Source organism: Vigna unguiculata, chromosome 8 (genome assembly GCF_037176805.1).
Source record: "Vigna unguiculata cultivar grain cowpea cultivar isolate G323 ecotype 2 chromosome 8, ASM3717680v1, whole genome shotgun sequence".
Taxonomy (NCBI): Eukaryota; Viridiplantae; Streptophyta; class Magnoliopsida; order Fabales; family Fabaceae; genus Vigna; species Vigna unguiculata.
In genome coordinates, this window is record NC_140799.1 from 38,479,432 (window position 1) to 38,619,363 (window position 139,932).

Sequence of the window (139,932 nt, forward strand, 5' to 3'; positions counted from 1 at the left end):
ACGTTGACTGATACTGTTTGGTCTGTGAATTAGATTTGGAACACGTGGAGATTAATTTTTAATGACGTGGAAAGCTGGGGAAGAAAATTAAATATGTCTTGTAATGAAAAATTTAAAAAATAAAAGAACGAAAATTAAAAAAAAAAAAGGGCGACGAAGTTAAAAAAGAAGTCACAGAAGCATGTGATAAAAACGTGAAATTGGGGAAAGGTGACGCAGGGGAGACGAACTGGTGGAGGATTCTTTGCGAAGTGGTGGAAAAATTGAAGGCGACTTTCGAACACTGAAGTGGAGACTTGAGAGCGACTTGGGGCCATTGATAACGAAAAGGTTGGTATTGTGTTTTTCTCTAATTTAGTGATTAGGGTTTTGATGTTAGGGTTGATTTTTGTGAAGTTGGGGATATTGGAGAATAGGTTGTTGTTGAGTGCGAGGATGGAGTGGCTAATGAAGATGTTTGTGTTGGGGATGGTGAAGAGGAGTTGGCTGATAAGGAGAATGGTGTGGGTAATGAAGAAGTTTGTGTTGGGGATGGTGAGGAGGCCTTGGCTGATAAGGTGAATACAAAAGTAATTGCACCCTTTAAATACATCATTGCCACCACTCTGCTGCTTACAAAATAAAAACAAAAACACACAAAACGAGAGGAAGAACAAACTGAATTAGGGCACAACAAACTGTCCGAATATTGATGAAGAAGAAACTGGATTAGGGCAGAACATAGGAGAGGAAGAAGATAATGAAAAATGAGGGTCAATCTTCTTTAAATATAAATACCATGTGGAACACTGTACAATTATAATTTCAACCAGACATCTGTTATTATTTGACATGTATCCCTTCTGCACTGCCACCTCACCACTTCCTAAACGCTGTTTGGGAACATTTAACGGTATGGACTCAATTGGTGCACTTAAACTAATTTGGGTATGCAATTGACAGTTTTTTAAAACCGGGTACCAATTAGAAACTCCAGCACCAAACTGGGTACTATACGACTAATTATACCTACTATTTTTTACTATCACAATTCTAGTTTAAATTTTCAAAAGTGTTTAAAGGAAGAGGAAAATAATCAGAGCTGTAATAAAAGGAGTTTTCTGGTGATCTGATTTTACTTCTCATGGGTTAGTTATTTGACGAGTTAATTTAATTTAATTTTAATTATTGATATTATTTGATATATTTTTATTTTAATAATATATTAATTAAAAAAAACTATTTGAAACGTTACCAAAATTTAATTAAAATAATTAAATATATAAATTTTTAAAAGTAAAAAATTAAATTGATTTAAAATTTCAAGAAAAAACTAATTTTAACAAAAAAAATTATTTGACCCATAATTATTGTTATTGTATATAATCCAAATTCTGATAATTATAATTATAGGTGTATTTTCTATTTCATTAAATTATGTTATAATAATAATAATAATAATAATAATAAATAGTTAAAAAAATAGCTACTAACCAATACTATTATTTTGTTCATATCTGTAAAATCCTAGAAAATTGCGTTTTAAAAGTGATAGTGGTTTAAAAATAGTGAGACTTGATTATTTTAATATTAAAAGGTTTTAGTATAAATAGAATTGTTATAAACGAGTTTCGTTATTTTAAAACACACAATCTCTCTAGAAACTATTTTTCTAGAGTTCTCTGACTTCTCTCTAGAGGTTTTGTTTCTCTGGTCGTCTGATTGAAGAACCAAGACCGTAGGATTGATCCTCTCGGCGAGCTCTTCAAATTGGACCGATCAGTTTCTCCGTTGGCGTAAGTTGAGTTTTCGCTCTCTTTTTTAGTCTTTTTGTTTTCTGTTGCATGCAAGCCCTCTTCCGCTTGCATGCGACGTTTTAATCATCAGTATGAGTCTCTGCTGATTAGTGATCATAACGGTATGTCCTGATCGTTCTTGTAATGTTTCTATGTATAGATAGAGCATCCTGTGAAGTTAGAGGTGTTGACGTTTTTAAGGCGTTGACGCTTATAAAGCTGTCTAAACAAGATAACAAGTAAGGGAAGCTAACTGTTTTGCTTGAATTTCGTATAGAAATCATTCTGATGACTTTGAATTGCATGATTGAGTGTTGTATGAGTGCTTGAATTGTGTAATTGAGTGTATGATTGGATTGTGCTAGATTTATGGACTGTTGCATGTGAGAACAGATTGGGAACCTGGTATTTTCGCCTAAGCGAGCAGCTCTCGCCTGAGCGAAAACACAAGAAACTCATCCCCTGTCTCTGCGCGAGATCTCGCTTAGGCGAGCCAATCTCGCTTGGGCGAGAGTCACTCTCGTCTAAGCGAGACAACTTAGCTTGAGCGAGAGAGCCCCGAGTTTGGGTTGTTCTCTGTTTCGAGCCTCGCTCAGGCAAGAATGACTCGCCTCAGCGAGAGAGCCCTTTTGCTTGGGCGAGACCTTGGGTGAGAACCCCTGCAGCTGAGTGTTATTCCCTTGTTTCTAATGGATGAAGCTATGTTTAAATGTTAAAATGTGAACTTAGTTATGATATGCATGAATTGTTATGACTAATAATATGTGTGGTGAAATTGTATGAAGTTGGAATATGAGAAGATGTGGTTGCAGTGTCAAAGACACTTCTGGAGGATGAAGAGTCATCGTTTTAGTGTTGAGGAGGTTGTTTCCAGTAGGAGCTTTAGTAGTGATTAGTTTAAGTATATAGTTTATTATTAGTTTAGTTTAGTTTAGTTTAAGTCATATCTCTTTTGTAAGACTTTATTAATATATTGTGTACACTGGATTATCTGTTTTGAAACTACGATGAAACTCTCTATTTTCATTAGTTTTAACTGCTGAAATTGAGATGTTACAATATCTCCTTTAATAACTTTCTTTTATTCATTTCTTTTCCTTTTTAATTTCTTTCTCAAAGTGATAAGTGGCTCTTACTAAAAAATTTGAAAGTAATTATGTGTGCATCTTTCCTTTAATATTTTAATAACATTTTCTTAATTCTAAAATTGAACAAATGCTAATTGTCATGATTTTTTTACTGTTACGTATGAAAACATTAATTTATAATTTTTAACAAAATGATTATATTTTAATCTTTCAATTAATATCGTAAAAGAGTTTGTTAGTAACACTCAAAATTTTAGTTCAAAAGGATTATATATTGTACAAGAATTTATAATTTCATTCTTTCAAATACAATTATCGGTATTTCATTAACGATCAATTTTAATCATAAAAAATTGTTAGTCATTGAACAATTTAAATATTAATTTACAAAATAAAAAAATATTAGTTATTAAAATAATTACGAATAAATAATTATAATTATATCTAAATTAGCTTTTAAAATTTAATTATCAAAGTTTTAGTTTCATTAATGTATAATGAGTTTTTTTACAGCGTCCTATATGTCTCGGTTCACCTATAAACGAGACATATAAAGACGCGATAGCACTTTTGTAATTTTTTTAAATTTTTATGCTTCGGTTGTACTTAGAACCGAAACATAAACATTTATATATATATATATATATATATATATATATATATATATATTATAAGTACAGTGAAGGTTGTTTTTCAATCAAATTGAAAATTTTATTTGGATAATATAAGAAGAAATTTTGTATTACACATAAACCTTGATCTAATGGTTGTGGCATCCAAGTTTATAACTGTGGAGCTATCATTATTCAACTGGGTGCCATGAAATCCTTCTCATTCTGCTATCATTCATCAGTGAAGAGTTGCAAAAGTTGCTTGAACAAACGTAAGTAATTCCACGTAAACAAGTTCTGTATAAAGGAAACTCTCATTCTCATTGCGAAAGTGCTCATAACCATTTTCAAAAAAGCCATGCATGTCATGAATCATTATCTAATTCATTATTAACGTGTTATGTTAATTTTAATGAATCACCTGTTATTTTAGCCTCTAAAAGTCTATAACATTGTTGTATTGATTCTTGCAAAAACTCTGTCACTCTTAACCAATATATCCATTTATACAGTAAAAGATGTTTCATCTTAAATAGAACGATCACGAACGAATGATCAAATGATTATTTAAACATACATCGTATTCAAAATTATTATATAAAGATCTAACTATTTCACTGTTTTAATTACAAAATAAATTGACAAAAAAACTCAAATCAACAGAAAAGCAGAGGAAGAAAAAGATGACTCAATTATGAATGCTATTGCTATTAGCTAGAGAGAGGATAGAGATATGCAATTGTGTGTGTGGAAGCTAATTTTTTGGGCAATGTAACTGTTGAAAGTGATAACATTGGATTTGTTTCAATGCACAAGTTCAGATTTCTTGCCTTTGAGGAATGCTTTTGGAGGACACTGGATAAATGGGTTCCATGTTTGGTCAGTGGTCAACTACAGTCAACGCAGACTCCATCGTCATCATCACCAATCAATCAGTGCGACAAATAAAGTTGCTTCACTGTGTTGTGGACAGACAGACATGGTGATGGTACTAAAAGCTTTGTCAAATGTCAATGAAATTCAATATTTAAGTATATTTAAGTACATATAAACCATAATTAAAAATAGTTTACGTTTGATCCTTTCCATCAATAAAAAATAGTCCTGAACATGGGTTTTAATATAATCATTCTAAAATTAATGCATTTATCATACTAACAATATATGATTATACGAAATAATATTACGCATGGAAGATGTGGTTATTACATTAAATCAAAAGTTAAAAATTATGGATATTGATTCTTAATCATTTTTAGATTATAGCATTGGTTTGAGTATATTTAAATTTAAATTTTTAAATGAAGTTTCAAGTTTAAGTTTAACCGATTAAGAAGAGTTTTGAAATGAGGATATTTTACTTTACTTTTTTTTATAAAGATTAGTAATAAATTTTAAAAGATATTTGGTACCAATAAATATAATAAGAATAAACTTAACTATTTCCAATCTAATCATGTTAATTTTATAGAAAAAAAGGTGACTTTGTGACTACCTCTTCCGGAAAAAAAAAATTGTCTTGAAAAGATTATATAAAAAAGTGACTTTGCGAGAATCTCTTGCAGAAAAAAGATGTTTTTGTCTCGGAAAAATAACGTATATTTATTTCCGAATCTGAAAAATGTTTCATTCAATGCTGTGTTTATTTTTATTGGAAAGTTATAAAAAAAAGAGAAAAGAAATTGGTTATATAACAACCGAAAGTTTCATTTTGTGTCTGCCATTGGTCTCAAATTGTGAGAAAGTTCCCTTTTTATGATCTCTGAGAAAGAACTGAATTCGAAGTCGTGGTTTTTGGGCAAATGGGCATCGATCAACGTCCGTGGCGGTGGCGGTGGTGGAACGCCGTCGTTTTGATCGGAATGGTCAGCGTTACAGTAACCGTTACCAGTTCCGACAGTCACGAGAAACAGGAACAAGTGGTCTCCCGAATTGCCTTCGGATCATGCTCCAACCAGAGCGCACCTCAGGTTTCAAAAAATTTCTTATTTTGTCATGCTTTTTTGTTTTTTATTTTTTCAACTTTTTATTCTTGTTTTGTCTTTTCTTTGTTTTAATTTTACCCATGCTGCAGTGTCGTGTAATGGAACTGATATACTAGTTATTCTGTTTCTTTGTTCCAACCACGATATCTCAATTCTTGTACTAACATGCTGTTGCAGTCCCAATATCACGTCAGCTTTAAGCGAACTGCAGTTCTTTTGTACTCAACTTAAAAAAGAAACAGCAATAACAACAACCACAGCAATTATGTAAATTCTGTGAACAAAAGATATTTGATTAATTTTATGTAACAAGTAACAAACCAACTGTTTCTGTTTATAATTTTCCTTGGATTCTGGAACCTGTTCCCTGTTTGTAAGTAAGAATTCTTGGTTATATAATTTTTCACGAAAGAGTGAGATGCATCTGAAACTTCGTATTATCCCAATTTTTAGAAGAATTAAAAATTCATTATGCAGTAGACAAATTCAATTCATGGTGTATTTCACACTTCTACCACTGAAAAACAATCATTCATGTCATGCTGAACCAAAACTAGACAACTTTTTATTTTACGCTGTACTTGGCAGTATGCAACTGTATGGTCTTTTATAGTATTTCTTAATCAAGCCAACCAAATAGTATTTCATCTGCTGCAACTAAATTCAAGAAATCTCAGGGCTAAGCTTTTGTGTTCTTTGGTTGTAGTTTGGGTTTACAAATCGTACTTTGGTTTCTTGTTTGACAGCTTTAGACTAAAATCCTAATATCTGTTATTATTTAGGCTTTCAATTGCTACGATTTCAGGGTGTTGTTAACTTCTTCATGTCAGATCATTAACATATGTGTTTTCTGTGTGTTTGCCAGCCCATTTGGGATGCAGTGGTTGACTTCCGTCCTCAAATTTTTATATGGCTGGGTGATAACATTTACGGGGACTTCAAACGCCCTTTCAAAATATTTGGACGGGAAAGAACTGTTGGGCCATGGAAGAATGTTCCACGATTTGTTCCTTCCTCTGAGCAGGAAATGAAGGCTAGATATGAAAAGGCTAAGTCTAGTCCTGGCTATATTCGACTTCATCAGAACGCTAAGGTGTTTCATTCTAAGATTTTCTATTTGTTATTGTTTTCTAGTTCAGATTCATATTGAAAAAGCACATTGTTGAAATGTCTGTGGTTTGATTTACTAAAATGGTGACTGTGTTTATTGGTATCTTGGCCTGACTTTCACATTTGGTTTGTTGATAGGTTATTGGTACATGGGATGATCACGATTATGGATTAAATGATGCAGGAAAAGAATTTCAAGGAAAAATCACCAACCAGAAGTTGCTTCTTGATTTCTTGGATGAACCTCAAGATAGCCCACGGTGGGTGGATAATCTCCTTTGATGCATTATCATGTTGGACTGATCTTAACCATGCATTTTGTGTTATTTGATTTCTTCTGCCTAACATATTGAATCATTCTCTTGATTATTGGGGTAAAGCAGATTTTGATTTAGATACTTACCCTAGCTTCTCATTTCAGGAGGAAACAGGCTGGTGTATATGCATCATATACGTATGGTCCTGTAGGTAGAGATATCAAGGTATTGACCAAGTTTAATGTAATATTCTTTCTCAATTTTCTTTATAATCGTCCTCTGGTAGAATGGTAGCCATTACTTGATCCTTTTAAATGTCTTACACGATGTTGAAAAGCTCACTTTGTTTTTGTCAATAATAAGACTTGAGAGTTGCTTTTAAATTGTGTTTTGACTTTTAAGCACCCATCTTGTGCTAACACTGTTTTTATTGCGGATTGGGGAAAACTTCTCAGATTGTACTCTTAGATACTAGATATCACAGAGACCCTGTAGGAAGTGATGGTACCATTTTGGGGAATTCACAGTGGTTGTGGTTGGAAAAAGAGCTCAAGGGTCCACCAACGGCTCTTACCATAATTGGATCTTCTATTCAGGTACTACAATTAGTAATACTGCTAGACATATTTCAAAATTATTCATAATAATAAACAAATGATTCTTTATGACATCTGGCTCTTTGAGTTTTGGCTACATTATCAACTATTATGCCTGTGTTTTTGACAGTGTATATTTAAATTTAACTGGAAATGATTATTCTATTGTCTTAGAAAGTTTTTTCTACATTCTACTGCTCTGGGTGCTTTTCTTATGAAAATCTTGCTGATCTCAATATAATTATGTTTTTGTGCTTGAAGTTATGTTGCTAGTAAGGAATCATTTGTACATTCCTTTTTTAGTATTGATTGTGGTGCTTTGTTTTTATGTTACATTATATAGTTAATCTATATGTCAGGTTATATCAAATCTTTCAGCAACCATTCAGCCATTGTTTGCAATGGAGTCATGGGGTCGTTTTCCAAAGGAAAGAGACCGGCTTTTTAAATTAATAGCTGATAGTAAGGTAATAAGTTTCAGCACATTCATATTCTACTTCTATTTTCTATCTTTTACATCTTTTTTGTTAAAAGGAATTTACATTGTTACCATTTATGTTTGTGTAGTGAGTACTCATTTCACTTCTCATTAGTCTTTTCTATGCAGAGAGCTGGAGTATTTTTTCTCAGTGGAGATGTTCACTTTGGGGAAATCACGAGATATGATTGTGCTGTTGGCTATCCACTTTATGATGTAACCTCAAGTGGGGTTACTCAATCAGTAGAGGAAGTTGTCCCACATTTCCTGCGTTCTTTTGTGAGATTTGTTGCATTGTTGACCCCATCGACGATGAGAGTAAAGGGCCAACACTGCAGATACAAATCTTGCATATATGGTAAACTTTTCTTCTTATTTTTGGTAAGGATATTTATATTGCTTTTCATGTTTTTGATGTTTCAAATGTGGGTTTTCATTAGGTCAGCCAAACTTTGGAACTATTGAAATAGATTGGGACTCTCACCCAGTGACTCTGAAGTTAAAAGTGAGGGACAAAGAGAGCATCACGGTTACAGGTGTTGATGTTTCATTGACGGAATTGCAATCATCAAATTCAGAGAGTTTTGGCAGAGAAAAAGCAGGAAATGATAATAAGAAGCATTGCACCCTTGAAGTTAGTCTGCCATGGTTTGTAAGATATCGCCTGGCTATCTTGTTCTGTTGCACCTTAATTGGTAAGTCACTTCTAAGTTCTAAGTTCCACTAACAAAGCAAGTGATCCTTTAGTTTGTATGTGGCATGCTTAGTATTATAGTATGATGATTAAATTGAAGTCTTTCTTTGTTGCAGTGTTTCTTGTTGCATTCCTAGTGCTAGTTTACACTTGCTTCAGACTTTTCAGACTAGAAGGCTGCAAAAGAAAGCACGATTGATGCAAGCACAGTCAGCAAAAGGGAGCTTGTGCTATCTCTTCTCCTTTTTGTAGATTTAACATCTGGTTATAGGTGAATAAGATGTATAGAATTCTTCTACTGTTTCCACTAATCAATCCTTTATCAATATGGGCAATTAGGGTGTGTTTGATTTACATTTTCAGAAATTGTTTAGTTTTCCAAACGTAGCTAAGCAAGATTTTCTGTTAGATTTTTGTGTGTTGTTCCTCTGATGTATTTTTAAATGTATTTTTAAAATACACTGATGTTTTAAATTACATTAAAAATATTTTTTAAATATCAATATTAGTGTATTTTGAAAGCATAGCAGAGGATATTACCAAAAAATCCTGTACAGAATTTGAACTCAGTTCAGATAGCTTGTGAAGGGTGGTGCAAGACACAAAACAGGAAGTGAGGGAGAGGTTAGTTGAACTAGATGGAAACTAAAGTATATAAGAAAAATCTCTCTACTGTTTTTGTTTTGGATGAGAATTTTATTGTTAAATGGTGAGAAAATATTTTAGAAACAGCTTTTTTTGAAACCAATTGGGTTTTAGGTTTGCTTTGTGAGTTTATTGGTGCTTTGACCATTTTATTTGATGCCTTATTTGATTTATTTGTTAGTATTTCATAAATTTTTGTTCTGTTATTTTCTAAAAGCATGTGTTTTCAAGATTACTGTGCACTTTGACACACATTTAGAAAAGAAAAAGAACATTGCAAATGTACATTATGGGACTTTATTTATTTGCTAGTTTATCACACATTTATTTGCTAAGAAAAAGAGGACTTTTTACCATAGCTATGACAACTTTTTTAACAAATTTTACAAAATTAGATAGGTTTTAGAAAATAAAAATCCAAAATGTATTTCAAAACACGATTTTAAATAAAAAAGCCATATTTTAAAACACTGCTTTATAATTTATCTGTTTGGTTTAAAAGAAGAAAGCATTATTTTTAAATATGACTTTTGAAATTTTTATTTTAATATTCGAAAAACTAAAATCATGTTTTATGTTTTACAAACCTTATTTATGTATTTTATTTATTTTAAAATCTAACCCTACTTTTTTTATCATCAATGGAGAGTATAGACGCAACGAAAGAAAAAAGTAATTAATTGTGGTTGAATTGTTTAAATTTTTCAGAAACTATCATTATTTTTTCTTTCTTTGTTTTTATGTTGTGTTAACCCAAAAAAAAAACTTCAAACATACAAAACTCATAAAAAGAGTGAATTTTTATCATTTTACCTTTGGCCTACCCTAATATAATATCCGCCATAAAAGGCAAAAAAAAAAAAAACTCAAGTTTCTTATTCTTATAAATAATCCAAATTTAAAAGGTTAATAAAAAATATAAGATAATTTAAATATACATTTTTTCATTAGTACAATTAAAGAAAGTAAGTCACAAAATAAAAAGACCATTTATGACGTATTTAACGAATCAAATTAAACTCAATCTCCTTTATGACTTAGCAACAGGAAGTCAACCTAACCTAAAAGCCAACAAAGTTTTTATGATGCAACTTCCTCTCTTTTTCCACAGCCTTCATTATCAGTTCCATTTGAAATAGTATTCTTGTGGTCAATGATTATGGCAACACCACTGCTTAAAATATAAAAAATAAAAATTGAAACTTTTCTTAGCGTTTAGCCTGGGTCATGTTGAATACTATCCGTCTTCTACTGCTCAAAACAAATAATTTATTTCTTAGAATAATACACATTTCATGTCTCCATGGAAATGTTTTTCTTCTCTCTTTCTACCTGCTATTTATAATTTTATTTTACACTGTTTTTCATTTCAATTATTTTTCTCTCGTTTATATAATTTCCAAGCTAAAAAAAACAGTTGCGTGTGTGGAGGGTTCGTTATCCAACCACATAAGCCACGGAATCTTGCATTTTGTCTGAAGTCAAACTACATCTATCTTCCAACTTGTACAATTCAACATCGTAGCAGAAAAGAACAAGACATGTTCATACTTACTTCACACTCTACAGAAGAACTACAAAGAAATCCAGCTCATTATTAAAATGGTGTTTTTTTACCCGAAAGAACAATCATTCAAAGTGAACATTAATGTGAATCACAGTAAAAATAAGCACAGCATTTCAAAGGTGGAAAATTCCAAAAACAAAACGAGTTTGACTGGGTCTCCACCCCATTCCATACGCTTTTGGTTTGGAACACAAAAAATTGAAACTTGATAACACACAGTAACGCGTTCTTTGAATTTAAGCTCAACACACCCTCCAAATCAAGAAAGCTCTCATCTTTTTCTTTTTCTTCAACACGCAAAAATGGCCACCGGGGCGTGGCCCGTAGCCGCCGTAACACTGGTGCTTCTCCTCTGTTCCTCCATCCCAAAATCTGAATCCCAACAAGAGTACGTCAACAACAAACAACTAAATTGCTCCAATCACGATACCAACGCCACAAGTGGCAACCTCTGCAACAGTGTTCCATCATGCATCTCCTACCTCACCTTCAAATCTTCCCCAGATTACAACAGCCCTGTCTCCATATCTTACCTCCTCAACTCCAACACCACCGTCACTGCCGCCGCAAACAATATCACCGACGTCCAATCCATCCCCGTCGACACCCTCATCACCATCCCCATCAACTGCTCCTGCTCGGGCCTCTACTATCAGCACAACGCCTCTTACACCATCAAAATACAGGGCGAAACCTACTTCCTCATCGCCAACAACACATACCAGTCCCTCACCACGTGTCAGGCTCTCATGGCCCAAAACACCTACGGCGAACGTGACCTCGTTGCGGGTCTCAACCTCAACGTTCCTCTCAGGTGTGCCTGCCCCACCCAGAAACAGAGCGAAGCAGGGTTCAAGTACTTGCTCACTTACTTGGTCTCTAAAGGAGAAACGGTTTCTTCCATCGCTGAAATTTTTGGTGTTGACCAGCAGAGCATCCTCGAAGCAAACGAGCTTTCTAATCCCTCTATTTACTACTTCACACCGATTTCAGTTCCTTTAAAAACAGAGCCGCCAACGAATTTACTGAGAGCAGCGGCTCCCCCGAACGACTCCCCGTCACCGCCGCCCCCGGCGGCGGAGGGAGACTCGGACTCTTCCAAGAAATGGGTCATTATCGGAATCGTGGTTGGGGTTGTTGTGCTGCTTCTTGTCTGCGCTGCTCTGTTTTTCTTCTGTTTCTATCGGCAGCGACGGGTACAATCGCCATCGCCGACTCCGCCAGCTAAGGCTTTCTCGGGCCCCACCCACAAACAGAGTGAAGAAATGACTCTTCCGACGACGCAGTCGTGGTCTCTTTCTTCGGAAGGGATTCGCTACGCGATCGAGTCGTTGAGCGTGTACAAGTTTGACGAGTTGCAGAAGGCTACGGGGTTCTTCAGTGAAGAGAACAAAATCAAGGGTTCTGTTTATAGGGCTTCTTTCAAGGGTGATTATGCTGCGGTTAAGATTCTCAAAGGGGATGTGTCGGGCGAGATCAACATTCTCAAGAGGATTAACCACTTCAATATTATAAGATTGTCAGGTTTTTGTGTTCACAAAGGTGACACCTATCTTGTGTACGAGTTTGCCGAGAATGATTCTCTCGAAAATTGGCTGCACAGTGTTAATAAGAAATACGAGAATTCGGTGTCTCTGAGTTGGGTGCAGAGGGTTCATATTGCTCATGACGTTGCTGACGCGCTGAATTACCTTCATAACTATACCAATCCTCCTCATGTGCATAAGAATTTGAAGAGTGGGAACGTGCTTTTGGATGGGAATTTCAGGGCAAAGGTTTCGAATTTTGGGTTGGCGAGAACGGTGGAGGGTGAAGGGGATGAAGGGGGATTTCAATTGACAAGGCATGTGGTGGGGACTCAAGGGTACATGTCACCGGAGTACATTGAGAATGGTTTGATTACTCCAAAGATGGATGTTTTCGCGTTTGGGGTTGTGCTTTTGGAGCTTCTTTCAGGGAGAGAGGCTGTTGGTGGGAGTAAGAATGGTGCTGGGGAGCAGATGCTGTCGGTGACTGTGAATCAGGTGCTTGAAGGAGACAACGTTAAAGAGAAACTTCGAGGTTTCATGGATCCAAATCTGAGAGATGAATATCCATTGGAACTGGCTTATTCCATGGCTGAACTTGCCAAACGCTGTGTTGCTCGTGACCTCAATGCAAGACCACAGATTTCCGAGGTTTTCATGACTTTGTCCAAGGTTCAATCCTCTACGATGGATTGGGATCCCTCTGATGAGCTTGAACGGTCTAGATCTGTCAGCCAAATCTCTGATAGCAGATAGATGAGGAACTTGGTGTTATGGTATTGTCAATAGCTTCAATGGAATAAAGAGTTTTTAAAATTTTGAATTCTTTGGCCTGTTCTGTATCACATGGACTGATGGCTGCTACAACGAATTAAAGTCCATACTTACACATTCCGACATATCATTCTTTAACATATTTGGTGTCTCAATAAATGATGTTGTCTCGTTTGTTAATGATGATATTGATATCAAATACGACTACTGAAAATAATTCAGCTAGGACTAAAAAGCAAGGATTTCAACTTGTATGTTTTCTATTTCTTTTCGTGGAATATTGTTTTACTTCAGAGTAACAGAATGTGAAACGTGAACATTGGAATTTTTTTGGTTTATTATTGAGCCTTTGATTCCAGATGCATATAAGTGCATGATGCACGGCTTCTTCATATTTATATGACAACGTAATTTGTTTACGTATGATCTGGAAACTACTGTTTTTGTTTTAATTTATATTTGATCGGGCTTCCTTGACCTGAGTTACCTATTGAATTTTCGTAATAGAAAAATAGAATTGAACAAACAAATCGTGTTTCTGATGTTATATTCCAATCCAACAGGTTATTGGTTATTTCAATTTTTTAATTGTTTGACCTCTGCGGACTTCAAGCGTTTTGGTTTTGATTGTCAATTTAGCCTCCAGAAAGATCTGTTTATTGCTTTCTTTCATTATAAGTTATGTGCTGTTGTCTAATTCTCATCGACTGATTTCTCTTCCTTAAAGAAGGATATTTCAGACATGCTCAACCAACAGAAATTGATAGTTGGAGCGAATAAACTTTTGGTATTCATACCCAAAGTGTTTCTAAATGGTCAGATTTGATTTTTAGCAACATTTTAGTTGCACATGAGTAATGCTTTGAGAACATAGAAAGCAGAGTTCAAGGTAACAATTTGTGAATATACTTGACTATAGAAGATGTCTGCACAAATTGAAAACTAAAATTAGGGAATTCCGTATCATTGATCTAATCCCTAAGTCTTTGTCCTTCCAAACCAAGATGAACACGTTCCGAATGCAGCAAATATTGTCAAAGCCAAGATGGAACAACATCTACAGTCAGATTGAAAAATAATGTCATCATACAACATGAAGACCAAGTTAATGGTCAGCATCTACTTTGAACAAGTAATCAAAAATTATATACTTAGAAGCCTTTTATATAAAATATTAATCTCAAATTGATTCAATTTGCATACTAATTGAATATCCTGTTATTTGTAGGTTTTAAATGTTTAATATTTGTTTAGATACACGAAGAGGAACTAAATTCTTTCCAAGAAATGTTTCTTTTTTCTGTTTTACCGATACAAGAGCAGCTGGATTAGAGGCTGCAATTGGAGAAACAATTTAACATATACCTGAAATAAACTATTAGGAAGGCTAACTCAACCGAGAAGGCAGTTGATGATGGAGAAAAGGAGGTTGGATACTTCGTGTTCATGCGTGTTGACTTGGAATGTGAAAATTCAGGATGCAAAATTCTAAGCTCATAGCCCCATACCCAATTTAACAAAGCAGACTTTCGTCTTTATTTGATCAAACCTGCCCAAAACATCAAAATTGAGAATAATTTCTATCTCCAATATACAAACAAACTCTGTAACTTTGATGCTACTTGAGTTATTTCATTTTAAAAAAAATAATTGCTTCTACTTTTTCAGACTTCTTAGCCTACCCAAAGTTGTATTTACCCTTCTTTTTCTTTAACATAATTTAGTTTACCTCCTCATAGCAAAACCAAGGCAATTAAGCAACAACTTAGGAAAGGATCAAATGTACGTAGTAGAAAAGTAACACTACACAACCTGGGTTGTTACAACATATGGTATCAACTAAAAGTTGCCTCCTGTCAATGAAACAAGTAGAATATGTGTACTACTATATTCATTTTCCTGGTTAGCAATCAAAGATTTCATATAATTAAGGATCTCAAATTAATCTAGACACGTCTACTCAATGAAAGAGAATCCTGATCCACCAAATACAGCAAATGTGGTAAGCCACACAGCCTTATGAGTCTATATTCAACTAGTATGCAACCTTTTTACTGGTCGGTGTGTGTGAGTCTGAAGAGGGAAGGGTGCAAACTGATTCTTATCCAACGCAATCCCATATCATCAAGAACAATAAAAAATAATGTTGATCACAGCATTATGCAAACGAAGGAAGGATGCCAACTCAATTCAATATTATAAAACGATAAACAAAAAGAGCAGGTTAAAAACATCAAACACATCAACAGTCACTTCTCAAATTTTCTCCTCTCAATTATTTTTTCTGAGACTGCAATTTCCTATCAAAATAGTATGCTAATAAAAAAACGAGTTACAACTACCAGGCCACTCACTTAACCTGAAACAGTGAACTATGTTTACGCTACTGCAGTAATGCTCTCACTCTCCACAACCTCCTTCTCCATCTCCTTGACAGCTCGAATCAAACCCCTCGTGATGCCCTTGAGATGCAAACCATTCTCTTTCATTTCTTCAAGTAGCTTTTCCGCCATTTCCCAATCCAAAGCCTTCAAGCAGAGAGACTGTATCAACTTCTCATACTCATCCACACTGGGGCGAACGCCATAATTTTTCATCTCTGAGAACAACTTCAAGGCCTCATCAAACCGTTCCAATTTGCAATATCCACGAATCAAGGTGTGAAACATCATGGGACCCAACTTAACATGCTTCTTTTTCGCTTCTTCCATGATTTTCCGAGCCTCTTCCATCTCCCCACCATTTGAATAAGCACTAGCAAGAGCAGTATAAGTGTACACATCCGGTCTCAAACCCCTACTTTCCATCAGCTTCATCGTCTCCAAAGCTTTCCCAATTTCCCCAGCCCTTGAATAAGCTGTGACAATAAAATTGAAAACATCATTCCCAGGTGGCGGCCCATCCTTAATCATCTTCACCAATAATTCCTTGGCTTTATCAACTTCCTTAATCCTACACAGTGCCCGAACAACCGCCATAAACGGCTTTATCGCACGCCCCCTCTTCTCCTCAGGGATATCCTCCAGCATCTCCAAAGCCAATTTCACAGTTTCATCTTCTCCACAGAGCTTGCCAACCAAAAAGCTAACCGTACTCATCGGTGGCCGTTTCCCTTTCTCCATTGCCACCACATAAACTCCATGGGCCTCCTTAGCCTTCTTGGCCTTACACAACCAGGACAAAATGGCACCAACTTTCTCGCCATCAGGCACTGCCTGTGCATCAACCATCTTCTCGCAAACCCCACAAGCCCAATCATAAGCACGCCGCCGACAAAGCGCCTCGATTGTGATGTAATACGTGTCTGCATCAGGTACACACTGAAAGGCCTCAAATTTATCGAACACCTCCAATGCAGCCTTCCCTTTCACCAACCTCGAGAAGCAAAGTATCAAGTCGTTGAGAATCCTTACATTGATGATTCCACTCTCCTTCTCTCCAATCTCCTTAACCAAATCCCACAGCGAGTACGCCTCTTTCTTCCTCACATCCTTTCCATATATCGCCAAAACAAGAGACTCCACCATTGGAGTGGTCACCTCCAATGATCTCTCACTCCATGCCCATCTGAAAAACCTTATCAGATTCTCACTCAAAACAAGCGGACTTTCGATTACTTTTGTCACCAATTTCTGATGCAGACTCAAATCCATATCATCCAAACACGACTCAAAGGACCCATCAGCACTGGTTTGAAGAAGACGCAGCACACTCTCCAACTTGTCCACGTCAACCTCGTACTTGTCTCCCTCTGCATCGTACGCGTCTCCTTCTGCGTAAGTGTCTCCTTCTTCTACGCGATGTCTGTCACCGCCGTTTTCTGAAGAATCCGGTGAGAGCTCATCATCGAGGGTGAGTGTGGAATCAGTGGCGAAAAATCGAGGGTTGTTGAGAATTTGGGGGAAACTTGATTTGGGGATTTTAGAAAAGCTAGGGTTAGAGATGCGTTGGTGAATTGATGAGCAATTGCGAGCACCAGCTACGGCACGTGTTACTCGTGCAAGTATCCGCGTCCACATTCTTCTTCTTCTGGAGAATGTGTTAATGTGAAGCTTCTTCCTCCTCCTTCTTCTTCCTCTTCCTCGTCTTCACTGAAAATGAAACCTAAAACTATGAACTTTCATGCGTCTTTACATTATTACGACGCCGTTTTCAACCACTTCGCCTATTCCTTCCATAACGCGCTTAAACCCTGCGGCCATTTGTACAATTCTTTTTCAAAAATGGTAAATATCGAGAATTGAGAATCCGATCAAAATATTTTAAATTTTTAAATAAATATTTAATATTGTTAAATACTTATTTAATAAATAATAATTTTAATTGTTTAACATATAACATATATTAAAAATTAATATTATAAAGAATTATTCTAACATGTAATGTAATGGACGAATTATTCCATCACCACTTTATGCATTATTGTTAAATAAATAATTTAAAGGGAAGAAAATGAGCACCTTTATTGCACTCCAAAATTAAGATATAACATATTACAATTTACAAAGAGCAAAAAGATGTTTTACTATTTGATAAAAACAATAACTATATTTTTTTGGTGAATATAAAATTAGTAAATGTATCAACACGTAGTTGTAAATTCCCATCTTACCAAAAATAAATTACCAGATGTTGGTAAAAAGTGGTAAAATTTGATATTTTATTCAAAATTTATTATATTTAAGTATTTATTGAAAAATATGATTGAAGGATTATATCTCATTACAGGTAATGAGTTATGTTCTCTAACCAATATTGTTGACCGGTGAAATGATATTTATTTTACTTTAATAATTAAGATAAAAACAGTTGCATTTAAAATTTCAAATAATTTAATATATGTCCCATAAATTAATATTATTATTTCTTACAAAGAAAATAAAAAAAAAATCACTGATTTGTTGAATTTTATATTTAAAAAAAAAATCAAACATTATACTTGTTATTTATATTTGTTATTGTAGTGATGAATTTGACACAATTTTTTTGTATTTGAACTTTTAACCTAGTGTTGGTAATATACCATCACAATTAAAGTAGAATGTGTTGTATATAAGCATCACTAGCTAGGGTTCTTAATGTGCATTTGGAATGTGGTGCACATAAGTATAAAGTGGTTGTTCTAGTTTTGGGCTTTTGAAGTTAGATTCTTTCAAGCAGACTTCTTTTTCCACCCCATGGTTTCTTCGTGTATCACCATGGTGCGTCTAAAAGATGAATATGCCCTTAATCTCTCATATCTTTCTACTTTAGGGTCGTCGTTCTTCCTTTGTCTCTTTATGTCACTCTTCCTTTGGTTTTATATATTTTATTTTTCACGCCTTTTCCAAGTAGAAAAACTCAATATATCGTATTGCGTTCTGATAAAAGTATTTCTAGTTTTCAAGAATATTTTTTGGATTCTACAAGTTGAAAGTTTCTTTTACGCAAAAAAAAAAAAAAGGACATCTGTATTCTGCAATTCAAAAACTTCTTTTATGAAAACATACTAGTTTTGAATTGTGTATTGGTATTCTATGTGAGTTGTCCAATCTATCTAAAGTGAAATATTTAAACTTGCAACTCTTATAATTGTTTACAATGATCGGAAATTGTTTCTTTAAAACATTTGATGTCTGCTTAATTACATTCTTTAATGAAGCATGATAAAGGTTGGACAACACTTTCAGATTTTGGGGCTTCTTCTAGGAGTACTTGATAGGTTATATTTTTTCATATATGATATGGGTTATGGTTCTGATACCACTTGATATGTTATATTTTTTCATATATGATATGGGTTATGGTTCTGATACCACTGATAGATTATATATATTTCATATAGGTTATGGTTATAGTCATTGAGAGATTGTGGTTCTATATGGTTATATGACATTAGTCTTACACTTTTTTGACTCACACTTGGACTATTCCCAACATCTCCCCTCAAGGGTGAGTCCCTTGTTGTTTTTTTTTCCTTTTTCATATGGTATATTTTCCCTTCAGGTGTATGAGTGACCCCTTTGGTTATGGTTATGCGGTCAGTCACATCGGTGACCCCTTTTGTTTATGGTGGTGGTTATGCGGTCAGTCACTCCGAACCATCGGCTCTGATACCACTGATAGGTTATATTTTTTCATATATGATATGGGTTATGGTTCTGATACCACTTGATATGTTATATTTTTTCATATATGATATGGGTTATGGTTCTGATACCACTGATAGATTATATATATTTCATATAGGTTATGGTTATAGTCATTGAGAGATTGTGGTTCTATATGGTTATATGACATTAGTCTTACACATATAAGACCTTAGACACCACTTTTACACCAAAACCTTAAGGCAATGTTGTTATGGGTCTTTATTCTTATATGGTGTTTAACTTTGTCTTTTCTATCCAATGTGGGACTTTTTTTGACTCACACTTGGACTATTCCCAACAGTACTCTTTCAGATAATATCTGACATTATAATATGATGTTAATATATGTGATTTTAACATAAATCCAACATCCTCGAGGTAGTATGTGTTTATAATTAGGGTTGACCAATATTATCACTAATTAATATCTTTAATAAGATTTTCAGTTACATTTACTATTCAACTAATTTTGTAGAATAACTAAAAGATCTTCTTGAATAAGTGCATCCTTCAATATTCGTGAATCAGATATTATTTCTTCCTACCAAGTCAATACATAAGTAAATTTCATATTAAAATCACAAGCAACGAAAATATTTTGTGTAAGTTAATCTTTTCTTCCGCGAAAAAGAGGTGTATCCCATCTTACAATGTTAACACGTATGTAAGTGTTATCTATAGTTCCTAAGCAATCCTAAAGGGTAAAAATCGGTCAAGTGTAACTAAAAGTAATACATAACACATATATGAGAAGTTACATATTGATTTAATCATTGTTTACTGTAAAATATGGGTAAAATCAATTGTTGTTGACAACATAATTAAGGATGGACTTTGCTCCCAAATGGTTGAATTAGGAATTTTGCTTCCGACATCATAATTGCATTCAACACATTATGATAGTGACAAGAAATAGTTTTCTAAAATGATGAAAAAAAAGAAAGGAACACTTCTATTCTTCATATTATGTCCAATGATGTGAGGAAATTTAGCCACTTGTCCTTCAACGGTGGATTTCAAAGATGTCATACGAATAATGTAATGTATATTCGATGTAAAGAAACATTTCTATTCTTCATATTATTATGGAACAAAAACTCCAAAACTTTTTCAATTACCAGCCTTCACACATTCAAGGCTTGCGCAACTACGAAAAGAATCGTAAGAGCACCTACTAGTAAGAATTGAACTTTAATTCTAACTTAATCTCACAAAATTAGTTTGTTAGGTGAAGTTTGCATCTACTTATATATTATGAATTGATTTTATTTTTAGTCGATGTGAAATTTCCAACATCATACTTAAAGTACTTAATTTTATTTGTTCTTACGAGTATTAAATTAAATTAAAGTTACCACAAACTTCATCGTCTTTCAGATCATCACCAGCAAAATACTTTATGATATCGGGTTCCATTTAAATGAAATGTGTTCTTATAGATTTGAAATATATGTCTACAAAACTAAAACAATCATGGTTAAAAGAGTAAACGTGATTTGAAAACAATCCTAGTAACAAAAAGAAGCATCGAAGAACATTATTGTGATTAACTGAAGGAAAAAAATAATAAATTATGTGAGAAAAATATACACTATATGATATAGATAAATTATAAATGATAACTAAAAGTTTAAAAACAATGGGTATCTAAATATAATTATTCACCATAAACATCAGAAAAAGAAATTTCCTCCATAACATAGACTTTTGAAAAGCAAGAGTAACCACATTTGAAAATTGAATGGTTCCACAGGATTTCCATATCTTCATTGCCTTAATTAGCATTCATATTTCACTTTCATAAAAAAAAAGGAAGATTCAATGTTTTATAAACCTAAGATGCAATAAATAAGCACAACTACTTTAATTAACGAACTAATACATTCCTACATGCATCCATAAATATAAAAAATATTTATAATTTTTTAATAATACATCATAGTTTGATGGAATAATATTAACCTACAAAATATACGAGAAAAGAATATATTATGCTAGTAATAAAGAAATATAAATGACCATTATTACTTTGATCATACTTCACAAGTCAAAATTTATGAATTCTATTTACAGAATCACCCAACTCAAACTCCTATATTTTTCACTGCAGTAACATGGTTTTAAATTTTAACATGTCTCGTGAATAAACTTCACGAAGCCGATTTAAGTTAACCTCGAACCTTGCCAGAGAGAATCTCTGCAACTTAAATTTACTGGCAATGGCGCAGCCAATGCATGTTAAAAATTAACTGCTTGTACAGTGAAAATTTTGAAATCCTCAGGGCTAAAAACATTGACCAGTCTTTGATCTCAAATTTCCTCATCCACATATCCTGCATGGAGTCACCTCCTTTTCCTTCTCTGTGGTGTTGCTGTAAAATTCAATTCAGGTAAAGTATAAATTTCATCTGTTTTTCTTGTAAACATAGAACTTTTACCTGTGATGAATGAACTCTACGAAAAAGAGAGAAACTAGTTTTTTTTAATGAAGTAAAGTGCAGGTGTTGCTTGATTCATATTTCTCAGAATACAGAGTTGATGAAGTGAAAATACAAGTTGTTATCATCTTTGTCAGGTATTGGAGGGAACTTGAAGTTCTGTTGTGTCACGAAATTGATTTATCACTACTTTCTCTTGTGGCCCTTTCGATGACCATCAATGTTGAAAGTGACAAATATCATAAGAAACATTCAAAGGGTCGTCTTTAGTTGCTGCATGTTGCTGCACACAATTCACTTCATCCACATATTGTCTCAGCCAACTTAGTAACAGTAGCAATAGCAGCTTCTTGCACGCACCATGCAATCACATTCAATCATTTTTCAGAAATTCAAACTAAATATTAAACACACATTACTTTATAACATTAACGTGTATATATATATATATGTCAGAATACTTTATTTCAATAATAATTAGACTTTGTTTTTATTAACTCGTGCAAGTTTAAGGTGAGGGATTCTTGCCCGGAACTTGGGTCAAAGGTAGGGTCTCAAATTTAATGATAGCATTTTATGTGAAACTTACAGGTAATATACCAATTTCTTTTTCTTTTTATATGTGTAATAGAATAATGATATAATCTGCTGCAATTCACCCTCATGTGTGTTTAAACATTAGAGATGAAATATGAGATAGTGAAAAGGAAATTAAAAGAAAAGGAACTTGTTTAAATTAAGTGAAAGAAGGATTAAAATCAGTGATTTATTACATTGCCAAACTGAATGTGTCTTCACCCATTTGTTTTTCTCTTTCAAACCAAACACATTAAAATATCTACTTTCACGTTTTTTCCGTTTGTTTCTCTTGTCAGTGTCCTTTCTCTCTATTGAACAAATGTTAATTTTTTTTCCTTTTAACCTTGCACTTACGGGTCTTAAATGGAATTCAACGACCTGAATTGAATCTGACTTAAACCTCTTTAAACTAAAAAACTTAAAGATAATAATGAATTTAAGAGTATTACATTTTGTATACACAGTATACATTTTAATTTTATAAGATGTTTAAACTTCTCATTTCTAGACTTTTCTCTAAATTAACAAATTTTATTATACTTTAACTTTTAAGAAAAATTTGACTCCAACTCCAATTTGTAAAGTATTGTAGAATCAAGCATATTGGATTGTTTATGAAAGTTACCAACAATTTTTTTATGTCAATGGGAGTGCTCTCATTTATTACGAAAATTGATATTCGATTCAAAAACTAAATGGCAGAAAACAAGTCGTAATGGCAGAAAACAAAGTCGTGTGGATCCACAGGAATTGTGTTAGATTCGCACTACTTGTCTTCTGTCTTGTTATTTTTGGATCGAGTTGATTTTCATAATAAATGGAACAAACCGGAAAAAAAAAACCGGTACCACCAGACAACAGTTCAGTCACTCATGTGCACATAATATCATCTGTGCCGTTTTGATTGTTTTGATTGTGTGATTGCAGTTGGTCGGTCCCATTTTGCTTTGTGCAAACCTTGCCTTTGGTCTATACATACTCAAGAGGGTGTAGTGTCGTGATTGCAGATTCATAAGGAGCATTTTTTCCTTTACTAAATGTGTAAATTGCAGTAGGTGATGAAGTATACCAATGCATTTAGTCTCTGGCTTCTAGAACAGATACACCAAAGCTTTTCAACAAGAACTACTGTTAAAGTTTTCTGCTGCAACAAACAAACGTGCCTGAATCCACCTTCTTCCAATTAACTGTTCGCATGACACGGTAAAATACTTTACCAAGCATCATGAGGATCTGTAGAAATGGATTTGCACATGCTTTTCTTTTTCAGTTTGTTCATCATAAAAGTGACTTTGTGATGGCACATTTGGAGTGGCTAGACTGTTCTATCACTTTCCAAGTGTTGTTTTCATTAGGCGAGTACGGTCTTTAGCCACACAACGAAGGATAGCCTATAAAACTCCAAAGCAACCAGACACAAACTTTGCACATTCAGCATTTCAGGCCACACAACTCATCAAGTGGACCTATTGTAAACTAGTCCTTATCATTTTCGTCCTTGCCATGACATACCTAACTCTACATTTCCTCACCACTACTATTTAGAAACTCTTGGAGCTGAAACACTCACACCACATTCAACTCTCTGCAGATATTCCTCCAACAAAACATAAAACATGGTGTTAACTTCTTTTCCTAGAACTTTGTTTATTGTTCAAAGCTTGTTTTATACTTTGTGGATGATTTTTCACTTTTTCCCCTCTGCTGTTTACAGGTTCTAGTTGCAAGTCATGGAGAGGAGGAAAATGGGGCAGAAGGCATTGCTGCTGTGGATTTTCGAGGCCATCCAGTAGACAAGACAAAAACTGGAGGATGGCTAGCAGCAGGGCTCATCTTAGGTTCATGTCCATAGAAATTGGAGTCATTTTCTCAAGGATGAACCTAATTTGGCTAAAAAAATCTCTTTTTTTATGCAGGTACTGAACTGGCAGAAAGAATATGTGTGATGGGCATAGCCATGAATTTAGTGACCTACTTGGTTGGAGATTTGAATCTCCCTTCAGCTGATTCTGCAACCATAGTTACCAATGTTATGGGAACTCTCAACCTTCTTGGCCTTCTTGGTGGCTTCCTTGCTGATGCCAAACTTGGCAGATACCTCACTGTTGCCATATCTGCAACCATAGCTGCTGTGGTATGTTAAAAGATTTGCATATTTTGATACGCTCAATAGTCACTTCACTCATTTCTTTGGCTTTTAAGCACACTAAGGCAACCAATTTTCTCCCTTCCCTTAAGGGAAAGTGGTTTTCAAGTGCAAATAATATAAAATGAATACAAGAATGTTCACTTTTTACTCTAAACATCTTTGTATCTATACTAGAAGTCCAATTAGTTTTGATGTCACTTCTCCTGGAGCAGGGGGTGAGTTTGTTAACTGTGGCTACCACCATTCCTAGCATGAGGCCCCCCACATGCAGTAGTGTCAGAAAACAACACCATGAATGCATTCAGGCCTCTGGCAAACAATTGGCTTTGCTATATGTAGCACTTTACACTGTAGCAGTTGGTGGTGGAGGAATAAAATCCAATGTCTCAGGTTTTGGATCTGATCAGTTTGATACAAGAGACCCGAAGGAAGAAAGGAGGATGATATTTTTCTTCAACAGGTTTTACTTCTTCATCAGTATTGGGTCCTTGTTTTCTGTAGTTGTCCTGGTGTATGTGCAAGACAACATAGGAAGAGGGTGGGGTTATGGGATTTCAGCAGGTACAATGTTGGTTGCAGTTGCTGTTTTGTTTGCTGGCACGCCATTCTATCGATTCAAGAGGCCACAAGGGAGCCCCTTAACAGTTATATGGAGAGTGCTGTTTTTGGCATGGAAGAACAGGGCTTTTCCTTACCCTTCACAGTACTCCTTTCTCAATGGTTATCTTCAAGCCAAGGTGCCACATACTCAGAGATTCAGGTAAATTTTCTTACCTCTTCTTCAAGCACTCATCATGTGGTTACTAGTGATTTGTATGAACCAAAATAATAACAAGGGTAAGTGTAAAAGTTTTAGATTTTTCTTAAAGAAATGGGTCTCGATACTAACAGTAACCGTAGTTTCCTCATGATTTATACACGGTTGTCTTTCTCTTCAATTATTGCATAGCTAGCAATGTCAAAAGAAATTCTTATTTTGTGTGGTTCTGATAATGATTGCTTACTTTCACGGGATTACTATTTCTATTAATATCTGGGACAACAGGAGTGTTTTCTCATTGTCTCTAGAAAAGGACAAGTTTTACGTTTGATTGAACAGTTTGTCAAAAAGGAATTTGAAAAACGAAAAAAAAAGACGCAGCGTCTGTTGGAATAGTGTTTCTGCTCTTCTTTTTATTATCAAAATTAATGTTGTAAAGTGATTTTCGAAAACTTTTTCAGTAAACATGTTTGGTTTGAGATTCTCCTTCTAGTTCTGCTAATGAAGACGTAATTTCCTCTTCACCCATCTTTGTCACCTTGGGGAACTAGAAAATGATATGCAGATATATCTCTCCCAATCACTCAAATAATAATGCAGACTTTGATCTCTTTTTCCATCGACACGCTGCTCCGTACGTGCTCCACTCAGAGACTAACATCCTTTCAAACAATCACTTTATACAATTAATTTTTGATACAGTAAATAATAATGCAGTTTCAACATAAAATTTATATATATGACTAGAATAGTGTAAGCCACAAGATGAGACATTTGCCTCCTTACCTCCCCAATTATTTAGGCTCTCAAATTTTCTATTATATTCCTTTAATAATTTAACTAAATTATTAGATGAGAACTTTTGTTGAGGATATCAACCTTCATTTTTTTAAATGAAGATATTGCTATAAGCGTATACAAATGAAATTCAGAATCTAATATATATATATATATATATATATATATATATATATATATATATACACATTATATCAAAAAAAATTATTATATTTTTAAAAACTGCATTGCTTTCTAAGAGTGATAGCGTAACGGTTCTCATTATCTATACCCAATATTTAGAATTGAAAATTTTAAGGTATGTATAATTTTTATTTCCAATAATATAATTAAATGTAATTGTTATTTCATATATTAAGCGTAATATGTTCGAAATATTTAATACAAACTTTGAAAAATAATATTGTAGTTAAAAATGAATAAATTATATTAACATTCTAGGAAATCCTTGGGAAGTAGTAAAGCGAAAGAAATATTCTAGGAAATAATCCATTGATGTATATCTCCCTTCAAACCCAGTAATCTATAATTGAAATCATATATGAAGGATTTGACATAACTAACGGGCACTTGATCCTACAGGTTCCTTGACAAAGCTGCAATTCTAGATGAGAACAGCTCAAAGGATGAAAACAAAGAAAATCCATGGATAGTTTCCACAGTGACTCAAGTTGAGGAGGTTAAAATGGTAATCAAGCTCCTTCCCATTTGGTCTACATGTATCCTCTTCTGGACAATCTATTCTCAAATGAATACCTTCACCATTGAGCAAGCTACATTCATGAATCGAAAAGTTGGATCCCTAGAAGTTCCAGCAGGATCTCTATCAGCTTTTCTCATAATCACCATTCTCCTCTTTACCTCCCTAAATGAGAAACTCACTGTCCCCTTATCTCGGAAACTCACGCACAATGTTCAGGGTCTCACAAGTCTTCAGAGGGTTGGAATTGGACTATTTTTCTCCATCGTTGCCATGGTGGTAGCTGCAATTGTTGAGAAAGAAAGGAGGGGGAATGCAGTAAAAAACAGTACTACAATAAGCGCCTTTTGGCTGGTACCTCAGTTTTTTCTGGTGGGTGCCGGGGAAGCATTTGCCTATGTTGGACAGCTAGAATTTTTCATTAGGGAGGCTCCAGAGAGAATGAAATCAATGAGCACAGGACTTTTCCTATCTACCCTTTCAATGGGTTATTTTGTCAGTAGCTTACTGGTGTCAATCGTGGACAAGGCAAGTAATAAGAGATGGTTAAGGAGCAATCTGAACAGGGGAAGGCTAGATTACTTCTATTGGTTGCTTGCAGTGCTAGGAGTGCTGAATTTTATATTTTTTCTTGTTCTGTCAACGAGGCATCAGTACAAAGCTCAGCATGGCATACAGCCCAATAACGGTGCAGAAAAAGAGCTTGTGCGTACAAATGATGTGATAGTTGGAGTTGATGGAAAAGAAGAAGCATAGGATACAGTCTTAAAATCTCAATTTGTTTGACCGAATATATGGTGTGGAAGAACTAAACATTATGCCCCGAATTTGTTTATTTTGAGGGATGTGTTACCCTCATTTAACGAGGACAATTGTGATGTACTGTTATGTATTCAAAGATATAAAAAAGACAAACCACATTGTGAGATGTTTCCTGAAGAAAAAAAGCAATTATGAGATGAAATGTAAATTATTCCTTGACTGAAAATATAAATAAATTAACCACTCTAGGCAGGTTTTATGAGCAGAAGCCTGAATATGACTAATGTTATCAGTAGGAAACATTACAAAATTATAGATTCAAACTATGACAATACCTTCAAAACAAAAATTGTTCATTGGAGATGAAAGCCTTAAACAATGGCATCGAATAGTTTTAGTAGCAAGAAAATATTATCCTTAAGAACAGAGTAGACTTCATAAAGCATCAGTAAGCGAGGGAGGTTTATGACTTATGACCAGCGGAGGACGTAGAGTTCGGTGCGCTTCCTCCTTCTGTTTGCGGGCCTTGTACATTTCCTCTGTCTCAATAACAACCAACCTCTTGACCTATATTAATTACAGTGTTTAGCAAAGTTAGTATCCACAGGCACAAATAATTTCAAGAAGAAAATAGATTTGGGCAGATCTTGTGCTAAAACCTGTTGGAGCATCCCCCTAACCGTAGGTGTGTTCCATCGCATGACAGTTCGATTGCATTTGCGCAGGCGAAGTGCTTCCAAAGTGCGCCTATGGAGCCTCCTGGTCCCTGGAATACCCCTCACCAAAGTTATGTAGAGATTTGGGCTCCAAGCAATTGGCACGCAAGCCTTGTATGCCTTGAACGCATTCATGCCTTCAGCTTGAAGCCAGAACAGAATTAAGAAAAAAATCAAGTTAATATGACTTTCATTCATTCTCTAACTAGATACACACATTTAACAATTATAATACAAAAATAAATAAAGACGAGTTAACTAAAAATCAGTAAAATTGAGAAAAAAAAAATCAAAAGCTCTCACAATTCATTCAACTGAACATTCGAAATTACGTTATGTAAGCAGAACAGAAAACCTCACCTTGTAAAAATTAAATTGAAGAGACCACCGAAGAGTAACAAAAGTATATTCAAATGAAGTAGTGAAGGAAAGATAATCAGTCCTTCGGAAAAACGTTTTCCACTGAAAGGGAGAACATACAAACACACACATAAATCCACACACACATATATGAAGATGATAATAAAATATTTAAACAGTGACAGTAGCTCAGACATTTCATCGAATAGGTTGTAGGCAAATAAGCAAATAGGTTAAATTCCAAGAATTACACCATCCCGCCAAATACAAGTTATTAACTAGCATTCAATGTATGTAATACGGGAGACTCGATCATAGATACAGAGAAGAACATGATTGTCATAGAGTGGAAAAAAGAGGGAATGGACTAATCAAATAACTAACAAAATAACTACATGCTAAGCATTGAATAGCTTCAGATTAAGAATCAAAATGTAAGAAAAAGAGAGAGAAGAAAAGAAACCTGACCGCTGCCGCTCCAAGTTTTGAGGCAAACAGAGAATTTGTTGGCGTCGGAGAAATCGGAGTCACCAAACTCGTGTTGGAGACTGAACTTGATCTTGGAATTGAATGCAGACTCTGAAAAGCTCTTCCGAGAGGTAGAAGTGGCGGCGGTGGGGAGGAGGATGAGGTTCGTCGTCGACTCACGGGTCTCGCCGAGTGGAGTGGAGGTGAGGAAAGAAGAATCAAAACCAAGACACCGGCGGTGCTTCCAAAGGGTAAAGAAATGAGTCAGCAACGAATGTAGAGCGCTTATGTTATTTTTTTTTTAATAAATTAAAATTTTAATTTTAATATTAAATAAATTTTTTATTTGTCATTTTATTTGTTATATTTGCAATTATATATAATTTATATCAGTATGTACTAGATATTTCACTAGATATATTGTTTAATATATAATCAAATATTTATTTAATATTAATCATATCCATAAAATATAATACAGTATGTGTAATATGTTTTTTTTTTCATTATTCCCTCTTATAAATGTGTTTATCATGAGTTTTTATGTTGAGTTTAGGAATTAGACTTTTTAAATTACTTGTGAGTTACACAGCTCCTCGATAAGAGAAACGAGAGTAATTGATTTTTTAAACATGTTTCCGTTATTAATTAAAAGATAAAATTTCATTGGATTAATTTCTTAATTTATTATCTAGATTTTATGGTCTTTATTCAATTTTAACCATCACAGAGACAGTTAAGTGTGTAATGCTTGTTGGTGTTGAAAAATCTTTCTATATCAAATTCGTGATTTAATTTAGTTAATTACTTTTGTTCTATAATCATGATTTGCAAATTATGACATAAATCTTGACTTGAATTTTTCATTCGGCCGACCATGTCTGAAACAAATAAGTTTAAAATGAGTAAGATGGAAAAATAAAAACGGTTGAATATGAATAATTCGTTTTTCTTAAGAATTCGATAAACAATTTCCAAATCTATGATGATATAATGGAAGAAGTGGAAATTTTGACGATGGCACGCCATAATTTGACTAATGCTTGATGAACGGTATGAAGGTGAATTTGTTGATGACAAATTAAGATTTCTAAATTTCTCTTATCAGATTTGAAAACTTACAAGCTATGTATAATATTATAATATTTATAAATTATTACGTTTACGTGTATTATTCCTAAGTTCAGCGAGTTCAAACTAGTTAAAATATATTCCTGCACCATAGAAAATGTATTGCTAAGTCTAATAAGGAAGATGAACAGAAATTTATACGACAAAATTTGTCTATATTACATTGCAAAATACATACAAGATGAAATTATGAATTGTATAATTAGTTTTTGAAATTTAAAGCATCACCATCAACGTAACGTTTTGCTTGGAGATACTCGAACGGATCATGGATAACTTGCTAAAAGGGAAATTGAGGTAGACAATGCACTAAGTTCTTTGTGTGAGAATGGGGAGGAGAATGCAAGTCGTTTATTTTTTTATGTGCAAATTATGAAGTAAGATGTGGAATATGTGTTACAACTAAGTAGGCATAGCCTTTGTAATTCATAAAGATACAAAATGAAACTTCTCTCAAATCTTAGAAAATTATATTTTAGAAGTGATAATAATTTCAAAATAGCGAGATTAGATTATTTTAATATTAAAAGGTTTTATTACAAATAGAATTTGTATAAAAGAGTTTCATTATTTTAAAACACATCTTCTCTATAAACCACTTTTTTAGAGTTTTATGCATTCTCTTTAGGACTTTTGTCTTTGTGGTCGTTTGATTGAAGAACCGAGACCGTAGGATGGATCCTCTCGACGAGCTCTTCAAGTTAAACCGATCAGTTTCTTCGTTCACGAAAGTTTAGTTTTCCACCATCTTTTTGGTCTAATTTTGTTTTCTGTCACATGCGAGTCATCTTTCGCTTGCATGCATCGTTTTAATTATCAGTATGAGTCTTTGTTAATCAGTGATCATAATGGTAGGTCCTAATAGTTCTTGTGATGTTTCTATGTGTAGATAGAGCATCATGTGGACTTAGATGCATTTTGATGTTCTTTGAGAGGTTTTGGTATGCAGAGTCACTTTGTTAGGTAAGGGAAGCTAATACCTTTTATAGTGAGTCATATCTTGTATGATTGTGAAGTATCTTATATGCTATGATGATTATTGATGCTTGTGATTGTGGTATGTTGATCTTTTAAATGATTGAATTGAAATTGGTTGTATTGTTTGAATTGGGGGTATTTGACAAAGATGGAGTTGTTGGATCATGGATCTAATTGGTGCTACCTACTATAATTTAAAACTATTTTTGACCACTGCCTATAGTAGAATACCAATTGGAGTAATGAAACAGGTCCAGATTGCTCAAAAACCTTAATTTGAGATTACTGATATCTGATACAGCGCTAAGCCTCACCATGGCAGCGCTAAGCACTGGCTTTTATGAGCCGATCAACGCTGAGCGCTACTCAATTTTCAGCATTGCGTCTTATTGGTAAAATGAAGATTCCTGCTTCACCGTAGGATTAAGCTGAAATTTTGACACCTGAATCTTCATTTTGACTGGTGGGATCTTTGTTTTGAAGTTTGTAGTTAGAGAAATGATTTTCACCGTTTGGATGTATATGTATAATGTCAATTGCTCTGTTTTTCTATTTTTGTTGTTTTGGTTACTTTTGATGTTTTGTGTATACTTGAACTGGATTCTATAATCCTTATTGTTATGAATTGAGATAAAAATGTTATTATGCGAATATAAGATGATAATTGGTATAAAATATTGTTTGGGCATACAAAGTTATATGTTTAAGGAATTTCAAGGAAAAGTTCTATATGGTGGTATTTTAGTGTATGCAATGACATAAGGACTTACTATTGGTTAGTATGTTGATGCTCTAATAATCATTAATGCTCAAATAGAGTAAAATGAGTTATGTCGTAAGGAGTAGCAGGAGGTCCTAGTCACTGGACTTAATCAAATCTTAGTCTTTGCTTAAAATTAGAATTGATTTTTAGTTGATTTGTATAAACGTTATACTTTATACATTAAATATTTTGTTTTGATTACTACAGTAAAACAATCCTACTTTATTATTTTTTTTTAAACTGTAAAAATTGGGATGCGACAACTACCAACAATTTGGTCTAATGAAAGTAAATAACAACGATAACTCAACATGAAAGTGTACGTGGACAGTTGCAATTTGAAATATATGGAGGCATAAGAAGATTTTTAGTATGATACAACCGAATGTTTGGACACGATTAAGAAATAAGTTTCCAAATCGTCATTTACATATTCAGATCGGCGTTTCTACTCTATCAATCAAGTGCATATATTCCCTATATGTATAAAACTGCTTTTGGGAAAACACATTCCTTGTATGCTAAAGAAATGAACAAAGTGTAAACCATGCTATTTGCACAATAGCCTGAAGAAAAATTGTGTTGAGAATAAATGAAGGGGTTTAAGAGAACCACCGAAATATTGTTCTTTTCTAAAACTATGTGTATGCTTATGTTAGCTAAATACTTTTTACATAAATATGTCGTTAGTGTAAAAATATAAAAAATAAAGGGTAAAAATTAAACATTTAGAACTCTTGATTTAAAATAAATAAATAAACACATTTAGTTAATCGATTAAAGATAACTTAATTATTAATTTTCATATAGAGTTTAACCATTCCATTAACTCAATGTTAAATGAAGAAATTGAGCATTATTTCAAAATTAAAAAAAAAAAAACATGTTTTACCTGAATACCTAGCTAAAATAACTTCTTAATCAATAGAATTTGTATACTTTTGTAAAATATACCAAACTTCCGTTCATATTATTTTGCAGAGTTCTCAAGTTTTACTTAAGGCAGTAATATTATGAGCATAAACTCGTACCCCACACACATACACACACTAAACTAAACTGCTCCAAAATTTGAATCTCGATGAGTTATTTTGCTACTTCTTCCAAAATGTGAATGAATCATAAACACAACATGTGAAACTCCTACATAATAACAATGGTAAGAACACAAACATGTGACAGGGTCACATATTGCTTGACTGATGACAGATCATATTAAATGTAAATATATCCATTCTATTTCTCTTTAGGTGTAGACATATGTTGAGTGTCCAAATATCTTTCTCCTTATTGCAAGCAACAACCAAACTCAATCATCAAATCAAGGATGACAAACCTCAGTTGCAAGAGGCATCACCAAGAGATCAGGACCCACATACCAGCTTGTTACAGCCACAACATATCCAACACAAACATAAACACACACACACAAGACAATATGCTGTTAAAAAATAACATACAAGACATGTGCTTCATGATAAAGAGCCTTTTGATTTCTTTAATGTACATGCACACGTATGAAAACAAAATATACTTTTCATTAAATTAGGAAATAACACAGAGAGAGAAATCTCTAGTGATCTGCACAGACAGTGTAGATTAATAGAGCACAAAGTTAGATTCATGCACACTTACAAAGCTTGCAGTTCAGTAATGACTTAGATTTTTCGTTCTGCTTTCTACAATTTAATTAAGGTAAAACACGCATCGATGACATATATGATACCAACTTCGAGAGAGACCTAAAAAACAACTTAAAAATAGATAGGGTTTTTGGCTCAGCTATTGGATATTATATAGTAGAGGATTGATTGTGTTAAAGAAGCATGGGCATGCCATCCATTGGAAATGGCTTGCACATAACATTTTCCATGTAGTAGTTAGTTGCATCCATCACTGCAAACTGCATATCTTCAGAAGGCTTCCAATGACGTTTTCTCTGATTGATGAACCAGTTGTTGATCTGTTTCAAATCTAGGCCTGTGGATTCTGCCAGTGCCTGCTTTTGAGATTCCTACATATAAATCCCATCATATTCACCATTACCATAACATTACTCATGAATATATGTAATGGTAAATAAACCTTATCAACATAACAATTTAAGGTTTCAACATTCAGGTTTATGTTGTTTTCTACTTAACACCACCATCAAAATTTGTGTCTGCGTTATCAACATAAGTTCTAAAACACTGTAAATGCATAGTACAGAAAGGAGTGTTATTCTGTCTAACACACTTGAACTTTGTACTATAGATAAAACATTGTTGAAACATACAAAACCATAAATGATTGATAATTTGTGATTTTCGATCAATAATTAAGAGTTTGATTAAAATAGTGTTTTCTGGTGTATAATTTGTAAAGGATGTAGAGGCTAGTTACCGAAGGGTAGGGCCACTTGTAATGGCGGTTCCACCAATCAAGCAGTTGCTGTCGAGCTTCCTTTGGCAACTTTCCATTCTTTTTCTTCTTCAAAAATTCCTTCTTCAGGCTCCCAAGATATCCACTATACTTGCGCAGAAGCTGAACTTTCAGTTCCCGATCTTCAGCTTGAGTGTCTAGGTTGTTTTCATGCACATCAACCTCGTTCTGTGATGATGATTCACTTTGACCTTAATTTTAACAAAAATGGAAGAAAAGTTAAGAACTATCAGGAAAAATAGTTCATGCAAGAAAATGATCCATCACGAAATACTGATATGTAAAAATAATATATCAAAACATTCTAAATCTTCTTCTAAGAAAAAAAATAGTGAATGATTTCATTTTATATATCTTGGACAATAAATATATTAGTTATTCATTTATGAAAGTATTAAGAGCAATAGTAGAACAACACTATAGGAGGATAAAATAAGTTTAACATATATAAGCTAAACAAACCTATATCTTTTACCTAAGAAGTGATAAAAACATGCTCAAAACTAAGTTTGATTAACAATATTTCCTTTACTGCACATTAATTATATTACTAAATAGAGAAGCTTTCATAGAAAACAAAAGCTTTTGATCAGTGCTTAATGCTCTCACCATGCATACAGTTAACTGCATATCATAGAAGGTCATTCAAAGTACATAACCTTTACTCAAACAAGTTAATAATATATAAGAAATATGGTTCACCAATAACTAAATATGTAACCCTTTCAATCACCACTATATATCATACCAAAGAGGGAAATAACAAAACAATCATGAAAGCTTAATGTTTGCACTGGTTTTTTTAGAATTAATCTACAGAAGGAACAAATTAATTGACAAAAAAACATGGCCACAGAAGATAAGACAAGGAGTTTCCTTTTTCTACTAAGTTCTTAAAGGGACTTTGAAAGAGAGAGCTATGCATCTAAATGAGGAGAGGAATTAATCAGAAGAAAGAAGAGGTGACAACTCACTGCGTATGTGTGAAATAATGAGGAACACTAAGGCCACACGAACCAAAAAGAAAAATCCCTTTAAAAAAAGAAAACCTGAAACCCATCAAGATTATCAATCAATGGGTCACTTAATTAAGCAGCATTGGGGTTTCGAATAAACTTTTCATCATTAGAATAATAAAACAAAGTCTCATAATCGTTTTCAAACTTTTTGACCTAATTCAAACACCTTGGACCCATTGTTCATAACAATCTTAAAAATACTGTAAAAGGTTTTTACTCAAGTTCTTTTTTAATTAATCACTATTTGTGATTAGAAAGGTCATTTGACTAACTCTTTTCATCTAATTCACAAGATAATACATGATAAAAGAATAATTTTTGGTATCACATCACTCTTACTGAAAAAACATTTATCTAGTAGACGCAGGTGTGGTTTTCCTTTCTTTTTTTTGGTAATATACTTGCACCATCATCTGAGTGGTTTTAATTACCCAACCAACTAATATTGATATTTAATACCAACACTAAACATAGAAAGACATGGCTGGGGAAGATCAGAATTATGAGCAGTAACTAGTTCTGGGTTTAAAGATTCTGCGACACACAAAACTAACACTAGTCTAAGGATAGCAAGTTAAACCACGATTCATCACTACTAATATAGACTCTGACTAAAACCTGTCCACAGATTTGATTTCTAGTCATTTCATAGAAAAACAAAGATCCGTGGCTTCTTTAAAATCATTCATTTTCCTCCTTTTTTTCTGCACAGGCCACACAAGCATGGTTTTCTGGGTACAAGGATGAGGTGTTGTGGTCCCGTAGAAGCTAACCATATACTTCTTGAAAGACTATGACAATTCGATAATTTGATAGGAAGGTGAAGCATAAAACTATACCAATAAGGTTGGGTTCCAACTCCAACAATCAAGACCCTCACGCCCTTATAAGTAGTACACGAGTACTAAGAAAAGATGGAAAAGAAAGTAATTATCTTCTCTCACTCTGACACGCTATCTGGGTAGCTCACCAGCACCCACTTCCACAACAAAGAAAACGTCCACAATTGCTCTACAGTACTGACAGATTTGTAGGAACAGATAATGAATTAAGGTAATCACCAAAATCTGATGAAACTGCTAGGGCTTTGAGCTGACACTCAATTCTTGAGAAAAAAAGCATGGCTTCTTTAAAGGGTTTCGTAAGCTCTTGCTCATACTTAATGAGCATCTCACAGTAGGCCTCCATGAACTGGTCCAGGGCTGGATCTTCACCTATGGAACCACTTCCTGTCCTTCCTGATGATGCATTGATGGATTCACATTTGGCACATGACTCCTCCAAGCTAGCCACCATTTCAGGAGGTGCTCCAACCTGTAAGCACTCCACTCATGCCATCAAAACAAGCAACACATGAAAATAAAAAGAAGAATCTCGAAATGAAAAACCACAACAGAAGGTTTGGATCCTCATAAAACCCGTGTTGAAGAGTGCATGATCGTATCCATATATATATGGACAACTTGTGTTGGGAAGAAAGGGAAAGATGTGTGTAGTTGTGTGAATATTGTAGCGAGTAAGAACAATTTAGAATCCATCACCTTTAGGCAATTGAGGTAAGACGACAAGAGACGAGGAAAAAGAGGATGTGCCATGATTTTATCCCTCACACTGCAAGTGTCGGTGGGGTTGTGGTGGGTGTAGTGATGATCCTGAGGGATGCTGTTGGTAGCGACAGGTAGTCTTCTATCGGTGCGCATTTGAGCACCAGAATTGTTAGTAAGAGGCAGAGAAAGAAACTTCCTATTAGTTTCCATGTTCATCATGTCCATCTCAGAAAGCTCACTGCAACTGTTCCCTCCAAACCCTATCATAGTTACAAAGTAAGGTGTGTTAAACCCTTGAAAGGAAGGAAGAGCTGTTTTCGTTTCTCTCTTTGTAGAACCAATCACATGGCACATATATAATGCATTTATTTTAATTTACATAGTATGTAATATTAACAGTAATACCACTAGCTGTATATCTAGCTCTACCTCTTTGGCTTGGATCAGTTGTTCCTAGTCCCCACCTTACTGTTTTCTCAAAAAGAGCACTGCATATAATTGTCCAGAGAGTACTCCCGGAAATGAAGCTAAAAAATCTGAGTCTTTTTTTGTAGAAAACTCCAAAGAACCCAAATGGATAGTCAGTCAGAACAATAGGGATTTTTGGGCTCTTGGCTCTATAGCCTGTAAAAGGTAGTGGAATCAGATTCAGATTCAGAGTCCTCCCTTGGGAATGTGTAGTCTACCTTCCTCCTTCTGTGCATCAACAGTGTTGCTTCTTAATCTCATTCTTTCTCTCTCTATCTCACACACATAAACTCAAACACTACCAGTGCTGTGTGTTAAATGCAGGTGGAGACACAGAGGCTACACACAGGGTTAACGTGTGTCTCTGCAACTTAACTCAGAGTTTTCCTTCCCAATGAAAGATGTATCTCTGTGTGAAACTCACCCTCTTAGGTCTATGCAATACCACTGTTCATGCGTACTATATTGTTGGCTATCTCTCACTCACATCATGGAACGGAGGAGAGAGAAAAAGTGCTTCTCCACTCATTCACAGAAAATTAAATGCATCATCCATCACCCGCTAATCAAATCAAATTAGTAGTACTAAGTACGTACTTATATGCTATATGTCTCTTAATTAACTTATATATCTTCTTCATTTTTAACATGCTTAAGTATTAAAATATTCTTGAAAAGATTGCCAGATTTACATAGATATGAAAAAGGATTAATCTGTTAGCATCTTAGAAGCTTTTAATGAGTACTATGTAGATTGAGATGTGCACATTTTTGGCGAGATTGCTTGATTGGAACCCTAACAAAACTTAACCTGTTGGCGTTGGTAATGAAAATAATATTATAATAACAATATTAGGGTTAGAGAGGTGGTGGGTGTGATTGAAAGGAATCAAACATCAACCGTCCATTCCATGGACATCTATCACCCATGTGATATTCCTTTGGGAAGATATTGGATCTTTTTTATCTATGTATTAATCTCTCTCACACACACACACACACACTCAAACTCTCACACACAGAGAGGATACAATGATACAACACATACATACACACAGAGAAACACCACTTTTGCTTTAGCATGATGGAATTGGTATATATTAGCTAGCCACTAGGAATAGGAGGAGGGTGGGAAAATGAGAGGAAGACGACAGCGTTTTGTAAATTGGAATCCATGCAGAGACAGAGCTATGTCAGAGGGGTCATGTCAATCTAATCAAAGATGGAGGGAGAAAAGTGGGTTGGAAGAGGTAGACATAGCAAAAGAAGGCCATGTTACATAAGATGTTGCCCTCTTTGTGGGACACTCCCTTCGTCCCTTCCTTTCAGTTTTTCACTATTGCGTTTCTCACCTTACCCTACACCAATCATTCACAATTTGACATTTTGTGTTATGCATGCCATTTTCTTTTCCATCATCTCCATACTTATCACGCAAAACCCAAATATACCTTACTAATCTCCATTTCACACTTTGTTTATATATCAAATATGATGACTTTTAATTGCTGGAACATGTACTGAACATCATTTTTATCAGTTAACAGTATACAAAATTTTACTGTGTTTTTGCTGTGAGAACACAGATAAGGTTAGCGTTTTCTCTTCAGATTCCGCATTACAAAAGAATACTTCGTTAATAACCGATTAAAATTGATTATAGTGACTGAGAAATTGTGTTACTAAAATTAATTTAATTGTTAATGAAATATTTTTATTAATGGTGGGTGAATTTGAATATATACGTAAGTATTGAAAGTTACCGTTGCGAGAAATTTTTTGTGTGAATTAATTGATTAATGTGTATTGCGTAAGAATTTATATTGTAAACTTTTTGAAAAAATAATTTTTGGATAATTGTAAAAGAAATAAAGAGTTCATGAAACTATGAATTATATTCTAGATTGTTTGTTGCAATTAAAATATTACAAAAGAGAACAATACGTGAATAGGTGTCTGTTTATAGAAGAAAAAATAAAAGGAGAGAGAAAAGTATAAATTACTTTTTTTATTTCTCGCCAAAACATATGAGAAACCAATCTCATATTTTTACTCTGTTTAATTTTTTAAAATAATTACATTTTCTCAATCTTCATTCATTGCAAATCTCGCATATTTCTTTCTTCCTTATCCAATATATAGTTAAATTATAAAACCACTGGTTTTATCTTGGCAAAGAAAATAAGATTTAATGATTACTTCTCATTCATTTTGTTGATAAGTCAAGTGCTAATAATTTGTAAATATGATAAGATTTTTCTTAATGTTGGTTTTCATTTGAACTCAGTTAAAAACCTTTTTTTTGTGTGTCGGTTTTAGTCTTATTCAGCAAAGAAAGTACATTTTATATCCTTTTAAAACTACAAAGAATATAGAAAGTCTTTTTAAGATATATTTTTTTGTCAATTCTTTATCTTTTTTATTGCACCTCGTTCTTTTATAATCTATGTAATCGCATTTTCTTCGTCTCTTATATTCTATATGAGATGCTTCCGCATGAGACCTGATCAAGTAAATATTAATTTGATAAGTTATTTTGACAAGAAGAGAGAATGTACTTAACAAACAACTAAGTTTTCTCTAGAATACGTACTTGGATTACTATATTTTCTCTCCAGAAATAGCTTATAGTACCGAGAAGTGGCTCTCTATCTCTAACATGTACTTTATTGCTTTGAAAATTTATTAATAAAAATAACAAAATTAATATTCTGACCAAAAGAGTACCCATAACTAGTAAAATGAGTTAAATATATGTTTTTAATCTTTTAATTTTAGTGAAAATTAATATTATCTTTTTCTAAAGTTTTGGCTCAATTCAATCTCTTAATTTAAAAAATATTTGAACTTAAATTTTTTAACTAAATTTTATTAAGTTTTTGTATACTTTAAACGTCATATCTATTTACATACTTTAAATTGACCTATTTATAGTTGATGTGGAACTTCCAACACTTTTTCACATCAAGATATATTCATCTCAAAAGTGGAACTAAACATTAATGAGTTGTCTGATAGCGGACGAAACGATATGTCTAATTAATCTCACCAGGATAGGATCTAACAATAGCTTTGATATCATGAGAGTTTCCAAATGAAATAATATCTTTGTGATCATTTTCAGACCAAAGATCTTAGAAGACTGAGATATTTTTTGTGTATTGAGGTGGCAAAGTCCAACAACGATGGTATTGTTATTTCAAATAAAGTATGCATTGAATATTTTGGAAGAAATTGGATTGATGAATTCAAAATTTGTTCACACACCAATGGATCCTAATACTAAACTTCTACCAAATTAGGAAAAACCTATGTCATACCCCGAACAGTATAAATATTAGTTGGAAGATTGAATTATCTTACAGTAATTTATCCTAACATTTCTTTTGGAGTTAGTGTGGTAAACTGGTTTTGGAGGGTTGAACACCGTTTAATACATTTCTACTTTAATATTAACTTACAAACGTTAATAAATTAATAAAATTTAGTTAAAATGACTAAATGTGCACAATTTAGACCTTTTGAGTAAAGGGTTACATCTTTTCAAAGTTTATCTAGTTTATGTATTGGTGAGATGTTTCAAGTGATAGTAGTTATACGTATATGATTTGTTGGTTGTAAGTGTATATAACATTGTTTAAAAGTATTTACTGTAGTATGTAGATTTTTTAATATATTTAGTAATTAAAATTTTAATATTTTGAAATTTCCCTTGGTATTTCAATCCTATATTAAACGTGAAAAAGAGTCATTTAAAAAAAAAAATCTTTACTCTTATTCCACTTGCACATAAAAAAACAAAAAGAAAAGAGTGTTAGTATTGAGTTGATTATGTTATGTGTAGGATGATAATGAAATTTAGTTTGATAATAACTTGAACCAACAATGCAATGGCATGTGGTCCACAGAATGAGACAGAATGAAAGGTGAATTTATCTACAAAATATAATAATCATGTCAACTTCTCCCAACAAATCTGATTCTATAATTCCCTTCCAACTCTTACATGGATTAGATTGGATATCCTTTTACGTTTCATAAGTGCTTTTCACCTTACTGTTACTAATACACATAAAGTGCTTTCTTCCACTTCAACCTTATCATTCACAAATTTCATCATATTAAGCCTTGACAAATATTTCAACATCTTTTTTCCCGAATAGATTATGATATGCAAGATTGTTCTATGTCTATGTGGGAATATTATGATATTCCAGAATTTAATGTAGAATAGAGCATATGTTAATATAAATTAAAACAATGTCTTTCAAAAAACAAAATCCATTGTTTATTCAATAAAAATCTCCATTTTAACATAAATATAAATTGTTAAAACTTATATCCACATGAAAAAAAATCTAAATAGATCACTAGGTAGAATATTCTTTAAACTTATATATATATATATATATATATAAGATGGCTCTTAGTGGAGTTATAATAAAAAAATTATTTTCTTAATATTAAAAAAGGTTACGAAAGGCTCAAAATAAAATGTTAACGAAAGATTAATGTGTTGGTACGAGGGATATATCGTTTAATTAAGTTGGATTCTTTAGTCTTAAAATTGTAAAAATAAAACTCAAATATTATATATATATATATATATATATATATATATATATATATATATATATATATTCTTATTCTGATACTTATCAAATGAAAAAATAGTATTCTATTGGACAGCTGATAGTTTCTGATAATAAAAAAAAATGTTAACAAAATAATATAATTAGTAGATAGTTTATTAGGGTTTATTAGTACTTACTTTATTAGCTTGAATTGAATTGTGCAATAAATAGTTGTTATGAGTATAAAGGATTACCTTGATTTTAAATTCTTAAAAATCAATACCAAAGAATAAGATTTGGAAAATTGTGACATGCGAATATTATTATCTTTCACAACTCTTCTATCTCATACATACTATACTTCTGTAAATAACAACTAATTATCATTTAAGCATTTTTTTTTCAAATACCATTATTCTTCTGAGTATATCAAGTTCATCTATTTTATCCTTTTAAGCTTTTTTGTTTTTATAAATTATGAATATTCTTTACAAAAATCAACTTTATTTGAATAGGGGAGATTTTGATACCTCTCTATATATATACACGTGTGTGTAATTTTTTTCACACACTATTTATTTAAAATTATAATTTGTGAATAACTTATGATTAATTAATTGACATCTAAGAATGTTATAAAGAAGAATAACCTTACCTTGTTAATCTCACACACTTTAGTATGATTCATAATTTGGAAACTCACTAAATTAAAAGTAAGATAAATAAAAAGTTATCAATTGTTAACTAAACATCTTCATATATATACTTTTAATCGTGTCGTTATTTGTTGTCACTTTTCCCAACATCTGTTTGTGGGGCTTTTGGTTTGATCTGATTTTGCGAATCACTTTTCAGAGATAAAAACAAAAGCTGCTTATGCGTTTTATGGGTTCTCTTCAACTTCAACCTTGGACCTTCACAAACATTGCTATTGGGACCCCCTAACTACTATTTAAACGCATCATTGTTTTGCTTCTTACTACAAGAATACTAAAATATTAAAGTGTTTACCTTAGTTTTCTTATATTTATCTTATTAATTTATTAAACAATAATTTATATTTACCAATTACTAAATCCAACCTTTACATAATTTCTTTTATTTTTAAACTCTTTTTTGTGTGTCTGAATTTATTATAGTTTCTAATTAGTTGACCGTTTAAAAAAGAAAAAAAGTTATAAAAAACGTATTATTAATTTATTTATATTCTCTTTTAAAGGTTTAAGAAACAAATATGTGAAATTAGTGTCTAAAAATGTTGTGTGTGTGTGTGTATATATATATATATATATATATATATATATATATATATATATATATATATATATATATATATATATATATATATATACTATAGTTTTGATTTTTTTTACAGAACCAATTTTATATTTTTTTAACATTATATTAAATTTCTGCATCGATAATTTGTATTAAAACTATTAGTTACTAAGTGTAATAATTTGATTTATTATGTTATAAGTATAATTATTTAAAGCATTATATGAATATGTATGTATACATGCTTAATACTAATTTTTTTATTAGATAATATCGGTTTATTTTTTGTTTACCCTTCATAAAAATGATAGATATAATTTCTATGAAAATTTTTTATAAGATAAATTTATCACACATGATACTGTAAAAGGTATTTGTATTATCAATATACATACATACATACATAATAAATTTATAAAAACCGGTTTTGAAAAACAATTTTTAGTAATAGTTGAAGTATGCCAAGAAAAAAGCTGTTTGACAAAATAAAGTAAAATAGAGTGCAATAAAGATACGAAGTGGAGGAAGGAACAGTTTGGTATGAAAAACAGCGCCAATAAATTTGCAGCTAATCATTGGATGAGGCTATGAATACAGAAGAAAGTAAGTGAAAGTTAATATGACATGAAAAACCATTACTCAATTCCTAGTTACGCAATGTATAATGTTAATTTACCCTAAAATATCATGAAATAGGACTGAAATAGTAAAGTTGGTCATCGTGGAAACATTAGAAGCGATTGAAGTTGCTGCGTTGTGAGAACATTTTGTCTTCACCAACCATCTCATGGTTTCTACTTCAAAGCCTTTGTATTGTCTTTTTCATTCCTCCTTCTCTGTTGTCTTCTTCAAATTCATCTAACAACTTTTTCCTATGCAGGTACCCTCCTTGGCAGCACTGTTTAAGAACTATTTACACTATTAACTATGATAATACACTGTCGCACAATGAACAGAGTATAAAAATTAGGATCTTAATTGGACACAGATTTTGATAGAGCCAATAAATTCTTTCATTTGATGGCATGAGATTAGGAAGTAAGGAAATAGTGATGCAAGTACTAGGTAGCTCAAAAAATGTTGGCACCATATTAAGGAACTGATTTAACTTTTTTGTTTTATCAAACGCAAGTAGTAGCTAGGGCAGATCTGTTTCTGGGCCTATAATTTAACTGTTCACATATCACTATCCCTCACACTCACCTTCTCTGTAAGTTAATTTTTACTTTCTGGCTGTTTTCCACCTTTCACGAATACGTTTGAAAATCAATTGCTGTTTTCCTTCGCAGGTAAAACATCTCGCACTCCAGTAAGCCAACCTTTGTCTCCTTGAGGAATCCTATATATAAATTATCAAACATAGACCCAACAAACATAAAAAAGAAACTCTCACTAGGAACCCTATATAGAAAATATGAGTACTAAGTACAATAATTGCTCGTCACAAAGTACGCAAAAGCAATAAGTGTTTATAAGAAAATCAACATAAAAGAAACACAAGTACATTTACCATTTACCCAGTACAAAATTCCACCAAGAACAGCCATGACATGATTATAACTATTATGTAGTAATGGCCTTAGTTCACAAATATACAATTTGTGCATAAAATTCAACTCTAGAAAAGTATAGGATTTGTAATCAGAAATTAAAGTTACGAGGTGAATGTGACCGAACAATGATTATCTTGTAAAAGCAAATTTGGAGTGGAGTATGCTATCAATGAACATTTTATCAAATTCACTAATAGAATATACGTAGATCAATCAATGTTTAAACATAAGAATAATAATTTCAAGTCCACTGGAAATAGAAATTTGGTAAAGAACCTACAACTTCTGGATTACAACTGAATTGGCTATCCCAGCTTGTTCTATAGACTGGTCCCAATCAGTGAGTTGTTTAGGAGGAAACCCCATTGCTTGCAGTTGGTAACTTCTGACTCCCCCAGGTCTTGATGCATCAATGAATGCACGAACATCTCTGATTGTATGGTGGTGATTGAAGCGAGAAACCATGCGTGTGCCATCGGCTAACCTCAGCTGGATTGATGTTACTGGCTGTGACTCGTCTACAACTAACCCCAATGTTGGCAGTGGAGCAGTAGTTGGTGAAGCACCAGTTGTTTGAGTAGCTTCATCACTGCTGGAGCTGGGGCCACCTAAGGTTCTTCCAACACCCTGGAAAGGAAGATGGCGTGGCTTCACCGGTTCCTGCACATAAACATTGACAAAAGGGAAAAAAGAAAGGTAAAAACCATATATAGGATAGCGAACAAATCCAACTCCAAAGAAAATAAATAGAAAAGGGCGTACTGGATAGTCTTCATCGCGCCTTGTGAGGTTGACGTGGACAGCAGTTCTCCGATCGGCTGGTTCAAGCTCTTTGGGACACACAGACTTCTTTATGCTCTGTATTGAGGTGAAAAAAATTATTATTCAATGAGAAGACAACGATAACTTTCACAAGTTGCAAGTTGTGAAAGCAGTCACAACAAAAAGAGCCACGAATTGAAGCTCATTTATGTCCTAAGCTATTGACTGAGATTCTATTTGGATAAACTTCTTTATATACAAGTAAAGAAAAACAAGAAAGTGAAATTAATTGAATTCTTCTTTTATAACCTAAAATAAACTTATGCAATATTAACAAATGTGGACTATGAAAAATTATGGAAAACAAACAATTCTGTATAACGTAGAGCAAACAAGTGCTGCAGGCAAAATGGTGGAAAGCCAATAATCCATTATATCATATAGTGGATAATGTTGCAGGCAAATAGCAGAAGTTGCATAGCTGTTGAACTATATGATATATCAATTACGAATATATAATTCAGTATTAAGTAAATGACAATAAAAAGTTCTTTTGGAAAAATACTAATTCCGATTTTCAATTGAATATATAATCGATAGAGATGAGAGGTAGGTGCAAAATGCAGAACACATGCCATAACAACAACAATCGTAGCAGCCACAACAGCAAATGAAATTGCAGATCCGATAAGCTCTGCAATGTAACAGTAATATAGTACCGATACAGCGGCTATTTAATAACACTGCTTTATGCACCAGAAAATTTAAACGAACTTCTATGAAATCTAACTGCATAGGATATTTCTAACTTAAGAAAAAACCTTAATTCGTTTCACCATTTTCATTTAATTTTCTTGTAAATGCTAATGAAGAGTTTTATCCAAATACAGTACCAGTAAGAAAAAAAAAACTTACAAAAACTAAGCTGACACGATGACGACAAGGTGCATTTTTAACATAACTTATTTCAGTAACCTTTTCAGAACAGACTATAAAAAGAGACTACAACTTATAATCACTCAGTGAACACTTTCCATAAGCACTTAGTTAAACCATTTACCGAAACGTACATGCACCCTTTGAAGACGTTCTTATTAATATAGAAGACATGGATAAAAGACTATGAAAGAAAAGTTTTTTGTGGATCATTTACCTCGAGAAATGGCGCATTTTGTGGATCATCCAGCCTCCTCAAAGGTCCATCATTGACAGAGAATCCATTCCTCCAAAATGTGACAGTGTGGGTGACTTCCTCTAAACGCTGAGGCTGAGAAACAGACGGAACAGTCTCACCAGAAAGCAACCTCGCCGCGCCACTGAAACTTCTCGAAGAATTTCGAGGGTTCTCAGGAGGCGGATCAACAGCAACATCCCGAGCATGTTGGAAAATATCATCCACACTGTTGTTCCCTCTGGAAGGATCTCGAACAAGCATCCCACTGAAAATAACATCAAAATTCAAAATTCAAAATTCCAATGCAAATGTTACATTAGATCACACTCTCTCAATATTTCACAATTTCAAACAATAAAATAAACAATTGTTTTAAATACCTATTTTCCCCGCCAGTGTAGTACTCGTCAGGTTGGAAATCTGGATCGGAATCGGAATCAGAGTCACGGGAGGAGTGTTTGAGATCACCTAGGGTTCGAATTTTGCCTTGGCGGCTGGAAGATGGTTTCTTGCCCAGAGACCTGCGCGATCGGAGCTCGTAGGGCGCGCGCGACGGTGACGGAGTCGGGGAATGCGATGGTGAGCGCGAGGGGTAAAAATCCGGAGAATGAGAATCGGATGGAGGGGAAGAGGCACCTGCGTTGGGGTTGGGGTTTGGAACAACGTCGTCGTTTTGGGGAAGGGTTATAGGGTTATGGGCATTATCAAGAAAGGTAGAAACAGCGGCATCTAGGTCAAAATTATGGCTTTCGAGAAAGAACAGTGCTTCTTCTTTGGAAGAAGAAGTGATTTCACAGAAAGAGTGTACCATTGCTGCGGCGTTACCATCCGGATTCTCTTTCTCACCTTCCATTGTTTTCTCTCTTCTTTCAGTGCCTTCTTCTTTCTCACAATGTCCCACATTGAATATATATACACGCACACTACCGTACTTGCCCACAAATTCCCAATCATTCATACGACACCGTTTCTACCCTTTTTTGCTTTATCTCTTGCGTGAACTGTTGGGAACTCAACCCAGACAGATTTTTTTAGAAAAAATAACACAGTTTATTTTGTAACAAAATCTATTGTTAGAGTATATTTTGGGGAGTATGTGGAAGGATTTCAACCACTTTGTTTCGCAATGAAAAGATATTTTCTATACAAATATTTTTTCTAAAATTTATAATATTTTAAAATAACAGGTCAAATTTCTAAAAATTAATATTTTTTAAGGCTTAAACGTGATTTTAATTATGGTTTAGGTTATAATAAATTTAAGAATTTTTAATTAAGTTTTTAATAAATTTATATGGTTTATAAAGTATTTATAAATTTATTTTTTTCAACTGAATTTATGTTATTAAATCACTGATGTGAATGTTAAATTAAAAAAAATTTAAGTGCACTTTTTAAGTAACAATTCTGTTAGATTTAATTTTTGTATCAATTTTAAATCTATACTTATATATAAAGGATATTATAAATTTCTATTTTTAATTTTATCCTTTAATGAGTAAATTTTATTTTAAATTAAAACAATTATTTTATCATTTTTACTTTTTAGATAACCACTATGCTAGATTTAATTATTTTATTATTTTTAAAATATTTTAAAATTAATTTATTTTAAACTAAAATAAGTATCTTTAATACAAAATTATCTACAAAATAAATAAATAAAAAATTATAATAAAATTTAAAAAAAATTATTTATATTTACTTTTAAAATTAAAAAAATAACACACATGCGTCCTCATTGAATCAAACTAAAAAAAATAGTTTTTTCTTATTTTATTTCTTATGCAAAGAAGAATTTTACTTTTTTTAAATGTAAATTTTTACATTAAAGTTAGTTAAGAATAAAAAAATCACAAAATATCTACAAATAACCTGATTTGATCACAACTAACTGACCCTAATAATGTTTTATTAATCACATTAATTACTTTATTTATACATTTTAAGCAATAATTTTCCCTAAATTTTCCATAAACATAGCGATTGTGATCATTAGTCCGGTGGTTCAAATAGTCAGGAAAGTTAATCGCATGTGGAGGAAAATAAAACTAATAATTTTGTTTTTCTCAATTCATTATTCAAATAGAAATGCTTAAATGTATTCTGGTTCTAATTCTATCCCTTGTAAAAATGGTGTATATATTTTTCTTGTCTTCAAATTTGAAGATACCTTTTTTGTTCTTCCAAAATAAATATTAGTTTAAGTTCCGAAAAAAAAAATCTAAAATCTAAAAATCACTACATTTTGTCTATATAAATTTTGGAAAAAAAAAAGATTAATGGCAAGATTAAATAGGTTTTTACATTATAATATATTTAGTTTTATCCTTTCAGTTCTTACAAAAGAACTAAATTAAAGGTAGACTCTCACTTCTTACATTACAATATTTTTATTTTAGAATAATAGTTTTGAAAGCTAAAATGGAAAAAGGTAATTTATTATATTGTAAAGTAAATTGATTATCCCAGGTGACCAACATCAATACATAATTTATCCTTATTAATTACACGTGGTGCTCGTATTTGGCATCCCTTTAATTTGTTTCGAAAATCTACAAAGCAGTAGAGAGCACAAATGAACAATAAACAGAGAAAAATCTGAGGTAAAAGACAACTGATGAGTACATGTAAGCTGAAAGAAAGAACGAATTTCCAATGGATAAATTTTTCTCAAATTTGACAGGAGAAAAAAAAATCCTAAAATATATATGTATATATACATTGTATAACATATTTCCTCTTTTCACAGCTCTAATTGATTGAATTTCTTGATCTAGCAAAATCTGGAACAGATACAAAAAACATGCATTATGGACATGCCACTGAAGAAGAAAAACACAAACCATTATAAGAAAAGCAATGAACATTTACCTCAAATCTGAGGCCAAGTCTGCGCTCATTAACTGCCATCAATCTTGAAGAAGTACACATTGCCATTAAACATGAGTTACTAGCAAGCATCCCCATTCACGTGTATCAAAGATTTGAAGTGGAGTAGTCAATAATGATTAATGACTGCATATCTATTTGAATGGTACATGTGCTGAGGCAGCAGCTGCCTCCATTACTAAGGATATAGGTTGGCGAGCTTGAAGGCAAGCTCCTACATCAAATGGAAGCAACCTAGAACCATCAAAAATAAGATTAACACCAGGAAGGATTGCTTCTTTACTATCATTTGCTTCTGGTTCAGGTTTTGTCTTATTGGCTTCAGGGGTTTCTTTAACTGGTTTCGTGGCAGCTTCATGAGGAAGAGTTAATGCGTAAGATCTGCATGCACCATGCAAGAGCACACACTTTCTGAGACTTTAGATGATTAGAAAATCCAAGTTACGAAAAGCATTTTTTCTGTCTTGTGTTTGACGACAAGGCAAATAGAGTTTTATCTAATGAAAACATATATAACTTTAAGCATCGGATTAATAGGAATTCAGCAACAAACCTAAGAACATTGCCATCACAGCACAACACTTCATTTTGGCTGCTTTGTTGGTTAGCAAGTTTTAACCTCTGACGCACGCTCAATACCACCCCTGAAGCGGGAGAAATATCAATAAGTGGATTCCATGTTGCCCTAGCTTGGTCCATAGGTTGTCCTGTAACTTGCTCTTTCTGGTAAAGAAGCTTTGCAGTTGGACCTGTTGGTTTGTACTCAGCACAAATGTCATGTAACTTTTTCCTTAAGATTTGCATTGCATCATGGTGTTCGCCAAATGAGCCAGATTGAAGTATCTTAGACGAAACTATCCTTCTACATATACTATTGCACAACGTTGGACTAAATAGGGGTATCCCGAATTCCACACTCAATGGCACCCATTCATATTTCTCTATGGAAGAGAAGTGGTCTGATTTAGTTCCGTTAAATAGTTTCAATAGCCGAACATAACCAACTGTCCACAGTTCCATTTTGTTTGCCAAATTATTCAACAGCGAATTCAGCTTAAAATTTTCCTCTTCATCATCTAGTCCTAACTCTTTTCCTACAGAGGCAATTGATCCATCGGCGTTTCTTAAAGGCAAAGGAACATCCAAAGTAATAAGTTTTCCAGATTGATTAAGATCAAATCTACTGAGCGGCAGCACAAGCACAGCTGAATGTTTAAGAAGTGAATTTAAGCAATGCAAAAGTATACTTCCCTTCACCATGTTTCCTTCGAGCTTCCTTCCTAAATCTCCTATAGTGGAACCATCCCAAGACCATATAAGGGCTTTCTCACAACCAGTCAATGGAGCAGGAAGCAAGCGCATACATTGGCCTTTCATCAAAACAACTGATAGAGGCCCACTACCTGCAGTTGAATATAATACCAATTTCATCCATGGACTCATGGAAGAATATGCAGGAGGACCAAAATGAACAGGTCCTGTAGGTTTAGGAAGAATTGATGAAGGGGGGAGAGGCACTAAGGACACAAGTATACCATAGTCACGAAGAAACAAACGATCAAGAGTAGTTGGTGTAAGAGAAGCCAAACTTTCAGAACGGAGAAGGTCCACACGATATATCTTTCTCCTTTTCAGTATTTCTATCTTGACATCTGAACCTTCAAACACTGCTGGTTTCTCATTCTCACGGAAATTTGTGTGTGACTTGTCAGCTTCAAACATTGGTAGTTTCTCATTCTCACGGAAACTTGTGTGTGACTTGTCAGCTTCCTGAATGTGAGGATCACTTCCTTCCTCCAAAGTAGCGGAATGAGTTTCATCATCCATCCCACTACTAGTAATGTGAGGATCACTTCCTTCCTCCGAAGTACTGGAATGAGTTTCATCATCCATCCCACTACTAGTACTAGGAACACCTTTGTCAGCTTCCTGAATGTGAGGATCACTTCCTTCCTCCAAAGTACTGGAATGAGTTTCATCATCCATCCCACTACTAGTAATGTGAGGATCACTTCCTTCCTCCGAAGTACTGGAATGAGTTTCATCATCCATCCCACTACTAGTACTAGGAACACCTTTGTCAGCTTCCTGAATGTGAGGATCACTTCCTTCCTCCAAAGTACTGGAATGAGTTTCATCATCCATCCCACTACTACTAGGAACACCTTCACTATACACTGAAGCCTCCACGAATTTCTCTGAAACAGAATTTATTAACTCCTCAGTACTAATCACAGTTTGTAAAACACCAGACTCTTCTGATTTTTCATCCAAAATTTCAGCTATCACAGAACTTGGCCCATCATTGGTTGATGTAATCATGTTCAGGTTATCAGAACCTCCCTCTTCTTCATCAGTAGCTATTCCACCTGATTGAAGACATTCTAAGACACAACGCAGACTAAATAAATGATTTGCAAACTCCTGTAATTCTCCCTCATATCTTGCACCTTCCAGGGTACTAAGATCCTTGCAAAGATCAGTAATGCTCGTATGACCCAATTTTCCCGCTTCATAAAGTGTAACAGCATGAGATTTCAGGCCTGCAAGTTTGGCGACAAACAAGAAGATAAACCAACTCAGACGCCATAATGAGTAGCAGAATTCATTTCATCCAAATTGCCTTCAAGAATAATATAATTTATATTTTGACAAAACAGTTAAACTCTTCACTAAGTCCCTGTGACTGTCTTATTTTAAGTTTTCCTCTGAATAACTTATCTCAAGTAAAAATGGTATATGCAACCCCTCCAAAAAATAGATACAATTAATACTTGCAACCAATCATATTTAAGTATATTAGAGAATTATACCAATAATTTTGAATGAAATTGTTCAATTCCATATTTACTTGAGATAAGTTAGACAACCCTTTAAAATTCTAGTCCCTACGAGAAAATTAAGTTTTGATCCTTACATATTCGTAAGAGTAAAGTTTTGGTAACTGTGGCGAGCACTAATACTAGGTTTTTTATGGTATAAATCCGATACATAAACTGTCGTATCTACAAAAAGTATATGAGGATTAAAACCTATAATTTTGTGGTATAGAAACTAAGACTTAAAATGGGCACAGCAAAAAGGATACAATGAATAATTTAACCCAAAAAATAATTCTGAAAATTATATCAAATAGTTAAACTTCAAGCTTCACGAATCAAGGAGTGATGGGTATATATAAACCTGGTGAAACAGATCCCATCATAAGGTAGGATGTAATATTAGCATCAACTATGAAAGCAACACGAGTGTAGGAAGAACGAGATGCATGGTTCCCTGAAGCTGAGGTATCAGCTTGTTGAATGGAGTCATTCTCTAAAGGCGTATTATCATGATTTTGACCAGCAACAGAACCATCTTCGTCGCTAACTGTACTCATAGGAGATGCAAGTATGGTTGAATCTCCAATAATAGATCCTGGATCAATCACTTTTGTTGCCCATCCCAATCTACACACAAAAGCAGCAGCAGCCTGCAGCTGTGATAAGTCAGCCTGTAGGGTTGTTGCCAAGTCACTAACTGTCACATTTTCATTTGAAACTACAAAAACTGCATACAACAACCTGAAAGAAAAAATATCTCTAACATTAGAGTCCAACTATATTGAAATAAATAAGCTCTTTGAACAAAATTGATGGAAACACAGAATGAAACAACTACTTTACTCTTCAATAGGATCTTCATAAGTTTGCTCCCTGTTGGAAACAAATCCTTCAAGCTTTGAAACTGAACATAAACATAAATATTAGTGACAGATTTATAAGATACAGCCTTTGAAAATAACGTATTACATATCGTCACAGAACAAAATCTTGACCGTACAAAAGATTTGTTTTGGTTTAAATTAAAGTATGAAAGTTCCTTTTAAAATTTAATCACCCTTAGATTTATAACTACACCTGCGTAGTTATATATTACCGACAGCAGGGATAAATTTCTATTATAATATATATCCACTACTTTTTATCCATTTGTATCAATTGAAATTTAATTAGATGTAGCTCATTTAATTTTGTTTTTCCTTTATAGATATCTTCATTTAATCAATCCTGAGGAATATAAGACTCCATTCATCATTCACTTAAAGAACAAGAATAACTTTTTACAGTTTTTTTACAATGTCTATTATATATCATGAAAAATATTAAAATAATGTTTTTGTTTTGGAAGTTTCATGAAAGCAATAATTATCTTAAAATTTCTTAAATATTTTTAATTAAAATAGTTTCCTAGAAAAAATAAAACAGAAAAAGTCGGGCCTTAGCATGACAAATTTTGAGGGCTCAAGTTTCATTGCCTGGTATGTTTGTGAAGATAGAGAGGAAAGGATAAATTACACAGGTTTTAACTAATATAGGCTAAAATCCTTCACAGGTAACTTTCTTTTTTCAGTATTAATATCCGAGGCAAGAGAATTTATTACATATCCGCGTGTGTGAAAACATTTGTTGAAAGAAATCGGTTTCTTAAATAGTTTTTGTAGTATGAGAAACTTCTTACTGAGAAATACTACGGGTTCGGGTTTTTCCTTTCTCGTTCAGGTAAATGAAAGGCATTATTTATTTGTTCTTCTTGCATGGTACAGCGGCAATACAGACCAAATGCATGGAATTGTAAACAGAATTGGTGTCTTCTCCTTGTCATGTTTAAAGGCAGGACAACTCCAACCATTTTTGAGTATTAAGTTTGATAAAGATACGAGCACTATGTTACTTCAGTCATAACATGTAACATCACATAATTAATAACCACAATGTCAACAATTGAAGAAAACTATTATTTAATTAAATGTTATTAGTTACAAAACTAGTCAGTAATCCTAGACTTGGTTAGAAATTCTGTGTTGAGACACATCAAGTCGTCATATACTCAGCTCACTGCTGCTCAATTTCATGTTGTGTTAGGTTTATGTGGCTTAATTCAATCTCTAAGGGGTTTTTATTCGGTTCAAACACTAAATACAATCCATCTTTTACATAATTTCTTTACAAGCTAATGATAACCACTTTCTGCTACGAATCTTCTTTTTCAATTTGAAATATTGGAGGCTAAGGATCAAACTTGACCATATTGGGGTATTTTATTTAGAACTTTTCTTCAAATTGATATTTATATGAAATAAAACGTGTTAACAATTGAGGTTCAATTTCACTGGATATATTTCATCATTCAGGATGTGTGTGAAAGTGAAAAAGGAGAAAGGAAGAAATAAATCAAGAAACTGTGAAAGTTAAGAACAGGAAAGGAGAATTTGTGAAAAAAATTTATCCCGATTCATTCCTTTTAGGAAACTGCCAAAAAGAGAAAGTGTTGATCATGTTATTCTTGTAAATGTAACTATGAAAAAACCAGGTTCATCATGTTGAATTTAAAAAATCAAACTAGGCCTTCAATACGTTTGGTTTAGTTTAATCAAGCCGCCATAAACAAATCTGTTAACTTTTTGAATTTTGTGATCACTTGCCTAAATCTAGACCGAAGTCACCAAACGGAGCTGATGAACTACCTTTGTCCAGATTATGAAGCTCAAAAAATAAACTCAGTCCTTGGAAAGGACAGCGACAAAGGTAAGATATTAGAAAATATTAGGAAAAAATAGCCATAGAACAAACCTTTAAACCGGTCGTGTGGATAAACAGGAACATCAAAATATACCAGTCCCCGTCTGCATAGACCCCTTATAACGTGAGAATCAAACGTGACAAATGAATTTGCATCATCCAAACAGACTTTGTCTATTGCGGCCATTTCCTCCTTCGAGAGTTTCTATAAAGTAGAAGAAAAGTAGAGAATAAATCGACAAAAGGAATTAAGCCAAAAAAGTTATGAGGAATACTAGGCTACAAACAATATATAAAATTCTTTATTACTGGGTAAAATTTCATATTAACCCTACTAAAACATGGGTTCAATCTTTATCAGTACAACATGAGATTTCGCTTTGAAGAGCGTAAAGGTGTATTATTATAGTATTCCATGTTATTCTTATTACCAATTAGCCACATAATAAGTGAAGCTCCACTGTTTTATAAGGGTGAAGGACATACCCCACCTTAAATTCCTCCAAGGTAAGGTTCACAAGGCAAACTCCCCACCACGGTTCAATTGGAAACTCCACAGGTTGAGTAGGCAAAAGTTCTTTTACTATCGACTTGTTCAGTTTCCACATTATTTTCTGGATATTCCAAAAGAGCAATTTCTTGGTGAGACATGACTCATACAAATTTGCAAGCCTACCTTTGATCATAAAGGCATAACCAACACTAACTTAGGCTATACTGAAAATTCAAATCATTATCCAAACAATAGCAGTAAAACCAGTGAACTCACAAATTTAAATATGCAAAGAACAAAACAAAGATAATACAAATTGATACGATGGTTCATCATGCTTGCTGCAAGTCTGGTCAAAGTTGTATATGTGCAGACAAGAAAGAAACCACCTTTCTCCTTCTTTCTCCAAATTCTACTTCTCTTTCTACTGCTTCTCTAATTATCCTGGTTTTATATTCCACAAAAGGTTTAGAAAAGAATCATAGACTATATTTCCTAAGCAATGTTACAAATATTAATAATGCATGCCTGTGTATGACTTGCCAGCATCTAAAACCTAAATGATGACACGGCCACATAAAAAAAGTCATATATTTGTCCTGTGATTTAATTTTAATTCTTTATAATTTTGTCTTATGTCTAGGAATCACTTCTCTCTAATAAAATATTTTTATTTATATGTTCCTTTGTATAAATGAGTTATGATATACTCCAATCTAAAACCATTTGACAATTGTAATTTTTAAATTGAAAAATATACTCTGGTATTCTTTCTTTGTTGACGACCTATTGTCATATATTTCTTTTATTAAAATGATTCAAGTGGTGTCCTGATTATTAAGTTATAATTTCCCCTTATACATAGAGAGAGAATAGAAGATAATATATGCAGCAGGATTGCTGTAGGTAATTAGACAAGCACAAATACGTATACAGTAACTTACATGTAATCCAAAGTATTGAAGATACATTTAAGTGTAACGTACATGCAAATCTATGCAGTACCTTAGACCTGCACTTGTTCATTATATCAATAAATTCATTTCTCCCGATTCCTGTAAGTCTTAAAGCATCTGCAGCACTAAAATTCGGGATGCGGTCATAAGGTTGCTCTGCAAATAATTGAAACAAGCAGTAAACTTCTAAAGGCCAGCTTCCACCAAACAAACCTTTACTAGTCTAGAAGTTAATCTACCTTCAGAGTTCAGACTATCAAGCAAAAGGTAATGCAAGTATAATATGGAACTTCTGAACATGATTTAATTATGCCTTTATTATATAGAAAAATATGTCAAAGAAGTTTAATCGCTCTCTCTACTCTCCTCTTTTGAAAATTGAATTGGATTAATGGCAGGCAAAGAAACCATTAAAAATCCGGCTAACAATAGATAGTAAAAAAACTTAATACAAAGTCATTTTTTCTTTAAAAAATGAAAAAAATGAACCTAAGATTATTGTTATTTCTAATGGACATTGTTATATTTGTGTCAAACTTTGACCTGAATAGTATAATACATTTATTTGAACTTTTTTATGTTTTTTTAGTGTTAAAACATATAAACTGGTGCTTTATTTCTAGTTTTTTGATGTTATAAAATTATGATATCATGTTTCTTAAATATTAATTATTTGTTGTTTCTATTATAATTATTACATTAATAATATCAATTTGGCTATGGTTTAGCAACTATAAAGCCTTGAATTTGGTGCCTTGATCACATACTGTTTTAATTTTAAAAATACTTTTATTAACTTCCCTTATTTTAACTTTTAAATCCAAGCTCCTTTATGCATATCTTCATTATAATACGAAACATTTTCCACTTCCAAGATGTACTTTTTTGCTTACACTACCCAAGCTAAATATACATACCTCCCTCAATTTTAGACATTTTTCTATGTTTTTTCTCTATCCATTCGTATTTTCTTACGATTTACTTGGAATTAAAAATAACTGCACAATACATAAAATATTTGATAGTGTCAATGAAATAAAAGACTAGTGCAAATGCAAATGCCACAAAATTATCTACTCCTTATTGGTCAGCACAGTTTTTTTCTCTCTAGAATATAATAACAAGAAAAGAAAAAGGCCTAATTTTGTGCTATGTATAGCAAGAGTTAGTTAAACACAATATTCATGAAATTAATTTAGTTGGAATTGGAAGGAAAAATTACCATTTTTCATCACTTCAAAAAGCATATCAATGTAATATCTGAAAGGTGTTACTCTCATTACACGGCATACATAGTCCGCCAGATGATATGGAAATAGCTGCAAGGGAGAATATGAATATTAAATGCAGACGACCTAAGACAGAAAATAAAACATAACAATGGCCCCCAATATCTAGGAATAGTTAGTCATTAGTTCTTAAATATTGAGGAAGAGGATGAACAATTCTTTCATAAAACCATAATGTAATAGTATGATTAAATTATTATTAAAACCTTATCCTAAAATTGAGGACATTATGTTTTATTTTTAGTCACAACGTCAGAATTCGGTTTTGAAAATTTTCTCTACAAAAATTCTTTAATATGATCCGTGTGGATTTGGACATATGTATATAAAGTTTTGTAAAAGTGCATTTGATATACAATTTCAAATTTCAATTGGAGAAATCAAACAGAGTAACAGACATTCTGTACAACACATACAGCTAGATTCTTCTGCAAGTAGCGCATCATATCTTCATAATATTCATGTTCTTTACAAAGTTTACGAGAAAAAGAATCTTCCCATTTAAGTCTCTTCTTTATGCAGTATTCGATTATCCTGCATAAAATTTACATGGTCAATAATAGAGAAAGCAGAATTATAATCATGTATTTACTGGAAAAAGTTATTCAAGAAACGAAGACATGAACCCTGAAATGAATGGAAAGCATCACATTTTGACTTATGACCTGATTTTAAAATAGAAAATAAAAAACTTATAAATGATGATTGCTGTCTGATACGGCCAACTCATTCTTACAATTAGGCCCAAAAGGAATATTAGAAGCATCCTTTATCTTTTCTCAATAATAGGAAGTATGAGTTAGGTAGGTTTTAATAGGAAATTGTTAAGAATCTGGTAATGTTTAATACTCAAGGATAACAAGGTGTGCATTACGCTATTATAAATAAGTATTCGTAGTATTTGATAATTAAGTCTATTTTTTTATTTCTCCCTTTTGGTACTTGAGGTAGCTCTGATCTCAAATCAGATTCCAATATCATAAGACTCTCATTCCGAGTGATAAATATTAGTTTCCTTCCTAGTTAAAGTCATTACGGCCTTTGAAAATCGAAAGCTTTCCTAATTCCTTTGAAAATTTACTCCCCTTCAAAAGTTAAAACATATGTTTCTTACCACCAAAAATGAAAAGGTCCTTTTTCAAGCAATGACCATACATACACAAGAAATTCTTCACAATTGACCTGTCCAAGTACTACAGTTTCAGTGATAAAACTTAAGAACTAGTGTTCAATCCCACCTCTTCACACACAAACCTACTGGATGAAAAAAATCATGATATCTTAAAACTTACGAATTTGGTTTGATTTTGTTTACAGAAAACAAAATAAAACTTATTTGAAAAGGTCTTATAATTATAGGAATTATACAAAAGTGCAGAAAAACTCGCCAATCCCTTTGAACCCTTTATAAAAAAACAGCCACAAAAAAGGACATGAGCCGAGCAAAAAAAGCTGAGATGCCAAGTTTCCAACTGCAATGCTATCTTAAAGTTACGGGGGCTCTCCACCTTTGACTCAATAGTTTTCAATTATTCAGTAAAACATAGGCAGGCAATGTACAGCAGTAGTGTTAAATAGTAAATTTAGCCAAATAAGTTAATCAAGTTTTTATTCAAGAAATTCTTAACTAGGACATGAGAGATTGTATCATTATGTCGACCTGAAACTTACTGAAATAAACCAAAAAAATACTTACAAAAGCCATAATCTATTAAACTATTTCAATCAGTCGAAATAAACTCTACTAAAGCTCTTTCAAGCATCTCCTCAAACCCTTTATCAACGGAGATAACTAACTACGGTAGCTACTAACTTCTGAGTACTAACTATAATATTAAACAATGAATCATGATAATATAAAAAATAGCTGTTAAAGTAAATACATAAATTTCATTGAACCTTTTGTGCCATTCTTCTTTTGATGACACAACTGGTTGAAGTCGCCTGGGAAGATTCTCCCATGCGCATTCTTCCTTCACCGCTTTTTCCAACAAACGTTCCTCGGCAGTCTGCGCACGTTGCATTTTCCACTACGCATTAAACACCACCATTCCTGAAAAAAAAAAAAAAAAGGTAAAACAATTATTCATGATTCATCCATGTCGGAATCTTGCGCTCCAAGTCACGTTTGGCCAATAATTCAACATCCGCAAAATCAAAAACAGGTTATAGAAAACAATAGCGTTCAATTAAGAATCGAATCAAATGAAGCGTCAAAATTAGGGAGATCCAATGGAGATTTACAATGAGCACGTAATTAATGTTGAGGAATTAAGCGATGCAGTACTGGTAAATAGTGAGAGCGAAAATGTGAGAACGTATGTCGATGAAAGGTGAAAAACCTGATGTATGGCGAGGGTGTTGGATTGGGGTTCATTGTTTGGGAATTGGAATCTGCAAACTCTTTCTTCTTCTTCTCGAGATCGATCTCAGGAGCCAGATTCCTAAAAGCTCCTAGTTGCACAGGATTGGGGCATCGTGGTAATAAAACCAAATAAAAGTTAAACAAAAATTATTAAAAAGAGGAAGATGGATCAACACTTTTATGAAGTTTATGTAACTTAATTTAATTGACTTTTGACAATGCATATTTTTGTTTACATTCTCTAAAAAAATTATTACCACTAACAAAATATATATGAATCTATATTTATATTTTTATTATATTAAAAGATATTTTAATTTTATTATTTTTATAGCACTATTGTTTTTATAAGCAATTAATTAAAAGGTGGAAAATTAATATAATTATATAATTGAAAAATAGTACCTATTATCTATCTATTATATCAATAAAGAGGAAATTAGACATATATTATAAAATAAAATTAAAGTACCTTAAACATGAACTACATAAGAAATTAAGACAAGAAAATAAATGATGAGCTATATTTTGTAGAAATCTAACTCTTAACACCAAAATGATGTAAAACAGAAAAAAAGGAATTATCGTATACAAATTTTTACTGACATCCCATTTTAAAAAGACATTACTACTAAATAAAACGTCACAAGATCATAATAACGAGAAGCACTCAGAGAAATATAAAATGTAGGAAAGATAACTATTACAGTCATCCGGAATTACTTAAAAGGAAACTTAGACATACCACATAGTCCTAAGCAAAAGGAAATTTAAAAGGGTGCAACAGTTTTGCAAAAAGGTTGCCACTAAGGCAACTAATACAAAAGGCCTCATGGCCATGAAACTACTCCTAAGACATCCAGACAAGGAAATCTAAGCCGCACCGCTGCGTCCCCCGGATCCATCTCGAACCTCCCTCTCATCTGCTCCCACCAGAAGGTGATCATCGCAAAAGAGAAAACATAACAGAAACAACACAAAATGCAAGGGTAAGCTAGTGCAATATAAGACTTATCATGGTATAAAGGAATAAGTGCATAAACATTCCCAGACATACAACACAGAGGCACATAATTCATGTTATGACAAGCAAGCAAAACACTATGACTCGATTATCCGGATACATATATTAAGATCGGATTCACTGGACGCTTGCACTTGTGGTGGCCTCTACTGCTCTGCAGAGCCATTGCCAATGGGTTTCACCCTACCACGCACAAGGTTAGCCTTTAAACGTTTAGGGTCATTATCCTGCCATAGACTAGGGCCTCCCGCTACTCTCACCACTTGGGTCAGTTTGCTCTACTTGAAACTCACTGACCCTTTAGAGTTTCGGGATGCAGTCCTTACTTGAATCCTTATCTTAATATATACACTACACGCCACCATGAAGTCTCCCCACGAGACTCATGGGATTACGCCTATCACATACAAAAATGTCGCGTTACTCATGCTACAACCACCACTTTCATCTCATACATTCAATTCTCATTCCACATTTTCACCATCCAACAGTTCCAAGCCATACATTGATCCAAACATTCAAACATATTCGCGCATATCATATTTAGAAAGAATAATTTAAACGGTACATGCAACAAATCATTCAAACAGCCAAGGAAACATAGCACACTCTCGCGAACTCGCTCAGGCGAGAAGCTGTCCTCACTGAAATAGCTAATTCTCGCCCAGGCGAGATGCGCGACAGTGGAGGTTTTACGAGATCTCGCTCAGGCGAGGCCTTCTCGCCTGAGCGAGACTAGGCGTCGCTCAGAAACGAAAATGGCCGCCTAGGCGAGTTCTCAAGGCAGAACCTTAAGCAAAAGCCCTGTTATTCTCGCCTAGGCGAGACAAGCTCGCTTGGGCGAGATTAACAGGTCTCACCACTGTCAGCACACATGCAGTAGCGAAAACAGCCCAGATCAACGCCCAAATACACATGCAACTTCATTTCATCCAATAAAAGCATACTAGGCACGCACATAAATATAAAATCGACCTAAACAGCCAAGAATACTTAGGACCGATGAGTCTAGCTTCCCTTACCTGTTCTGGAGAACAACCAAAGCAAAAGATTCGAAACTAAGGGCACCACAGCTCCCGGAGTTAGGAAAGAGCTGGAACCTGCAGATTTGGTATAGAGCGAGGTCAGGAAACTAAAACCCTAACGTGACCAACGCGCACAACTGTGAGAAATAGAGAAGGAATGGGACAGAACCTCCAAGACTCCGCTTACTTGGGAAAAGGAAGGGTTTTGGTAGCTCGGAGACGTGCGGCTGGTGTGCCCTAGCAGAGGGCAAAGGTGTGGAGTTGCTGTTTCTGAAAAATTGAAAACTGAGGAATGAGGAGAATGGAAGGGTTTGTGGCAGGGTAGGGTGTCCTTCAGAAGGGCTACCCTTGGGCCTACGAAGGGCCAGACCCACACCTCTAGGACAGCAAAGGAAAGAAAAAAAAAGGCTTACAGTATACTCTTTTGCGTAATTTTTTTAAATTAAAATAATTATATGTAATAAAAAATGACATATAAAATAACTAAAAACTATTTTTATTTATTTTGACAATTACTTCTCATATTTTACAGTTTAATAATCTATAACATTAATAAATGAATATTTTTAGTATATATCATTATACTCTTTTACACCATTTTAAGTAATTATTTTAAAACTAAAATAACTATTTATAATAAAAAAATACTTATGAAGTAAATAAAAATTATATATTAAAATTATAAATATTATCTATATTTTACTTTTTGTAATTTAATGATATCTTTGCAATAACTATTTTATTATATTGATAGTTTTGCACTTGTTTCTAAAAGATAAATTATTTATTTTATGAATAAAAAATATTTCATTATTAATTTTATTAAATAAGTAACAAATAAGTAATTTATTAAAAAGTAAAAATTATTTAATTAAAAAAAGTTAAATATACGTTTAGTTTCTATATTTTAACTCCAAATGAAAATTTCTTTTTTCGACTTTCGTATATTTTGATATTCAAACCTTAAAGTTAATAAATATAAGTTTTTAATTCAATTAAGTTAAATTATTTTCATGTATTAAAGACTTAATAATTAATACATAAATGATTAAAATAGACAATAAACAATACAAATAATTAATTATTAAATAAACAAATAATAGTTAGAAGATAAATTAGATATTATGTATGCAAATGTTTAATGTGTTCAAATTTAAAAAATAAAACAAATTAAAAGATTTGAAACATGTAAATAAATATTTGAATTTAGTAAAATCATAATTTTTTAGTGTCATAAAAACTCCATAAATATTTAATTTTGTATAATCATGATTTGATGAATAAGTAACGCTTGAGACTTAAAATTTTTTATGAAACTACAGTAAAGATAAATAATAAAATAATAGATTGTAATAAAAAATAATAAATTGAAATAAATAATAATAATAATAATAATAAATAATATAAATAAAAATACATAGTAAATAATAAAAATAAGTTCACTAAAGAATTTTAACATACTAATCCATTAAAGGAATCAATTAGAAAAGTTTACCAATCAAATCTATCATAGGAGGTCATTAGAGTCTACTAGATAAATCCATTAGAAAAGTTAATAAATATACGAATTCAACAGAGTCGTCAAACAGATCAATAGACTAATTCATCAAATGATTCTATCATATATTTAAAACAATTTTAAAATAAAATAAAATAAATTTCATTAAAAATATGTAAATAATAAAATATTACTATTATATTTTATAAAATAAAATACTTACATCAATAAAATAATAATATAAATTTGTTCCTCTAATATTTTTTTAGTTTAATTTGGTACCATATTTAAAAAAATAAAAAAATTTACAATTTGACACGTGTTCTGAACGGATATTAACTCCAACTTAACATAAATGACTAAATCAAATTTTTTTAAACAATTGGAGTACTAAATTAGTTCAATTAAAAATATGAAAACTAAATTAAACTAAACAAAAAAATTAGAATATCAACTTAGTAATTATACTATAAATATATTATAATTTAAAAAATCTCGTGCCATTTACGTTAATAAAGCAAAGATGGTCGAAGATATATATATACATATATATATATATATATATATATATATATATATATATATATATATATATATATATATATATATATATATATATATATATATATATATATATACTCTTTAACACGAGGAATCTTTCACTTCGTGTGATAGATTGATAAAAAATTGTGTTTGAATTTCAAATTCATTTATCCGTTGCCATCAGAATATTTAATTAATTGAATGATGTAATCGAGAGTACAAATTATCCTAATAGTATAGTAGCATTCGTGGATTGCATGCAGCACGCGTTATTATGTTATTATTATTTTTATATGACTGTATGTATATATATAATATAATGTAATGCCACATACTATTTCCATAACAATGGCTACTCACTCTTCCACCACTCTATACTTCTCTTTTTGCCTAACACTCGTCACTTTCACGCTTTCTTCGTTTCATGCTCAAGCTCGATTTCATGCTCCACACCCATCTTTCAAATACTGTGGTAATTTCCTGAGCTAACTTTAAGTTCACATCTTTGTTTCATTCTTCAGCATTTAACTTTCATGCATCATCTTAGTTACCAGGTAGTTGAGATCTTCCATCAACAGATTCCACTATGTACATTGTAATGGGTTCAATAACCATTCCTGATTTATTTATTGTTAACGGAAAACAGCACTACCCTGTGAGATCCTTGCTTTCAGATTATTTTATCTTGAAATAACGTAGTGGAATGAAAAAGCTGTTCGTGAGTTTGAAATTCAAAAATTAGTTCCTTTTTCAATCAGAAACGGAATATGTTTGTTGAGCAAAAATGAAATCAATTTTTTTTTTCAACAGGGGTATTTGAACAGCATTTAAGTGTTGCGATAGATTATTTCTTTGTATTTCCGGCTAGCAGGATTAGATTCACACTTCACCTTTTTTTCCTGTCTCTGTGATGTGGATCGGTCCTGTAAGCACCGAATGTTTTAGCAGATTAATGTCTTCTATTAAGGTAACTGTGTGGTTAGTGGTTTTTGGTGCCTCTCTTTTAATTTGAATTTTATGTTATGCAGATACCAATTCAGACTATGCTGTAAAGGTGAGGGGAGTGGAAATATTACCTGACCCTGTGGAAAGAGGAGTTCCATTCACCTTTAAGATCCCAGCTTATACGCGTAAGTGCTGATGCTTCTCCTGATTTTTCCCTCAATTCCTATCATCTTCTGGCTCTGTATTTTCATGCTAATCTTTCAATGCATTATGTTTAAATGCATTATGTGTACAAGCTTAATCTTATTATGGTTATTCTATTAGTATTAACTCTGATTATTAATGAGTGGAGATTGTTCATGTTATTCATGCAGCTGAACCAATTGAAAGCGGGGACTTAATATATGAAATTTCATACGTTGGAGTGGAAGGGCCACCTGCTACATTTCTCCATGATCTCTGTGAGGAAACACCCTGTCCTGTGCCTGCAGGCAACTTTATGCTTGTTCACACCGAATTATTGCCTCCTGTTACCCCACCGGTTAGTCTCCCCCATATATACACACTATGCACAATCTAGATTTTCTGAGTTTTTCTGTACTGTTTCAATATTGATGTGAATAATGGTAGTAAGTAAGTAGTCCTGGTTTGGTTTAGTACAAAAAAAAGAAAAGAAATGAATTCAATGGAACTGAAAAATGGCTTATTCGCACCAACTTCAATTGGAAACAGCTTACCTTAACTGTATCTTTGGTTTGGTGCATTGTTCCTCCGTTGGTCCATGGTTCTGTTTAGTTCATTAATACTTTTTGAACAACCATATTTGGTTTAGCACAGAAAACCAAACTAGGAAATGATGATTCGGTGCACTGCTAAAAGTAGTTTTGTTTTGTAACTCTTAATTCAGTTTGGTTTGCTAATACTTTTCCTAATCACAAGTTGTGAAAGTGTCAATGATATGAAGTTGTCTTGATCCAAAGAATTTGATATTCCCCACTCCCCTTGTTCTGGTTTCATCTGTATTAAACCTTTGCAACTATTACATATCTACACAAATCAAGCATGTTCTATGGTTTTTGTTATTGTTTGTTAATCTTGTCAAGGCCATTTGAGCTGAATAACTCCTGAAGCTTAATGTGGTACTAATTAATCCAGATAACTATTAGGTCCTGTATGCTATTTTTCATTCCTCACTCAGATTTTTCTGTTTTGGTCTTCCACAAATTTGTCATTTACAACTTATCATCTTTTCCATAAACTTTTGACATGTTGTGTTCATTGGATACCTTCTATTAAATTTTGGCACTATTTATGCAGGGCACTTATAATGTGCAGCTGACATTTAAGGATCATAAGGAGAAGCTGTTGACTTGCATCATCTTTCCCTTCAAAATCGGTGCTATATCTGCTATCTAAATTATTCAGACCAAACAGTTATTAGATGCAATCTCTACTCTTGTTAATTTTGTTCAGGATGCAGTTTTCATGTGAACTAGTTAAGTACCAGGCTATGAATGATACATAAATAGCCCAAAAAGATGTCACTGACATTTGTAATGGGGTCTTAAATAAATTTGGACATTTAAGGATCCTGATAGCTTGTTACCAATCTAGGAGATGATGGTTTTCATTAATGTCCTTGCATTTAAAGTACACGTATAAGTGGTACCATTTTATGGTATTCACCCATAAGTTTAAGAGCATTTGGGAATTGCCCACCAAAGGGAGTTTAATGCAAAAACACATGAAGAAATATATTTTTTATAAAAGAAGGGAAAATAGTTTTGTTTTAAGCTTATAATAATTTTGGATATTCTCAATTGAATATTTATTAGATTTTTGTTATTTATTGATTATTCAAGAGAGTTTAATACAAAAATTTGTGAAGAAAAATATTTTTTTATAAAAGGGAAAATAGTTTCTTTTTAAGGTAATGCTTGCATCTTATATTATAAAATAAATACTTAATAAAGTTTTAAGCCTATAATAATGTTGGATATTTTTAATTGAATTTTTATTAGATTTTTGTGGTTTATTAATTATTAAAAATATTATATTTTAAATTGACTTTCTGATATTTAACTTTTCTATGAAATGGATTATATGAATGTACTTTGGCCATATCACCTTATTTATTTATTGTTACACGTATAATAATAATTACACGTATAAATTTGATATATTCCATTAAATAACTCAGCTTTTATGACGAAAAAAACCTTCACACAAATATCTATAAAAATCTATTAAATTAAACCAAAATTATAAATATCAAAGCCCCTAAACACAATCAACAAACAATAAAATTATAATTTTTTCTACTCTTTTAGCTATTGGCCGAGACATTTGGATAATAAGAACAATTTTTTTTTTTCAAATTTCCGATTTGATCAGTAGAGCTATTTTTTGCAGTTATTGGCTATTTACTGCTACATTGATTTCACTAAGCACAATTTGAAAATAATCTCTTCTTAACATTTTCTCAAATCCTTTGAGTCATTATTCATTTTGTAAGGAAATATCAATAATTAACATCTTCTAAATAGCAAGTACTTCTCAAAATCAAAATCAATTCAATACTGGATAACAAATTACACCAAACTCCAAATTTTTCTAATTTTTCCAAAAACCAATATTTTGTTGGCATTTCACCATAAATGCTAAAATTGAAGACTCAAACATCTCTATCACACCAAGAAATATAATCTAACTTTAAATTTAAAACAATTTAAAATGAATAATCTAATTTCCTGTTCCTAGCTTAGGAAATCATTTTCTGATTTTATTTAATCCTTAAAAAGGAGAGTAAATTTAGAGTGTCAAGAATTAGGAATCCAAGCTCAAATTTCTAAAAACCTAACCATATACCATACTTCTAGGTCATAAAGTCAAGGTTCAATTATAAAAAAACTCCTACTTTTAGATATAAACTGAAACTTACATAGATTAAAAGAAGGACAAAACTTATCCAGATATTTTGTTTCAAGATTGATATTAAAATCCTGTTCTTAATAGCTTCAATCTGAATTCTTTGATAAGGAAATATTTTATTTTCTTAAATATTTTTAATTTTTTCACAATGTTTTATTTTCGTTCAACTTTAAACCCAACCAAAAACTCAATTCTAATTACTCCAACCAAAAATCAAGTCTCAATTATCTAAACTTATGCTATTTGTATCATTTCTAAAGCCCATTCATGATGCAATATACACACCGTTATTTAGTTTATACTTTACGAACAAAAACAAACGCGTTTATTTATTTATTTATTTTTAATTTTAAAAATAAAATTAAATAAATTTTTAAATTTTATTATAAATACTTTTTTATTTATTTTTAGATAAACTTTTGAATTAAAATTAATTATTTTAGTTAAAATAATTAATTTTAAAAAATTAAATATAATAAAACAATTACTTAAAAGGTATAAATAATAAAATAATTATTTTAATATAAAAAATAATTATTTATTAAATGGTAAAATTGAAAATAAGAATTGGAACCAATATCTCTGTAGATAAATCAAATGTCTTTCAACACAAACCAAAGGGGGAAATATTTTGTAATGAGAGGAAGAGAGTTTTTCAGTAATAAAATTTATTTTAAAACTTACTTTTTTATATGTAAAATAAATAAAAAATCATTTGAACATTTTTTTTTTCTTTTTGACGTTTATACGTTAATTCAACAATTGATTTTATCAAATAGTTCAAATTGAGTAAAATAGTTAAACAATTTTGAATTTCTACTTAAAAAAATATACTCTTGCAAAATTTGTCAAAAATAATGATTAGTTACACAGCCACTATATATATATATATATATTTTTTTTTTTTTTCTTTCTTCACTGTTGTTATTGACTAATTCAATCAAAACTTTTAAGCTAATATTTTATTTCAAAAAATCCGTAATAAAATACTTTCAATATCTTTTTATATACAAAATTATTAAACTAACTTATAAATCACTATCATGGTATCGTTTTAATTTATTTCACAATGTTTTATGTTTTTAATCTTAAAAATTATGCATTTTAAGAGTTAATTTGATAAAATAGTTAAAAAAACTATTTATTCAAAATAATTGTTCCATTTGGAAATTTCTTATATAGAAATATACCATTGTTGTAAATTTTAATTCTAGTTATATAAAAATATGATTATATAAAAGTAAGTAATTAATTACTAGAGTCTGAGACAATAGATTCTACACATGATAAATTGCCACTGAAAACATACAAAATAGTAAAATTCAAATATCAAATTTGGGCCACATCATCAAGTTTCTCACAATAGGGCAAAAGTTCTGGGACCAATTTCCCTCTTTAAACTTCACTCTCTCTCTCTAATTTTCTTGCATTTTTCTCTCTTTCTTCCCTTCTTGTGCCATCGTCGCACGCTTCTTCTCAATGTAAGTGTTTTCCACTCTTTTTTCCCGTCAATTTCTTCACGCCATAGCGTATGCACCTGTAATCCGTGAATTTACGAGTACAATTTTCACTGATATTTTCTAAGGTACGGGTTTCTGATTAGGTTATTTGGGCGTGCTTAAATCGAACCCTCCCACGTGTTTCATTGGTTGTGATCGATAATGTTATTGATCGAGATTGTGAAAGTTTGATTAGTTAGTAGGACGTTGCGGTCGTTTTCTTTTTCTGGTTTTGGGGGTTCTCTAGATATGATTAAACAGATACTCGGTAAAATACCTCGCAAACCCTCAAAGTCATCTCACGGCAATTCAAACGGTGATGGAGGGTTTAATGATGGCTTCTCACTGAACTCATCTTCTAATACCCTCTCAAAATCGAATTCTGTTTCTTCAAAATCTTCGAGTTCTGGTGCAGTTGGGTCTCGTTCTGGGAATGAGACTATTGCTCAACACTATACCAATCAAGCTAAGAAATCAGCTCCTACATCGGGTTCAATAATGGCTTCGACAGTTTATGAGGCTTTGCCTAGTTTTAGGGATGTCCCTAGCTCGGAGAAGCAGACTCTTTTTATTAGAAAGTTGAATATGTGCTGTGTGGTGTTTGATTTTAATGATCCTGCCAAGCATCTCAAAGAGAAGGACGTTAAACGGCAAACTCTACTTGAGCTTGTTGATTACGTTTCATCTGTGAATTCGAAGTTTAACGAGTCAGCGATGAACGAGATGACAAAGATGGTAGCAACCAATTTGTTTCGCGCTTTACCTTCTTCCAATCATGATGGGAAGTTGGCAGATGTCAGTGAGCCTGATGAAGAAGAACCTGTTTTGGAACCAGCGTGGCCTCATCTGCAGATTGTGTACGAATTTCTCTTTAGATTTGTGGCTTCGCCTGAGACAGATCCTAAGCTTGCGAAAAGATACATTGATCACTCGTTTGTGTTGAGGCTGCTTGATCTTTTTGACTCGGAAGACCAAAGAGAGAGGGATTACCTGAAGACTATTCTTCACCGTATTTATGGGAAGTTCATGGTGCATCGTCCATTCATTAGAAAAGCTATCAACAATATCTTTTACCGGTTCATATTTGAGACAGAGAAACACAGTGGGATTGCTGAGTTGCTTGAAATATTGGGCAGCATAATAAATGGTTTTGCTTTGCCTTTAAAGGAAGAGCATAAACTGTTCCTTGTCCGGGCACTGATTCCGCTACACAAGCCTAAGTGCGTTTCTCTTTATCATCAGCAGCTTTCTTATTGTATTACTCAGTTTGTCGAGAAGGATGTCAAGCTAGCTGATACTGTGGTTAGAGGCCTTTTGAAATATTGGCCGATAACTAATAGTGCAAAGGAGGTAATGTTCCTAGGTGAGTTGGAGGAAGTTTTAGAGGCAACACAAGCAGCAGAATTCCAGAGATGTGTGATCCCATTATTTCGTCGGATTGGCAGATGCCTTAATAGCTTACACTTTCAGGTGCTTGTCGTTCTTTTCTTATATGAATTCTGCATTCATTTTATTAGCATTTGCCAACAACACCACAGCTCTTTTTCTGTATTCTGATGTTATTCATTTCCATTTCCATTTTTCTTCTCTCAGCGATCTTAAATGCTATCTAATATTTTAAGGTTACTCAATTTTTACAATGACATTTCATATTCTCTGTATGCGCATGACTTTGTGTGTGGTCTAAGATAGCAGAACTAAAATAGGACAATGTATGAATTTTGTTTTGATATGTTTTGTATGAATTTACAGCAGGAAACTGGCTGTGGTTTTGAAGGCTTTTTTAATGTACTAGGGTAAGAATATATCAGTAACAATTTGGTAAGTAGGTCACTGTGTAATGATGTACTACCTCAATTGACTACGACCATCAAGTTTTAAATGTACAGCAAGCTAGTTATAAAAAATTGAAAACAAAAAACATATGTTGATATTCAACTCTTAACAACATAATAGAATCCAATTTTCTACTGTTGCAATTGGGTTTGGCAAAATAGTGGACAATTTGTTAGTGCATTCAGCATTGAGATATTCTGAAGTTGTATGAAAATGGGGTTCAAATTCATAGGTTATGAAACTGTAGTTTGTAATGGGTCATATTTGTTCGTTCAGATTATTGTAGAGGACACTTGTTAATAACTCTATATAATGCATTGTATTTGACTTGATATCCCTTCTTCTTTAATGGTTGGAAAATAACGTTATTTTATGACTCTACGTATAAATCTGAAATTTTTTTATATTGATTCATGATTTCATATGAAATGATCATTCAATTTTCTTGAAAGTTAAACTTATGTTGCCAACAACACATTATATATGGTTGCCTTTTATATAACGATTTTGTTTGGACAACTTTCTATAATGACTTCTCAAAGAGAAAAATAAGAAGAAAAAATAATTCTGTTTCTTCATAAGTAAAAATTAGCTTATGCATTAGTCAAGAATTTAAAGATGACTGAGCGAACTTCTACAAATTCGCTTATGCATAAACTAATTTTAACTTATGGTAAAGCTCATTTTATTTTTTTCTGTTATGTTTCTCTCTTAGAAGTTCTTATGGAAAAATTTGTTCAAACAGATTCTAAACTTGGTCGACCTATAGGCTAATGTTAAATCTTCAGAACTTTTGTTGCAACAATATATTAATGAATGTTTTTTATGTTAGAACTTGCATTTGTGACAACTGTAGATTGTAGATTTTTGGGTTCTTTTTTATGAGTTTGATTGCTACGAATACATACTATAGTTTTATTATCTGGAATTAGTCTCAAAAAATTAAAACTAAACAGTGAAACACAGCTTAAGTGCACTATAAAAGTATGTGTTCAAATTAAAATTTCGCTAGATTTAGTAAGTTAGGTTTGATGTTATCTTTATTCTGTTGGCAGGTAGCTGAACGAGCTCTGTTTCTGTGGAACAATGACCATATTCGAACTTTGATCTTACAAAACAGCAAAGTGATACTGCCTATAATATTCCCTGCTTTGGAGAAAAATATACGGGGCCACTGGAACCAAGCTGTTCAGAGTTTGACCCTGAATGTTAGAAAAATATTCTCTGATGCTGATCAGGCACTTTTTGACGAGTGCTTGACGAGATTCCAAGAAGAAGAAATCAAGAATAGGGAGAAGCTAGAAAAGCGGGAATCCATATGGAAACAACTGGAAGATGTTGCCGCAGCTAATGTTGTAAGCAATGAGGCCATCCTTGTGTCAAGGTTTGTTTCCTCTGTTGCTATCGCAACAAGTGCAAATCAATTGGCTACTGCCGGTGGTTGAGAGCTATCAGAGATCCAAATTGTTTGTTCTGACCTCATGATGAGGAACAAAGGTGACTGGGGCGTTGATGTGGATATCAGTCTGCTCCTTGTTTCTGGGCATTTTGTCTCCACAATTTGTTCTGGAATCATGGGTATTATGTACCATAAGGAATGTAGTTTAATAGGCGATGTTTGTTTAGAAGTCTAGCCATTGAGATTATGCAGTGATACATAAACAATCATTTCCTTTTGCCACCTTTCTGTAATTTAAACATTGGTAATTTCTATTTCTTGCCTTTTGCAGAAAAAGATCCCAACCTTTGTTCACATGTACTGTTCCCTCTGACAGTTGTTTTTTATTTGCTGGCTGAACTGCCTGTCATTGGATCTATTTTTTTTTTCTAAAGGCGCCATTACACGTTCGAAATTTGGTGCTTTTCGTTATACCTTTTCTATTTAAAGGATTGAGATTTAATGATACATCTCTGTACACCCTTCTTTATCCCATCCAGTGTGTGTTTTGCCAAATATAGAGTTGCACATCCACAGCTCCAAGCTGATGTGTGCCCTTATATTTTACAAAGAGATATGTTTCTTACTTGTACTCGTTGGCATTACCTTAAAATATATATTTATGTTGATAGGTTTGAAAAACAAAATATCATCTGCGAGCTTAGCACAGTGATGGAATATATCAAGCTGGTCTGGATAAACTCATCGGGAAGTCTTGCCTAGCATTGGCAAAACATGAAAAAAGGATACAACATAAGCAATTAGGGCCAAATCTTTCAGAAGATAGTGAAGTATCGCAATCATTCAAATATATTGACAGTACATTTAGAACTGAGCGACTAAAACTATAAAACACATCTACTATAAGACGTGCATGTCACTTCAATCATCACCATATGCTCTGAAACTATAGCGTTCTTGATATGGGCCATTGAACCAGAGGTCAGCTTCAAACCACTTCGGGTACCGGACCAAGTCTCCAGCCAAAAATTGCATGAAACGCTTGCTTCCTTGAGGCACAACTCTCACTTCCCCTTCTTCAATGTACACCAATTGGTCTACCTGCCAGTCCCAGGGAAGCTTGCTTTTCCCAGTCTTCCACACTGACCATTTTGATACTCCAAGCTCAGTTAGTCTCTCAGGAGACACTTTTCTTTCCACTTTCACATTGTACAATTCCTCCAAGGATTTCTCTATCTTCATTGCTTTTATGCAACACCTTCCTTTAGAAAAATTCCCCGACTTTCCAAATCCCCTGGAACCATTCTTCACAGGATAATAGCTGATGGCCGATGCTGTCAACAAGCTTGCCATGCCGGGTAAACACTTCACACTCAGTCTGTTTCACTTTCAAAAATCTGCAAGCACGATTTTATTAAGTTCATAAACTTCCAATGTTCATGTTATAAGCACTGAATAACTCCATAAGGAACCAAAAAATCATAGATGAGAAGTGAATAGCATATCAATAACCTGGGTGAAGGGTTAGGCTTACCAGACCCAGCACCAACGCACTCGGTAAATCACAACAATGAAAGGACCAGAAAAATAAACATAAGTTCAGAAAATTACCAAGGCTTCACTTCCGGTTCTTTTTAAGTAGAAATTGCCAGTCACTTAAAAGCACATAACAAATCTTCACATTCCAAAACACAAGAATCACTTAAAATGTAAAAACATCAGCTTTCTAATTAGGGTTTGATGACAAGGCCTTATTCGATAACACAGGATGAATGATTTTCGTATTTGATAAGCGCCGATGCTGAGTTGACATGAAAACAAACTAAGAGGAAAAATGCAAAACGAATCAAAGGATGATTGAAGTTTGAGACTTTACCGGTTCAAAACAATCGCAGGGTTGAGGGCGCAGAAGGGAGTACCCGTTAAACGATAAACCCTCACTGGGAGCAGCAGAGCGAGGTTTATCCTCAAAGGTGAAACTTTCAACTAGAGTAGAGTTTTACACCATTGCAAGCACAAATTTTGTTTCAAATGAAATAGGAAAATAAATTTTTAGATCCACTTATAAATATAAAAATTATTTTAAAAAAAAATTAAAATACTAAAATAAACATTTTCCTTATATAAGTTATCTACTTACCTATACAGGAAAATGAAAAAAAAGAAAAGAAAAAGAGATATAAATCATAAGTTTTTCCTGTGAAATAATTTTTCCCCCAATTGCCAAGTAATAAGGCAAATGAAAACCTCACTTTTTTTCATTTTTTTATTTTGTCTAATTTCTTAAAACAATGAAATTAAACAAACAGATATTTAAAATTAATAATCTTATATTAAAATAATAAGATTTTTTTTAATTTTAATTAATAAAAATGTATTTTATACAATATTTTGAATGTATATATTATTATTTTTTCCTTTATTAATATTGTTCTTTTTAATTTGCTGTTCTATAAAACATACCACTTTGTTTTGTCTTTAACGCTTTTTATTTTTTTTCCCAAAACTACCTATATATAAATAAGATTAATTAATTTAAAATCACTTACATTAAAACCAAAATTAATTTTGAACGGAAATCTGTATAACGTGGTAGTTAAAAAAATGTGACCGGGAAAAAAAGATTTAGTAAGTTAAGTTCTCTAAGAAAAATTAATCATTGACAAAACTAATGGATACTTATTATTAATAATGCTATTATTACCATTAGAAGAAAAACACAAATATAGTTCAGAAGTTAAGAATATTTTTAACTTGACTTATATTAATTATATATTTATTACTATGTATTTCAGAGCATTAAAATATTATTGATTTCTTTGAAAAGAGTTAACACTTCATCATATCATATACTTTCTTTCTATTTAAATATATAAAAAACTAATCATATTTTGGTGGATTTAAATACAATTTTAACTAACTCAATTGTATTTAATTTGCTTTATATTTAAATTTAAACGCAGTCACCGATAAATGAGTAGAGATAACTTAAAATTTCTGTATGAAATAAAAATTAAATAAATGCAACTAACACTTTTAATCAACATAAAATTAGTTTTTTAATATTTAATTCATCAAAATAAAGATATTTAGAGACTGATCAGAAATATCTAAACCGAATTGCATTTATGCAAATTCTTTTCATATATTTTCCTACACGAGAGAACTTAAAGCTTATAGTTTTTTTTTTTAATTTCTCCTAAAAATATTGTTCCAGAGTTATTTCTAAATTTTTCAACAATTTTAAACCTCCTATAATTTGATTCAAGTAATTATTTTTTTCAATTGTAGAGTAAAGTAATTATTCATTAAGGGTTAAATTTTTTTCAGTTCAGGAATTAATTGACAGCACCAATTTTTAAGTAAAAAAAGAAAAAAGAGGAACAGAGGAAGGAAAAAGGACAGAGACAGTTTTGGTGGTTGAAGTTGAACGTGTGCAATTGTGGTGCGCAAATTCGTCGCCTTTTTCATCCATCATAATCATAATCGATGAACCAAACACAGAAGAAGGGGAAAAGCCAGTTACTTTACTTCTGTTACTCTCTTGTTTATCTTAAATTTTGTAGCTTCTCTTGTTATGTCATTGCTTCGGCTTCAACCCATCAATGGAATATCTCAGCTCTCAGTGGGGACTTCATTCCCACAGAAGAAAAGACCCTTCCTTTTGAGACCACAAGCTGTTGCCTCCAGAACCCAGGTACCAAATCTTCAGTCTCTCATGCCACGTTCTGCTTTCTTTGTAACAAGCCCAAATAACACTTATAGAGTAAAGTTTTTCCATTGTCTTCTGTTACGGATGGTTGAATATGATAAGATTGTTAGCTTTTTGAACAGTTTTTAACTGTTTTTAATTCGTTGATAATGTAAAAAATATTGTTCTATCTTTTACCTTTTTAGAGGATTATGGAGGGTGTTTCAGTGAGTGGAGAAGTTGGTGGTGCTGGTGGAGTATACTCATATGAAGCCTTGAAAAGATTAGACAAGCTATGGTCAAGCATATGCTCCTCTCAAGAAGGTTCATGTCATTCCATGATTCTTATACCCTTTAGGAAATGATAGAACTTTATATGTTCTGTAATCTCCTAATGTATTCATTGCAGCTGTGCAAAAGCCTCAGCAAATTGTCTCTACCATCCCGGGCTTTTTTGGCTCATCTGGTCTTGCTGACAAAGCAGAAGGTTCATATGATGTTTTGGTGTGTGGTGGCACTCTAGGAATCTTTGTTGCCACAGCCTTGTGTATTAGGGGTCTTCGAGTTGCGATTGTGGAAAGGAATGTATTAAAAGGGGTAATTTCTGCTTCTTGATTGAGTTATCAACATTCAATCCTACAGTGAAAAGAGTCAGCGAATTCTTTGAAGGGTTAATTTGATTTGAGTTTTCTGTGTTCTTTTTATCACTAGAGAGAGCAAGAATGGAATATATCAAGAAAGGAGCTTTTGGAACTTGTAGAAGTTGGAGTCCTGGAAGAAGATGACATTGAAAGAGCTACGGCAGTGAAATTCAATCCTGTAATTCCTGAACTTCTTCAGTTTAGTTGCCAATCTCTTTCTAGCAAGAATCATCTTGATTAGGTATTTCTCCATAACTAATATCTTGAATTAAGGTCTTGTTAAATACAAATTAAATGAAAAAAATCATAGAGCATTGCAAGATGAAATGGCCTAACAACTAAGGGATATTGCGACTGTTTGAAGGAAACTTATACACACACTTCTACAAAAGAAAAATAAGAATGATTAAAATAAAATTAGCTCCCCATTAAGCTAAATTTAGCTTATACAAGAATTAAAAACCTGATTTTAGAGAAGCTAATAAAAATAGCTTCTACAAATTAACTCATTCATAAACTAATTTAATTTATGGAAAAAGTGGTTTCGTTTTTCCTTCTTATTTTTCTTTTCTAGGAGACTTTGTAGAAAAGTTTCTCCAAATAGATCCATTATATCAGATAGTACCAAAAATGAGTGTATCTACTTACTAAGAGAAATTCAGTTGTCAATCACAAGAGTAAACGCGAAGTGTTTTCTGTGTAGAAACTTATAAAGGAGAAACTCATTCAAGCTTACAAGGTAGAGAAAATGAACTAACCTGGAAATCTTACTTAATACTGTTATTATTTGATTACATTAAATTATATGCAGATAGATAATTGTTATACATGTGTGTTTTTAATCAAAATTGTTATGGTGCTCGAGAAAGTATTTGACTTTTATGTTACAGTTACATTAGCATTCATATTTTTTCTTACACTTATAAATTAAGAAGTTCTAAATTTTCGTGTTAAATTTTGAATTCCTCACAAAACGACCATTGCTTACTTTAAGAAGTATTAAATTTAGTTCTTCTATGTAATTTGCAAACTCAGCTTGTATGTATTTTTCCCTCAAACAACATCAATCACAAACAGTTTCTTTCTCCAATTGACAAACTCCGCAGGATTTTAGCTTCCTGCATTCCCCTTTATTTATTTTTTAATTTACTTATTACTAACTCCTCTTTGGAAACTTCATAAACTATGCAGAATAGATGTGGATTTGAAAGGAAAGGGGATATCTGGGTCAACGACATACTTAATCTCGGTGTTTCGTCAGTCTTCTTCCCATAATAATTGTTTTATTGTATTTCAAATTATGAATATATAAGTTAACCTTTGTTCTTATCTAGTTAATATTTTTCTTTTCTGTTCTGTCTGGCTTGGCAATGAGCAATATGCAGTTGCAGTTGTTTAATTTAGTGTATGCTTAGATTATTTAATTATTAGAGAAAACTTACTTATTTCTCCAAAGTCTCTTTAACTAACATTTTGGTTATAACATTTTTTTATACAAAATAATCTAATTCGGTCACATACTTAATTGGTGTACATGCATTTCACTATTTTTGCAAATCCCTTTCAAGAGAGGACAGAAAATCTGTTGTAGCTTACTGTATGTAGAATTACCGAGAAATGTGCAAGCAGATTGTACATCCAGTTTCATAATTCTTCATCCAGTAAATAATATTTTGCACAAAAATGTGATTCGACAAACTCCATTTAATACCAATTTATTTTAAGCTAAAATCTGACCTGGTGTGAGAGGCTCTAACTTAGCTTGATAACTGTGTATTCTATCTAGTAAGTAATTGAATATCTATATGGCTTAACTCTCATAAGCATGCATTTTGTTATTTTTCCTATAGGCACAGAGCACAGGGTTTACAACGAAGTAATTTGAGCGTAAAATTTAGTATTCCATTGAAAATTTAAACTTTTCCTTAAATATTCATCTTTGCTATTTGCCATTGCAGACCAGAAAAGCTTATAGAGATTGTAAAGACGCGGTTTCTCTCCCTCGGTGGAGTCATTTTTGAGCAGTGCAGCGTCTCCTGCATCAATGTATATGAGGATGCTGCAGTGAGTTATTCTAGCACAATCATAACTTAAGTGTTATTTTATGAAATTCTATTATCGATGAATTATCATAGTTAAAACCAAATACCATTCTAGGCTGTGTAGCCTGGTCGGATGCCTCATTTTATTGAAGGTCTGTATACGTGTTTTCATTTAAAAACACCACTTAACTATACATAAACATCAAAGGGTTACAAAAAGAAAGTCTTACACTGTATCAGAAAAAAATTTGAATTGTAATGGAAATTTTAAATCACAATTTGATTTGTGTCACTGATGAATGATAATTTGTATTTTGTACGGAGATATTGAAGCATGAACCCCAGTTTATTTTTCTTTTCAGGTTCTAAAACTTTCTGGGGACAGAATATTGTCATCTCGTCTCATAATTGATGCCATGGGCAACTTCTCCCCTGTTGTAAAACAGGTCAGGAATATTCTTTTACTCACCGGTGCATCCTAACAGATATTTTATGATTTTCATCCATATGCAGGACACATTAACTGTCATTTATATGCATGCAAATGCAAGTGATGCAATATTTATTAAATAAATAGCCACCTAAGTTCAATGATGGTCCCTTTCATCCAGTATTATTGTAAAACTCAACACTAACAAGAATGAGACCGAAAACTTCCTTGAAAATATAAAATACTTCTGTTGGTTAAAGTTCTACACATGCTATTTAATGAATGATAAATAAGTACATACTGAGCATTCAAATTAAAACCTTTTCCTGAAGTTTCTTCTGATTGTCATGTTCAATGATTTTACAGATAAGAGGTGGGCAAAAGCCTGATGGTGTTTGCCTTGTTGTTGGAACATGTGCACGTGGCTTTAAGACAAACTCCACTAGTGATGTCATATTTAGCAGTTCATCAATAAAGAAAGTTGGAGACTCAAGAGCACAATTGTTTTGGGAGGTACCTTTTACTATATGAATACAAACATGGTATCCTCATGCTATTTTTAAGATCTTTCGCTGAAATCTTCACAGGCATTTCCTGCAGGCTCGGGTCCTTTAGACCGTACTACTTATATGTTCACTTACGTGGAACCTCAACCTGGATCCCCAAAATTGGAAGAATTATTAGAAGAATACTGGGATTTGATGCCAGAATACCAGGCTAGTTTTCTTTTCTTCATCATGCTCTCTGATGTGTCTGGATCTTTATTTTGTCCATTTCGAAGGACATTGTATCTTCCCCTCATTTGTTTTTCCTCCCTTTTCTCTAATAAAAGTTCTATTTTTAAGAAAATATTAACTACAAGGTGATGAAGAATTATTTCTTTACCACCATACTAGAAAAGCTTAAATGGAAGTCCGTGCAGTGTATCAACTATCAAGTCACAAAATTTTGTGTATACCCTTGTGTTATATACTTTTGGAAATTAGATCTTTTAGCAGTCATGTTAAAATATTTAATGTCTCCGTATTATTCTGTTTTGCTTGTTAGATTAATTAAAGTTTGCAAGTTTAGAGAGAAAAAAAAAAACGCAGAAGGCGTGAACTCATGATATCTACTTCGAGTTTAGTCATAATTTGCTGTTTGTTTGCCTAACTAGGGGCTTCATGAACTTTCTATAAGTTCTTGCTGTAAAATTTCAAAGTGTGAACAATCTGAGTGCAAAATTAGAGTATCAAAAGATCAGTTTTGCTCCTTTCTTCTATATCTTATATGCTCCCTTCTCTTTTTCTAGTAGTTTCTGATCAAATCCAGTTTTGCCTTTCTTTCTCTATGTTTTAAAGAGTTTCTGTGCAATGAGTGCTGCAATTGCTATTCTAATCCATAAAGGTTTACACTACCCAGATATTTTATTTTTTTGAGTCATATAAGGTGCCAAAAATTTTACATTTCTCCTGATTCATTATTTTATGCAAATGTTCTGCTGCTCTCAGCTTGATACTAACGTCAATTTGCAATTTTTTCATTATAGGGTGTATCACTTGACAATTTAGAGATACTGCGAGTTATTTATGGAATCTTTCCCACATATCGCGAGAGGTAATGTATTGCATATGAAAAAATTATCTAAAAACCTGACGTGCTCTTTGTCTGCACCTAATTTATTCAATTCGCTATGTTTGTTTTGAACTCCTTTTGGATTTTCTTACTTGTATCTCAACTTATAGTTTCTTTTAATATTACATCGTACAATCTTTGATGATGATATGGAGCACTAGCAGTCCACTACCAGCTTCTTTTAATAGAGTTTTACAGGTAAATTACGTTTTTATACTTCTGAAGCCTCTATAAAATAATAAAATTAAGTCATCGGTGATCTATCAACTAATATTAAAGCATTGAAGCTTCATTTTCTGTAGTTTGGTGATGCCAGTGGCATACAATCACCTGTTTCATTTGGTGGATTTGGAAGTTTGACCAGACACCTTGGGAGACTGTCAGCTGGTATTCTTTCAGTAAATTTTTTTAAACCTGTGATGTACATTTTTGTAATAGCTGAAGCAGATCTATAGCTATGTTCTAGGACAGGAGTTACTTTTTTTTTAATCTGAGACACTAAACTGATTGTAACTGTTTTTCTGAGAATTTATGGATCTCCCCACCTCCATTTTTCTTTTCCTTGCTTCTGTCTTCAGCAACATTAGAACATCTAATTTTGTAAAATATTACGTGGCTGAAAATGATTTAGAAATTTCTTCAAACAAGCAACTGTTAACTACAAAAAAAAAAAAAATAGGTGTACTATTGAGATAACTGATTGTTTATTTTCTCCACTTTATTGTAATGAAGGAATACATGAAGCAATCGATGGTGGCTATCTTGACTCATACAACTTGTCTTTGCTGAACCCTTACATGGTTCTTTCCAACTTTCCTCAAAGGTTTGAGTCTTTCAAAGTCTGTGGTATGAAACTAAATACCTGACCAAGACTATGTATCATGCAGCCCAACTTGAGTGCTTCATGGCTGTTCCAAAGAGCAATGTCAGCAAAGAAACAGTCCAATGTTCCTGCAGATTTTATTAATGAACTTCTTTATACCAATTTTAGTTGTATGCAGGTAGTGTATTTCTCTCATGACTGAGATTATATTGATGTTTTTTCTTGCTGTGGCTTCTTTCATATCCTTCACTTCTGCAGAGGCTTGGTGATCCAGTTCTACGACCGTTTCTACAGGTACACTCCTGGTCCCAATCTGAAACCCTGGATTTTTTTTTTGTCTTCTGTAAGATGTTTGTTCACAAAAAGACTCAATTAATTGAGATGAGAACCATATCAAATTTTAAACTTGGAATGATGACTTTTCTAAGATATCATCTCTTATATTTACAGGATGTTGTACAGTTTGGGCCACTTTCCAAAACATTAGGCCTCGTTATGTTAACAAATCCTCAAATACTCCCATCCATATTCAAGCAGGTACTTCATGATGCAAGGATATCTCACAGTCTTGAAGTGCAACTTATATATGTTCTTCTCTTTCAGTTTCTCATATGATATATTTAATTAGCCAAGCATATAGAAACCTAGTTGGAGTTTGATAAAAATATGTAGCATAAATAATAAGTCAGGAAAACTCTTCAACATAAGGGGTTAAGAATTTTATCTTGTTCCAGGTTGGTGTTCCTGTACTTCTTGATTGGTCCAGACATTTTCTGGGGCTTGGATACTACACTTTTCTGTCGACCTTTGCTGATCCTATTGTGAGGTAATAATCTATACAAGGTCCTCTTAAACCGCTGTTTTTAGCTTACTTATTTATTCAACAAGCATATAAATCCATTTGATGCACCTTGTATTCTGTGTTCATATTCGACGAATCGCAAGGCCATTGGTACATGCATTGCCATCGAAGATGAGTTTCCAGTTGAAGCGGCATCTCGAGGCTTGGAAATATGGAGCTGGTCTTGATTATAAGTTATAGGAACTACTTTTTAAGTTTGATTCATGACAACCAACAAGATAAGGATGATGTGATGGCTAATTGGTTCTAAGGCATTGGTTTTTCTCTCACGTCCAAATTCACTCTTCATTCATTCTTGATCTTCATTCTTTTTCTACCACTTCCACATGAAGTTAGGTTGCATAACAGTTGTATTGTATGTCTGAGATGTATAATTTAATTTAAATGGTTGATAGGGTGTTCCAAAACGAAGCATGCAAAGAAAGCACCAAAATTATATTCTTCCATTTACTACTATCTTAATTATTGATACATACACACTACTTTTTATTATTTTTATTCTCCGGAATGCTTCAAAATTTACAGACACAACAACAGCCACAGGCATACTCTATCCAAATAATCCATCTTTGGATGCCCATGATACATATTTCCAAAGCAACTAAAATAAAGGGAAAACAAATAAAATTGTAAATCTCAATCTGATGTTTTTCTACCCCAAATTTTAGATAGCTCCTTTACGATAGTCTTTTGTTTAACATCTTCCCTTTCTATATGCCACTTTCTTGACATGTTCTCAGCCTGCAAATCCAAGTTTTGAGTTAGGATTATGAATTGAATTGTTCAGAATATTAAGAAATACAATTTTTAACTTGCCCATATTTTGAAGGGAGTAAGTTGTTCTTTGATACTCTGAAGTTGTGGCTCCACGTAGTCTTTTCCCTTATTTTTTATGTCACTTATCTGTAATGTAACAACAACAAAAATTTCTGATAAAAAGTCAACAAACTAAAATGGACAGTTTATTTGGCAATATAGAGATCCATTGATACAACTGAATGAACGAAAAACAAGTATTGAGATACAATACAAAGGCTTACACGAATTTTTATGGTCATAAATGTCTTTCAACATGATGAATAATTTATGAAGAAAGATGAATGAAAATGGATCAAGGTAGACATTCTAGTGGATTACTTAACTAATTTAAACAAAAAAATACACATAACCAAGAGAGGGAGAAAAGAATTACATATTAAACTCTAGGATCAACATATTAAATTATGTTGGTATTTGTATGGGGAAAATATATTTTAAATCTAAATAATAGATCATATACGTATCTGACCAGTATCCTAAAATTTGAAACTTAAAAAAACAAAAAAACTCCTAAAAATTAACTTGTTCAAATTCAAATGACAGACAGTTAGGTATATATTTTCAACAAACTAAATCACTTACATTATGCAGCTCTAACTTGGAGGCCACCGTACCAAACACCAATGCAGTACCACCAAATACAAATGCAGTGGCAACAGCAAAAGCCTTTCCAACTAAAAAAATGGTAATTGAAAAATTGCATTAGAAAACACTGGCATCATCCCAAAGAATTTGGCCGAAACCTTTTTTCCTTAGCAGCATTATTGATATAAACGACAAAATCTTAATGAAATCATAAACCAATGTCTAATGAAGTAAATGAAGTAATAACCACCTGAACTGTATGTACAAGCAAATCAAGCAGAAAAAGTGATGAATACTTCGGTTTTTTATTAACATTACTACTACACACTCAACCCTAAACCTTTTTGTTCAGAAAAGTAATATTCTCAAATAGTATCCACCATTTCGTTCTCCACTACGACAACATATATTGTATGACTGAACTCCTCCCTCATTCATAATTTCTATATTCAAAATATAAAACACTTCAACCTTTATTACTTATAGATCCCACTATAAACTCCACAGAGACATTAAGTGATTATGTGAAAGATGAGGGCAACAAACTCAATGTATATAAGCTAGTCAAGTAGATACCATACCAAGTCCACAATGTACATATTCATCGGTGAGACTAACCATTTATTTCCCTAATGTTGCATCAGAAAACCATCTATCTACAAATATTGAGAATTGCTTAAAACACTTACAATTTATAATACAGCGCAAAACAAAGCAATGAAAGATCAAGAAACACAGCAGGAATGTAACAAAATGTACCATGTGCAAGCCCTTCACCAGCAGCTTTCAACTTCTCCGGGTTAACATGAGTGGCATACCTATCTTGACGCAATTCATTAGCTGTTGAGGCTGAAACTGTGTTTGTTGCTTCAGGCAGTTGCCACCTGTGCAACCAAACCATCGTGCATAAGCAATTGATCAAAACCACTCATTTAAAAAAGAGAAGAAGAATCACAACCAGCTTCTTTGCCTATTAAAACCCAAATTCTAAAATTGAAAAGTGCAAACAGGGTACACTATCTGTACAAAACAATTTTACATTGTTCTTCGATCACAAACTGCAATAAATTTGTTAAATTTTACAATAATTATCTTAAAAGCCATTCTTGTGACAATTCTTAAATACTAAGAAAGTGTAGAATTTGTGTACTGATAACACACAAAAATCAAGCTCAATTTAAAACTAAAGGATAAAATTCAAATGGGAAACTATTATGCATATGATATTTGATTGACGAGGTAAAAGTAATTGGGAAAATGAAACAGAGAGTGACGAAGGAACCTTTTGGGGCCAAAAGTGACTTGGGGCAGGGAAAGGTAAGCACGTAGAGGATTAAGGACGTCGGGGGATACGGAAGAACGGAATTTTGGATCGGAAGGAAGGACCCATTTGGAGGCAAAGAAGGAAGAAGTGGTAGCTTCATCATTTCTGAACACTTTGGAAGGAAGATGGTGTCTTAGAACCTCGGGAAGCACATCCGCATGATCATGTTCTTCGTGGAAGTTTAGGTTGTTGTTGTTGTTGCTGCTGTTGGTCTTAGGAATAGGATTTTTTTGGGCTAATTTTCCTACGGCTTGTTTGGATTCCTGGAAAAAATACGCTGCTTCTTTCCCAGCTAACCTTCCCGCTAGAAAACTCATCTTTCAGTTTTACTCTGTTTCTCTCTTTCACTCTCTTCCGCCATATTTATATGGCTCCCAAAGCTATGGATGTCGGTAAATATAATTCAAAATTAACAATTTTTAAATGGTTGTTTGAAAGAAAATTTGAAGAACTTTTAATATTTTAACAAAGTAAAATTTCTAACATTTAAATTGGTCAAAATTTCAGCAAAAGTGATTAACCAGAAACTAGTCATTAACAATCCCAAAAGATATTTATAAAGAACTATAAAAGAAAAAATATTGACAATACATCATGTCTAAATTCTATTATGTCAATGTTTTAAAATCTCCCCTTTTTAATAGTGATGTTTTTAGTAAATTTATCGTATAAATGATAAAGTGTATTGGGTATAATGATTTATGTAATGTCAATCTGTTAAAAAACATTAGAATATATGATTATGATGTTATCCAGGAAGATGATTTGCAGAAGGGATATCATGTAAATTGAATTGTAGAATAGAATATGGTAATTACTTTGTAGAATAAAATATGAGTTTAGTTTAGTTTATTTTATGAGTAGAAAGTCTTATTTGGTAAAGAAACTGAATTGTGAAATTACTTGGGAAACAAGAATTATGCAACATCTCTTATGCTTGCAGAACAAGTTTTAGTTTGTATTCAACATCTTCATAGATTTCTCTGCTATTGTTTATTGCTTACGAGGCAGTTTCTTTCTGCACCTCTGTAAATTTCTTCCCCTACTTTCATATGAATAAAATTTCGTTTTTGTTCTTTTTGGATTATCTGAAAGTCAAAAATAATTTTGGACTGTGTAATTTGGAAGTTTTTTTCTTTAATTCTTTTCAATTTTTAAAATTTATTTTTTTACTTTAAGATTGCACAGTTAAAAATACTTTTGGGTCGTATAATTTTAGAGTCATTTTTAACTTTTCGAATCACACAATCTGAAAAAGACAAAAATGAAATTTACTTATGAGGGGTGCCGGGAATTTATGAAAGTGCAAAAGGAAATTACCTTATTAGCCTAGGGAGTACCCGTTAATGGTTTTTTCTTTCTGCACCCTCATATTAATAAAAAAACATTAAAATATCCTCCCTTTTATTAATTTGTTCTGAAAAATTTATTTCTGGAGGGTATTATAGAAGTTTTGGAAATTTGTTCTAAAAATCTTGTTCTATAAAACTTATTTTAAAATGCATTTAAGGCGTTTCTGATATCTCCTTCTGGAAACCATACTTGAAAATCTTATTTTAGAAATTCCGTTCTAGATAAATTCCAAAAGATATAATTTAAAATTCACTTTTATAAAAGATAAAATGGATTTTTAAAATTATGGAGATGTGCACAAAATCATGGAGGTGCAGGAAGAAGAAGTCCTCTTTAAAAGTAAGAGCTGGCCACTACCCATGTGCGGTACCTATAATTTTCTATAATAATCCGTTGAGTGTTGCGGTACCTATAATTTTCTTCCTGCACCCTATTAATTTATTTGATTTCCTCTTTTGCCCTATTTGAAAATTACTTCGAAAACAGAAAATATATTTCGAAGTCTTTTACTTACTGAAAAAGAAAAATATGTTCTCAATTTTTTTTTTTGAATTTCTTTTGAAACTCACTTCTGAAATTCATTTTCGGGAGAGGGACTTCTCTCTTCCGGAATTTCCTTTTCAGAAAATATGTTTTAAATAGAAAGTATATTGTGATTTTTTTTTCTGGAAAAATGAAAATATATTTTTGGAATTTTCTTTTTGAATATTTGTGTGGAATTATTTTTTGGAAAAAAAAAATCCATTTTTTTTTTTGAAATTTACTTCCTGAATATTGTTCATCAATGAATCGGGTTCACCTTTAAGTATTTTAAGTATCTTCTAATTAATGAATTGGATTAAAATCAATTTATGAATTACTAAATAAATTGCACAGTTGAAGTGCTTGGCATGGAAAAGAGGGAATTTCGTGGGAAAGAATGGTGAAATCAATATCTAAGAGCTCTTTTATCATTGTTGTTTTTTATTTGAGTTATTTTGATTAACATTTACTCTTATTATAAAATCTCTAACATTTGACTACTTATGAAATGTTAACTTTTATTGTATGAAATATTGCTTTTATTTTTTGAAATGAAACTCTAATTTTTGTTTTTTATTCAAAACTTTATAATTAATTCGTGATTATACAACAAATTTTTACGGGATCAATATTTGGACTTTTGTCAATTAACTATTTTCAAAAAAATAATGCACTTGTCAAATAGTTGGTCAACATGATGCTCAAACGATAAAGTACTTAGCTTAAACTATGACATTGAAACTTGAACAAGAAAATTGTCCAGAAATTTCTTTCTTCTTTGGAACAAGTGACACTCAATAATCGTTTAATAATCGTCCGAATGCTCATAAATGATGATGATACATGAGGTTCTAAATGTTATGATAACCATGTATTTACATGTGATCATTTAAATCAAAATTTGATGACTTAATTGATAGTTACTTTGAAACTTCCAAAGTTATACAACAAGTAAAATCGATTAAGAGTTGGAAAATGCTTAACCACTGGTCGTTCTAATGGTAACTGAATGTTTGAGTAAGTGAGACATAATCAAATATCTCGTCTTATAAATAATATTGTTCAAGCAAGAAAGTGTTAATTTGATTAAAAAACTAAAGTTACTCATGTATGATAAACTTATTCAAGCGACATATACATGATGAAAATATGGTGTTGATGATAAACATGTGATGATATTTATACATAAGAATGATCAATTAATCATTTATGTGTGGTATCATGTGTATACATCTAACTTTTTAGGATAATTGTCCGAATATGTGATAAAAAATAATTGATATAATAATTTGATTCCAAAAATTATAATATTAAGCATAATAATCCGTTAAAGAAATATAATTCCCTGCTTAAATGATAATATAAATTAAGTAACCTAAAGTACCAAATAATAATAAACTGAGAAAAAGATTTTAACATTTCTATGACAATTGTGTTTGCATAAAAAAACTACTAAAAGATATGATGAGTTCATACTCATGGTAGGATCTCCACTAAGAGAACACATATTCAAGTGATAGAAAAAAAATTACTACAAAACTAATTTTTTGAACCAAGGAAGAAAACAGTACCATATAAACTTAAAGCAAAAGAGAGTTAAAAAAATATAAAATAATGCATTACATTACTTAGAATTCGATGAATATTTCATTACTTAAAAAAAATGATACAATAAGATTTTTGTTACCTTAAGAATTGTCTTATACATTCGTAATTATAGTTTTTTGTTTTTGCTAAACAACACCTAGAAAATGACCTTAAATAATGTTTTTTTCCCATACTTTTTCAATGTCTTTTTTCCCATATCTTTTTATCCTCTTGGTGTGTCAAAATAAATATATTTTACATACCTATTTGCACTCTACAAACCTTAAACGATATATTTTACAAATTAATTAAGATCTCTAATAACTAATTAGGATTAATTATGTTTTAGGCATGCCTCTTGGAGAAAACAATAGCAATAGGTTATTATTAATCTATTTATGAATTTTCTGTTAATCATGTGATCATAGATATATCTATATGAATTTTCTGTTAATCATGTGATCATTACAGATAAGTTATCAGCTTCAGTTTCACAATCTGCATCAAATAAAACTATGATAATATCTTTTGACCATGAAAGGTTAATCAAATCTTTAAATATTTTTATTTTTCTCTTTTAATGTAAACTACTCAAAAGTCATTGACTGATTCCGTACCCAGCATGTGCTCTTAATGATCACATTTATAAATCATTAAACAAAAAGTCTATTAATTATCACAAGATTGTTGAATGATTATAGTGACAAATTAAAAACCCCTATGCTTTCTTACACATTCATCTTTAATTACTTTAAGGAGCATGTCTGCATTTTGTTCTAAATATTTTCCAACATCTGATATAAATTTCATTAAAATTAATAAATAGAACCATAATAATTAAACAATTTAGAATTTAATTAAAATACACTAGTAATATACATTTCTTTTACAATATTATCTAAGCACAACTTATTATATTTGATAATATTTGTCTTTTGTAATAATTAAGCTAACGTTGCTTTCTAATTAGTTGGTAATGTAATGATACTCACACCGACCATATTATACAAAAAAAATTCATATTTTTAACATAATGTATTCATCAATATACAAATATATGAAGTAATGTAAAATCTAATTTACGCAAAATTTTATACCAATGTTAGATTATCATATATTACACGTCTACATAAAAAAAATAATGATATATATATATATATATATATATATATATATATATATATATATATATATATATATATTTCTTTTTATTAAAATTAAATTATTGTCAATTAGGTGTATTTTATTATTGGTCGAGTTTCTTTCCCCAATAAGGTGAAACATAATTTTTAACCAGATTTACTATTGTTTTACTCTTAACACTTTAAAAAAAAAAACATTGTACAGGCCTATAACCAATAGTCTAAACGGCGTTTTAAAAATTATGAAAATTGTAGTAGCTATTACTATTGACATAGCTAGCGCGTGAATGGTCGCTAAAACAATCATCAATCCTAACTTTATTTTGAGCTTAACCAATTTCTTTCTACGTATAATAATATTATTGGATTATTGTGACATCTACTGATTTATAATCCTTTATTTATTTTATTCTCTAAAAATTTGTAGAAATAAAATTGCGAAAATATAGAGTGAAAGTATATGAAAGTAGGGCACTTAAAATGGTTGTGGTGGTGGTGGCTACGCAAAAGCTCTGATGGAGAATATTATTTTTAATTTGTTACTTTTGATTTATTTTCCAAGTACACAATTATTTCCCCGAACGATGGTGTTAAAAAATCTACACGCGCACACCGAAAAGGCTATAGCTGGAGCTGGTGGTGGCCTTGGTGGGGGTCCTGTAACCAGAATTAGTATGTGCACTTATTCCACCCGATGTGGACCACAAACCCCCCACCTTAATTTCACACACACCATAACCAATTCCCCTATGGATTTTTAGTGCATGCAACTATGCAACTCAACTCACACAATACTTCTACCTTCTCTCTTTCTCCTCTATTAAATCACAAGTCAAAATAGAAAAAAGTAAATATGTACAAGAACTTCTGGGACCTCACTGTTATGTAGGTAGGGTGAGACTAAGAGCATGTGGAGTCTATCACCTTCTGCCAACAAATATTCTTGTGTGTGTGCTCAAGATGCTGGAGTTTTATTAATTATTTGCATGGTTGTTGTGTGAAGTAATGGGTATTAAACACTCTGCATTCAAGCTTTGGGGCCTATCACACCAGAGGAGCTATAATGATTGAACTGTTTGATCACTGGTATCAGTCACTGCATCCCATTTCATTTTCATATATTTTTCAACTCATCAAAACTCTAAGGGTCCCCACCCTCTCTCTTCTTCCTCCCACAAACAAAGAACACTTCAAACTCCAATTGACACAAAACACCAAATCTCAGAAATTCCGTTGCCCAACCGTCTCTTCTATATTCTTCTCAACAGTTGTTTTCAGGCACACACACAGAGAGGGCCAATAAAATGGTAAATGTTTGCATATATATCTGATGGTGGATCCCCTACTTTGACCAATGAAAATTCAGATTTTTCAATGCAACCTCAAAAACTCTGTCAATTTTGAGCAATGAAAGAAGATAAACTATGATGGTATGTATAATAACTAAGGCATACAATACGATACAATACAAGTCCGATCTTAAAAAAAGTATGCTTTAATTGCAATGCAACAGGAGAGTCTGGTTTAAGGCAAGGAAAATGTAGATAAAACTGCATAACATAAACAAACTCTAGTTTATAATTTATTGTTTTCATACCTCTAAAGCTCAAAATCTTGTTTACCTTCTGTACAAGGACTCTCTACTAATCTAGCTAATAAACAATCACTATTTCTAACATGACTCTGCTAGCATATAATATAACACATATATATATAATCTGTATTCCCTGTATATGACAAAGAAGGTAGTGAATAATAAAGAAACCATATATCTGATTACACTATTTATCCTGCTACATAAAACCTGAGAGATGAAGCTATCTCTTGTTGTGTAAAGGGTTGGATCCTGTTGGCACTCTGCGTTTTTCTGACATAAACTCTCTACCTCTGCTGCTGATTGGAGAATTTCCCCAGGGATGAAAATCCTCATGGCTTGAAGTGGAGGGGCCTGAGAATTTGCTCCTGATGCAGTGAATTCTCGGTGTAAGGAACAGAAGTGTGATGATGATGAGGACCAGCGAGTGGAAGTGCTTCATGGTCATGCTCCTTCTTTTTTTTGTTGTTGTTGCTGTTTAACAAGGAGAAACAAAGAGAGAGTGATGGAAAATGCAGAATTTGGTGTAGGCTAGGCTATGTTATATTGTGTATATATTTATATGGACACGGTTAGGTCCAACATGTGCATACTAAATCTGGTGATATTTATGAAACACTTGTGGTGTTTCCGTGTGAGTTTGCGTGGTGGGGCATGGCCTGATTACCGTCTGATTGTGATCAAATGGTCAATGATGGGTGGATTCACGAATGCTGTGAGTAGGGTCTGGTATTGGATCAGGGTGCCTAGAATGACGGTTGTGTGGCTGAGGGTGGTGGGGTGGCAATATTCAATGAAAGACAGTGACATACAGAACTCAACACAAACACACACAAAAACACGCACTCGTAGGAACAACAAGCCTGAAACAAAAACAATGTAATGTTTTTTTATTTTCCAATGCTATGACTTTAGATAACTTAACCTTCTGAAATGACCAAAACACCCATAATGTTTCGTTGTGAAAGAGTCAAAGCACGCGCGTTAGGCCAGGGGTGTTTTCGTCATGAAAAGTCAAACATCGCCGACGCACTCGAGAGGCATGTGGCGTTGTAATAGTACTATCTAATTAATCATAAAGAATTAAAATAATAAACATGCTGAAAGGGACCGTAGTACTGTTAAGGTTATTTTCACACACACAACTTCGTAAGGTAGGTTAAGTAGATCCGAATTTGCTGGGTCCAAGTCAAAATGGGGATTTTGAATAGTTTGAATATTGGTTCGTTTTCGAGAATTTGGACCCTTCAAATAATTTATATAACTAGTTTAGTCTTTGATGAAAATGAATGGGAAGCGCTTTAAATTTTGACTAATGAAATGGTAAAAATATTTGTGATGATACCGTAATCTCTTTATGAATAGTTTAGAAGTTTGTTCCAAGACTTATTCAGCAAACGCACCAATCAAAACCTCTTCCTTGTTATAAATGGTTCAAAATATAATAGATTAAGGTTGTCGTAATGCCGATAGTCTTGTGCTGAATGATTGTGTCATGTATAACGCATGTAAATAGTATCCATATATTTATACTAGACCCAAAAAAGTATAATTTTTAAAAAAGCATGTCAATAAAGAAAAGAGCACCAATTGTCAATGTTATTAAATCTTGTGGATGATGTATCTTCTTGCACGGGTGAGAATTGGTAAAAGCCCCAAGGCTTCATCGTGAAGCGTCTTCGTGAGAACTCGTTTCCACGTAGCTTTTTAGCTTTTGGTATGGCAAAAGACGAAACCATTTATGATGAGAAGAAGAAGGAGCAGAAGAAGCACTTTTTGTTCTGTGACTGAGCTGTTTCACACTCAGAGCTGCAACACATTCCTCAAAAGGGTGTGAATATGGTTGGGCGTTAATTCAAGATTAAATGTTGGAGACAAGTTAATGGTCAAAAATTCTAAAAGGGAAAGTGATGATAGACAGATAATGAGTAGATCAGAGAAAGGGATGTTGATTTTGAAGAAATGAAAATTCTTGGCGGAAAGTTACTTGGTTTATCTAACTAACCAACAAAATGGTAACCCTTCTTTATTACGTTTAGTGATTCATCACACAGCTGATCCGATATGAGAGTGATGGATCTAGGAATATAGGAGACAATACCAATAACACATAAGTTGAATACATAAGAAATTAGTATTATCAATAACTCAAAATCTTTAAAAAATGAATTTTTTTCCTTAATGGTGGACTAAAACTCATATTTGATAATTTTCTTAAAAACGGATTATTAGGACGGTTAGGAATCTAAGTATGAGTCTAAGTCCCACATTAATTAGAAATGAGAAAGTAAAACACTATATAAGAATAAAGACTCATAAACCCATAGTCTTAAATTAAGAATGATGTTAATTCCTTATGTGATTGGACTTAGATCTCATTTGTTCGTGAAACTCCGTCCACTATTATGAAATCTCTCATTTATAATGAATGTACACTTTCACCGCTTATAATAAGAAAAATGATATATTTTGTTTAAAAAGAAGAGGTCAATAGATGCACTTTTTGAGGTTGTACGGCTCAAAGCCATCGTTTTCTCATCCAACAGAGTAAGAAAATTGGCACTGAAATTCTGTGGTCCGCACACAAATGCAGATAAACTTTCAATATGTGTTCATGTGGGCATATGCATTTTTTTTAACCCTTTTAAGGGGCAAGGAAAATTGCACTTTGATATAATTTTTTTACCATTCTATAATCCATAGTGTAATAGTAAGAGTAAAATAAACTATCTCAGAGCCTACGTATAGCAGGGAGAAAAAGAAATAGATGAGTTTCCAACTGGAATGACCCCACAGAAGGAGTTATTTCATACCATATTTTACCTTCTTTCCAATTTTCCAGTTCATCCACATTTTGTATTCATCATATATGTAACTTCTATTCTGGTGTAAGGGCCATTTATGAGCATCATTAGCAACTAATGAGTGGTTTCATGGTGATTCCATGTTTTATTTTCATAGCTGTCACAAGAGAACATTTCAATCTGAATTAAGATATTAATTATAGCCATCAAATGTATCGTTGACTATTATGGTTTACAATTAAACTCATGTCTCCTGATCTCGGGTTTCACCTACCATCAAAACCTGGTAAAATTTGTCATAATGCTTATGTAGAACTAACTGTTAATCAATCTCTATCTCAGGACAATTATTGGAGATTTCTGATTTGGAAGTCTAAACCAACCTTAATTTCATAATTAATGAGCACAATGTGGATATTTTATTCTCAAATGCAGGATTACTTAAGTATCATTAACTCATCTGTATACTTTAAAAGGAAGTTATGTATTTCACACATTTATAATCCCAGCAACTAATAATTTGATTTTATATTTGTTTACAAATGAGGTTGTGCAAAGATCCCTCTAACAATGAACACTATTGCAAACCAATCATGAAGGAATCAATCTCAATGTTAAGAAGTTCCATATCGATTAGAGATAAAACAATTTCGTAATATATATCTGGAATACAAACCTCATCTTACAAACCGATTTTATCAAATGCATTAGGTCTAAAGTCTACTTCTTAACATTCAAGCCTATCGAACGATACGTTGCTAATAGTTAAAAAAAATAAATCAATGAACTCAGAATACGTTAGTGTTATTGTAGAGGAGAAGCATTGAGAATTTGGTGAGTGAAAAATGTGTAATGTTGTGTTGGTGTAGCAATGTTGGGTGTGGCACGAAGTCCACTAGCTGAAAGAGCATCCTTTTACTTTTGATCAGAAGTTACTCGAGTGGTTTGTTGAACAAAGTTTAGATTCAGTACTTGTCTTTAATATTTATGATGCCATATTACAGATAAGTCAACCAACTGGATTCAACTTTCAAGTGCTATTCATTCATACTATCAAAGATGCTGGTTGTTGGTTAGGCTATAGATTAACAAATCTTCATCATGGTCATTACCATACTAATAATTAAAATTTATTCATAATAGTATACAACGTAAATATGATCAAATTTATTTAATGGAAAACTACATTTTTAAATTACTTTTAGTCATATTTTATCAGAGATGAAGTTTTTGCATATTAATTTAAGTGAAAATAATATAAGCTATTAACAATAATATCAATTCTCCGCCATACCCTTCTTTGCCTGCAGTTTGCAAGAGTTACATAGCTTTTGGGCTTTCAAGTTCGGAATTCCGAATCCTAACTTTCGGATGGGCCTTTTTCTTCCTGCAACCCATTGATTGTTACCAGCACATAGTATTAAAAGAAAAAAAAAAAAAAAACTAAATTATCTTCCTCGTTACATCACACTACCTCTGTTATTATCATTTGTATTACTTAGAAGGAGAAATGTTTGTTCAAAAATTCGTTGAAAGCTTGTTTTGAAAGCTATCGTATATGTCCTTGAAAGCTCGTTTAAAAATTTGTGTTTTGAAAATTTTATTCCAAAATACAATTCATATGTTTTGAAAATCATGTTCTAAAAATTTTTTTGAAAAAATTTCGAAACAGGTAATCTGAATGTCACATTTATGAAGGTAAAGTTTTTACCTTAAAAGTGATGAAGGTGCAGATAGAAATTGTGAGGATGCAGGAAGAAAAAGCCTTGGATGCTTACACAAACATTGAGCTTAGAGTTACTTAAATTTTGTACTTTGAAGTTTGGGCCACGTCCATCCAACGAAGAGACTAAACAGGATTTGGTGAAACCTTAAAGAATAAAGTTTGGATTAATATAAAGTTTAAGAGTGAAAGGCTATCTTATTATAAAATGAAAATATCACTATTTTTAACTGTTTACATTTAGGGCACTATTTTTTTTTTTTAAGTGTAGAGACTACTGAAGTAAATTTTGTTTCTCTTAATAGAGAGTATTTTCCACTAATATGATCAGAAATCCAACCACCAAAATATATTTAAGAATTCAAACCAACCATGCAAAGCTTCATTGATTGATTAGGGTTTAGGTTAGTAAGAGCATGGATTAAGGTTAATGAAATGAGTTAGCTTATATTTAAAATTAATATATAAATGGAAAATAAATTAAGTTGATCATAGTTTTTGCCAAGATATGTGTGTAGTGTAGATAAGTGTAGTGCAGAGGAGAAAAAGAAGCAGAATTAATGAAGGAGGAAGACTTAAAGTGAAGAGTTGAAGTCAATGGTCATACTCAGCTTGTCGTGTGGGCAATGCCAACAACAAAACACATTGTTAGAAAAACTGAACGAGTTAAGTACATTTTATTTCGAATTATAATACATTATACTTTATTTTTTATATTTATTTTGTTTGATAAAAAAAAACTCAACCCATCCATCTATATTTAATAAAATTCCAATCCAATTAATGTATTAAAATTCACTTGTGAACAAAATTAATTAGATTGGTTTTGATATTGACGAGAGTATCTATTGTTTTTGAAAGACAATATATATGAATCATAAAATTAATTGAATGAATTTGAAATCGTGAATGGATGAGATGAATGTACTTGTGGATGTATAAATAATAGAATAAATGAAGTATTTTGATTCTCCTAGTCATTAATATGAATGACTATGAAATATGAAATTTGTCTAAAGTTAAAAAGTAAAGATACATGATTCGCATAATTTTTAATTGATATAAATACGAATATTCGTAAATTTTTGTCAAAGTACTATACTTCGTATACCCCAAACCCTGTATATATAAATAGATAAACATAAGAAACTTCAAAGAAAATAGAAAAAGAAAAAAGGTCTCAAAATTTATTTAAAAAACTGTAGTCTGTGGGAATAATATAGGAAGTAATTATTAAACAATTATAATAAATATAAAAATATATTCAATATATACAATACGTGTTACCTATACACATCAAACACATCAAACATCACCAAATCCAGCATGTTCAACAAGTTAGGCAAAAGACTACTAAAGACTTTGGTAAAAGAGTACAACGTTTCACATTGCGTTGTACTATTCCAACACCAATTCGGGGTGTTCAACACGCCCAGATTCTTGATTCTGTGTTGGAAAGGCTTCACAAAGTTTGTAAACTCCACCACCCAATGGAGAACAGATTCAGATTATCAATTTTCTTCATGCTATGGGCTTCTATGGTGCTCAGTGCAGAATCCGAGTGTAAGAGGGATTGTGATTTAGCTCTAGCTTCCTACTCTCTAACAGGAGGTGACCTGACATATGTATCAAAGCTTATGAAATCCGAGGTTCTTTCAAAACCTGAAGATATTCTTCCCTACAACAGTGAAACCATAAAAAACAAAGATCAGGTTCCAGCCTTTACCAGAGTGAACGTTCCATTCCCATGCGATTGCATTGGAGATTTTCTTGGTCATGTATTCCAATACGACGTTGTATCAGGTGACACTTACACCTCCATTGCCACGAATTATTCCGATTTGACCACTGCTCAGTTGTTGCAAAGCTTCAACACAAATTCACAAACCGGTGTTCCTGATACCGCCACTGTTAATGTCTTCGTTAACTGTTCCTGTGGGAACAGTGAAGTTTCCAAGGCTTATGGATTGTTCATCACATACCCTCTTAGAACTGAAGATTCTTTGCAGTCAATTGCTAACAAGACTGGGATAGAGAGTGACTTGCTTCTTAAGTACAACCCTGGTGTAAATTTTAGCCAAGGGAGTGGTTTGGTTTATATTCCAGGGAAAGGTACATTCTTGCTTTGCTACTATGGTTCTATCTTTCACCATATTTACTAGGAACTGTTAACTTTGACACATGCCTCACATATTCTTGGTCCTTTACTTTCAGACCAAAATGGTGCCTATGTTCCCCTTCATCAAAGGTGATTCTTTTACCTTATTTTGTCCACTCTATTTGCAGATGAAGTTGACTAATTTTTTCAATCTTAGTAACCTGCTGATCTTAATGGATGTATTTTCATTTTCAGCACTGGAGGTTGGACCTTCTCACTCCCCCAAAAAGTTCTTTTTTGTTGATGAACAATTTCGTTTGAGTTTGATTTTAATATCAGACGCAAGGTTAGGATATCCTCAAAGTACAATGTAAACCTACTTTCTTCTCGTATATTGTTTCTACAAAAGCAGGTCTTGCACTAAGAGTTATCGCTGGAATATCTGGTGGAGTAGTAACGGCACTTCTGCTATTGGCAATTTGTGGGTATGTTACATATTACCGAAGAAAGAAGGTATGGAAGAGGAATTTGCTCAAAGAAGAATTCACGATGAACTCGGCTAGAATTATGAATGGTATATTTTCTTCTACTTTTTTTCATCTTATTCTTCCTTCTCTTTGATTCAAAACAAAATCAACTTATAATGCAAAGTTGGCATAAAGATGAAAACTCTCCAATACTGGTCTCAACACACCTTAGCCCTTTAAATAGTTAAATAGGTAAGTACTTTTGCACTGAAACCTTGCCTGATTTGGATACTTCTCAGCACTCATCCAATCATGTTATATAAGTAAGTATAAATCTTACCTTTTAAAATGGTTTTGTAATGTTAAATTAAACTTAAAGTCTTAAAGTCTACTTCTTAAAATGAGTTTAATGACCTCAGAGTCATCTAAAGTTGTTTTTATCGATCATCATTAATGTTTTGGCGTAAAAATAGATAAGTCGGTTTCACAATACATAATACAAGCCTGTTTCATAAAATTGAAACTTAGAGTCCAGTACTTAAAGATATTTTTCCCTCCAATTTCAGAATATTAGCTGGTCTCGATATAGTTTTTGTTGGCTGTGTAAAACTAGTGTTCTGATTGAACTCTGTCTTCCTCTGCTTCATATCATGAAACGGAAGAGCAGCACAAATAGAAAATGAGAATATAGTTGACGATAGGGTATAGTAACTTCTGTTTATCGTCCCACTTTCAGATGAAGCCTGTGATGTTCCTGATGTAGAAGGTGGTGCCAACACCATTAGGGTCGACAATTCAGGAGAGTTTTCATATGAAGAACTAGCCAATGCTACAAATAACTTCAGTCTGGCTAATAAAATTGGTCAAGGTGGTTTTGGGAAAGTCTATTACGCAGAGCTTAATGGCGAGGTTTGTAATGTCTATTGTCAATTTTTAGTTTCGATCACACGTAGGTTATCATGTCCTCACGTGGTTTTCCCAAGTTTCCCATTTTAATATTCATGTCTCCTATAGTTATAAAGAAGTCCTCTCTAATTACACAGAAAGCTGCAGTAAAAAAGATGGACATGCAAGCAACAAGAGAATTTCTAGCTGAACTGAAAGTATTGACACGTGTTCATCACTTGAACCTGGTATTATTTGAAATTTGGAGCATTTTTTTATGTTTCCGTTTAACAAAGAGGATTGCTGCTTTAAAACCTAAATATCTTTCTACTGATAACCATGTAGGTGCGTTTGATTGGATATTGTATTGAGAGCTCCCTTTTCCTTGTTTATGAATACATCGAGAATGGCAACTTAGGACAACATCTACGTAGATCAGGTTACATGAGCACATTAAAAACATCCATTTTCAGTACTAGAGCTTTTGTTTGATTGTTCAGTGTAATGCTTTTGTAAGTTAACGATAAAGTCAAGTTTGTTTCCAGATTTTAATCCTTTGCCATGGTCTTCCCGAGTTCAAATTGCTCTGGATTCTGCCAGAGGTCTGCAGTACATTCATGAGCACACCGTGCCTGTATATATCCATCGCGACATAAAGTCAGAAAACATTTTAATAGACAAAAAGTTATGTGCCAAGGTACTACAATATGTTTCATTAACTTTTGTTGGGATCTTATTACTAACTTTCTACTTGGGATTTTGTTGGAAGTCTCGTATCTATTAGAAATAAGACAAAATTATAGTATATAACTGAGTGTAAATCTTATTTTATAAACTGATTTTATAATGTTGAGTTAGGTTTAAAGTTCACTTTTTTACAGGTTGCAGACTTTGGTTTAACCAAGTTGATTGATGTTGGAAGTTCATCACTTCTCACAGCTAATATGAAGGGCACATTTGGTTACATGCCACCGGAGTATGCATATGGCAACGTTTCTCCCAAAATTGATGTCTATGCTTTTGGTGTTGTTCTTTATGAACTGATTTCTGCTAAAGAAGCATTGATCACGGGTGGTGTACATGGTGCTGAATTAAAGGGCCTTGTGTCTTTGGTGATTGATTCTTCACACCACTTTTCAATGACAACCTAGTAATCTTACATAAACAATTAAGAATTACAATTTCCCTTTCTTGTGTTTAATCTGCTAGTGTTATGTATGGCAGTTTGATGCAGCTTTTGATCAGCAAGATCCCACAGAAGGTCTTAAGAAACTGGTGGATCCTAGGTTAGAAGATAACTACCCAATCGATTCGGTCATCAAGGTATGAGTTACCACAAAGTATAAGCATTTTTTGTATTTCTGATTTCAAAAACTTAGGCCAGTTTCGCTTTTGCAGATGGCACTACTTGGCAAAGCATGCACAGAGAACGATCCACAACAACGTCCAAACATGAGTTCTGTTGTGGTTACTCTCACAGCACTTACTTCAAATAGTGAGGACTGGGATATTGCTTCCATCATTGAAAATCCAACTCTGGCAAATCTAATGTCTGGGAAATAGGAAAAACAGAATGTAGAATACAAAATGTCACCATTCATCTACAAATTATGTGATAACTCTACTTCCTTTCCCACAACTATGTACAACTGAAATCTATATTTGCTTGTAGCATGATTTGTAGTAAACAAACTTCTTTTGTCACTGATTTTTTTTTCTTGCTTTCCGAAAAATTGCATGGCAGAAACTTTTAAATATAATGATCTGATTATAATAGAGTCGACAAAAAAAAATTTCTTGCGAAAAAATGAAAATGAATTTTGATGAAAATCACAATAAAAAAAATAATATCTTATTCCATATGTACACTATAAATTTAATATGGTTGAACATCAACAAATTACAACAGAAAAATAATATTTTTAACAACAAATTACAAACATTCTCAGACAACTTTCTAGTGAAAAACTTATTTACAAAAGAAAAGAAACAAACGCATTGTATTCATTTGGAAATGATAGATAGATAGATATAGAGAGAAAGAGAGAAAGAGAAAGCAAAGACAAAAGAAATGAGAGAAACTAAAAACTACAAAGATACCCTTAACCTGAAGAGGATAGAATACAAGCTTTAAAATTGTAACCCACCTTACTAATTACTAATTAACTGCGAAATATATGTAAAGAGATAAATATTCAAAAATATAGACGTGTAATAAACTAAAAAAATGTACTTATGTAATTTACGGAGCTTAAATATTTTGCATAAAATAGCAGATCTCAGCTCGAGTGATTTTAATATATTCTAATTTTTGACACTATACTACAAATAAATAAAATATTATATATATTTTCAACTTTATAAAATGTACTTTATTATTGTATTGATATTAGGTGTAATGAAGAGCATTAACAAAGTAAGAGATAATATAATTAATTGACGAAATTTATATTCTTTTAACTAGTTAATAATGCTTACAAAGATAATATTAATTTATTAAGAGAAACATCAAATCAAATAACATTATCAATTAATTAATCTCTAGACAATACGCCATTAATTGTTTTTTATAAATTAAAAATATGATTACATTACATGTGAGATGAAAATCAGATTTCTCCATGAAGCACTCTTTGACATTTCCAAATAAAGAATCTGGATTCTTTATTAATTTTTTTTTCTGTTACTCTATCGTATTTTCGTAATACATTAATTATTATTAATTTTAATATTTTAAAATATATTAAAAAAATATTTAAAATATTAATAATGTGTATTTTTAATGCTCAGTTGAAAAATCAGCATAAAAAAATCAATAAAGAATCTGGACTGATAAAGAATATGGACTCATCATTAAGTGAAAGATCTAGATTCTCCTATTAGGAGATGTGGGACTTTATATGCTATTGGCTTTATCTCGCAGATTCCTTTTTGTTTGTTATGAGTGAAAGTCAAGTTGGATACAGGCGTGCCTCAAAATATAAAAATGGAAATTGTTCTGCGTTTGTTAGAACCATGAGAGGACACAATTCGAAGTCGTTAATTTGTTGGCAAATTGGCCGACACTGTTGGCATTTCGGATACAAAGGATCAGACAAAGCCAACGTTCGCAATCACAAAGATTCCCTGCTAGTTGTACAATGCATCCTCGTCAAACATAACCATTAATATATGCAGAGTTCAACAGTTATTCCCTCAATAAGTGACATGCAAGTTGCTACACAAGAATAAATAAATAAACAAAGGACATTCAAGTCAACTTCAATTATTTTCTACCCAATTGTAGTACTGTTCCTTCCACACTCTCGTTGAAACTGTTAAACGTTATAACCTATCAGGTGTTTGTGCAGAAAATAAAAAACCATAAACGTGGGCATATGAATTCATAGTTTAAGTTCATTCACTCATGTAATTACACCCTTTTTATGTTTGAGTTACTTATTTCATAACGTGTGTGTTTTAGAAGTGGAAGTGTGACATGGTTTCAAGGCAAAAAAGTGAATATGATTATTGGCCTATAACAGGTGTAGAAAGTCTTAGAAATCTAGTTTTCTGATTTGCGTTTCTTTATGTTCCTTTTATTGATCACTAATCCAATGGAACTCAGAAAAGGGTTACTGCTGTTGTTTTTGTTGCTGGAGTACGTTTGTTGCAATGTTGAAGCAAAGTGTTCGAAGGGATGTAATGTAGCTTTAGGTTCCTATTACGTGAGTACAGGGATGTCCTTGGATGATATAACACCCTTGATGAAATCAAGCGTTGTGTCCAATTCTGACGATATAATAAGCTACAATAAAGACAAAATATTCAATAACAATGTCTTCTACTTTGACAGAATCAATGTTCCATTTCCCTGTGACTGTATCAGTGATGAGTTTCTGGGGCATGTGTTTGAGTACTCAGCTGCTGAAGGTGACACCTATGATTCGATTGCCAAAGTGGAATATGCCGATCTCACCACTGTTGAGCTTTTGAGGAGATTCAACAGTTATGGCCAAAATGGTATACCAAAAAATGCCAAGGTTAATGTCACGGTTAAATGTTCTTGTGGGAACAGCCAGGTTTCACAAGACTATGGTTTGTTTATTACATATCCACTCAGACCTGGCAATAATTTGCATGATATTGCCAACGAGGCTCATCTTGATGCACAGTTGCTGCAGAATTATAATCCTGGAGTCAATTTCAGCAAAGAGAGTGAGATTGTTTTCATTCCAGGAAGAGGTATGCTCTTCTCTTACATCATGTTAGTAATGTATTTTGACATTGACAAAATTTAGATACAGTTAGATACTTCTACTGATGTTTTCCTATGTTTCGGAGTTTTATTTTGGTAAACCTTTATTGTAAACTTTCTGATGTAAATTACCAGGCAAAAATTCAACATCTCTGATCAGAGAGTATCTTTCTTTTGGTATATTATCAGCATGTTGGGGGTTAAAACAATCATTTTGTTCTTGTTCAAAGCATTTTGGATAACCTTTTATGCATTTGCTTGACGTTTTAATTTTGTTTAACTTGCCAGATCAATTTGGAGAGTATGTTCCCTTGCACCCTAGGTGGGTTACTTTGGTTGTCTCACCTTTCATGCTGAATTATGCACATAGAGTTGAATATTGCTGCATGTTTGATTCTATCTTTTTAACTTTAATTTTCTTTTCCATCTTGCAGAAACACAGGTTTGGCTCTCAAACTTTATAGGGAGTTGGTTATAAGAAGATTATTTTCAGCTTAATGTTCATATAAATATGAGAACACAAAGAAAAAGTCAGTGTCTCAGAACTTAAATTCGGTTCTGTATATAAGCAGGTCTAGCTAAGGGTGATGTTGCTGGAATATCCATAGCAGGAATATGCGGTCTTCTGTTACTAGTAATCTGCATATATGTTAAATTCTTCAAGAAGAAGGAAGGAGAGAAACCTAAATTGCCAACAGAAAATTCTAGGGCGTTTTCAACTCAAGATGGTACGGTTAAATTTTTGTATTCATACAACACATACCTTTTAAACTATTCACATAACACATATTCTTAGTAATGGGGGAGTTTTAGTACTATAACCCCTTATTTTCATTGACACATTCTTCTCTTAATCTTGGATCCCTTATAAAAAAATGCCTGCTATTTATCAACCTTTTCAAAGTTTACATGTAATCAACTCTGCATATTCCTAGAATTTGATATGTACTAGCTTAATGGCCATGATACTACTTGTTGATTTTTCTTCCTCTTCTGAGTACAGCCTCTGGAAGTGCAGAATATGAAATTTCAGGATCCAGTGGGACTGCTACTGCTGCTGGCCTTACAGGAATTATGGTGGCAAAATCGATGGAGTTCACTTATCAAGAACTAGCAAAGGCTACAAATAACTTCAGTTTGGAGAATAAAATTGGTCAAGGTGGATTTGGAGCTGTGTATTATGCAGAATTGAGAGGCGAGGTACTTACATGTATAATCAATTTTATAACATAATCAGACAAAATACCAGTAAAAGAAAACAAAACGAAACACACAAGATTTTACTTTTAGCCAAGTGATGTAATTGGTGCATATAAAGGCTTTTCCCTGGTGATTGATATTTCAGAATTCAGATTAGAATAGTAGAGATATGTTTAAATTGTAAGGTTTTAAGTTCATTACATTGTGTATGAGATAAATAAAATAATTAAGTGTTTAAGAAACAAGTAATTTCATTGAATAAGCAAGTTTTTGCTTTTAATTCCATTTCAGGTTAACCATCTACCTTTTTGGCTTTACTCATTATTTTTTTCTATGCAGAAAACTGCAATTAAAAAGATGGACGTGCAAGCATCTACTGAATTTCTTTGTGAGTTGAAGGTCTTAACTCACGTTCATCACTTGAATCTGGTACAACATCCTTCAAACAACTCCAAGCACGTGGATGGATACTTAACCATTTTCTGTAAAGTTTGAATAACATTAAGTCTGTTAAAAAGTAAATATTCTTGGTGATTTTATGAACAAGAATTACATAACAGTTTATAATTATCCTGAAAAGTTCTTTCTGCAAATCCAAGTGATAATCCTACAAATTAACATTAGATCTACATTACTTTGTAGCATGCCAAACATAAACTGTGAAATCTTATCTTACTTCTGTGATGGTAGTTTGTGAGTGTCAACAGGGTTTACTTCTTGGGCTAAACAGTTCCAAGAGTGTTCTATATCTTCTTCTGTATTCATGTAACTATCTTTCATGAAAACCACAGGTGCGTTTGATTGGATATTGCGTTGAAGGATCTCTTTTCCTTGTGTATGAACATATTGACAACGGAAACTTAGGCCAATATTTGCATGGTACAGGTGAGATCAGCTTGGGTTGATGCATAATTATCTTTATCTGTGATGTTACCTTACTGTGGAATGATCAATGATGGTAATAACATGATTCCAGGAAAAGATCCTTTGCCATGGTCTAGCCGAGTGCAAATTGCTCTAGATTCAGCAAGAGGCCTTGAATATATTCACGAGCACACTGTGCCAGTGTATATCCATCGTGATGTAAAATCTGCAAATATATTAATAGACAAAAATTTCCGTGGAAAGGTTACTCTGCTACCACTAATCATAAACCTGATTTTCCCATTCTTCTTTGATAAAATAAGTAAGGTTTTAAATACAGGTAGCAGATTTTGGCTTGACTAAACTTATTGAAGTTGGAGGGTCCACACTTCACACTCGTCTTGTGGGAACATTTGGATACATGCCACCAGAGTATGATTTGTTATGTTGTGTTAAATGATACCACCCCCTATATGAAATTTGGATTTAGTTGATTATGTGAATTTTCTGCAGATATGCTCAATATGGTGATGTCTCTCCAAAAGTAGATGTGTACGCTTTTGGAGTGGTTCTTTATGAACTTATTTCTGCAAAGAATGCTGTTCTGAAAACAGGTGAATTTGTTGCTGAATCCAAGGGCCTTGTAGCTTTGGTGAGTCTTCAAACTCCTCTGAACCATTCTACTGAAAGACACTCTCAATTCACAAATTTACATATCTACTTGAACAGAAATGAAGTTACCCTTCACTTGTTTTGTATTGCAGTTTGAAGAAGCACTTAATCAGAGTAATCCTTCAGAAGCTATTCGCAAACTGGTGGATCCCAGGCTTGGAGAAAACTATCCAATTGATTCAGTTCTCAAGGTGGTAACATTTTTCTGTGAAAATAATTTGAATGTTTATATCTTGCACTGTCAAAACTTAGCATGTTGATTGTTTGAGTTGTAGATTGCTCAACTTGGGAGAGCTTGTACAAGAGATAATCCACTTCTACGCCCAAGTATGAGGTCTATAGTTGTTGCTCTTATGACACTTTCATCACCTACTGAGGATTTTGACGATGAAACTGCTTCCTACGAAAATCAAACTCTCATAAATCTATTGTCTGTAAGGTGAAGGTTCTTTGAACCTATTGCACCATGTTTTCAATGACCTTTGAAAGCAGGTGTGTAAGGTTTGACAAGTTTGTACATGAATGGAATTGGGATTTTAAAATTAGTTTTGTGGATTTTCTTCTATCTGATTTGATAACCTTCTGTCTCGTATTCTTAAATTCTTTCGTTAAAAATTTTGGATTGATTATTCTCTTTATTAGGAGGTTTATATTCTTTAAGGACATGATTAGAATCTCCATCTTGGAAAGGTCGATTCTATATAGACTTTAGTTAGAATTGCATCACGATTACTGAAAAGTGAAGAAGTATCCTTAAATCTAATTTTAATGCCAAATTTTCAGGGGAAAGCGGAAAATATCTATACTTAGCAAGATTTCAATGACAAAATCAAACGTAGTCCAATTTTGAATAGTTTACGTGCAACAGAAAGCTCTTTTTTTTTATGTAAGTTTAAGCTGTCCAAATGTACAAATTTTAAGTTCAATTAATAAGTTCAAAACCTTTCCTTTTTGATTATGAAACTCCTAACTCATTTTCTAGCCATACACATGGCTGTTATTGTTCTTACACACATAGTATCTCCTTGGGTATCAAATATTACAAATATTTAATAAAATAGGGCTAATTAGAAAATTTAACAATACCATAGTACAAATGGTCCTAAACATATTTGTAAGGTTTTTCAATAAATTTTAAAAAGAGTATTCAAAAGATACTGTGCGAAAGATCCTTATTTTGTATGTGCAAAATAACAACAGACTAACAATATAGCTGTCCAGTGTCTTAACAATGGAGCTTTAATGGCTGGTGACAGTATACATTCTTTTCTTCATAGAGAAGAGTACTCCGCTGGGGACGAGAATCCAAGAAGAAATTGGAAGCAAGAAATGTTCAGCTATAAATAACAGTTTCTTTACAAACTGTGTTGGTTAACATGCATAAAGTGAAGATTCCAATTAGACATTGATATCTTTTAGGCTTATGATTTCCACGTGCATAAACATTACTATATGATCCAGAAAATCCTACCTATGTTTCAAGATCGAGAGAGACGCTGAAGAGGCACCATGAACATGGAAGAAACAAAGTGGGTGGTCCAAATCAAGGAGGAGCTCAAGAGCAATGGTATCTCTTCAGAGCATGAGAAGGAACAATGGCAGAGACATTCCATATACAAGATTCCTTCACGAGTCACTGCGTTGAACAAAAGGGCGTACAGGCCCCAAGCAGTGTCATTTGGTCCTTATCATCATGGTGAAGAGCATTTGAAGGACATGGAAGATCACAAGCATCGAGCTCTGCTCCATTTTCTCCAGAGGTGCAAAAAGCCGATTGAGCTTATCTTCCACTGCATGGATCAAGTGGTTGAAGAGTTGAGAGGCTCGTACAATCCACTGGATGAAATCTGGATGCAGGACAGACCAAGGTTCGTGCAGATGATGATTGTTGATGGGTGTTTCATGTTGGAGATTCTGAGAGCCAATGATGGTGTTCCTGATGATTATGCAGAAAACGATCCTGTGTTTGGACAACACGGGAAACTGAATGTGGTGCCATATATCAAACGCGACATGCTTATGCTCGAGAATCAGCTTCCCTTCTCGGTTCTTCGTATATTGATTGAGCTTGAGAATGACACAAACCAGGTAACCGATTGTTATACAGAAGGAACGTAAATTACATTACATATGTTTCTAAACTCACACTGAAATTCATATACATGACAGGGAGAAGAGTTACTGATGAAGCAAATGTTGAAGTTCTTCTCCGCAGGCACACCAGAAACAAGAACCCTAGGCAAATGTATGCACGTGTTGGACGTCTACAGAAAAAGCCTCATCTACCAAGGACCCACTCACCGAACGCGCGTCTCCAAACCAAAACGCAGAAGAAGGTTCCACGGCGACGACGAGATCATCCGCTCCGCAACAGAGCTCCAGGACGCCGGAATCCGCTTCATGAAAAGCCGCACACACAGCCTCGGCGACGTCTCCTTCGGCGGCGGCGTGCTTCGGCTCCCAACCCTGGTGGTGGACGACACCACCGAGTACATGTTCCTGAACCTGATCGCCTTCGAGCGGCTCCACGCGGAAGCAGGAAACGACGTCACCTCGTACATATTCTTCATGGACACTATCATCGACAGCGAGATGGACGTGGCGCTTCTCCACCGGAACGGGATTCTGGTGAACGCTCTCGGCAGCGACAAGGCGGTTGCGAAACTGTTCAACTCGCTTTCGAGGGACATTGCTGTGGATCCGCATGGAGTGTTAGATGTGGTGAGGATGAGCATGAGTAACTACTGCAAGAAACCATGGAACATGTGGCGCGCCAATCTCATCCACACCTACTTCAGAAATCCTTGGGCTATTGTGTCCCTTGTTGCTGCCGTTTTTCTCTTCGCTCTTACCATTGTTCAGACCGTTTACACCATTGCACAGTTTTATCAACCTTCAACTCCTAACTCCCCCTCCTCCTCCTTCGTCAAACCTTCACCAAAACCATGGCGTCGTCCCTGATTCATTCAGATCCCTCACACCTTCAACTTTTATTTATTCTGTTTCAATATTTTTCATTCTTGCTCATGTATATTTGTTCTTCCTAAATCCCTGTAAAATTTACTGTAAATATTACTGTTAAAGGATAAACTTAGATACAATTTTAAAGATTCTTTTGATGTTATTATTCCAATCAGAATATTGGAGTTTTATATCACTAATTGATCTATAAAAGTTTTGGTTAAAATCCAACATAATTTAATAGAATGAATTTCAGTTTAACTGGGTATGTTTTGTCTTTAGATTATTCATTAATTTCTTTTATTTATTACTCCTCATCCTAAGTAGAGATGGCAAATAAATCCGTCCCCGTGGGTATTGTCCGAACCCGTCCCCGTTTTGATAGGGAATCCCCGCATTGACTGGGAATGGGTATGGGGAATCCCCGACTTTTTCAGTTGGGTATGGGGATGGATATGGGGATGTACATATACCCGCCATAATACCCGTCCCCGCCATATCTCCATTCTCGTTTAAATTATTAAAATATTCACAATTAATTAAGTAACTCCTATATATATATATATATATATATATATATATATATATATATATATATATATATATATATATGAGTTACTTAATTAATTGTGAATATTTTAATATATATATATATATATATATATATATATATTTTTTTTTTTCTTTTTTTTTTCTTTTAATTATTTCATTTGTCATGAAACTCATTCTCATCTCCAATATATTTTTTATCTTATCATAACCTTTATGTAATTATGTTAAAATGATGTATGTTAATAAAAAAAAATATTATGCCTCACATTTGAATATTTATATTATTTTTTAATATTTTTATTTATTATAAATTTTCCTTTCACATGAGAATGTTTATACTCTCAATTTAAGATAATATAAAAAAATTCTTTACTTATTATTATTATTATTATTATTAATTTTTGTTTAATTTGAAGAACTCTTTTGTTTCATTGAAATAATTTTCGTTATTTTTCAACCATTAAGTATATATGTTGATATTTGAAAAGTTTTCTTAGTTCTCTAAGATATTTTTCATCTTATCATACCTTAGTTATACATTTGATTTCCTTTGTGTGATTTTTTTCGATAGTCTCTCAAATTATTTCTAAAACACACATTTGTTAGCTTTTTAATATTTTTATTTATTGTTTTTATTTTTATCATGTAGAATAATATTTCGATATATTCTATCTAATTATTTTTTATTTTATAACTCATTGTTAATCATAATGTAATTTTTTCACTTTCAATTCTGTTTGAAGTGGTTAAAATTATATATATATATATAATGATATTTAGGGATAGTATATGATAATTCACTACAAGAAAAACATGAAATGGTGACTGATTTAGTCAGTAACCCATATCAGTCACTATTTTTCATCATTGGTGGTAGTAGTTGATTTATTGTCTGAATCAATGACTAAATTAGTGACTGATCCAATGATCGAATCGATACTTGATTTAATGACCAATTTAATTACTAATTTATTTGTAATTTAATGACAAATTTTTTGGTCACTAATGATATTTCTATTTAATTTTAACCACTTCAAACGTAATTTAATAATTAGTTCTCTAATGTATTTTTTATTTTATCATACCTTAATTATACATTTGATTTCCTTTGTGCGATTTCTTTCGATAGTCTCTCAAATTATTTCTAAAACACACATTTGTTAGTTTTTTAATATTTTTATTTATTGTTTATTTTCATCATGTAGAATAATATTTCGATATATTCTATCTAATTTTTGTTATTTTATAACTCACTATTAATCATACTGTAATTTTTTTCACTTTAATTATATAAATAACTTTTATTTACTACAATATAAAAATTTAATGTAATTGCTATGAATATTTTTTTGTCACTATCCAACATATATTGAAGTTCAAAAGATACAAAATCTATGTCAAAATTTTATTATTATGTTTATTATTTGTTCTTTGTGTCATTTTGATCAAGTGATGTATTATAACTTTTATTAGTGTATAAAAAAGAGATTTATTATAATTTAAAAAATTGAAGTAAACAAACATTTAAAATATATTTTAATTTGAATATTTTTTTTCCTTTTATTATTATGTTTATTATTTGTTCTTTGTGTCATTTTGATCAAGTGATATATTATAACTTTTATTAGTGTATAAAAAAGAGATTCATTAGAATTTAAAAAATTGAAGTAAACAAACATTTAAAATATATTTTAATTTGAATATTTGTTTTCCTTTTATATTTTTTTGAAATATTTTTTAATTTTATCAACTAAGTTCATCAATGTTGTAGTTTGCAAATTTAATAAATGTTTTGGTTCACATGAAATTTTATTTTGTATTCTAATATAAAATGTAAACAATTATAATTTATTTTAAGGTATTTGGCATCAAAGAAAATCCTCCTAATATTGAATATTTCATAATATTATGTTTTCTTTACCGTAATTTTTTTTCTTTTATAAAAATTAATAGTGAAGTAGTTAGAACACGGGTACGGGAATGGGTACGAGATTATACCCGTTACCCGGTGGGGATGGGGATGAGAAAAAAATTTGATACCCGTTGGGTTTGGGTATGGGGATGTGGATGAATTTTTTATGCGGGGATGAGTATGGGATAACGAAACCCGTCCCCGCCCCGCCCCGTTGCCATCCCTAATCCTAAGTGATACAATTAAGAAATATCACACACATAACACTTACAAATTGTTCTGTTGATATATAGTTTGTGAATGGTGTTGCACATATTCTCCTAATCAAACTTTTATTCATTTATCTGGTGGATGTTTAATTTTTTATATTTTGTTTTTATTTCTTCAATATTCTATTTTTTGACTTGAATTTCATTTAGTCTAAATGTAATGTAATATATTATATTGCATTTTCATTTTAGACAAACATGTATGGTTTCAATATTATATTGCATTAATTATAATTTGATTTTTTTAATCTTGTTAGATATAATTTAAATAAGTTATTATTCTTTTTTAATTTTATGCCAAATTTTATTTAATATGTTAAAAATATATATTAAACTATAATTGTATACTATAATTTTATAAAATTTATAAGAATATAAGTAAGACAAAATAAGTAAAACAAATTTGTATATAATCTAAAATTATTTTCACACACGTTAAAAACAAAATTTCATAAAAAGTATATGAGAATTAAGTTACACATAAATTTCCTAAAAAGTAACTTTAATCACAAATCATCTTTTATATACAGATCTTAAAATTTTATTATAAAAAATTACCTCAATTTATTTCCAATTTATTTCTTTGTTTTATATCAAACACAAGGCCATGGAATTTACGTGTGCGATGACGAAAGAAAGAAAACAAAATCCAATATTTACATTACACGTTCCAACACATGAAAGACGGGTTTAGTCGATCTGCAAAAGAAAGGCCCAGACTTTTCTAGAACCAAACAACTAAATATCAAAACATTAAATTAAATTCATCTAGGAAGCACACCGACCAACAACAATAAAAGAAGGGAAAACCAACAACAATGGTTTATTCAAAATTCACTTCTTGATTCGATACGATTCATCCACAAATTGGAACTCCATCCTTTCCTTAATCAGCAGCATCAACACATCACATAGAGAGATATGGATTTTGAACTGAGAAGAGCAAGAGAAAAGCTAGAGAAAGAACAGAGGGAGAGGAAGGAAAGAGCGAGGTTGAAAGTGCTGAAGGAAAAAAAGGCCAAAGAAGAGGCTCAGAAGCAAAAGGAAGCCCTCGAAGCAGTTCAAAGATCTCGTCGTATTGATGCGGTACAAGCGCAACTAAAGGTATCCACACCCCTTTCATTACTATCAAACCCTTTCCTTCTTCTTCAATATGTTCTTTTTTAAAGGGTAATATTGTTATTGGGTCCTTCAGATTGATTTCTGTGTTAAATTGTTGAAAACTAGAGCTGTAATACTGTAGATTGTTCTGTAGAGATATTAACTTTGAAGCAAACGTAGGTAGGGTTGGAAAATCTGACATGTGAAATTTTCACCCCTTTTGCCATCTCCAGATTTTGCATTTTTCTTTCTTGTTTTGGGCTGTTCAGTACATTATGTCTACCTTTTGCTAGGATCAGGCCTTGTCATTTGTCAGATCATGCCCTAGGTTGATTATCTCACTCCATAAATTAATCCTTGTAGTATAAGGACGAGGATAGTCAAATTTCCACTTTTGATTTAACATTGATTTTATGCTCCCTGTTTTCTACCTTTACGGTATATGGCTGGTATATGGCTGTCAAAACGCTTTCTTTATACTTGTACAAAAATGACAAATATGTGATTCAACAATTATGTTCATTGGAAAGTTCAAATTGAGTGGAGTATTCATAGTAGTCCATATTGTTTTGTGATGTGTTATGGTGGTGTGGTTGTCAAACCTTCAAAAGTGGTATATTAAGAAGAGCTAGTTGGCGTCGAACAACCGTTCACACCAAAGCTTGAGCTGTAAGCTGGTGGCCTAGAAGAGTTTAATCTCTAACATGGCCCTTTAAGCAGTAAGCTTTTGAGGGGCTCAACTAGTGAAAATAATCTTGCTAATATACGTATACAAATGTTTACCTTACCTTCCAGCACAAAATTGTGGCTGCAAATACTTCCTTTATGTCTACATTGTTAGTGTGAAATACTAAGTGATTCCCTTCTCAATTCAGGCTGACCAACAGATGCAAGAAAACCTACTTGCTGGCAGAGGAATAGTGTTTTATAGACTACTAGAGGCTGTACCCTATCAAGGTGGTGGAGATAAGATCAAGCTTCCCCCTTCTTGCTTCACCGAACTGTCTGATCAGGGCGCTTTTGATAAGGGACCCTTATACTTTCAATTGTCATTAGTTCACAAGGAAAGTTCTTCAAGCATCCAAGATATTGATAAAGAGAAACAAGGGACCACCCATTCAGGAGTTTTAGAATTCACTGCTGATGAAGGTTCAGTGGGTCTTCCTCCTCATGTTTGGAATAATTTATTTTCTGAAGGCACACAGGAGTCTCCATTAGTTGAAATCCGCTATGTTTGGCTTCCAAAAGGGACATATGCAAAACTTCAACCTGAAAGAGTAGGATTTTCTGACTTGCCAAATCATAAGGCTATCCTTGAAACATCTCTTCGGCAGCATGCTACCCTTTCTCAAGGTGACATTCTAACTGTAAACTATGGAGAACTTGCATACAAATTAAGGGTCCTGGAGTTAAAACCTTCTTCAAGTGTATCTGTTTTAGAAACTGATATTGAAGTTGACATAGTTGATCCTGATACATCTTCAGAAAAGACAGATGAACATGTTTTAATGCCACTTTCATTTGGAATGTCACAGTTTGGAACAGTAGAAGAAGGAAAGTTTGTGTATTATAAATTTTCCATAGACAATAATGTCATATGGGAGAAACTATCTTCTGGGAATTCTTGTATTGAGGTAAAACTAGAATCAGAGACTGGTGGGGGGGACACTGATCTTTTTATCTCTAAACATCCTCTCATATTCCCTACACGACACCAGCATGAATGGTCATCTCATGATATTGGCTCAAAGACTTTGATTCTTAGCTCTAGAGATGAAAGCTTGGGTGTGGGAACTTACAGCATTGGTATCTATGGCTTCAAGGGAGTGACTAACTATAAAATATCAGTAGTGGTCCAGGATAACTTCAACCAAAAAGTTGGTCAGCAAGCATCATCTTCTGTGTCATCTATGGAAATGGATACTGAACAATGTAGGAACTGCAAGCATTATATACCCACTAGGACTATTGCACTGCATGAAGCCTACTGTAGGAGGCACATTGTTGTATGTCAGCGTGCAGGCTGTGGAGTTGTTCTTAGGATTGAAGAGTTCAATAACCACGTTCACTGTGACAGATGTGGTCAGGCATTCCAGCAGGTAGAATTAGAAAAGCACATGAAAGTTTTTCATGAGCCACTTCACTGCCCGTGTGGAATAACCCTCGAGAAAGAGCAAATGGTAAGCTGCACATCTCTCGTTCTTTCTCTTTTCAATGTTCTAATTCTTCTTTTTGTCTCTATATCTGCGATTCATTATTTACCGTGTCATGTGTTGATGCTATTATGTCGATACTATTATGCCTATCCAAATTTATATCTTCCTGAGATAGGTGAGTTTAATTTGTAGAATTAATCTTTGAAGTATGGAATTATACTTGTTTTTCCAACATTTGGAGAGGTTTTAGGAGATGGATGTATTTCAAACGAGCATGTTCGGCATTCCCTTTTGAGAAATTGGAAATGATTAAGAGACATGAATTCTTGAAATGTGTCTCTTCTTAATTTCCTAATCATAAGGAGTGCAGGGATCCTGAATTTTGTCTTTTGTTGTCAATTTGTATAAAAAATGACTAAGTTTTCCTTGTACTAGGTGGAGCATCAAGCTTCGGTTTGCCCCCTGCGTCTTATTACATGCCGGTTTTGTGGTGATATGGTTCAAGCTGGGAATTCTGCCATGGATGTCCGTGACAGATTAAGAGGTTTGTCAGAGCATGAGAGTGTTTGTGGTTCCAGGACTGCGCCCTGTGATTCTTGTGGGCGTTCCGTGATGTTGAAGGACATGGACATTCACCAAATTGCTGTTCACCAAAAAGGCTAATTCTGATATTTCATCATAACAGCAACTTGTGAAGGATTGCATCTAGGTAATAAATAGAAATCAAAAGAAACAGAAGGAAATTAAAGAACAAGACTGGTAGATGGCAGAGCAGAAACATCTCTATGTTCTACAATGGGCAACCGGCTGTGGATATATTTTACTGTCTCTGTTCTTGTTATTCATTATGTAGGAAATTATGATAGTGAATCACTTCTCTTTCTTTGAGGAAATTGTTTGAGATGCTGTATGTTTTACATTACCATTGTTTGTGCAGAGGAAAAATTACAATTCTTTTATAAATATTTGGTTAAAGAAACCTCTTCTAAGTTGCAATTACTAGTGTAAACTGTTGTGGGTTCTTGGATAGTAGTAGTCCTTGATTGCCTTATAAAGGTGAAAGACTTGAAACAACTCAGGTGAGGAAGAATCATAAAATCTCAGTTTTTCTTGTTCATTAGTCTCTTCTTTATTGTCTTGGAGAACGTTTGTCTCATGATAGTGAATTTGCATTTTAAGAAATCATATCTCAAAAGTACTAATCTAGGAATGTTATTCTAATACACATGTTTACTTGATATTTAATAATGCTAAAACAAAGTTTTTTTTTTTTTTAATTTAAACTTGAAAAATAAAAGTGAAAAGGAAAAACAGAAGAATGCAATGAGAGTGGATAACTATAATTGGCAGTAAACTTATTTCCGTGAAAGTATGAGATACTTATTCTGTCATAATATAGACAATTTAAAATGTGAGCATAAATTTATGCAGTATACATTATTCGTATTTCACCTTCCAAATCTCTTTATTTTCCTTTAATTTTTCACTCTCCCTTTAATCCAAATAAATATAAAATTTAAAAAAAAGAAGAAGAAAAAAGATAGAGATTAAAAGGAAAAGTAATATCTAAATATTTTATTTACTTTCGCTCTTTATATATGTTTTCTTGTCTCTATGTATTTAGATGTAAGTTAATGTGAATGAAAAGTATTCAACCTTTTGCCGTTGTTTTTATGTATTTGTCCGTTTTCTTTCTCATTTTTTAATAATTAATTTCACATTACTTATCTTTGAGTTTACAAATGAGATAAAAGTTATTAACAAAAATAACAATATAGTTACTTTCAATAAAATTATTAATTATTTCCATAAATTATTTAAATTTTGCTTGCAGCAGTGCAATGGCTTGTTCTGTCTGTCTTACATCATAAAGTACAAACATAGAGACAATAATAAATCTGATAAATACAAAGCATAGAAATATTTAAGTAAAATATACACTATATATGTATTCATAATAATCAAAGCAATCTCACCTAGTTTATAACCTGAAGTTTGTCAATTGGGTGCATTCAAAGTCTTTTACTTGGAAGAGAAGAAAATAAAGAGGAAAACTATTGTGCAGAAAGTTCTTCTCTTACATGGGGTGCTTTCAATTGGCATATGTTATATTCCATTTGCTGCTTCTCAATTTTCCTTCTTACACTTCTTTATGTAACCATCATGATAAATCTTCTTTGTTACAATTCAAAAACTCAATTAATGTCAACACTTCACATTATTATTCATGGCTTGATGTTTGTTCCTCTTCTTCCTCCAAGACAGAATCTTGGACAAATGGAACATATTGTTGTCAGTGGAATGGAATCACGTGCGACAAGTCTGGTCACGTGATTGGTCTTGACCTTAGCTGCAGTCATCTTCAAGGTCAAATTCATCCCAATAGCACCATCTTTAGCTTAAAGCATCTTCAACAACTCAACCTAGCCTACAATGATTTTTCTGGGTCTTCATTATCTTCTGGAATCGGTGATCTTGTGAATCTAGTGCATCTAAATTTATCATACACCGTAATTAAAGGTGATGTTCCCTCCACAATCTCTCACTTGTCAAAGTTAGTATCACTTGATCTCAGTAACAACTGGGGATCAGTTGATGATCCTATGCCCATGTACTTGTCTATCAGAATTGATGCATACACTTGGAACAAACTCATTACCAATGCAACTAAGTTAAGAGAGATTCATTTAGATGGCATAGACATGTCTTCTATAAGACAGAACTCTTTGTCATTGCTAACCAATCTATCTTCCACTTTGATCTCTCTTAGTCTCTCAAGCACCAACTTACAAGGGAAATTCCCAAGTGGAATACTTTGTTTACCAAATCTTCAAAAGATAGATCTTTCATCCAATGAAGGGCTAAGAGGTGAACTTCCAAAATCTAACTTGAGCACTCTGATGAGGTACTTGGATCTCTCTGACACTTCTTTCTCAGGAGAAATTCCTAACTCCATAGGCCAATCCAAGTCTTTTAACTATATCAATCTTGGTGGTTGCAAATTTGATGGATTGATTCCCTCATCATTGTTTCATCTAACTCAACTTTCTCTTTTAGAGTTATCAGGTAACGGGTTAGTTGGCATGATTCCATCTACAATCACTCAATTTCCAAAATTACGCACTCTAGGATTAGCTGGTAACAAGTTAAATGGGACAATTCCAAGTTGGTGTTATTCTCTACCCTCCTTATCACGGTTGTATCTCAATGACAACCAGTTCACGGGCTCAGTTGGTGAATTCTCAACCTATTCTTTAGAGTATTTGTATCTCTCTAATAACAATCTGCAAGGTGATTTTCCAAATTCAATATTTGAATTGGAAAATCTTGTTGACTTGCGTTTGTCATCAAACAACTTGACAGCTCTTGTGGACTCTCACCAATTTTCAAAGTTAAAAAATCTAATTTTGCTTGATCTTTCTCACAATGCTTTTATCTCCATCAACTTCGATAACAGTGCTGATATCTTACCCAACCTTCGATTATTATATTTATCCTCGTGTAACATAAGTACTTTTCCAAAATTCTTAGCAAATCTACAAAATATGGAAGAATTGGATCTGTCTAATAACAAAATTCATGGAAGCATTCCCCAAGGATTTCTTGAGCAGCTCTTGCACTGGAAGAACATTGAAACTATTGATCTGAGTTTTAACAAGCTGCAGGGAGATCTTCCAATTCCACCCAGTGGCACAGAAGATTTTCTAATCTCAAATAATGAGCTAAGTGGTGACATTTCTTCAAAAATTTGCAAGGCAAGCTCTCTCCGTATACTCAACTTGGCTCATAACAACTAATCAGGTGACATTCCACAATGCCTGGGAACATTCCCTTCTCTTGAAGTGTTAGATTTGCAAATGAACAACCTTTACGGAAACATACCACAGAACTTTCTTGAGGAAAATGCGTTTGAGACAATAAAGTTGAATGGAAACAAGCTCAAAGGACCATTACCACAGTCTTTGGCTCGCTGCACAAGGCTCCAAGTTTTGGACCTTGGAAACAATGACATTGAGGATACATTTCCCCATTGGTTGGAAACTCTCCAAGAGTTACAAGTACTTAGTCTACGGTCAAATAAATTTCATGGTGTCATCACATGTTTGGGTACTGAGCATCCATTTCCCATGTTGAAAATATTTGATGTCTCTGATAACAACTTCAGTGGCCCTTTGCCAGCATCATACTTCAAGAACTTTCAAGGAATGAAGAACGTGAGTGACAACAAAAAAGGTGGTTCGCTGTATATGGATACTCATGGATTATACAATGATTCCATAGTGGTCGTAATGAAAGGTCGATACATGGAGCTGGAGAGGATATTAACTACTTTCACAACTATTGATTTATCAGACAACATGTTCGAAGGAGAAATTCCAAAACTCATTGGAGAATTGATTTCCCTTAGAGGGCTTAACCTTTCCCACAATGGAATCACTGGTACCATCCCACAGTCTTTGAGTAGTTTGAGAAATTTGGAATGGTTGGATCTCTCCTGGAACCAGTTGAAGGGTGAGATTCCAATGGCCTTGAGTAGTTTGAATTTTCTTGCGGCGTTGAACCTTTCACAGAACCAGTTTGAGGGAGTGATACCTAGAGGTGGACAATTTAACACATTTGAGAATGATTCTTATGCTGGAAACCCAATGTTGTGTGGAATACCTTTGTCAAAACCATGCAATGAGGATAAAAAATGGTCACCAATTTCAACAGTTGATCATGAAGAATCAGGATTTGGGTGGAAAACTGTGACAGTGGGATATGCATGTGGGGTGCTTTTGGGAGTCATCTTGGGTTGTCATTTATTCTTCACTGGAAAACCTCAGTGGCTTGCCACACTTGTTGAAGCTTTGTTGAATGTAAGAATGATAAAAACAAAAGGTATAAACCTTGTAAATTGCTGAGGAATGAACTAGTTTAGATTAGTTCTGCGTTTCTATTATGCTATACATTAATAGTTTTGCTACATATTTTATGTATTTTTGTTCATTATATAGAAATATAATAATTATGTTTTTTTATTTGTTTCATAATGTAATAAAGTTGTATTATGATAGGACAAACTTTGATTCAACGGGTCTAGTAAAATTAAGATGACTTCACAATAATATCTCTTCATACTCATGGATAACAGTAAATTAATTTATATTTTAGTTCTCTTTAGAAGCACCAATTTGGCATAATATATATAATCTAATTGACCATTCATTTGATCTTATTCATCTACTTTCAGTCTCTTAAAACTGTCACTTCAAGGTAATAATGTTTTCTTAATATATCCTTCACAATATCAAGGCATTACACTTTCAATTATTCGGGCTAAAACACTAAAATTCGTTCATTCATCAATTCGCATGCAATTCGTATGTAAATCTCGAGCTTGAGGCTCATGTATTGCTGAGACATGTTAAATATACATATTAATGATATATAAATATAAATCAAATAATTTATAACCATTTAACTTAAATATTCATTGACATATATGATAATAATTTATCAAATAATAAATATTAAATAATTAATTTGTTTATTTTATTTATTGAGAATATTCTTTAAATTTGGTCCAAGTCTACAAAATTTATAAATACAAATTAATTTTATAACGAATATTGAGTAAATTTTCATTCTCACAAACTTTTGTACATGTAGTATCGTACTTTAACTGATTTGGCGTTGAAAAATCTAATCATCATTGATCGCCAACAACTTAACAACCAACTATTATAGGTAGAATTTAACTTTTTCAAAATTTTAACTTTTTTACCTCAAGAGATTTACATTCTTTTGTGATAAAAAAACTGATAATATTTATTTTGATCAACACTTTTAGGCTCTAATGAAAATTTTAGATTTACATGCAAAAAGTAGTTTGAAAAAAGACTATCAAATTAATATATTCAAATTCCATAAAATGGAAGAAAATAACAAAAGAAAAAACGGAAAAAACTACGCTGTACCGACTTGAGCATTTCCATCAATCCAATTCCAACTTCAATATTCCCAAGCCTTCACAAACATGAATTAAAAATTTAAAAATGTAATTTTTCCCTAATACGAGTGACATATCATATAAAAAAATAATAATTAGTTCAATATGATAAATATTAATTTTTTTAGTATAATAAAAAGTTAATTTTAATATTAAAGTTATAATTCACTAAATTTTCATAATTAAAGTAATTAAACACGGTATTTAATATTTAGTAATTATTATTACATGTGTATGTGTTCATTAAAAGGAAATATTCATCATTTGAAAGAATCTTAATTTTTATTATCTAAATTTAAAATCTTAAATAGTTTCTCCAATATTAATTTTATATTAATATTGTTTTTTGATTGAATAATCAGGATAATAATTATTAAAAAATATTTATTTACTTATTTTAATTTTTAAAAAAATTTAAATAAAACCAACCAAATTAAAATTGAAATTTTCTTACCAAAATAGTAATTTTCTTCATTATACTAAAAATAAATATTCCAATATCAACTATCTACTATAAATATAAGAACTCAAACTGGTAGGGATATTACCCAAATACCCATACTTAATTTTTTGACAACTGTTCAAATAGATGAATTTTAAGTCATTTCCATTTTTATTGTTCCGTTTATACCCATTATTTTATTTGAACAGTTGTACTCAGTCATGGTCTTTTTGTCATTGTATTGGTGGTATTGCTGCTTTACTAATGTACCCCAGCTTTAGTTTTGAAGAGGTGCATCTTTAATGGCAATTTTGTCTTCTACTATATCTACTATAAATATAAGAACTCAAACTGGTAGAGATATTATCCAAATATCTATACTTAATTTTTTGACAACTGTCCAAATAGAAGGGTTTTAAGTCATTTGCTTTTTTATTTAATGGATTGCTTTACCAGTTATAAAAGTTACGTACAAGGTTTTAGTTTTGTTCCAATTTTTAGCTAATCTATTATAAAAATAATGTATTTAATTATTTAATTTTTTATGTTATCAAATTCATTATTTAAATATTATATATAATTGTAGATAATTATGACACTTAAATATAATTATTTAAATAATTTTTTTTAAAATATAATAATAATAACATTAGTTTCTTTAAAGAAATTTAGGAAAAAACACCTATAAAAGATTTAAATATAATATTACATACGAACAATAACAGAAATTTGAAGATTTCAATATAAAAATAAATGAACCAATTCATAACATATAATAATAAAAATTAATGTAATCAGATTTTATTATTTATACTAAAACTAATAATATCATAACAAATATTTATAAATAATTATACTTACTTAAACACTTTAATCATATAAAATTATTTTTTTATTATATGTAATTAATAATATATTATTATTATTAGTATTAATATGATTAATATTAATAAATATTTATTATTATTATTATGTTTAACTAAATATTTTTATAATCTCATATCACCAATTCATTTTAAATATTGGTTTAAATTTGATGTCTATGCTTTTGTTAACAAATTTTAACATCAACTTCATTTTGTATTTAACAGGATTCGTAATGTATAATATACTTATATTTTTTTAACAACAAAACGATTCGTCTATACGCATTCCATTTTAATATAATATATAATTATACATAATTATACATAATTATAATACTTAAATATAATTATATAATTAAATTATTTATTTAAATAAATTAATAGTTACATTAATATTTTTAATACAAATTAAAAAGGAAAACAAAATTCTAACCACACAATAATAACTAATTAAAAATATTATTAAAAACTCAAATATCTTAACACGCACTACTATTTCATCGATTAATGTTGTTTTTTACATCAACCAAACTAAATCAAAAAATACTATAAATAATTACTAAGATCAATTCAAAATATACAATCCACTACATTTATTACATTAATTTTAAATAAATATTAAATTATTATTGTTATAAAAATATACACAAAAATTAATTTAAATTTCTTATAATTTTAAATTTAAATATTATATTTATAATAAAATATAATAATAACACGTAATCAAATTACACATTTTTTTAGAAAAATATAATAAATATTTATTACTCTTCTTCACATAATTAAAAAAAACAAAAAAACATCCACCCCGTGCCTATGCACATGTCAAGATCTAGTTTATTACATAAAAAACTTTCAACTAATTACAGTCAAAGTCTGCTTGGTGGGAGAAACACGGGAGAAACTTTTGGAAATAATGTAGGCTGACATTTAAAGTCTGAGGACCATAACTTACTTTTTGACAATGGAAGACTTACGCGGATACACAATGAAAGCATAAAAGTGATAAATATGTTTTTACTTTTTGATTTTAATTTTAATTTTTTTCAAAATTTTGAATCAATTTTATTTTTTATTTTTAAAAATTTGTGAATTTAATTTTTTTATTAAATTTTATTAAATTTATTTAACATATTATATGTATTTTTCATATAACATCGGATAAAAATTATATTAAATAATGTAAAAAGTTTAAATGTTATTATAAAATGTAACAAAATTTAGTTAAAAAAATTAAATTCATATTTTAAAATTGAAAAACTAAATTAAATTAAAATTTTAAATTTTGGTAAAAGTTAAAAAGTTCAAAATATATTTAACCCTAAGTAGTATTATGATATTATATTTATTCTTTACAATTTTCTTTTATTATATTTTCATCCCACATCATAAAATTAATATTTTTATTTATTTAATTCTTAAGACTCTATTATTAATTTTTAATGAAATATATTAATTTATTTAACAAAATAATAAATTAATTATTTTAACAACAAAAATGCAGTTTAAATATCAATTTTTATTCCTATCTTGCACGTTAAAATGAACGCTGTAATTCTTTTATTTATATAACAGAGGATCCTAATTTGTAATATTTATAATAAATATATGATTTATTTAATTCTTAAGATACATTCCGTTAATTATATATTTTCTAAGTGGGTTCAAAATCCAAATTTAGGTAGACTGATCTGGTCACCTACAGATATTGTCCAGTCAAATTTTATCAATTATTTTTATAATCCATAATTTAATGTTTTAATAAGTTTATAATTAAAGTAAAAAATCATGTTCTGTTCTGTTCTTAATAATAAATTACTGTATTTTCTAGAAAAGAAAAATAACTATTTATAAAATGACTATTTAGACTGATTTAAAATTTGTATTGAAACTTTTAATTAACTAATATGTAAGAATTTTAAATCAATAGCTTATAAAAACTAAATTCATAAGTTTACTAAAATTCATTTTTCAATTTAAAATTAAAATTCAACCCATTTGTGTTTAGATAATTTTATGAAACTAGAAAAACTTGATAATACAACTACAATCATTACAAAAAATATAATTATTATCTATGTTCAAAATTTGTAGGTAATGAATAATTTTAATAAGTAATGTTATTTACGAATAACCTTACCCACAAAAGATAAGTAATAAGCTCATAAACAACTTTATTTACCTACAAACTTTATTTATAAAATTAAGGCATAATATTTGTAAAAAAAATACATTCAAGTTATTTACAAAATATTTCGTAGACGATTTATCTATGAAATATTTCGTAAATAACTTATTAACAAAAATCTTAGTAATAATTATCTTAAAAATAAAGGAAAATATAGAAAAAGGTTTACTATGACTCAAATAATTTAATTAATGTGAAAGAAGAGAAGAGTTATTCCTCTTGGCATTCTCGAAATTTCCAAGGAAAAAAATACAAGTATACTTCACTTGATGTTCCAACTTAAACCCACAAAGATGTAAATATTGAACGTTTAACAGTTCCGAGATGGATGTGCTTTCATCACTATTTAAGGTTGAACGTTGAACAAACCAATTCAAGGTAAAAGTTTAAGTGACATATGTGATGGGAAGATAACGGGAAATGCACTTGAGAGTTACTTAATCATGAAATTATTGCCACATCATAGCTATCATTAGATTTTATTAATAAATATTATGACGACAAAATTAGAACAAAAGAATAATACTTTAGTGGTTTTCTTTTCCTTTTGGTTACAAAGAACCAAAATCCTATGTGTTTGATTTGGCACTAGTACATTGTTTATTTGTTTGTTTTAATCTTTTAGATCAGCAAGCAAAACCTTGAAACGGGCAAATTTAGTATACATTTTTTATATGTTCATTTTTAATTGATTATTAATTGTGCTGACTTACATAAATATAAAATTTTAAAAACATAAAATTATACATTGTTAAATTAAATTATTACAAAATAATTTTTTAAGCAATTTCATATATTACATAGTTTAACATTAAGTATCAAATTAATAAAGGAACTAACATCTGATGATTAACATCATGCTACCTTTGAATATACCAAAGATCCCAAGAAAACATGTAGTGCACTGATGCGTAGTAGACAAGTACCTATAAATTTTACCAAACTTGTAATCATGCTGATGAAGATAAGATTAAATAATTGCAGTTGTTAGTTGTCATTTTGTATTAGAAAGTCTTTAGTAGTTTTGATGGTGGTAGGACTTGGAAATTTCAAACATACTGCTTTCAATCTCTAATTGCTTTCAGTAATACAAATTAAATTAAGTATTATTAATTTTTTTGTAAATTTAAAATAGCCGAGCTTGTTATATATAGATTAAACTTTGGGGATTGCTTGCATACAAATTCCATAATGGGTTGGGTTTTGCTGTCATACTTTTTTATCTTCCATTGTTTGGTTCCTTCTTATAATTGTTTGATGTGCAACCCTCATGATAAATCTGCCTTGTTACAATTTAAAGACTCAGTTGTTGTCGTCTCTTCTCCTTTTGATCCTGATACTTGTTCTTCCTATTCTTCAAAAACGAAATATTGGAACAACCTAACAGATTGTTGTGGGTGGGATGGAGTCACGTGCGACCCCAGGTCAGGTCACGTGATAGGGCTCGACCTTTCGTGCAGTCTTCTTAGAGGTGAGCTACTGGGTTCCAATAGTTCTATTTTTAAGCTAAGGCACCTTCAACAACTGAACCTTGATTTTAATGATTTTTATGGATCTCCAATACACTCTGCAATTGGTGACCTTGTTCACCTCACGCATCTATATATATCTTGTCTTAATATTAGTGGTGATGTTCCCTCCACTATCTCTCACTTGTCAAAATTACTACATCTTCGTATCTCTACCATCGACTGGTTACTTCAATTTTCCTCCAAAATTAGACTTGATGATTACACATGGAACAGACTCATCCACAACGCAACTAATTTAAGAGAGATTTATTTACGACACATCAACATGTCTTGTGTGGGAGAGAGGTCTTTGTCATTGTTGACCAATCTATCATCCTCTTTGCTTTCTCTCTTTCTCCTTGACAACCAAATCCAAGGGAAATTCCCCACCGACATCCTCCGCTTACCCAATCTCCGAGAAATAGGTCTGGCAGGGAATGAAAACCTGAGCGTTGAACTTCCAAACTCCAACTGGACTACTCCACTAACATTTTTGTATCTCGCTTTTACTGCTTTCTCTGGATACATTCCCGATTCCATTGCCCACTTGAAGTCTCTTAACTCATTATATCTTTGGGGTTGCAATTTGCATGGATTTCTTCCACCACCATTGTTTAATCTTACACAACTGTATGACTTAGATTTATCATATAATAAATTAGTTGGCCCCATTCCAACCCATATCACCAAATTCTCAAAGCTATCAAACCTAGATTTGAGTGGTAACATGTTAAATGGATCAATTCCTCTTGGGTGTTATTCTTTGCCTTCCTTATTATCCTTGGATCTTAGTGACAATCAGCTCACAGGATCAATCAGTGAATTCTCCGCTAATTCTTTGGAAGATATATCTCTCTCTAACAACAATTTGCAAGGTAATTTTCCGACTTCAATGTTTCAACTCCAAAATCTTACTCATTTGAGTTTGTCATTAACGAACTTGAGTGGTGTCATGGACTTTCACCAATTTTCAAGGCTTAAAGCACTACGGTGGTTGGGTCTTTCACACAATAGTTTGCTCTCACTAAAATTTGAAAATAATTTTGACTGCATCTTACCCAACCTTGAATACTTATATTTATCTTCAAGTAACGTAACTAGTTTCCCAAAATTCTTAGCACCACTGCAAAACCTGCGTGTTTTAGATCTTTCTCATAACAGAATTCAAGGAAGCATTCCCAAATGGTTTCATGAGAACCTCTTGCGCTCCTGGAAGAACATGAGTTCCATTGATCTCAGTTTCAACAAATTGCAAGGAGATCTTCCGATTCCACCTAATGGCACTCAAATCTTTTTAGTCTCAAATAACGAGTTGAGTGGGGAAATTCCTTCAGCAATGTGCAACACAAGCACCCTGTCTATACTTAACCTGGCTCACAACAATTTGACAGGACTTATTCCACAATGTTTGGGAACATTTCCTTTTCTTCGGGCGTTGGATTTGCAAGAGAACAACCTTTACGGAAGCCTACCTCTTAACTTTTCCAAAGGAAAAGCATTTGAGACTATAAAGTTGAATGGAAATCACTTGGAGGGACCGGTACCGCGATCTTTGACTCATTGTACAACAATCGAAGTTTTGGACCTTGGAAACAATAACATTGAAGATACGTTTCCGTATTGGTTAGAAACTTTGCCAAATTTACAGGTACTCAGTTTACGGTCCAATAAATTTCATGGTGTCATCACTTCTTTAGGCACCAAACTTCCATTTCCTAAGTTGAGGATTTTTGACATCTCCAATAACTATTTTACCGGACTATTGCCAACATCATACATCCATAACTTTCAAGGAATGATGGATGCGAGTGACAACCAAACTGGTTTGAAATATTTGGGTAATAATACTTCATATAATGATTCAATAGTGATTGTGATGAAAGGGAATGAAATTGAGCTCAAGAGGATATTGACGATTTTCACAACCATTGATTTATCAAATAATATGTTTGAAGGGGAAGTTCCAAAAGTCATTGGAGAGTTGCATTCTCTCATAGGGCTTAACCTTTCCCACAATAGAATTACTGGTACCATTCCATTGTCACTGGGTAATTTAAGCAATTTGGAATGGTTGGACCTCTCATGGAACCATTTGAAGGGTGAGATTCCCATGGCTTTGACAAATTTGAATTTTCTGGCGGTCTTGAACCTTTCAGGGAACCAATTTGAGGGAATGATACCTACAGGTGGACAATTTAACACATTCGAAAATTATTCCTATGCTGAAAATCCATTGTTGTGTGGAATCCCTTTGTCAAAACCATGCAAAGAAGATAACAAAAGGCTATCGCATTCAGCACTTGATGAAAAAGTACCAGGATTTGGGTGGAAAGTTGTCGTAGTGGGTTATGCATGTGGGATGATCTTTGGAATAATATTGGGTTATAGTGTACTCTTCGCTGGAAAACCCCAATGGCTTGCTAGACTTGTTGAAGCTGTGTATTTGATGTGAAATTGATCACAACAAACAACAAAAAGCACGTCACATCATTTGAGAAGGAATTACTTTAATAAAGTTTTTGTTTTATGTGGGTTCAATTTTTTATCGGTATCTATTTTGTTTTTCTTATTTTGTGAAAATTGTTTGTGTGGAATAAAAACTTCATCTTTTAATACCATCATTGATTTATTCAGTTGTGGAAATGCATTATGGAAAATTCACGCGTTCAAACTATAATAATCACAAAAGCAGCAATTTATTAGGAACAAATTTGTCCTGTTTTCTTGAACAATTGATACTTACAAATAGGGATGGGAACGGGGCGAGGCGGGGAACGAGTTTCGTTATCCCATACCTATTTTCGTATAAAAAATTTATCCACATCCCCATACCCAAACTCAACGGGTATCAAACTTTTGTCTCATCTCCATCCCCACCGGGTAACTGGTATAATCTCGTACTCATACCCGTACCGTGTTCTAACTACTTCAATATTAATTTTTATAAAAGAAAAAAAATTACGGTAAAGAAAACATAATATTATCAAATATTCAATATTAGGAGGATGATTGTTTCTTCCATATCAAATACTTTGAAATAAATTATAATTGTTTACATTTTATATTAGAATACCAAATAAAATTTCATCAGAACCAAAACATTTATTAAATTTGCAAACTACAACATTGATGAACTTAGTTGATAAAATTAAAAAATATTTCAAAAAAATATAAAAGGAAAACAAATATTCAAATTAAAATATATTTTAAATGTTTGTTTACTTCAATTTTTTAAATTCTAATGAATCTCTTTTTTATACACTAATAAAAGTTATAATACATCACTTGATCAAAATGACACAAAGAACAAATAATAAACATAATAATAAAATTTTGACATAGATTTTGTATCTTTTGAACTTCAATATATGTTGGATAGTGACAAAAAAATATTCATAGCAATTACATTAAATTTTTATATTGTAGTAAATAAAAGTTATTTATACAATTAAAGTGAAAAAATTACAGTATGATTAATAATGAGTTATAAAATAACAAATAATTAGATAGAATATGATGAAATATTATTCTACATGATGAAAATAAACAATAAATAAAAATATTAAAAAATTAACAAATGTGTGTTTTAGAAATAATTTGAGAGACTATTTAAAGAAATCATACAAAGGAAATCAAATGTATAATTAAGGTATGATAAGATGAAAAATACCTTGGAGAACTAATTATTAAATTATGTTTGAAGTGGTTAAAATTAAATAAAAATATCATTAGTGACCAAAAAATTTGTCATTAAATTACAAATAAATTAGTAATTAAATTGGTCACTAAATTAAGTATCGATTCGATCACTGAATCGGTCACTAATTTAGTCATTGATTCAGACAATAAATCAACTACTACAACCAATCACGAAAAATAGTGACTGATATGGGTTACTGACTAAATCAGTCACCATTTCATGTTTTTCTTGTAGTGAATTATCATATACCATTTTTAAATATCATTATATATATATATATATATATATATAAAATTTTAACCACTTCAAACATAATTTAAAGTGAAAAAATTACAGTATGATTAATAATGAGTTATAAAATAAAAAATAATTAGATAGAATATATCGAAATATTATTCTACATGATGAAAATAAAAACAATCAATAAAAATATTAAAGAACTAATAAATGTGTGTTTTAGAAATAATTTAAGAGACTATAAAAAAAAATCACACAAAGGAAATCAAATGTATAATTAAGGTATGATAAGACGAAAAATATCTTAGAGAACTAAGAAAACTTTTCAAATATCAACATATATACTCAATGGTTGAAAAATAACTAAAATTATTTTAATGAAACAAAAAAGTTCTTCAAATTAAACAAAAATTAATAATAATAATAAGCAAAGAATTTTTTTTTTATATTACCTTAAATTGGGAGTATAAACATTCTCATGTGAAAGGAAAATTTATAATAAATAAAAATATTAAAAAATAATAGAAATATTCAAATGTGAGGCATAATTTTTTTTTTAATTAACATACATTATTTTAACATAATTACATAAAGGTTATGATAAGATAAAAAATATATTGGAGATGAGAATGAGTTTCATGACAAACCAAATAATTAAAAGAAATAAAAAATATAAATATATATATATATATATATATATATATATATATATATATATATATATATATATATGGGTTACTTGATTAATTGTGAATATTTTAATAATTTAAACAAGAAGAGAGATATGGCGGGAACGGGTATTATGGCGGGTATATGTACATCCCCATACTCAACTGAAAAAGTCGGAGATTCTCCATACCCATACCCATACCCATACCTAGTCAATGCAGGGATTCTCCGTCAAAACGGGGACAGGTTCGGACAATACCCATAAGGACGGGTTTATTTGTCATCTCTACTTACAAACGAGTTGGAACCGTGTTTTATCTTTTATTACTAAGGATGTGCTTTATATTAGTTTTTTATACACAAACTCTATTATCTAGCACATAATCACAAGTGTATTCCAATACAAATCAATTAATCATACTCTATCATGCGACAAAGTTGTCTATTACTTACATTTTAATTAAGACGTATTTTATTTGGAATCTTAATTTAATTGAATCAAGTAGGCTTTGTTTATTATTTTACCAGATTTTATATTTAGAGTATGTTCGTACTAGGAACGAACGAAAAACTTTCAAGATGAAAGGATCAAACTTTCAAGATATGAACTGATAAAATACCGATTGAGGTAAGCTGAGGAGACATTCATTTGTAAAAAGTTCTCTAACCCTCTCGTTAATAAGAATTCAGATGATATTCTAAGTGAGAATAATATATAATGAACAATAATTGAATAAGTACTTCATGGTGGTATGTGCATTTATAAAGTTTCTTGAACACATAGATAAAGAGCAAATAACATTTACCTTTTATAAATTTGGTTACTTATAATTTAGTTTATTATATAGGAGTAGATGACAATTTCTTTTAAGGTGGTATTTTCTGTTTTCTTTTCTCCTTCTTATCATACTTTTGTTCGTAAGACTTTTTAAAACTCATAAAACTTAATATGACTTTAAAAATACAAATGTAAACTAAAATCATATATTTTTTAAAACATTATCAAAATAACAAAAATATAAATCATTGTGATTATACATTAATTTATATTATATAATATTACAATTCATCAAACTCATGTATAATTATTAATGAAGACGAAACAACAAAACAAAAACAAAAGAAGAAAGGAAGAGAGAAAGAGACAGCATAATCAAAGAAAAGAAATTACTGTATGAATAAGAAAAGCTAAAATACAAAGACGAAGGGAAGGGAAGGGACGGATGGTTGGTTCCGTCGACACTACGATGCTTGTTAATGTTTTTATTTTAAGTTAAATGATAAAATTGTTATTTATTAGCGTACATTCAAGATATCTACTGAAAACTGTCCATAACAGATTTATCTCTAAAAAACATTCGAAAGGTGGGAAGAGAAAAAATATTTAATCAATCTTAAGTTTTGATTTCTAAACAATGTGATATTATTTGATGTGATACGAATAAAAATAAAATAAAATATATATATATATATATATATATATATATATATATAAAATAAAAAAATTGTTTGATAAAAATATAAAGTGTTTGATGATAACATTTCTTAATATATATTATAAATTTTAACAAATTTTTAAATTTCTATTCTCATAAAAGGTAATAAAGTTGCTTTTTGTGCTGCATGTGTGCAAGTGCAACTTTTAAATTTTGATGAGAGTCAAACTGGTGTGAAATAATATGAAGAGTAACTAAAAATCAAAATGATTCTGCAATATTCCTAATAAAGGTAAACGGAGCTACTAAGGATATAATTACCTTCACAATTATTGACTTGTTAGATAACATGATTGTTCTTTCTAATGACGTTTTAGCAATAATCCAATAAAATTTGCATACAAATTAAGGATGCTAAAGTTAAAACCATCTTTGAGAAAATCCAAACATATATAAGAACATAAAAATGTCATTTTATCAAGAATAAATGACTCTTCTTAAAATACTTAAATTTTAAGGTTAAAACTAATTAATGATTTCATCACATTACATGTTTTTAGCCCTGATTTGTTACCATTAAAATGTTAGAATCAAGTATTTATTATTAAGTCAAAAGTCATAGCTATTAGTCAAAATATATATCTTTTTATTTAAGAGCATAATAGTCTCACACATTTAATCTTTATCATAGGACAATTGATGTCACATGCAACAATTATCACATTTACAATTCCCGTGGATGCAGATGTTTTCGGATTACTCAAATTACATGATGTGAGTTTCTGAGGCTCTTGTGATTCTTAATCATGGTACCTCTCTTTTTGGCTATAAACAAAGGACAATTGAGAAGAAAGAAGGTCCAACCCTACCCTCCTAAAAGGTTACAAGCACTTCTTAATTTGGCCATTCAGTTTTCTTGTCTCTCTCTTAGGTCTCTCTTTTCTCATTTCCCTTTCTTCATTCAATCATTTCTTCAACAATTTGGGCCATGGTGGTCCAGAAACTCCCAAGGCATGCCCCCAATTTATGTCACTGAATTGGGCCTCCCAAGTCCCAACTACGTAAAAGCCTGTCTCCTAACTACATCAAATGAGATCACACAGAAACCAATAATTTCTATAGAAACTAACATTTCTATAACAAATCAAATAGCAAACATAATGGACAGACCAAAAGCTAAAAAACTGTCGTTTTCTTACCATAATCTTTAATGAAAAAATTGATTGATTACTTTCTTAACTAATATGTTTAGTATCTTATATCAATTAAAACAGAGAAATAATAAAGCAAGATTAGGAGACATAGAATGATAGTCGCATCATCTGATTAATCACAAAATTAAATAACAAAAACTTAACTAAAAAATAATTTTTAAAAATATTTAACAAAAGTTCAATTGAAAGTATGACCTCAAATTAATTATTTCTAATTATTATAATATAACTTCTAACATCTAAACAAAATTTAACTGACATTTTATTATTTACAAAGATATTATCACGTTATTATTAAAACTTGTTGTTATGTATTCATAAGTTGTTAATTATTTATTTATCTCTAGACGTAACTGAAAATTGTATTGTTTGACTTAAATATGACGTAAAAATAAATATATATATTTTTATACTAGACAAATTTTTACGAATACAGTTAATCATCCTATTTACAATCTCGACTTATCAATTTGCTATGATTTTTTTTTTCTAGCAAACACATTTGCATTATTGTGTGTCCATAAATTATTAAAAAGATAAGATTTAAAATAGTAAATACAATTAAAACTCATTTTAACATCATAGTGTTGTATGTGGAATTAGATGATTCAATTAAAAATAAAATCTTTATGGTCACGCGCCCTGCACTGTTTAATAGACACTTGACAAAGGAAACATGAACATATTCATTAATTGAAAACTTTAAACTTATTTCAATAACTGCTTTCAACATTCATCATGTGGGCCCGTGTTTATTGGAAACGTTAAAACTTGTACCAACGAAAATCGAGGGATGTGTCACTGTAAAATCAAAATTCTTCACTGAGCTAAGTCTCAATAATACAAGAATTGAAAAAATTATAAAAGAGACGTCACAACTTGAATTAAAATAACAGAGTTTGAAGTTACGTATATAACTTGCATCAATAGTAATAATACACATACACAGAGTGTTCAATATAAAATTTGATGTTTATTATTTATTATATGAGTTCATACACGTCTTCAACTAAATAAAAAATTATGTTCAGTATAACTTTTAATATGCAACTTTACGTGTCGTTTTCTATTTAGTTTCTTTCACAAAACTAATTGAAAAATTTACCAAAATTTATGGAAGGCAATCACCATTGAGTTAATTTATGGAACGAAATCACCATTAATGACAAGATTTAAATTCAAACCCAATATTTAAGACTAAATAAGCTTACTTTTAATTATCTAAACGTAGAGTATCAAACTCTTAATTTTTTTTTCTTTTAAATCTCTGTTTGGCTGGCCATGGCTTTTAAAACTGTTACAGTGAATTAACAATTACAAAAAAAAAAAAAAAAGTAGCCGTTAGGAAAAGAAAGGAAACGTCAAAGACAGTATCTCCTTCCTTTCTATAACACTCTCTCTCCGACCCCACCACCTCGTGCCATGTGCAGCCAACCAAGCACAATTCAATATCAGAATTTTATCAATTGAAAATCCTAATTGTTTTATTTTAATTTCTTAACATTTTTTACCATCATAAGATCATAGTATAAAAGGTAAAATCACAAAACTAATTGCAAGAGATTCACTGTTTATTACCATATTTTCATGAAATTACTCAAATTTGCTTTACTGTTTTATCAGTCCAATGTTGTTTTAGTTAAAGTTTTTATTTTCAATTGTTTTTCATTATTATATATGCAGGATTTATTGTATACAGTGAATGGTCGACATGGTGTATATGATGAGTAGACTCAAATCTTACCTCACCTGAATAAGACGTGCCGCTACAAATTATAAATCCTCAACGGACCCCTTTGAAAAGAAATGCCATAAAGCTTGTAACTTTTACTTATTGCTGACTTTCTGGCTTTTGGGTTTTCTCCCTGTGGTCGGTTCAACTAACAGTGGCAGAGTCATCACCTCAATTGTGTTGAAAAACTACTCTTTGCGTTTTTTTCTTTTTGTCTCAGCTCGTTTTCCCTTTCTTTCTCTTTCTGTTCGGAGAGTTTGGTGTGGCAGACAAGGTAATGTACCCCAACGGAGTGGATCTATTGTGTGATAACAATATTCAAAGGCATTTTTTTTTTTCATTATTCTTTAGTTGCTATGGTTTCTAATGCTGAATCTTTCTGGGTGTTGAATTCTGTGTTTTCTGTTGATTGGTGGCTGAAATGGCTAGAAGAACAAATATGTCATGAAGTTTTGGCTTTAATTTTGGGTTTTGCATGAGAAATGGGATTCAGGATCATGATCGGTTATGCCTAACAGAAAAACATTCTTTTGTTTAGAAGTGGATTATAGTTTGACCACCGAGAGATTATGAGGTAGAAGGGTTGATTAGTACTTACTTCCTCACTTGATTATGACTTTGGGTGAAGTTTTGGGGGAACAGAAAACTCACTGTGACTGTGACTTTTCGGCCTCTCCCACTTTACAACTTTTTCTTTAAACATTATGATTCTGTTTTTTGTCTATATCAACACGGGAAAATCAGTTTTACATCAGTTCTTATTTCTAATCGGATGTTAAATCTTTCTGTCATTGTCTGCTTTGTCTTCCACCTATCACTGCTGCAAAATAAGGTTGTACTTTTAAGTTCAAAGCTTATAAAGAAATGTGTTGATTTTGACATCATGCTTATTTGTATAATTTACAGGGAGTAGTAGCTTCGTTTTTCTAAGTTGCCATATGCTCATGGCTTCTTTGAGTGATATAGGACTCGCCGCAGCAATTAACATCCTGAGTGCATTTACTTTCTTGTTGGCTTTTGCCATACTTCGAATTCAACCTATAAACGATAGGGTGTATTTTCCAAAATGGTATTTGAAGGGTTTAAGGAGCAGTCCATTGCAAGCAGGGTTATTTGTCAGCAAGTTTGTCAATTTGGACTTCAAATCATATATAAGGTTCCTGAGCTGGATGCCTGCAGCATTGCAAATGCCAGAACCAGAACTAATTGACCATGCAGGCTTGGACTCTGCTGTTTACTTGAGGATCTACTTACTTGGGTATGCTCTGATCAATCATTCTTTGTGGCATTTGTGGATTTCGACCATTCCTTGTTTTCATTCTTTCTCATCTGGTTTTTCCTTCATTTCCAATGGTAGTTTGTTTGCCAGAATTTTCCTGGTTTTTAGCTCCAACATTGCTGTTTGATTTTTTTACTAACTGTGTCTTCTTACTCGATTGAAATGCAGGCTGAAAATCTTTGTTCCCATTGCATTCCTAGCTTTTTCTGTTATGGTTCCTGTCAATTGGACAAATAGCACCTTGGAGCGTTCCAATTTGACTTATAGTCAGATAGATAAGCTTTCAATTTCAAATATTCCAACCGGATCAAATAGGTATGCACACTTTTCACCCGGTTGGTTTGTTTTCTTTATTTTCTACTTTTCTTTGGCCTTTTACATATTATTTCATCTATATGAACTTTCTAATGATATGTGTGTTAATTTTAAAGAATTCCACATTTGTATTAGTATGTTGCATACATTCATTTTTGTACATGTTGTACATTGGGTGAATTAGTACATACATCTCTGAGGTATTCCATGCAAATCCTCTAAATCAAGTTGAAACAAATTAATAACTCCTTCCAGAACCTTAATCTCGTCCTGAAGTAGCCGGCTATTTTTTCCAACAAGCATGATCTAATGCTGTTTACATGGATTGCAGATTCTGGACTCATTTGGTAATGGCTTATGCTTTTACCTTTTGGACATGCTATATCTTGAAAAGGGAGTATCAAATAGTTGCAACAATGAGACTGCATTTTCTAGCATCAGAAAGACGGCGTCCAGACCAATTCACAGTAAGAATAAGTTTTATATCTGAACAAGACTATATGTTCATATTCGTAGAACCACTGTTTCTGTATTATATCCTAAGATTAGTAAAGTCCACATATGTCCTACCTTCTAACATCAAAAGGACTGTCCTTTTTACAAGTAGCGATCCAATTGTACCTTCATTACTTCAAAAATATTGAAGAAAAACTGCTGACAATAAACTGTCCTTTACATCTGTGCAGGTACTTGTCAGAAATGTACCACCTGATCCTGATGAATCAGTTAGTGAGCTAGTGGAACATTTCTTTTTGGTCAACCATCCAGATCACTATCTCACTCATCAGGTCTGATCCTTTTTTAATCACACTTGCCTAATTATTTTTTGGTATTTGAGTGTATCAGATTAACAATATTTACCATTTATAACTATCCTCATTAATTTTTGTTGTGTTCAAATGGATAGTTATTTAGTTGTATCCTAATCTCTTTTTTAGGATTAGTTATAACCTTAGGAGAGAAGAAATACATATTTCTTAGTTGGGGTAAATTTTAATGTAATATAGCTTTCACTAGTATATTTCACAAACTTCATCTTTTGTTTGTTTCTAATAGCTATAGATCACATATTGGACTATAAACTTTCAGGTGACACCAATGTCAATTGTAGCATGATCAAGTCAATGACCAAAATTTGTTATGTTAAAAGCTTTGTTGAAGTGGATTTTGCTAGGACAGACCTTGAACTATGAGATGATCTCTCGTTATTAAACAGAACACCAAGCCAATTAGCTTCATTTTATTTTGTACTTGTATATCAAGTTCTACCCGTCTTAAACCTTCATCCACAGAATAAATTGTTGCAGACTGTTTATTGTGTTTTATCCTACGAAGCACTTTTTTGTTTTTTCCCCTTACTTTTAAAGATATTCCTGCAGGTTGTTTACAATGCAAAGAAACTTTCTAGTCTAGTTTCTAAGAAGAAGAAAACGCAGAATTGGCTTGACTACTATGAACTTAAATATTCTCGAAATCAATCCACAAGGCCATCTAAAAAGGTATGCTATTTTCAATTTTTTGAATTCTCTTCTATTTTTTAAATTTTCAGAGTAAACTCTTGTTATTTTTCTAAAAACATTCCATTTCTTTTTTTCCTGCACCATATAACTCCACTATCTTGTACTTGCTTGCAGACTGGTTATCTAGGTCTATGGGGTGATCGAGTGGATGCAATTGATTTTTATACTACTGAAATTAACAGATTATCAAAAGAAGTAAGCTGTGCTTCCTATGTCTATCTTACTATGCTGATAACTAAGAAGAAATTTTATTCCACTCTCCATTGTGAAAAGAAAAAAGATGAAAGAGATCTGAGCTAATTATCGGTGCTGTAACACTGAGGGCATGCATACTTATCTAAAGTTATTTTCGTACACCTAAAACAGAATAACAGATTCTGCTATCAGTAGTGTTTGCATACTTGTTTAAGAGGCTTCATAGCATCTATAACAAAATAAGAGGTGTTTTCCATCAGTGACAGAATTTTTCCTCATCTTTGAAACTCAAATATTTGCTTATGATCATCATTAATAATGATTCATTATACATATCCAAATCCCTTTTCTGTTATATACATTTCTTGCATCATAGATTATTTAGTTGTTAATTGATTTTCTGGTGTTCCTCTGCATTTTCAGATAGAGTTGGAGAAAGATAGGGTGACGAAGAATCCTAAATATATAATGCCAGCGGCTTTTGTTTCCTTCCGAACTCGTTGGGGTGCAGCTGTTTGTGCACAAACTCAACAGTCCAGAAACCCAACCGTATGGTTGACTGAGTGGGCCCCAGAACCTCGTGATGTGTATTGGGACAACATGGCAATACCATATGTTTCACTCACAATAAGGAGGCTTATAGTTGCTGTAGCTTTCTTCTTTCTGACATTCTTTTTCATGATCCCCATAGCTTTTGTTCAGTCATTAGCTAACATTGAAGGCATTGAAAAAGCAGTACCTTTTCTTAAACCCTTTATTGAAATGTAAGTGTTTTTGTAGTTTCAATATCATCTTATTTTCCTTTTTGCATA

At 32.1% G+C, this 139,932-nt stretch overlaps 21 protein-coding genes across 37 annotated transcripts in view; 14 read left to right on the forward strand and 7 right to left on the reverse strand.

The window, feature by feature from the left end:
* The first annotated feature begins 5,122 nt into the window (after positions 1 to 5,122).
* Positions 5,123 to 9,097, forward strand: LOC114193585 (Calcineurin-like metallo-phosphoesterase superfamily protein). The gene is made up of 9 exons (XM_028083448.2): positions 5,123 to 5,444; positions 6,325 to 6,552; positions 6,708 to 6,829; positions 6,991 to 7,051; positions 7,282 to 7,422; positions 7,782 to 7,889; positions 8,030 to 8,258; positions 8,341 to 8,595; positions 8,711 to 9,097. Exons 1-9 carry the CDS (start codon positions 5,277 to 5,279, stop codon positions 8,791 to 8,793), a joined length of 1,395 nt encoding a protein of 464 aa, XP_027939249.1. The 5' UTR covers positions 5,123 to 5,276; the 3' UTR covers positions 8,794 to 9,097.
* Positions 9,098 to 10,855: 1,758 nt separating this feature from the next.
* LYK5 (Protein kinase superfamily protein) lies at positions 10,856 to 13,286 on the forward strand. The gene has a single exon (XM_028084455.2). It carries the CDS (start codon positions 11,109 to 11,111, stop codon positions 13,086 to 13,088), a length of 1,980 nt encoding a protein of 659 aa, XP_027940256.1. The 5' UTR covers positions 10,856 to 11,108; the 3' UTR covers positions 13,089 to 13,286.
* A 587-nt stretch (positions 13,287 to 13,873) lies between these two features.
* On the reverse strand, positions 13,874 to 17,287 carry LOC114194317 (small ribosomal subunit protein mS80 (rPPR6)-like). Of its 3 annotated transcripts, none has more exons than XR_003606375.2 (3): positions 15,466 to 17,287; positions 14,472 to 14,655; positions 13,874 to 14,163 (listed from the first exon to the last, which is right to left on the reverse strand). XR_003606375.2 is itself a non-coding variant. In XM_028084456.2 (2 exons), the coding sequence occupies exon 1, from the start codon at positions 17,123 to 17,125 to the stop codon at positions 15,485 to 15,487; it is 1,641 nt and encodes a 546-aa protein (XP_027940257.1). In that variant the 5' UTR covers positions 17,126 to 17,287; the 3' UTR covers positions 14,373 to 14,655; positions 15,461 to 15,484. The 3 variants fall into 3 exon arrangements, 1 of the variants encoding a protein (XP_027940257.1); XR_003606374.2 differs by having other exon boundaries at positions 15,461 to 17,287; XM_028084456.2 differs by lacking the exon at positions 13,874 to 14,163 and having other exon boundaries at positions 14,373 to 14,655; positions 15,461 to 17,287.
* Positions 17,288 to 23,671: 6,384 nt separating this feature from the next.
* On the forward strand, positions 23,672 to 27,589 carry LOC114194514 (Major facilitator superfamily protein). Its single transcript, XM_028084788.2, has 5 exons — positions 23,672 to 23,873; positions 23,969 to 24,092; positions 24,171 to 24,388; positions 24,616 to 25,163; positions 26,544 to 27,589. The coding sequence occupies exons 1-5, from the start codon at positions 23,871 to 23,873 to the stop codon at positions 27,415 to 27,417; spliced, it is 1,767 nt and encodes a 588-aa protein (XP_027940589.1). The 5' UTR covers positions 23,672 to 23,870; the 3' UTR covers positions 27,418 to 27,589.
* A 23-nt stretch (positions 27,590 to 27,612) lies between these two features.
* LOC114194515 (ribosomal protein L30 family protein) lies at positions 27,613 to 29,239 on the reverse strand. Of its 3 annotated transcripts, XM_028084790.2 has the most exons (4): positions 28,963 to 29,239; positions 28,500 to 28,601; positions 28,083 to 28,282; positions 27,613 to 27,990 (listed from the first exon to the last, which is right to left on the reverse strand). In XM_028084790.2, exons 3-4 carry the CDS (start codon positions 28,272 to 28,274, stop codon positions 27,859 to 27,861), a joined length of 324 nt encoding a protein of 107 aa, XP_027940591.2. In that variant the 5' UTR covers positions 28,275 to 28,282; positions 28,500 to 28,601; positions 28,963 to 29,239; the 3' UTR covers positions 27,613 to 27,858. The 3 variants fall into 3 exon arrangements, with proteins under 3 accessions (XP_027940591.2, XP_027940590.2, XP_027940593.2); XM_028084789.2 differs by lacking the exon at positions 28,500 to 28,601 and having other exon boundaries at positions 28,963 to 29,209; XM_028084792.2 differs by lacking the exon at positions 28,500 to 28,601 and having other exon boundaries at positions 28,968 to 29,204.
* A 4,118-nt stretch (positions 29,240 to 33,357) lies between these two features.
* Positions 33,358 to 37,868, reverse strand: LOC114193874 (homeobox protein knotted-1-like LET6). Of its 2 annotated transcripts, XM_028083841.2 has the most exons (5): positions 37,259 to 37,868; positions 36,824 to 37,089; positions 36,344 to 36,596; positions 34,225 to 34,454; positions 33,358 to 33,853 (listed from the first exon to the last, which is right to left on the reverse strand). In XM_028083841.2, the coding sequence occupies exons 2-5, from the start codon at positions 37,052 to 37,054 to the stop codon at positions 33,656 to 33,658; spliced, it is 912 nt and encodes a 303-aa protein (XP_027939642.1). In that variant the 5' UTR covers positions 37,055 to 37,089; positions 37,259 to 37,868; the 3' UTR covers positions 33,358 to 33,655. The 2 variants fall into 2 exon arrangements, with proteins under 2 accessions (XP_027939642.1, XP_027939641.1); XM_028083840.2 differs by lacking the exon at positions 37,259 to 37,868 and having other exon boundaries at positions 36,824 to 37,170.
* A 6,995-nt stretch (positions 37,869 to 44,863) lies between these two features.
* Positions 44,864 to 47,530, reverse strand: PUX5 (serine/threonine protein phosphatase 2A 55 kDa regulatory subunit B prime gamma). Its single transcript, XM_028082695.2, has 4 exons — positions 47,019 to 47,530; positions 46,618 to 46,903; positions 45,465 to 45,560; positions 44,864 to 45,362 (listed from the first exon to the last, which is right to left on the reverse strand). Exons 1-4 carry the CDS (start codon positions 47,489 to 47,491, stop codon positions 44,979 to 44,981), a joined length of 1,239 nt encoding a protein of 412 aa, XP_027938496.2. The 5' UTR covers positions 47,492 to 47,530; the 3' UTR covers positions 44,864 to 44,978.
* A 1,694-nt stretch (positions 47,531 to 49,224) lies between these two features.
* Positions 49,225 to 62,611, reverse strand: LOC114193555 (uncharacterized). 9 transcript variants are annotated; one of them, XM_028083400.2, is made up of 14 exons: positions 62,431 to 62,611; positions 62,241 to 62,318; positions 60,172 to 60,283; positions 59,729 to 59,882; positions 58,246 to 58,363; positions 57,763 to 57,859; positions 56,590 to 56,696; positions 55,583 to 55,705; positions 55,143 to 55,296; positions 53,196 to 53,256; positions 52,714 to 53,093; positions 50,084 to 52,073; positions 49,513 to 49,911; positions 49,225 to 49,424 (listed from the first exon to the last, which is right to left on the reverse strand). In XM_028083400.2, the coding sequence occupies exons 4-13, from the start codon at positions 59,851 to 59,853 to the stop codon at positions 49,665 to 49,667; spliced, it is 3,402 nt and encodes a 1,133-aa protein (XP_027939201.1). In that variant the 5' UTR covers positions 59,854 to 59,882; positions 60,172 to 60,283; positions 62,241 to 62,318; positions 62,431 to 62,611; the 3' UTR covers positions 49,225 to 49,424; positions 49,513 to 49,664. The 9 variants fall into 9 exon arrangements, 8 of the variants coding, with proteins under 8 accessions (XP_027939201.1, XP_027939199.1, XP_085521939.1 ...); XM_028083398.2 differs by having other exon boundaries at positions 62,413 to 62,611; XM_085665813.1 differs by lacking the exons at positions 57,763 to 57,859; positions 58,246 to 58,363; positions 59,729 to 59,882; ... (1 more) ...; positions 62,241 to 62,318; positions 62,431 to 62,611 and adding an exon at positions 55,974 to 56,028.
* A 1,988-nt stretch (positions 62,612 to 64,599) lies between these two features.
* LOC114193712 (uncharacterized) lies at positions 64,600 to 66,818 on the forward strand. Its single transcript, XM_028083613.2, has 4 exons — positions 64,600 to 64,756; positions 65,313 to 65,414; positions 65,604 to 65,770; positions 66,547 to 66,818. The coding sequence occupies exons 1-4, from the start codon at positions 64,609 to 64,611 to the stop codon at positions 66,643 to 66,645; spliced, it is 516 nt and encodes a 171-aa protein (XP_027939414.1). The 5' UTR covers positions 64,600 to 64,608; the 3' UTR covers positions 66,646 to 66,818.
* A 2,706-nt stretch (positions 66,819 to 69,524) lies between these two features.
* LOC114193867 (Protein phosphatase 2A regulatory B subunit family protein) lies at positions 69,525 to 73,293 on the forward strand. The gene is made up of 2 exons (XM_028083833.2): positions 69,525 to 71,129; positions 72,551 to 73,293. The coding sequence occupies exons 1-2, from the start codon at positions 69,909 to 69,911 to the stop codon at positions 72,938 to 72,940; spliced, it is 1,611 nt and encodes a 536-aa protein (XP_027939634.1). The 5' UTR covers positions 69,525 to 69,908; the 3' UTR covers positions 72,941 to 73,293.
* A 273-nt stretch (positions 73,294 to 73,566) lies between these two features.
* LOC114193868 (uncharacterized) lies at positions 73,567 to 74,938 on the reverse strand. The gene is made up of 2 exons (XM_028083835.2): positions 74,771 to 74,938; positions 73,567 to 74,291 (listed from the first exon to the last, which is right to left on the reverse strand). The coding sequence occupies exon 2, from the start codon at positions 74,245 to 74,247 to the stop codon at positions 73,816 to 73,818; it is 432 nt and encodes a 143-aa protein (XP_027939636.2). The 5' UTR covers positions 74,248 to 74,291; positions 74,771 to 74,938; the 3' UTR covers positions 73,567 to 73,815.
* Positions 74,939 to 76,299: 1,361 nt separating this feature from the next.
* LOC114195444 (Lycopene beta/epsilon cyclase protein) lies at positions 76,300 to 83,453 on the forward strand. Of its 4 annotated transcripts, none has more exons than XM_028085921.2 (18): positions 76,303 to 76,591; positions 76,792 to 76,909; positions 76,995 to 77,182; positions 77,297 to 77,404; positions 78,418 to 78,482; positions 79,185 to 79,290; positions 79,631 to 79,714; positions 80,065 to 80,211; positions 80,286 to 80,414; positions 81,227 to 81,294; positions 81,474 to 81,510; positions 81,615 to 81,699; positions 82,045 to 82,112; positions 82,200 to 82,313; positions 82,394 to 82,429; positions 82,586 to 82,672; positions 82,870 to 82,961; positions 83,081 to 83,453. In XM_028085921.2, exons 1-18 carry the CDS (start codon positions 76,472 to 76,474, stop codon positions 83,175 to 83,177), a joined length of 1,749 nt encoding a protein of 582 aa, XP_027941722.2. In that variant the 5' UTR covers positions 76,303 to 76,471; the 3' UTR covers positions 83,178 to 83,453. The 4 variants fall into 4 exon arrangements, 3 of the variants coding, with proteins under 3 accessions (XP_027941722.2, XP_085521911.1, XP_027941723.2); XM_085665785.1 differs by having other exon boundaries at positions 82,200 to 82,265; XM_028085922.2 differs by having other exon boundaries at positions 76,449 to 76,591; positions 81,477 to 81,510.
* Positions 83,412 to 86,100, reverse strand: LOC114195446 (coiled-coil protein). The gene is made up of 5 exons (XM_028085923.2): positions 85,684 to 86,100; positions 85,161 to 85,285; positions 84,399 to 84,490; positions 83,814 to 83,900; positions 83,412 to 83,738 (listed from the first exon to the last, which is right to left on the reverse strand). The coding sequence occupies exons 1-5, from the start codon at positions 86,040 to 86,042 to the stop codon at positions 83,634 to 83,636; spliced, it is 768 nt and encodes a 255-aa protein (XP_027941724.2). The 5' UTR covers positions 86,043 to 86,100; the 3' UTR covers positions 83,412 to 83,633.
* An 11,661-nt stretch (positions 86,101 to 97,761) lies between these two features.
* Positions 97,762 to 101,604, forward strand: LOC114193587 (lysM domain receptor-like kinase 3). The gene is made up of 11 exons (XM_028083452.2): positions 97,762 to 98,562; positions 98,665 to 98,698; positions 98,804 to 98,811; positions 98,961 to 99,122; positions 99,752 to 99,924; positions 100,059 to 100,148; positions 100,246 to 100,339; positions 100,446 to 100,597; positions 100,782 to 101,012; positions 101,125 to 101,223; positions 101,299 to 101,604. Exons 1-11 carry the CDS (start codon positions 97,941 to 97,943, stop codon positions 101,461 to 101,463), a joined length of 1,830 nt encoding a protein of 609 aa, XP_027939253.2. The 5' UTR covers positions 97,762 to 97,940; the 3' UTR covers positions 101,464 to 101,604.
* Positions 101,605 to 103,190: 1,586 nt separating this feature from the next.
* On the forward strand, positions 103,191 to 107,473 carry LOC114194003 (lysM domain receptor-like kinase 3). Its single transcript, XM_028084024.2, has 12 exons — positions 103,191 to 104,124; positions 104,426 to 104,459; positions 104,572 to 104,579; positions 104,707 to 104,865; positions 105,141 to 105,337; positions 105,677 to 105,766; positions 106,129 to 106,222; positions 106,314 to 106,465; positions 106,542 to 106,633; positions 106,715 to 106,853; positions 106,966 to 107,064; positions 107,149 to 107,473. The coding sequence occupies exons 1-12, from the start codon at positions 103,470 to 103,472 to the stop codon at positions 107,314 to 107,316; spliced, it is 1,887 nt and encodes a 628-aa protein (XP_027939825.2). The 5' UTR covers positions 103,191 to 103,469; the 3' UTR covers positions 107,317 to 107,473.
* An 826-nt stretch (positions 107,474 to 108,299) lies between these two features.
* On the forward strand, positions 108,300 to 109,985 carry LOC114195470 (UPF0481 protein At3g47200-like). The gene is made up of 2 exons (XM_028085953.2): positions 108,300 to 108,961; positions 109,043 to 109,985. The coding sequence occupies exons 1-2, from the start codon at positions 108,383 to 108,385 to the stop codon at positions 109,832 to 109,834; spliced, it is 1,371 nt and encodes a 456-aa protein (XP_027941754.2). The 5' UTR covers positions 108,300 to 108,382; the 3' UTR covers positions 109,835 to 109,985.
* A 3,325-nt stretch (positions 109,986 to 113,310) lies between these two features.
* On the forward strand, positions 113,311 to 116,941 carry LOC114194413 (Ubiquitin fusion degradation UFD1 family protein). The gene is made up of 3 exons (XM_028084607.2): positions 113,311 to 113,671; positions 114,544 to 115,848; positions 116,260 to 116,941. Exons 1-3 carry the CDS (start codon positions 113,489 to 113,491, stop codon positions 116,485 to 116,487), a joined length of 1,716 nt encoding a protein of 571 aa, XP_027940408.2. The 5' UTR covers positions 113,311 to 113,488; the 3' UTR covers positions 116,488 to 116,941.
* A 964-nt stretch (positions 116,942 to 117,905) lies between these two features.
* LOC146884464 (receptor-like protein 41) lies at positions 117,906 to 119,621 on the forward strand. Its single transcript, XM_085665717.1, has one exon. The coding sequence runs from the start codon at positions 117,906 to 117,908 to the stop codon at positions 119,619 to 119,621; it is 1,716 nt and encodes a 571-aa protein (XP_085521843.1).
* LOC114195148 (receptor-like protein 52) lies at positions 118,078 to 120,782 on the forward strand. Its single transcript, XM_028085539.2, has one exon. It carries the CDS (start codon positions 119,682 to 119,684, stop codon positions 120,726 to 120,728), a length of 1,047 nt encoding a protein of 348 aa, XP_027941340.2. The 5' UTR covers positions 118,078 to 119,681; the 3' UTR covers positions 120,729 to 120,782.
* Positions 120,783 to 126,479: 5,697 nt separating this feature from the next.
* Positions 126,480 to 129,364, forward strand: LOC146884465 (receptor-like protein 7). Its single transcript, XM_085665472.1, has one exon. It carries the CDS (start codon positions 126,504 to 126,506, stop codon positions 129,273 to 129,275), a length of 2,772 nt encoding a protein of 923 aa, XP_085521598.1. The 5' UTR covers positions 126,480 to 126,503; the 3' UTR covers positions 129,276 to 129,364.
* Positions 129,365 to 135,852: 6,488 nt separating this feature from the next.
* The window catches only part of LOC114193060 (hyperosmolality-gated Ca2+ permeable channel 1.5-like), a 6,009-nt gene continuing 1,929 nt past the window's right edge, over positions 135,853 to 139,932 (forward strand). Inside the window, exons 1-8 of the mRNA XM_028082761.2 lie at positions 135,853 to 136,085; positions 136,718 to 137,069; positions 137,259 to 137,405; positions 137,737 to 137,872; positions 138,092 to 138,193; positions 138,785 to 138,904; positions 139,040 to 139,120; positions 139,544 to 139,884. Of these exons, the coding sequence (XP_027938562.1) occupies positions 136,750 to 137,069; positions 137,259 to 137,405; positions 137,737 to 137,872; positions 138,092 to 138,193; positions 138,785 to 138,904; positions 139,040 to 139,120; positions 139,544 to 139,884 (1,247 nt within the window). The 5' untranslated portion in view covers positions 135,853 to 136,085; positions 136,718 to 136,749. The remainder of the gene's footprint in view (positions 136,086 to 136,717; positions 137,070 to 137,258; positions 137,406 to 137,736; positions 137,873 to 138,091; positions 138,194 to 138,784; positions 138,905 to 139,039; positions 139,121 to 139,543; positions 139,885 to 139,932) is intronic.

Bases quoted from the DNA above. Each gene is read 5' to 3' on its own strand.
- LOC114194003 (XM_028084024.2), top strand. From the start codon at position 103,470: ATGTTCCTTTTATTGATCACTAATCCAATGGAACTCAGAAAAGGGTTA. The intron at 105,338-105,676 runs GTACTTACATGT...TTTTCTATGCAG, and splicing joins ATGCAGAATTGAGAGGCGAG to AAAACTGCAATTAAAAAGAT. The intron at 106,223-106,313 runs GTGAGATCAGCT...ACATGATTCCAG, and splicing joins CCAATATTTGCATGGTACAG to GAAAAGATCCTTTGCCATGG.
- LOC114194317 (XM_028084456.2), bottom strand. From the start codon at position 17,125: ATGTGGACGCGGATACTTGCACGAGTAACACGTGCCGTAGCTGGTGCT.
- LOC114193868 (XM_028083835.2), bottom strand. From the start codon at position 74,247: ATGGCAAGCTTGTTGACAGCATCGGCCATCAGCTATTATCCTGTGAAG.
- PUX5 (XM_028082695.2), bottom strand. From the start codon at position 47,491: ATGGAAGGTGAGAAAGAGAATCCGGATGGTAACGCCGCAGCAATGGTA. The intron at 46,904-47,018 runs GTATTTAAAACA...TGTTATTTTCAG, and splicing joins TACACTGGCGGGGAAAATAG to TGGGATGCTTGTTCGAGATC. The intron at 45,561-46,617 runs GTAAATGATCCA...ACCTCAATACAG, and splicing joins AAAATGCGCCATTTCTCGAG to AGCATAAAGAAGTCTGTGTG.
- LOC114193867 (XM_028083833.2), top strand. From the start codon at position 69,909: ATGATTAAACAGATACTCGGTAAAATACCTCGCAAACCCTCAAAGTCA. The intron at 71,130-72,550 runs GTGCTTGTCGTT...TTCTGTTGGCAG, and splicing joins TTAATAGCTTACACTTTCAG to GTAGCTGAACGAGCTCTGTT.
- LYK5 (XM_028084455.2), top strand. From the start codon at position 11,109: ATGGCCACCGGGGCGTGGCCCGTAGCCGCCGTAACACTGGTGCTTCTC.
- LOC114195148 (XM_028085539.2), top strand. From the start codon at position 119,682: ATGAACAACCTTTACGGAAACATACCACAGAACTTTCTTGAGGAAAAT.
- LOC114193587 (XM_028083452.2), top strand. From the start codon at position 97,941: ATGGAGAACAGATTCAGATTATCAATTTTCTTCATGCTATGGGCTTCT. The intron at 98,563-98,664 runs GTACATTCTTGC...CTTTACTTTCAG, and splicing joins GGTTTATATTCCAGGGAAAG to ACCAAAATGGTGCCTATGTT. The intron at 101,224-101,298 runs GTATGAGTTACC...TCGCTTTTGCAG, and splicing joins CAATCGATTCGGTCATCAAG to ATGGCACTACTTGGCAAAGC.
- LOC114193874 (XM_028083840.2), bottom strand. From the start codon at position 37,096: ATGATAGGGTTTGGAGGGAACAGTTGCAGTGAGCTTTCTGAGATGGAC. The intron at 36,597-36,823 runs GTGATGGATTCT...GAGTGCTTACAG, and splicing joins CTTACCTCAATTGCCTAAAG to GTTGGAGCACCTCCTGAAAT. The intron at 33,854-34,224 runs GTAACTAGCCTC...ATTTATATGTAG, and splicing joins ACAAGTGGCCCTACCCTTCG to GAATCTCAAAAGCAGGCACT.
- LOC114193585 (XM_028083448.2), top strand. From the start codon at position 5,277: ATGGGCATCGATCAACGTCCGTGGCGGTGGCGGTGGTGGAACGCCGTC. The intron at 6,830-6,990 runs GTGGGTGGATAA...TTCTCATTTCAG, and splicing joins GAACCTCAAGATAGCCCACG to GAGGAAACAGGCTGGTGTAT. The intron at 7,890-8,029 runs GTAATAAGTTTC...TTTTCTATGCAG, and splicing joins AATTAATAGCTGATAGTAAG to AGAGCTGGAGTATTTTTTCT.
- LOC146884465 (XM_085665472.1), top strand. From the start codon at position 126,504: ATGGGTTGGGTTTTGCTGTCATACTTTTTTATCTTCCATTGTTTGGTT.
- LOC146884464 (XM_085665717.1), top strand. From the start codon at position 117,906: ATGGGGTGCTTTCAATTGGCATATGTTATATTCCATTTGCTGCTTCTC.
- LOC114195444 (XM_028085921.2), top strand. From the start codon at position 76,472: ATGTCATTGCTTCGGCTTCAACCCATCAATGGAATATCTCAGCTCTCA. The intron at 80,415-81,226 runs GCTAGTTTTCTT...TTTTCATTATAG, and splicing joins ATTTGATGCCAGAATACCAG to GGTGTATCACTTGACAATTT. The intron at 81,511-81,614 runs GTAAATTACGTT...CATTTTCTGTAG, and splicing joins CTTTTAATAGAGTTTTACAG to TTTGGTGATGCCAGTGGCAT.
- LOC114193712 (XM_028083613.2), top strand. From the start codon at position 64,609: ATGCCACATACTATTTCCATAACAATGGCTACTCACTCTTCCACCACT. The intron at 65,415-65,603 runs GTAAGTGCTGAT...TTATTCATGCAG, and splicing joins TAAGATCCCAGCTTATACGC to CTGAACCAATTGAAAGCGGG. The intron at 65,771-66,546 runs GTTAGTCTCCCC...CTATTTATGCAG, and splicing joins TGCCTCCTGTTACCCCACCG to GGCACTTATAATGTGCAGCT.
- LOC114194413 (XM_028084607.2), top strand. From the start codon at position 113,489: ATGGATTTTGAACTGAGAAGAGCAAGAGAAAAGCTAGAGAAAGAACAG. The intron at 113,672-114,543 runs GTATCCACACCC...TTCTCAATTCAG, and splicing joins CGGTACAAGCGCAACTAAAG to GCTGACCAACAGATGCAAGA. The intron at 115,849-116,259 runs GTAAGCTGCACA...TCCTTGTACTAG, and splicing joins CCCTCGAGAAAGAGCAAATG to GTGGAGCATCAAGCTTCGGT.
- LOC114195446 (XM_028085923.2), bottom strand. From the start codon at position 86,042: ATGAGTTTTCTAGCGGGAAGGTTAGCTGGGAAAGAAGCAGCGTATTTT. The intron at 83,901-84,398 runs GTAAGTGATTTA...GTTACATTACAG, and splicing joins CCAAGTTAGAGCTGCATAAT to ATAAGTGACATAAAAAATAA. The intron at 83,739-83,813 runs GCAAGTTAAAAA...TTGGATTTGCAG, and splicing joins TTACTCCCTTCAAAATATGG to GCTGAGAACATGTCAAGAAA.
- LOC114194515 (XM_028084790.2), bottom strand. From the start codon at position 28,274: ATGAATGCGTTCAAGGCATACAAGGCTTGCGTGCCAATTGCTTGGAGC. The intron at 27,991-28,082 runs GTTTTAGCACAA...TAATTAATATAG, and splicing joins TTAGGGGGATGCTCCAACAG to GTCAAGAGGTTGGTTGTTAT.
- LOC114193555 (XM_028083400.2), bottom strand. From the start codon at position 59,853: ATGCAACGTGCGCAGACTGCCGAGGAACGTTTGTTGGAAAAAGCGGTG. The intron at 55,706-56,589 runs GTACTGCATAGA...TGGAATATCCAG, and splicing joins TGAACAAGTGCAGGTCTAAG to AAAATAATGTGGAAACTGAA. The intron at 53,094-53,195 runs GTAAAGTAGTTG...TTTTTCTTTCAG, and splicing joins TATGAAGATCCTATTGAAGA to GTTGTTGTATGCAGTTTTTG.
- LOC114194514 (XM_028084788.2), top strand. The intron at 24,093-24,170 runs GTTCATGTCCAT...TTTTTTATGCAG, and splicing joins AGCAGCAGGGCTCATCTTAG to GTACTGAACTGGCAGAAAGA. The intron at 25,164-26,543 runs GTAAATTTTCTT...TTGATCCTACAG, and splicing joins CCACATACTCAGAGATTCAG to GTTCCTTGACAAAGCTGCAA.
- LOC114195470 (XM_028085953.2), top strand. From the start codon at position 108,383: ATGAACATGGAAGAAACAAAGTGGGTGGTCCAAATCAAGGAGGAGCTC. The intron at 108,962-109,042 runs GTAACCGATTGT...TATACATGACAG, and splicing joins TTGAGAATGACACAAACCAG to GGAGAAGAGTTACTGATGAA.